The 144,179-nt window shown below is 43.6% G+C and overlaps 2 protein-coding genes across 2 annotated transcripts; one reads left to right on the plus strand and one right to left on the minus strand.

Annotated features, from left to right (window-relative positions):
* Window positions 1-2,304: 2,304 nt before the first annotated feature.
* Window positions 2,305-73,181, minus strand: WASL (WASP like actin nucleation promoting factor). Its single transcript, XM_083182851.1, has 11 exons — window positions 72,871-73,181; window positions 44,078-44,212; window positions 43,257-43,343; window positions 37,647-37,743; window positions 36,410-36,433; window positions 35,625-35,787; window positions 32,479-32,521; window positions 20,271-20,424; window positions 16,275-16,807; window positions 11,037-11,145; window positions 2,305-4,004 (listed from the first exon to the last, which is right to left on the minus strand). Exons 1-11 carry the CDS (start codon window positions 72,988-72,990, stop codon window positions 3,943-3,945), a joined length of 1,527 nt encoding a protein of 508 aa, XP_083038977.1. The 5' UTR covers window positions 72,991-73,181; the 3' UTR covers window positions 2,305-3,942.
* Window positions 73,182-118,725: 45,544 nt separating this feature from the next.
* On the plus strand, window positions 118,726-123,703 carry LOC146072449 (hyaluronidase-1-like). The gene is made up of 4 exons (XM_083179686.1): window positions 118,726-118,793; window positions 120,089-121,027; window positions 122,526-122,615; window positions 122,732-123,703. The coding sequence occupies exons 2-4, from the start codon at window positions 120,092-120,094 to the stop codon at window positions 123,161-123,163; spliced, it is 1,458 nt and encodes a 485-aa protein (XP_083035812.1). The 5' UTR covers window positions 118,726-118,793; window positions 120,089-120,091; the 3' UTR covers window positions 123,164-123,703.
* Window positions 123,704-144,179: the final 20,476 nt, after the last annotated feature.

Here is a 144,179-nt window from a genome sequence, read left to right on the forward strand (position 1 = left end):
ACTTTCTAGCATGAGGGAGCACCTTGATGTAAGACAAAAATTATTGCTCAGGAGAACAGAACATTAAAATTTTGGGTCCATGGCCAGGAAACTCCAGAGACCTTAATATCATTGAAAACTTTTGGTCAATTCTCAAGAGACGGGTGGACAAACAAAAACCCACAAATTCTGATAAACTCCAAGCATTGAATAGCCAAAAATAGGTAGCTCGTAGTCAACTGTGACCCATAAGTTGATTGACAGCATGCTAGGTCTTGGAAAAGAAGGGTCAACACTGCAAATATTGATTGTTATTAAAAGCCTTTGACATGAAATGCATGTAATTTTACTTTAGTATACCATAGAACCATAGTACAAAAAAGGTCTAAAATACACTGAAGCATAAAACTTTGTGAAAACCAATACTTGTGCCATTCTTAAAACTTTTGACCATGAGCGTAGAACTCCGTAAGGCTAATGTCGGTGCACAAACATAAAAATGTTAGGCCCAATAATTGTATGCCAGAGATCTAGCCAGCAATGTGCCAGATTGGGAGGTTGCAGACTAAAACAAATTAAATATAAGAAAGAAGGTGAACAATTAGTATTAAATACTCAAATTATTATGGAACTGCTGCTCCTCAGCAGGTATTTGCGTAAGCTGATCAAACTGAAATGAATATAAGTGGCAAATAGTCACCAATGTGGGTACGTAAAAACTATCAATTAGACCAAATAAATTGAAAAATATACATTTAAAAAAAACTCATCTACTTTAATGAGGACACATTCTTCATTTATAATACAATTATAAATGTATTAGCTCTGTGGTTCACAGTGTGTAAAGACACAAACATTATTTATGGTCAAAGTGATTGGCAGCCACTATTACTGGCTTTGTCTGTCATAATACATGTGGACAATTAGAAGCATAAAGCTGCCCATACACGTACCAATTATCCGGTACTTTTTGTGCTAAAATAGCATCGCATCCCATGCACAACATATGCACAACGATGCTATTTTAGCACAAAAAGTACCGGATAATTGGTACGTGTATGGGCAGCTTAACTGTATGCTAACACATTTGTTTCTGTCTTTCCTGTGTGACATTTCATCAAAAAGTTATTAGGTTGCTGCACAAAGGCTGATGAATTTCTAAGTTTCTGTACATGTATTATAATGGAATGTATGTATGCTTGTTAAAATAGCTGCATTTTTAATACATTTATTTTAAAATATATTTATATGGTTTAATTGATCTTTTTTTCATTGGTGAATTTATTCACAATTTATATTGCAAAAATTTTAGATGTCTGAGGACCGGATACATTGTAGAACACACTTAGGGAAAAACTAAATATATATTTATACAGTATGTGGTATAGAAGGATTGGAGCATTTATCTGATCTGCACAGTGTATATGGAGCTTCATGAGGCCTAAACATGCAGAGCATTTGCAGCGCTGTGTGCTGAGCGATCTGTCAGGGCCAGTGTTTTCTGGTGAGAACACTGGTCCTGACCGGCAATCTAACTAGATTCATCCAGCATGATAGATCTTTATTGCTGGGCTATAGCAATGTGCGCCCCTATGGCCCCTACACACTGAGCAATGTAGGGACATTTTCTAAGCAATCTAGTGGAATTAAATCAGATCACTTCGAAAATGCTCTGAAATTGGCCCGTGTGTAGGCCCCATTACTTTCAAGTATAAAAGGGTTTTAATCATCACATAATGCTTTAGGATCTAATCAGAAAATATCCTCTAATTGTGAACACACAGCATTGCTCCATCTGTAAACTAACAATCAGTCTACTACAGATTTAGTAACTCCTTGTCAGGCATTACATACAGCCATGATGTAACTACAGCACTGACTATCTCAAGGTTAGTTTGGAGTTTTAAAGGAAGACCTGTCAACCAATCTTTTAGCAAATATTTTTGTAAAACTCAACCATTGGCTTTATACATAGTGCACAAGGCACTAGCTAGTAAAGCAAGCAGAGTAACAATAAAAGATGTTAAAAGATTTGCAGATTCAGACCTAAAAACTATTGGAATCAGCATGTTGAGGATTGTACTTTGTGGATTGTCCAAGAATCACCTATCAAGTCAGATCGGCAATTGGGATTCACCAGATTGCTGTATGGGCTCCTTATTGTATACATATTGGAAGCACAAAATGCCCAGAATTGGGCAAATGACCATTGAGATGATTCATGAGATAACCAACATTTAACTTCAGTTAATTCCTATCAAGCTTTTGCTGCCAAAATGCAACAAGGTATTCTTTCCACGTGTTGTTATAATAAAGAGAGACAAGCAAAAGCATTTCCATTTTATCACATTTTGAACATCAGTTTTTGCTCACATAAGCGCAGGATGAATAAACATGGTGCTAATTATGCATAAAGTACACTATAAAGTTTACATGATCACTTTAATTGCATGATTATTTGAGTGTGCAATATTTAGTATGATTTCAATATAAAATGACACAGGACCAGCCTGTCAAGCTTAACCTTATATTAGTAATAAACAGCCAGTAACATTTACAATAAAAGCTGACCTAAGAAGCAAAGCAACAGAATCGGTTTTATTCTTGCAGACCAGCTTGTACATATATACAATATCTCTGATGTTCCGTACACATGTATCAGTGCCAGGGATTGCATATGCAGAATATAACACCATACCTAAATCTCCTATATAAAGACCAAGTGAACAATAGAAGCGAAGGTCAGTTATGTATACAAAATGTGTGAACTATGCTCTTTATTGGTTATTCATTCCAACGTCTGCTCCCAAAACTATACATTAGATAATAGAACATAGCTAGAGGCAGGTTCATTACATATTAGTTTATTTTACCATAATGACTAATATTCATATCCCATTCAATATTTTCTGAAAATGATTGTGTTTTAGTGTTCTGTATTTGATACACCAGATGCAGCACAATAAACGGCACTGAATGTATTTTGGCGCTTCTGCAATGCAGCTTTCACGCATTCAGAAACGGAACCCAACAGCACAAAAGCAAGCACCAAGCAGCTCAAGATAACATGAAAGTGCATAACAGGCCTTTTCTCCACCCTAGATATACTTAGAGGTGTGTTCTGGCTTTATCAGATGCTAGAATATTTCCTCTGCTAGTAACGCAGTGAGGGGGGGGTTGCCTACTTCAGTTGCATTACACAGCACTACAATGTATGTCATGCCTATTAGCCACTGAAGTTACATTCTCAGCGGCTTGTACTTTGTAATCTGTATTTATTACACTCAGAATTAATAAGGTATTGAGGAATAAACGGTCTAATGTAAACTGTCCAATAACAGTGTTGTAAAATGGCATATGGTATGGTTTGTTTCTTCAAACATGTGTTGTTAAAGGAGATGCATTGTTTGTAATGACTGCAGAATTATAAACGGATTTTGTTGTAGTGTAAAAAACGTGCAAAAAAGGAAATACCTAATTAACATACAATGTAGCTTTTGCATTCAAAATGGAAGGGCTTAATTAGCAAAGATCAGCGTCAGTTTAAAAATAATGTAGTGCTATACTAGATCTCATTAAGAAATTTAGATACAGAAAAATCAGGGTAAGAAAATAGTGTTTCTTTTTTTTTTCATTATAACAATTACATTAAAGGTTTTCTGTCACTGCCTCACTTAACCTCCCGTACAGTTTGTCAGATTTTCACTAATATCATTTGCTATGTAAAGTGAATGTGCACACAGATAGAGGGAGGAAGGTGTGTGCAGTCTCATGACAAACCTTTGCATTTCCAATGAGGTATTGCACAGATTTATAAAAACAAAAAAGCAAAAGGCAACAAAAATATACAGCAAATTGGTAGACCATTTACATGATAATTTTACAGATCTCCGACAGAAAGTAGTGTTTAGTATTCATTAACCTTAAAAAAAAAATATATTATATATTTATATAACATGTAGATCAATCATCCCATTCGTCGTCATCCTCAAAGTCTTCATCCTCGTCCTCATCTTCATCGCTATCTAATGGGTTCAAGGAGAACAAAGTATTACAGAGCAAACATGACTAATTATATTTTTAATAGCATAGAAAGGTTAATAAGAAGATTGTTTGAATATATCACACATTAATAAAAACTTGTCTCATGTTTGATAGACAAACTTTGGTCATTCCAAACAGTGGCACAATTATACTCTATCCAGGTTACATTTGAAGCTGACTGTGCTGTAATTACTTGCGGTTTCCTGGAAAATCTGCCAAGAGATGGGTAGCAAAGGTGAGGGAAATACCTGGGAGAGGTGACACTGTGGCAAATGCAGGATTTTTAGAGGAAGGGGGGGGGGGGGGGGGGTGTTCCAAATGTAATCCAAAATCTCCCTCTTTTCAGCACATTGGAGTAAGTACAGGAGTCTGGGGGGAGCGATAACAGCCCTGAAAATAGGTCTTTTCATACCCTGGATACTGTATGGTAGACCGTATTAATATTTTACAGTACAGACGGTCTATAGTATCCCAAACTTTTTGAATCACGGCAACCTACAGTATCAGAATACTTTTCACGGCACCCCTAGACCAAAAGTTTGTTACTGAGAATTTCAGAACCCCCCCCCCCCCTCCGTTTGCCTATGACACTAGATGTACAATTTGGGGATTTAATGGTTGGAGAGGATCTGCTCCACATGCTGTCCATTTTATCCTGCATTTCTGCATTACAGAGCATGCTTTGAGGTCAAAAGCATGTTTTCTGTCACCTAGTTGAGTTACTTGTACCTTCCATCTTCAAATTATAACATGTGCCTACAGTCCGACATGGTTGAACTCTTCAGGCAAAAAGACAACAGACCTGGATTTGTATGTGATGGGTAGCCATCAACTTTTTGTCAGGACTAATAGTTAATTCAGTTCTGAAGCACTGTTCAACAATGGTATCAGTCTGAAATCATGTCTACCCTGAGCACCAAATGGCTCAATAAATGAGGCCGCTCACTTGTCAGTGTGGGAAGCATGATTTTCCCATGTATGGGCATTTATGTTTGCAGCATCAGTATGCAGTCCTAACGTCATCAGTTATGATGAAGACATGGGAGGTTATTCTAGTTCACTTGCAAAGGCACAATCACTCTCTAATGGACAAAACCATATGCACTGCAGGTGGGGCTGATGTTACATGTGCAGAGACAGTTAGATTTGGGTGGGGTTTGTACTTCAAACGAATATCTATATTGCAGTGTAAAAATAAAGCAGCCAGTATTTACCCTGCACAGAAACATTAAAACACCCAAATTTAACTATCTCTGCACATGCTTCACATCTGCCCCATATGGTTTTGTCCATTAGAGAGTGTTTGTGCCTTTGCGAGTGAAATAGAATAACCCCCATGGTTACAATGTCTACATGATTAATGTAGACAAGTGAAAGGTTCGCAATAGTATTAGGGTTACTGTAGAAAATACACTTTCTAATTTCTGACCATTTTGACATTCAGAATTGGGTTATTCACCGAGTGCTCTTCCTTGGTGTTGTGGGTAATATTACCACACGTGGTACCAAAGAGGTTCTGTGAATAAACTAATTTTAAATATCACAAGCCTAGACCACTTACCACTGAGCATCCCTTTTGAACTGCATTAATTGAGTGCAGGCACCACTTTACAATTCCGAACCATGTTGACATTGAATCGATGTCCACAAGGTGACTATCGACATGTTCAATTTAGAAATTTTGGCCATATTCTCTCATGTCGGCATGGTCAATACAGAAAGTTTTACTAAACCTGTGGCATGCCTGTCTTCATTTCCTTCCCACATCATGCGAGCAGGTCATAACTTATACCCCCTTTCAGACAGAAAACGAAATTACCGGGTGAAGCAGTTCTAACCGGTAATTTCGTGTACAACATGGATCCTTTTTCTGTGTGAAAGGGCACACCCGGGTCGTAAATCCCATGTCTCTAACCCTGGAATTGTCCAGGGTCGAGGATATGGGATTTATGACCTGGTTTGACCCTTTCGCACAGATGAAATACCAGTGTTATTCAGCAAATTACCAGGGAGAAATTTTCAAGACGGTAATTTGTTCTTCTGTGTGAAATGGTATACGTACTTGGGAATACATTCAATGCTTAATTAATGTATTGCCTTTCAAATCCATAATTTAACACCATCACTGCTATACACATGCAAGCAGTAAATACATCCAGAGAAAACACTATTTATCATACTGGTCCACTAACAACCCTGCCTTTAGCTAGGCTGTTAAAAGTTTTTTCAAAAATATTTGTGAAGGGCAAAATATGGTCATGTACAGAAAGAGTTCGGATTTCCCCATCGCAGAAAAGGTCAATGATGCGCTTTTTGTTGCCTTTTTTTCCCTGGGTTAGTCTTTGAAAACTCCAAAACACAAAAATTTGACCGACTGCAATAGAACTAGGTTATCTATGTTTGTATTGCCTGTCATATAGTGAAAATAAACATGGTATATTATATCCAAACAGCTGCTACCACTGACAGTCTTTTTCTGTCTTTGCTTCTATCAATGTTTAACTATTTGGTGTTGCACAAAGTTGGTATTCTAACAAATTATTCACAACATAAATATAACCATGATAAACAACCAAACAAAAAAAATGACAAGGTCTTGCAAATACATTTCAAGAGATCAAATGTAATTATTAATTAGTGATGCATGAAATTAAAAACATTTAAGAGACGTTTCAGAGATTATTCCATTCCTATAATTCAATCCATGAAATACAATGCTATAAAATACATTTTGCTTAGAGGGAAAAGAATGGGGAGATGGACCAGTGCACAGGTTGAATTTAAATATAGTAGTGCTTAGTACGATCGATCCACAATTAAATTATTATAGAGAACACATTCTCATCCTTCGATTAATAAGTGATGTGGAGGTGCACCCTTGAGAGTAGGTTAAGTATTGAAAAAAAGAAGGGAGAGACTCTTTTTGTCAGGGCACTCTTTAGCGAAGATTATGAAACAATCTCTATATATAATTTGTAGTTGCAATGAGAACTTGGATAGGACTGGCAAAGTTATCAGCTCAAAAATGCCCCGTGTGGTCGGTATCTTGCTAGTGAAACGTGACAGCAGTGAATAGGATGTTCCCTTGTTTAAATTTAGTGCACTAAAACATAACCGGTACTTGTTTCCTAGCACGGCCACAATCGTATGGATCGTGTACCTTTAAGTTAAGGTACACGATCCATACGATGGAGCAGATTTCCTTTGAAATCAGGTCCATTTGGCCGGCTAGGACAAAATATCGGGGGCATCGCGTCGGTCGGGACCATTAACAATGGTCACGACGCGACCGACGCGATGCCCCCGATTTCCCCATAGGCTTCAATGTTAAAAAATATTTTAACATTGAAATCGTGTCGGGAAAGGTAAAATATCGGGGGCATCGCGTCGGTCGGGACCATTAACAATGGTCCCGACGCGATGCCCCCGATTTTTCCATAGGCTTCAATGTTAAAATATTTTTTAACATTGAAATAGTGAGAAAATGTGAAAAATGTGAAATGGGCCAATATGACCCATTTCACATTGTAGATGTCCCCGCCGTCACCCCACGAGACGCCAACCCGAAGCGTGGCGAGCGCAGCGAGCCCGCGAGGGGCGGCGGTGCGCGTCCTCCGACCTTTTCATTCCCCTACTATCCACGTCGGCGTGGAGGTGAGAATAGAATAGTGTGGCGAGCGCAGCGAGCCCCGCGTGGGGACGCGTATAACTTCACAGGTATATGCGTCCGCTCGCCACGCTTCGGGCTCGGTGGCTCGCTGCGCTCGCCACACTATTCTATTCTCAACTCCACACCGACGTGGATAGTAGGGGAATGAAAAGGTCGGAGGACGCGCACCGCCGCCCCTCGCGGGCTCGCTGCGCTCGCCACGCTTCGGGTTGGCGTCTATCGTGGGGTGCGGTGTACGCCGTTAAATTTGGGGGGGTTGGGAATTTTACATTGAATCCAATTTTACATTTCATTAAAAAAAAAAATCGGGTCCAAAATCGGTCGGTCGCGTCGATCGCATCGCATGCGACCAAATCGCATGCGATGCGATCGACCCGATTTTTCCGACACGACCACCCCGATGTAAATCGGTGTGGCCGTGCTAGGAAACAAGTACCACATAACCTTTATTTATCAGTGTTTAAAATAAGCACTAGACATTAACAAATATATTGACACACAAACAAATACACACAAACATATAGTATGTTAGAGAGCGGGATAAAATTAAGTTGAAGTAGTAAACTCTAAATACGGTACGTGAATTGGAGACACTCTGGGCGGTATTCAATGTGAATACCTGCGAGGTGCAGCGAATCCTTTTTAGGATTCGCTGCACATTCGCCACGTTCCGGAGCCTCAACGTGTCAGGGGCTCGCTGCCCCTGACAGGCGAATATGAGCTCCTGCGGCGATTGCCGCAGGGAGCCTGTGGAGGGTGCCAGGCAGAGAGATGGAAGTCTCTCTGCCTGCCCCTGAACGTTTGTGGGGGGCAGGTGGGCTCCCCGGGTGCCAGGCAGCACAGGCTCCCCCCCCGGGGCTGCCAGCAGGGGGCCGCGTATATTCACTATACCCGAATGTAACATCGGGTGCAGTGAATATATGAATATGTAATGAGCGGCTCGGCTCCGGCGCCCCCTGCTGGCTGCTGTGTAAAAAAAAAAATATATATATTTTTTTTTAAATTAATTAACATTAATTAACATGAATAAAAGTAGCATGCCCCTCCTCAGAATAAAATTCCTGATTTTTAGACACCAAATGTAAAAAACAAAACACTTTATTTTAGAAGTTCACATTCCACTTCACCATAAAAAGATAGCGATTGCTACTCGGTGAATCATGGTGAAAAAAACCTTGAAATGTATTCGCCATGTGGTCATTGAATAGGGTGATTCACCGTTTTTGTCAAAAATTCGCCAAACAGCACAAATTCGCCATAAAAACATGGCGAATCAGGCTCATTGAATACCGCCCCCCTCTGTGTGTTCCCTAAGTACTGCTAGTATGCCTAGGATTTAAAGATCAGATCATTTTGAGACGAAGGTCCGCAGACATTTCATTTGGCTTAAAAAATTTAAAGGAGATTCAAAATGTATCAAAACCAGCCACCACAGAGTTTATAAAGTTGAAACAAACATGTGTTTGAACATGTGTAAAAACATCCAGGCAGTGTCTCCCAGTCTCCCTGCAACCACTGGCTGCTGCACTCTTGCACTCTCGTCCCTAGTCTGGGACACTGGACAGCGCTGATGACATATAACATGCATCCAAACTTCTGATCAGTACATTTTGTGTTGCACACATACCAAAATGAGCCCATGGCAATGCATGGCCCACCCCCTTGTGATGCATGGCCTTCCCCCTTATGACTCACGACCCGCCCCCTGGCGACACAAGGTCTGCCCCATGTGTTTTACTTTTCTCCCTGAAATTAATTTTCAAAGTAGGTTCATTACCTAATTCATTTATTCGAAAATAATTAAAATATATTTTTCTACACTTCAATTTAAAGGGGACATTTCATTAGATTGAATTAGTACCAGAAATGCCGCAGGTAATGGGCAGGTTTGTTTCCTCCTACAGGTGATGGATTGATGCTGCTTTCTAATGGATACCAGACCTTGAATATATTGCTTCCAACTACCCTGAAAATATGTTAGAGGGCTAAAGAGGTATACATAACACAGCAGTGCAAAAGGTTTGCATTTAATTTTATTTTTGCAAGGATTTTATTTTATTTTTTAAGTGTCATGGGGAGATGCATCAAAGCCTGGAGAGTGATACAGTGGAGAGTGATAAATGGTACACAGAATGTGAAGAATTACAAGGATCACCATCAGAGAGGTGTTTGTAGTTTTTACTAAATGTCAGTGCAATGTTACCACCTTGGTAAGCTACATATGGGGCATTCTAGAGATGCACTATATTTGGTTTCCTTTTTTCCTTATTTTACATACTGTAGTATGGCATTTTTCAACTAGTGTGCCTCCAGAGGTATCCACAATAGCTTACAGCCACCACAGTATTGAAATGGTCTAATGCTTCATGTGAGGGCCAATGTATTTTATTTTTGTTACCTGTGGGGATCAGTGTGATTGTTTTGTTCATATGTGTGTCAATGGATTTGTTTTCCTGTAAGGGCCAATGTGTTTTACCCTGTAGGGTCTGATCGTGTGCCTTGGCAATTTCTAAATCTTGTTGGGTGCCCAGTGAGTTGAAAAAGATTGAAAATCACTGCTGTAGTAGAAAGCATTAAAAAGGAATGAAAATTGCAAGACCCATCATAAACCTATGAACACATTAAAATATATATATTTTTTTTTAAATGATTCACCATGAAGCACCTTTATTTCTACATTTAATATTATAATGTAAATACAAGCCTGTACTATCAGTAGGAACCTGGATACCTCAATTGATGCAACATTTTCCATTTTTCCAGGGTTGTCCTTTAGGCTTATGATGGTCTAGCATCCTCAGCAACCATGCCCCCCACATGGCAAGTGCATTTTATTCAACTGTTGTACTGCAACCGGCCATTTCCAGAAGATGTCACAGCTTCCAATAGGACTCTTATTAATGTTCTGACCTAGAACTAGCTTGGCTGGATGTTCTATTGGCAATGACCTATCTTTGATAGAACCATCAGACTGGTGTATAAAGTTCCTAGAAGTGCAGCCTAACACGACAGAAGAAATTTACAGAACTATTTAAGAGCCCTTCCATTGGTGGTGGTGGTTTTATACTTCTAGTATTAAGCAGACATTTATTTATAGTATTACCACCCAAATTATGTGTCTATATATCAGGAGAGATCCAATAAAGCAGCTGTGACAGGGGAACTTCCCCTCTCAGTAGCAGATTTTTTTTGATTACAGCGTCCAAATCTGATCTCTCCTAATACAAAGAAATGCCAGCACCATGACCCTAATATTCTAATTGAGGGAAGGGAGGGCAATTAAAACATGGAAACGCCTTCAACTAAATTAGTCTAGACATTGCTTCTTCCCCTCGGAACATACCTGAAGAATGAATGGCTTTACTCCTTTTCTGCATGACTTCCATCAGGGCTCCCACTATTCCTGTGGTAGGGGCGGTTGTAGGTGCCACAGCTTCTACCTCATCTGGTAGCTGGAAGATAGAACATACATTTTGCATAAACAAGGAGCTAGCTTATTCACATCAGCAAGCTAATTAGAGCCTAAACATAAAAAAAACGGAAGTCTGTTCATCTTATTATAGATGTTTTATTCTGTTGAGCGCATGCAGCCTGTTAGTGATAGACCTGCAATCTGCGAGGTAAGAGAAAATATGTAGACTTCTGATGGGTGCCAATGTACTTCTAGGTGTTCTTCCACATGGATGCTGCATTTTTTAACCTCATATAAAGCCCTGCAACAGAATGCACTATATGCCCCAAGATGATTTAAAAAAGACAGCATGTGTATGAAAGGGGGAACTGGAGGTGAATGTAGGCTAGCACAGCTGCATGTTATTACAACATACAGTAATTGCTAATGCCAGTTATGTAGCACCACTAGCTGGGCCAAAAGTTCTTCAGACACCGAGATATAACAAGAGGATAAGGCCTGCTTGGATCTTAGCTCTGCAGTGACGTACTGTGGTCCACAGATTTAGCTGCGTTATGTCTGGAACCAAATTCAATTAGTAGGCTCAACTGTATTTAACATACCTCACTGTGCACAATTAGTCTTTGTGCAGCATCTAAGAGCCTTTTCCGGTGTATTTAGGCTGAATTCTGGGTTTTCAGTACTTGTGGAGTATCACGGCTACCACGACCTTGATCGTATGATAAAAAATCGCATGCGATCCGATCGCACCCGATTTTGCACTGAAATGCATCAAAATGCATTGAAATGTGTAGTAAACAGGTGAAATGCCCCCAAATGCCATTTTTCATAGTAAACCACCCCCACTATCAACGTCAACCCGAAGCGTGGCAAGCGCAGCGAGCCCGTGAATGGCGGCGGTACGCGTCCTACGACCTTTTCATACCCCCACTATCCACGTCGGCGTGGAGTTCAGAATAGAAAGCGTGGTGAGCGCAGCGAGCGAGGGGACGCGGATACCTTCACAGCTATACGCGTCCCCTCGCGGGCTTCACAGGTATCCGCTGCGCTCGCCACGCTTCGGGCTCAGAGGCTCGCTGCGCTCGCCACACTTTCTATTCTCAACTCCACGCCGACGTGGATAGTGGGGGTATGAAAAGGTCGTAGGACGCGTACCGCCGCCGCTCGCCACGCTTCGGGTTGGCGTTGATATTGGGGGTGGTACACAGTGAAAAATGACAGTTGGGGGCCAATTAACATGTTTCATACTAATTTTAATGCATTTGGATGCATTTAAGATCAAAAACGTATGCCATCGTATGGCATCCGATGCGATCGCATACGATTTTTGACCAAAAATCGGTAAAAATCACATCGCATTGTATGCCACTACATATGGCATACGATGCCATATGATGGGAGCCGTGATACTCCACAAGTACCGGGTTTTATATACCAAAAAGTGCATGTGACTAAAGTAAAGATTGACAAGAGTAAAGATTCCTGCAATTACTTAAAAACCACATCCATCCTTGAATGCACTGCACTAATATATGTATAGTGTTCCCACTAGGCTGTTTTAGCGGAGCGCTGCGCCCTGTCCAGTTTTTAAAGGACAGAATGCGCCCTGCCCCTGTAGCAGCTCCTCGCTAAAAGAGCCTGCTGCCTGTTGACGCTGGTGTGCATGGGGAAACCCAGCGCCGCCATAGATGGAGCTGCCCAGCAGCTCAGGCCCACCCCCTTTTAATGATGGCGGTGGCCAGGCCCACCCCCTTTTCGTGATGTTACGGCTTGGGCATGCCCCTTTCATGACGTTGGGGGCCCGGGACTGCCCACAACAGTGACGTTGGTGGGCCTGGTCCGCCCCCTCCTTATGCTGCCCACGTGCAGCAGCACCCTGCCCGCTTCAGTTCCTAGAAGGAACACTATATGCACTTTAGTTATAGGTTTTTGTTTTACAATTTACAGTACAGGTTGAGTATCCCTCATCCAAATAATTCCAAAACCAGTTTCCAAACTGTACTTTTTTTTGCTAAAAACCTACTGGGTACACCTGTAACTGGCACTACTGGGGAAATTATATGTAACTGGCACTAAATATGTGCAAGGACACGATTGCTGTGCATTCAAATTCAGTCTGAGATTGTACACAAACTTTGTTTCATAACCTTGTTTCATGCACAAATAAAATATATTTGTAGCAGTCACACTAGGCTGTTTCAGGTGCCCGGTCTGATTTTTAAAGGGCAAAATGCGCCCTGCCCCTCCTTTAGCAGCCCCCTGCTAGAACAGCCTGCTGCCTGTCCTCACAGGGAAGCACAGCGCCGCCGTAGATGCCCGGTGCTTCCTCAACAGAGACTTTGGTGAGGCCAGGCCCTCCCCCAATGAGGACGTCGGTGTGCCCGTCCCGCCCCCTTTCAAGAGGTTGGCGGCCATACTCTGTGCCTATACTCTATGGGGGGGGGGGCTGCCTATACTGTATTGGGGGAGGGGGATGTGTGTGCCTATACTCTATTAGGGTGTGTGTGTGTGTGTGTGTGTGTGTGTGTGTGTAATACTCTATGGAGTGGGAGGGGGGATGTGTGCGCCTACACTCTATGGGAGAGAGGGTGCTCCTATACTCTACTATTGGGAGTTTATACTTAACCTCTCATAAGAAAAGGAACACATTAAATAAAAGGTACTTGTTTCCTAGCACGGCCACCACGATTTCTATCGTGGTGGTCGTGTCGGAAAAAATCGTGTCGGTCGCGTCGGGTGCATACCAAAACGCACACGACGCGACCGACGCGATGTACCCGATTTCTCCATAGGCTTCAATGTTAAATTATTTTAACATTGAAGCCTATGGAGAAATCGGGTCCATAGGCTTCAATATTAAATTTTTTTAACATTGAAACTGAGTCCATTTAACATAGTAAAAAATGGTAAAAGGGCCAATATGGGCCATTTCTCATTGGGTATGGCCCAGTCATGTGTGTAAAAAATAATGCCCCCCCTTGTGGCCGCCACCCCCACGATTGACGCGAACCCGAAGCGTGGCGAGCGCAGCGAGCCCGCGAGAGGCGGCGGTGCGCGTCCTCCGACCTTTTCATTCCCCTACTATCCACGTCGGCGTGGAGTTGAGAATAGATTAGTGTGGCGAGCGCAGCGAGCCACCAAGCCCGAAGCGTGGCGAGCGCAGCGAGCCCCGCGAGGGGACGCTGATACCTTCACAGATCCCTGCGTCCCCTCGCGGGCTTCACAGGTATCAGCGTCCGCTCGCCAGGCTTCGGGCTCGGTGGCTCGCTGCGCTCGCCACACTAATCTATTCTCAACTCCACGCCGACGTGGATAGTAGGGGAATGAAAAGGTCGGAGGACGCGCACCGCCGCCGCTCGCCACGCTTCAGGTTCCCGTTAATCGTCGGGGTGGCGGCCACAATGGGGGGCCATAGCCAATGAGAAATGGCCCTTATTCGGCCTTTTACCATTTTTTACTATGTTAAATGGACTCACTCAGTTTCAATGTTAAAATAATTTAACATTGAAGCCTATGGACAAATCGGGTCCATCGCATAGGCTTCAATGTTAAATATTTTAACATTGAAGCCTATGGGGAAATCGTGGGCAACGCGTCGCATCCTGTGCCTTAAAGTTAAGGCACACGATGCCTGCGATTGTGGCCGTGATAAGAAACAAGTACCAAATAAAACATTCATTAAAAAAATACACCAACTGACCCGCAGGTGCACAAAAAGATGAGCATATGACCAAGTTTAGACGACTATTAAAAAAAGTGAGAAAATTATCACCAAACATTTGAATAAGCACACTGAAAATGACTGAAATAAAAGATGCTCAAAAAAAGGTGAACCTTTAAAAGATGGGGAAGAATTGAATATCACGACATATAAAAGTTGTGAAAAAAAGGAGACAAGGCGTGAAAAAAGACAAAAACAACAAATAAATACCCCCCATAGTAGTTATACTGCAACAACAAGGTCTTTCCCAGACAAAGATTTCCAAGCAGACAGGGGTTTCAAGATGTGTTGTTCAAGAACTTTTGAAGAAGCAAAAAGAAACAAGTAACGGTGAGGACCGTAGATGCAGTGGTGAGCCAAGTCAAATTCCCTTCCAAATTTAAAGATGTCCAGCAGTGCAATCAGCTCAGTTATCAGAAACCAGAGGACCTAAGTATACTCATCGACTATTTGGAGAAGTCTGACCAGAAGTGGAGGTCATGGAAGAATTATAGCCAATGTTGAAACAAGACCAAGCAATTCAACTATGAAAATACCCGAACTAAGGTGCAGAAAAATGGCTGCAGGCGCTCTGGAGTCATTGAAATGTGAAATATTTCACTGTAACAAAATGCAGTTTGCATAGGGGCTGGAGAGTGATAATATAATATGTCTGCAGGCAACAGTGAAGCATATTGGGGGTTCTGTGCCTGTTTGGAGCTGCATTTCAGCAATTGGAGTTGGGTACTAGGTCTGGATTATTGTCCTAAATGCCCTAAACGCCAAGAAATACAAGCAGGCACTTACTGATCATGCAATACCATCAGTAAGGTGTATGATTGACTGTATGTTTGGGGTTGTCCTGTTGCAGAATAAACTGAGAGCCAATGTCATTAACCCTTTGAGTTCCGACACCTGTGAGAGATGTGCAAAATATCTGCTTAAATGCCAGCATTGCTCACAATTCATCATATAAATTGAAATATAAAATGATGTGTAAAACAAGATGGTACTCTTTACCTAGAAGGGCGCCCACGATTTTGATCGTGGGCATCGTAAGGTAAATAAATCCCGTCGGTCGCATCGCATGCGACCCAAAAAAATCGTATGCGATGCGACCGATGAGATTACCGCGATTTCCCATAGGAAACAATGTTAAATGTCCCAATTGACCCGATTTTCCATAGGGAACAATGTTAAATGGCCCACAGAGGCCAAATAGGCACCCTGAAGTGTGAAATGACCCCCCCAATTGTTAACGCCACCCCACGATCAACCCGAAGCGTGGCGAGCGCAGGGAGCCCGCGAGGGGCGGCGGTACGCGTCCTACGGCCTTTTCATACCCCCACTATCCACGTCGGCGTGGAGTTGAGAATAGAAAGTGGACAATAAATAAAAGCATTGCAGCAATTATCTTTAAGAACATTTAGGAAGTTAAATCAATATAAATAATTTCAGAGGTTACTTACAGACTTTAGCTGTATCCCTCGTCGTATCTGGTCTAGCAGAGCATCTCGTCCAGTAGACGACACTGGTCTACTTTCTTTATTTTCTACTTTTTTTAGCTGGGGTCCTTCTCTAATCTGCTCTAGAAGAGCAGACTTGCTGCCTACAGGAGCTGCAATCTGATGGTCACTGTCTGCTGCAGAGCCAGGTAAAGGTGGGGGACCAGGAGGAGGAGGAGGACCAGGTGGAGGAGGAGGAGGTGTGGGTGCCCCAAATCCTGGTAATGGAGGTGGTGGTGGTGGAGGACTTGAAGGTGCAGACGAAGAATGCCCGGGTGGGGGCGGCGGATGAACTCGATAAGGCGGAGGTGGAGGCTGTGCCGAGGACCCAGGTCTTAAAGGTGGAGGCGGTGGAGGTGCAGCCATAGGAGCTCTAGAGGGAGGTGGTGGTGGTTTAGGTACACTTCCCCTTGCTGGAGGAGGGGGTGGTGGTGGCCCTGAGCTGAGCGATGTGGGCTGTGGAGGCCCACCTCTTGATGGTGGTGGTGGCGGTGGTGCTAAAAAAAATTAAATACAGCATTAGACTGCCCTTTAAAGATAGAACGATTCTGTAGACATGCAAATGCATATGAAGAAGAAGTTTGAACAATCTCAGTCAGATTACACTTCAATTCAAAGTTACAGATTAAAAAAAAAAAAAAAATTCAAACTTTAAACACTCATTTGAGTACAGACTGCTATGATTATGCATTGCATGCATTAAAAAAAGTTTTCAACTAGCCAAATGCTGTAACATATTACTTTTCGCATGTATAATGACAGCTTATACATTGGTAATATATAGCTTTAAACCTACATAAGAATATATGTACTGCTAAGGTAGTAAATAGACATAAAACCGCCAACATATGCACACCATTCTAGCAATTCAAAAAATATAAAACCATTTCACACATTAAACACCATGCATATTTGAAATTTCTTTTTGTATGCAACCTTCCATACATACCACTCCAACGTGGTGGACCTACAGAACAAATGGAGGGAAGCTTTACAGTGGGCTTACATTGTAGTTCGGAGCAAACAAAATATATATATATATATTTTTTTTTTATTATTTTTTTTTTGGATGGCATGTATTCCCCTCCTTCATAAGTATTCACAGTTAATGTTATCAGCTAAGGAAATAACAGAATTTTTTTTTTTTATTTGACTTTAGTGTTATAGCACTTTTTTTTTTAACATACCGATATACAAAGTAATTGTATTAACATGAAAAGCTGGTATAGAATAAGATTATCCCCTTATAAGCCTGTGGACGATATCCAATTAGCTGCGTTAAATTCTCACAATTTATAGATTTGCCTGGAGCCATTCAATTAGCCCCAACAAGCTGGTACGTAAAGGGGATTATACTTCAGGTGCCTCAGACCCGAAGCATATTCTCCAGTAACAAGCCCATGGAGCCGCAATAACACATAAGTCAGTAAAGTTATCCTGGGTCATATTGGATCCATTAGCCTAGTTTGTTTAGGCGAAAACACATCAGGGCTAATTATATCAGTTTATGGTAGTACTTTTCAAAAGGGAGACTATGCTTATTTCTACTTTGAATGGTTGGTTGTTTCCTATATGACAAATTGTAGGAGTTGTAGTACTGTTGTATGTCAAGGATAAAAATGAATCATGTTTATGAATACACACAAACTGTGTAGCCAATTTAGTTAGCAGCAAGGCTACTAGTATTATGTTTGTGAGCATTATTACCCATTACAGTAATGAAACAAATGGACATATCTGCTCTTAACTCTATTGGGGGTGAGCAGAAATAAGCATCACATGGAAACAGTTATTTATTTACAGTTTCTTATATAGCGCAGCAGATTCCATTGCGCTTTACAATAGTAAACAGTAATAAAACAAACTGGGTAACAACAGACAGACTTGGAGGTAGGAGTGCCCTGCTGCAAGCAGTTAACATGATTCTACATATGGAACTCTGTGGCTAATTGAAGAAACCCCTAAGGGCCTATATTATAACATGATCATTAAAACTGTATTCCGTGTCTAATACAAGGCAACTTAATATATTATATTTAACAATCATTGCAGATTCTGGAAATTTGTAAAGCTTAACACTAAGCTTAGTATTCCTGACCTCATGAAAATGTAGCCTCGTAATAATCAGCCCTACACCAGAGAGAGATTTACTAATATTTCCCACTATTAAATATGAACCTCCTGTGAGAAATGTTACACGAGTTACAAACTCAAAGGAGGATATCCTACTAGCAGCAGAAATCAGCAATAACGCACGGGATCCGGTAACAAATACACTATGGGCCCGATTTTGATTCAGTCGGTCCTCCGTGCGTTCACGAGAAAGGTGTGTGTGTGGGGGGCTGGGCAGCCCCATTAACATATGGGAATGCCCAGCGTTCCATGGGCATTCCCCAACAGATATGTGGCGGGTGGGCAGCTGAGATCACCGGATGTCAGCTGCCCGCAGTTTATAGTGACTATATAGGTCAAACTGTGTACACAGGAGAAATTATTCGATGGTCGGCGACCATCGAATGATTTCTCCCTGCCTGCGAGTGGATGATTATGTAAATCATCCATTCGCAGCCATGCAGGAGGGGGGGGCACGGCGTGCGGGGGGGGGGCACTGCAGGTGGAGGGCAGCGTCTGATGAACTTGAAAGGCTGCAAATTTTGAAGCCTTGCAAGTCAATTAGAATAAGGGCCTATATTTCATGCAGATTAAGATCAATTGAAAGTGTAATAGTAGGCTAAAATAAAAATAAAAAATTCCCTTAACACTCAAAGTTAGGAATTGCTTTTGCCCAATATAGATCCCAAGTGTACTCATCTAGTAAGCAATACAGCACAAGAAAGTCAGAAAGCAATTTAAGTGCTCCTATCAGCCTAAAGCCCAGGGATAAGAGAAGCAAGCAACAAATGAAAAACACCCATTGACATGAACATCTTTTTAAATTTTGCTTGCAGGGGAAAAAAGTGAGCACTAACTTTTAGATAAACATCTCCTTTATATTAGGTCAGACAATTCAAAAATATATACCGTAATGGAGGGAAAAAGAAAACACTTAATGGAGACTACCATATATAGAGTAGATTAATGGAGACTACCATAAACTTTCAATTCATAGCTATGGAGACATTAAGATTAATGAGGAAAGGTCAAATAAGACAGGTCATTAAACATTAATAGATACTTAAAGACTGATGGTTATATTAACAACTGCAGTCAATTCAGTTACGGGTGATGTTCTAGCTATATGCGCTACGGATTGGTTTATACTTGTTTCCAGCCCAGTGTGTGAGATCAGACGGTAGGTAGGGGGGGGGGGGGGGGGGGGGGGGGGGGGTGTGTGTGTGTGTGTGTGTGTGTGTGTGTGTGTGTGTGTGTGTGTGTGTGTGTGTGTGTGTGTGTGTGTGTGTGTGTGTGTGTGTGTGTGTGTGTGTGTGTGAAAGGGAGGCAGGGGGAAGTTGGGGCTGAAGAGTCCTGAGGGAGTGGTCCATTGCCACCATTTAAAAAGGTGTTGCAAAAGCAACTCGCCTCATTCGCCCCATAATTGAATGGTTTCCTTTTTGTCAAACTGATGCCATAAAGTAGAAAACACATATCCTAAAAGTCTATAGACTTATATTACAGCAGAGAACAATTTTAGAGTAGTTTTTAGCCAACTGCTTTATTCGGAGCAGAGAAACTTGATGATACAACTTGCTAACAAGAAAAACACCCAAACAAGGGGTTATTTATCAAAGCATGGAGATACAGTGGAGAGATATGAAGCAGTAACCACTCAGCTTCTAACTCATTTTTACAGGATGTGTTTGAAAAATGATATATAGGAGCTAATTGGTTATTGCTTTATGTCTATCCACTTCGATTCTTTCCATGCTTTGATAAATACCCCTCAAACACCCTGCAAAATTACAATTCTACAAACCATCCATTCACAACAGAATTACAGAACTAATAACAGATATAACTCACCCTGTCTACGCAACTCATTTTTTACAGCTTCAACACCTCCTGTTTTTTCAATAAAATCATAAATGACCTTGGATGTTTCCTTATCTTTAAGCTGAGCTTCAGAGATACCACACAAGTCAAACAGTTTTTTCAGTTCTGGATCCAAATTATTTACCTAAAGAAAATAAAAAAAGAAACATAATGCAACAAAGTCAGGCTAAGGGAAAAAAAAACATACAATAACTTCACAGATAAAGCAAAGATAAAACAAGTCAAACTTTATTTGGCATAAGAAAACGGCCTACCACCCTGCAGCTCATTGCGTAACAACTTTAGATGGTCCGCTATGGGCGGTATGCAAGGTGCCGCCGCTATTTCCAACGTGGGATAGCAGTCGGGCCCGTTCTGTCTTTAACGGCCGTGGATTGTTGTGATCCAGGCCGCAGATCGACAATCCACGGCCGTTTTCGTGGCCACGCCCCTTTTCGCCCATCAGCAGGCAGGACATTGAATCCAGTCTGTCCTTATGTGGTCGATCTGAGCGCAAACGGGACAGGATCACAGCTGTCGGTGGGGATTGACAGCCGTGATCCCAGATTGCATACCCCCCTATGTGTGTTTACTGTATCTTGTAAACACTAGCAGAAAAATAAAAGAGTACATTATATATATATATATAATCACCACAATAGTGTTATCGAGCACCCTTATTTCTCTATTAGTCTTTCCTTACTTTCAAACATCCATAGACCAGTATTTTCAATTAGTAGGAGGCTAAGTGTTATAAGCGACCTACCTGTATTTCTAATACTTGCTCACATTTGGGAATTTTGCAATATATATATATATATATATATATATATATATATATATATATATATATATATATATATATATATATATATATATATATATATATATATATATATATATATATATATATATATATATATATATAAAAAGATAAACAAAAAAGCAGGCACTCCAGGGACTTGATGCAAATGGTGTATTGAAAAAAGCAGCAAAAAGCACAGCCAACGTTTCGGGGCAACAACGCCCCTTTGTCAAGGCACAATCAAATAGTGAAAAACACAGCAATCAATGATGTGAAGGTGACTCACCCTTAAATAAGGCAGCAGCGTGTCCCCGTTGTCCTGGGGCTGCTCGGCGCCATTCCCCTAGCCGGAAGTAGCTGCAGGAAGTGCGTCACTGTAGGTTGTGGACGCGCTGTGAACTGGGTCCTGCCTGGCTGACACGCAAGCTGTCTGGTTGCCCGGGTAACGCTTCCTGTAGAATCATTATGCGGGGGGGGAGTGGCGTTCCAGCGCAGCTCCCTGAGACAAGGGTGGACGCGCTGCAGGCAGAGGTGTCTGTGGGGTGAATAAGTAAATGAATAACAAGTAAATGAACGGATGAACGGTGAAATAGTGGCGAATAGAATGGGTACAATAAGATAAAAAGGGATACTGATAAGATCTCCTGAGTGGGAGAACGAGTGTTCAGTGAGTAGTGAAACATTAAAATGAACAAGACATGGATTAAAAAGGTGCAGGGAAACTGGCATTCTATGGGTAAAACCATGTGCAAGATTTTAAACGGTAACCCCTATAGTTAGCCTGCTGTGAGACTTAGACAGCACACAATCAGTGGCTGTGGTATAGTCAGAGCCCAAGTGTATTCGTTACAGAGTGATAAAGATGTAGAAATTTAGGGGGGCAAAACTCCCACCACCCTACGAGCACTTTTTCCTTAGTATGGGTCTGTGTAGACATACAGTGGTGGGGGGCAAATCTGAGTACTGAAAAAGTCCAACTTAATAATGATGTTAATGGGGACAAAAAGTTCTCTTCTGCGTGGGGAACGATAGGTAACCAGATGTCTCTGGTAAAAGTAGCTGAAGGACCGGTGTGTTCTTTCGCCATATGGAAGGCACCATGGTCATCAGGGTTTAGGGATGTGGGGGGTCAGTCGCAGACTCCTGTTCTCCGTCACTTGGATGGTCACAGAAATACTGACAGTGGCAGGCGGTCGTTGAGTCCATGTGGTTTCACCGTGTTCAGCTGGTGAATCCACCTGGCCTCCATTTTCAGCAAGTTGCCGTCCCTGTCCCACCGGCGAATTGATGGAGGGATGTGGTCCAAAATCATATATTTGAGATCGGTGAGGCTATGTCCGGCTTGGCGGAAATGCTTAGCCACCGGTTTGTCATTGCCTTTGCCAGATAATGCCTGCCCTATTGCTGACCGGTGAAGGGCCATACGTTCTCTGAAAGCTCGAATTGTCTTGCCGATGTACAGCAAATGGCAGGGGCATTGAATGATATATACCACATGCGTGGTCTGGCACGTTAAGACATGTCTGATCGAATATGTCCTCTTGGTGGTCGGATGTAGGAATTTATTCCCGGTTAATAGATGCTGGCAAGTGGTGCAGCCCAGGCATTTATAACATCCAGGCGGCCGGGTCAGGAAATAGGACCTGGTTGCAACATTGGAAGAAAAGCCGGTAATGTCATTATGCACTATTGCATCTTTAATACTTCTGCCTTTTGTGTGGCAGATCATGGGTCTCTTGGTGTTGAGACTTGGGAGACTTCTATCCGACTTCACTATGGGCCAGAGTGCCCTGGTGGCCCTCGGTAGGACAGCGCTGGTGACATTATACTTAGTAACAAAGGGTAAAATTTCCGGCTTGCGGGTAGAGGGGGTTACTTCAGAGTTGGTAGATAGTAGTAGATCTCTATTCATCAAGAGAACCTCCTCTTTCTGTTGTATTAGATGTTTGGGGTCATAACCTCTGTCAGCGAATTTGGACACAAAGTTATCAAGGACCATTGGTAGCTTGGTTTTTTCGCTGGTGATTCTCGCTGCCCTCATCATCTGCGATTTGGGCAGGGCCGATTTCAATGATCGAGGGTGGAAGCTTCTGAAATTCAACAGGGTGTTCCTGTCGGTGGGTTTAGAATAGATGTCCGTGGCAAACTGGCCTGCTTGTAGGGTGACCCGTACATCAAGGTAATGTACTTCAGTGGATGAAAACTGATAGGTTAACTTGATAGGTGATTCCCGTCTATTTATGGATGTCATGGTTGCTTCCAGCTGTTGTTGACCTCCTGTCCAAACCATAAATAGGTCATCTATGTATCTAGTGAGTATCAGGATATGTTGGCTGATGTCTCTGTTGTCAAAGAACATGGTGTTTTCTTGCTGGAACATATAAATGTTAGCGAATGATGGAGAAATCGCACTGCCCATGGCACACCCATTAAGTTGGCGGTAAAAATGCCCATTGAACAAGAAGTAATTATTCTTTTAAGTAAGTTTCATAAGGGTCATGAAAAGATCCAGGTCAAGTCCTTGCATGTCATTGGCCAGCACATGCAAGGACTTGACCTGGATCTTTTCATGACCCTTATGAAACTTACTTTAAAGAATAATTACTTCTTGTTCAATGGGCATTTTTACCGCCAACTTAATGGGTGTGCCATGGGCAGTGCGATTTCTCCATCATTCGCCAACATTTATATGTTCCAGCAAGAAAACACCATGTTCTTTGACAACAGAGACATCAGCCAACATATCCTGATACTCACTAGATACATAGATGACCTATTTATGGTTTGGACAGGAGGTCAACAACAGCTGGAAGCAACCATGACATCCATAAATAGACGGGAATCACCTATCAAGTTAACCTATCAGTTTTCATCCACTGAAGTACATTACCTTGATGTACGGGTCACCCTACAAGCAGGCCAGTTTGCCACGGACATCTATTCTAAACCCACCGACAGGAACACCCTGTTGAATTTCAGAAGCTTCCACCCTCGATCATTGAAATCGGCCCTGCCCAAATCGCAGATGATGAGGGCAGCGAGAATCACCAGCGAAAAAACCAAGCTACCAATGGTCCTTGATAACTTTGTGTCCAAATTCGCTGACAGAGGTTATGACCCCAAACATCTAATACAACAGAAAGAGGAGGTTCTCTTGATGAATAGAGATCTACTACTATCTACCAACTCTGAAGTAACCCCCTCTACCCGCAAGCCGGAAATTTTACCCTTTGTTACTAAGTATAATGTCACCAGCGCTGTCCTACCGAGGGCCACCAGGGCACTCTGGCCCATAGTGAAGTCGGATAGAAGTCTCCCAAGTCTCAACACCAAGAGACCCATGATCTGCCACACAAAAGGCAGAAGTATTAAAGATGCAATAGTGCATAATGACATTACCGGCTTTTCTTCCAATGTTGCAACCAGGTCCAATTTCCTGACCCGGCCGCCTGGATGTTATAAATGCCTGGGCTGCACCACTTGCCAGCATCTATTAACCGGGAATAAATTCCTACATCCGACCACCAAGAGGACATATTCGATCAGACATGTCTTAACGTGCCAGACCACGCATGTGGTATATATCATTCAATGCCCCTGCCATTTGCTGTACATCGGCAAGACAATTCGAGCTTTCAGAGAACGTATGGCCCTTCACCGGTCAGCAATAGGGCAGGCATTATCTGGCAAAGGCAATGACCAACCGGTGGCTAAGCATTTCCGCCAAGCCGGACATAGCCTCACCGATCTCAAATATATGATTTTGGACCACATCCCTCCATCAATTCGCCGGGGGGACAGGGACGGCAACTTGCTGAAAATGGAGGCCAGGTGGATTCACCAGCTGAACACGGTGAAACCACATGGACTCAACGACCGCCTGCCACTGTCAGTATTTCTGTGACCATCCAAGTGACGGAGAACAGGAGTCTGCGACTGACCCCCCCACATCCCTAAACCCTGATGACCATGGTGCCTTCCATATGGCGAAAGAACACACCGGTCCTTCAGCTACTTTTACCAGAGACATCTGGTTACCTATCGTTCCCCACGCAGAAGAGAACTTTTTGTCCCCATTAACATCATTATTAAGTTGGACTTTTTCAGTACTCAGATTTGCCCCCCACCACTGTATGTCTACACAGACCCATACTAAGGAAAAAGTGCTCGTAGGGTGGTGGGAGTTTTGCCCCCCTAAATTTCTACATCTTTATCACTCTGTAACGAATACACTTGGGCTCTGACTATACCACAGCCACTGATTGTGTGCTGTCTAAGTCTCACAGCAGGCTAACTATAGGGGTTACCGTTTAAAATCTTGCACATGGTTTTACCCATAGAATGCCAGTTTCCCTGCACCTTTTTAATCCATGTCTTGTTCATTTTAATGTTTCACTACTCACTGAACACTCGTTCTCCCACTCAGGAGATCTTATCAGTATCCCTTTTTATCTTATTGTACCCATTCTATTCGCCACTATTTCACCGTTCATCCGTTCATTTACTTGTTATTTATTTACTTATTCACCCCACAGACACCTCTGCCTGCAGCGCGTCCACCCTTGTCTCAGGGAGCTGCGCTGGAACGCCACTCCCCCCCCGCATAATGATTCTACAGGAAGCGTTACCCGGGCAACCAGACAGCTTGCGTGTCAGCCAGGCAGGACCCAGTTCACAGCGCGTCCACAACCTACAGTGACGCACTTCCTGCAGCTACTTCCGGCTAGGGGAATGGCGCCGAGCAGCCCCAGGACAACGGGGACACGCTGCTGCCTTATTTAAGGGTGAGTCACCTTCACATCATTGATTGCTGTGTTTTTCACTATTTGATTGTGCCTTGACAAAGGGGCGTTGTTGCCCCGAAACGTTGGCTGTGCTTTTTGCTGCTTTTTTCAATACACCATTTGCATCAAGTCCCTGGAGTGCCTGCTTTTTTGTTTATCTTTTTCAATATTGCTTAGCCGAGCACCAGGGCTGCTGACCTAGGAGAGGAGAGTGCCAGTCCGTCGACAAACTATATATATATATATATATACACATATATATATATACATATATATATATATATATACATACACACACACACACACACACAATAACATGCCTGAGCATAACTAAGTTTACACCATTTTAATAATTTGATTGACTGTCTACAATTAATTTAATGAAGACATTGGTATTTTAGAGAAACTGCTATTATATAAAATATCACAATGTATCTCTTGCAGCTAAATGCTCAGCTATGAGGGTTATGTAATAAGCTGTAATGGCCAGTTAGTTATGACCACATTTTGAGTAGCTATAGTTCAACTGGAAAAGCCATTACGTACAATACAGTTTTTGGCCACAAGATGGAGCTTGAATAATGTGCATTTTATTCATACAGGTTGAGTATCCATATTCGAATATCCGTTATCCGAATTATTCCGAAAACCATACATTCCAGAGAGTGAAATTTATTTATTTTTTGCTAAAAACTTACTGGGGACATTTGTAACAGCACTACTGAGGGCATGATATGTAACTTGAACTATATATGTGCTGACAATGAATGCTTGGCATTCAAATTCAGTGCCCGAGATAGTACACAAATTGTGTTTCAGGTTTTGAAATCTTGTTTTTTGAACAAATAAAGGTAGAATTATACTCACCGATAATTCCTTTTCTTCCTAGAGATCCCATGGCAGCCAAGACCTTGGGATTTCATCCCTCTCCCTTCAGATAGACAGGCTGTTTTTTTCTAGGACCTCCCCCTTCCTGTATAAATGGGTGCACCTCCCCTCTCTCCTTGTCTTTTTGAGTGTCTCCTTAGCTCTTGGTCCTGGAAAAAAAACACAAGGGGAGGGCAAACTAATGGCTGCCATGGGATCTCTAGGAAGAAAAGGAATTATCGGTGAGTATAATTCTACCTTTCTTCTACGATCCCCATGGCAGCCAAGACCTTGGGATAATACCAAAGCAGAAAAAAGGGGGGGGACACATAAGTGCTGAATAATAATTTTTTTATTCGTTCATGATGCTATGGAGAACCTTTTCCCCAAAGTTTGATCGTGACACATTCAGTGCGTAATGCCTGGAAAACGTGTGTATCGACTTCCAGGTTGCTGCATTGCAGATATCCTTCACCGACGCCTGTGCCTTCCTTGCCCATGAGGTCGCCATGGCCCGAGTAGAGTGTGCCTTTATGATACCTGGAACTTCTTGTCCTTCTTGTTTGTAGACAAACGAAATGAGCTCGCGGATCCACCTCGACATGGTCTGCTTTGAGGGGGACAACCCCTTCTTTGCCCCGTCTGTGATTATGAATAAGTTCTTTGATTTTCTTATCTCCTTGACTCGATCCATGTAGATCGTGATACTTCTCACTAAGTCAAGGGTATGCCATTCTTCTTCTATTTCTCCCTTTGGTTCAGGGTAGAAAGCTGGAAGAGTTATCTCCTGGTTGAGATGGAAGGTACTTACTACCTTAGGTAGGAAATCGGGATGTGTGCGTAACACCACTCTGTCCGGAAATATTCTTAAGTAAGGCTCTTCAGTGTAAAGAGCTTGTAGCTCACTGATCCTTCTAGCGGAAGTGACCGCCACTAGGAACAATATTTTCCAGTTCATATACTTCATATGTACTTCTTGTAAGGGCTCAAATGGGTCTTTTGTCAAAGCTTTCAATATCATATTGAGGTCCCAGGGAGCTACTAACGACCTTACTGCCGGGCGTAGTCTCTGGACTGCATTGCAGAACTTTCTTATCAGGTCCTCTTCAGCCAGTTTTTTATTGAGTAGGACGCTGAGAGCTGAAATTTGAACTTTCAATGTGGATGTTGCTAAACCTGCATCGAAGCCTAAGTACAGAAACTGCAGAACCTGGGCTGTGGATGACTGTTCTATGTCAATAGCCGACCCTTTCCAACGAATAAAGGCTTGCCAAACTCGGTAATATGCCAACGATGAGACTTCTTTCCTGGCCTTTAATAGTAGACTGACCACTTGGTCCGACAGTCCTCTGCTTTTTAGTAGCCCCCTCTCAATTTCCATGCCTTCAGAGATAATTTTTCTGGATTTTGAAACAGAACTGGACCTTGGTGCAGTAGGTTCGGTATGCTCGGCAGAGTCAGGGGTTCCTGAATGGCCAACTTCAGGACTGTGGAGAACCATGACCTTCTCGGCCAAAATGGCAGGATCACAATGACTGTTACCTGATCCTCTATAATCTTTTTCAGTACCCTGTGAATCAGTGGGAAGGGGGGAAAGACATACCCCAGGCGAAAGTTCCAAGGAACTGAGAGAGCGTCTACTGCAGATGTCTGCTGATGATAATATCTGGAATAGAATATCTCTACCTTTTTGTTGGAGCTCGATGCCATTAGATCTATGTCTGGCTTCCCCAATTTTGCAGTTATGTGTTGGAATACCTTTGCGTCCAACTCCCATTCTCCTGGTGATATTGTGCTTCTGCTCAGGAAATCTGCCAACATGTTGTCTTTCCCTGGAACGAAGACTGCGGTCAGTGAGAGAACATTTTCTTCTGCCCACTTCATTATCTTTGAGATGACTGACATGAGGTCCCTGCTCCTTGTCCCGCCTTGGTGATTTAAATGTGAGACCACTGTGAGGTTGTCTGAGAAAACCCTCAAATGTTTTCCTTGCATTTCCCGGTAGAAGTGCATTATCGTTCTCCAAACCGCTTCCGTCTCTCTCCAGTTGGAAGATTTGAGACTCTCTGCCCTTGACCATATCCCTTGGGTTGTTTGATGCTCCATGTGAGCACCCCAGCCCGACGAACTGGCATCGGTTGTAACCACTAGGAATTGAGGAAGGGAAAGAGACACCGCTCTCCTCTCCATTTCTGCTTCTTTCCACCACCTGAGCGACTCTTTTACTTTCAGTGACAGTTTTATATTTGTTTCTAGAGCTGTTCTTGCTTTGATATACGGAAGAATGGCCCATTGGAGGGTTCTGAGCCTCCAGTGAGCCCAAGGCACTGTCCCTATGGAAGACATCATCATACCCAGCATTTTTAGACATGTTCTTAGCGGTACATGATCTTCGGCATTCTGTCTTATCCTTTGACATCTCTCTTCTGACAGTTTGACTTCGAATTTTCTGGAGTCTATTATCAGCCCTAAGAATTGAATGGACCTTGATGGCTGCATCTGGCTCTTTTGGAAGTTTATTATCCAACCGTGCTCTTCTAGTGATGTAATCACTATTGCTAGATCTTCCTTGATCTTTCTTTCCGATGATGCCGCGATTAGTAGATCGTCCAGGTACGGCCAAATACGAATATTCTTCATTCTCAGGGCTGCTATCAAAGTGATCAGGACTTTCGTGAAGACTCGAGGCGACGTTGCCAATCCGAAAGGAAGGCATGTGAACTGGAAATGTTGTTTCATTACGCAGAATCTTAGAAACCTCCTGTCTTGATGTCTGACTGGGATGTGGTAATATGCATCCTTTAAGTCCAGTGAGACCATAAAGTCTCCCATCTCGACCCCTGCTAGTATCGATTTCTGCGTCTCCATCCTGAATTTTTTTACATTCACGTAAGAGTTCAATTTCTTTAGGTCCAGGATGGTACGATATCCTCCTGTACCCTTTTTTACCAGAAAGAGATTCGAGTAGAAGCCTTTCTTCTCCTGCTGTTCTTCTACTGGTTCTATAGCTTTGATGCGTAACAGTTGGGATATAATTTTCCTTAATTCTTTCTTTTCTAATTGATCTTTTGGTTCTCTTGATATCCAAAAACGATCCTTTTTTGGAGTATGTAGGAATTCTATCGCGTATCCATTTTGCAGAATCTTCAGCACCCATCTGTCCTGAATGGTATTTTCCCAAATCCTCGAGAACTGGAACAGACGAGCTCCTACCCAGGGACCACTGTGATTGTCATTGCCTGGGCCCTCTCCTGAAGTTCTGCCGAAAGGACTGCTTGGAAGACTGAAAGGAACCTCTTTGACTATATGGTCTTCCTGGTCTGTAGCCTCTTGCTGCTCTATATTGAAGCTTTGCTGGATTCTGGAACTGAAATTTATTTCTTTTCTCCTGAGGCAATCTGAGAGATTTCCCGCCTGTGATCCTATGTATTAACGCATCTAGTTTTGAACCAAATAGCTGTGATCCCTCGAAAGGAAGAGAGACTAATCTATTTTTTGAGTGTGCATCTGCTGACCATGATCTTAGCCATAATGCTCTTCTTGCTGACACACCTGCCGCCATTGATCTTGCCGCGAACGAAACTGTATCCAGTGATGCCTCACAAATGAAATCTATGGCTTTCTGCATCATTTCTAGATTCTTAAGTAAGTACTGCTTGGAGATCTTGTCTTCAATATCACTATGTAGCGACGCACCCCACAATCTCAAAGCTCTGGCTACTGAGGCCACCGATACTCCTGCTTTTAGCGACACAGCCGCCGAAAAATGTAGTTTTCGGAAGGAACCCTCCATTCTTCTGTCCATGGGGTCCTTGAATGAGGCCCCGTCTTCCAGCGGGATTGTTGTTCTTGAGGTTAGTTCGGCCACCGCCGCGTCCACCTTTGGCAGCTCACACCACTTTAGAAAAATGTCGTCCTTTACTGGGTACATACGGTCTACTCTAGATAATTTACCTTGCCTTTTCTCAATATTGGACCACTCCTTAGATATCAGGTCTTTCATTACTTTGTGGACCGGAAAGTTACGGCCTTTTTTAGATCTGTCTTCGAATAAGATATCTTCTCCTTCTACTGGTGTGACTGACTCTTTAATATTCATGGTCTTATATATGGCTTTAAGTATATTTTCCACATTATCAAAATTAAAGACTCTTGTCTCCTCTTTAATTTCTCCTTCCTCTGCAGATGTATTCTCAATTTCTTCTAATAACTCTTCTGATGAGGCTCCTTCGTCACTGAACCCTGCTTGGTCCCTTGACCTTTTACTTCCCTGGGAATCTATAAACTCTTCTTTTGAGACAAAAGATCTTTTCATCCAATCCATTAAGTCTTGTAATATTTTGGGTTGGTCAGACACAGGTTTAGGTTTAATTTCACATTTTTGACACAGATTCTTTCCTTCAGTTGAAGAAAATATTACATCACATGCCATGCAGGTCATATTCAGGTGCTTCTTTTTTGCAACTTTCTTTTTCGGGATAGTAGCTGATTCTTTAACAGGCACACTATAAAAACAAAAAGTATTCTATCACTGCCTTTTGAAAAACAAACACACTAGCCTGCTTTTGTCAAAAACCATACTAGAGCTTACCTCACAGGGGCACTATCAGGCCTAGGGGGGGAAGGCGTATCCATGTTCTAAATCTGCAGCAGTACACCTGCATGATTTTAATATATATATTAATACGTATCAATCCATTCCTGAGCGAATATAATCATATTCAGTTTCCAAATCATTTATGAAGTAACCAGCTTCAATACCTTATCCTCCAGACAACGATAGCTTGCAGGCACGCACTCAGCTTCCTCTCAGCAGCAGCAGAATAGATCTGTAACAGCGCCATCTTCACTTGCTGCACCCAGAATATATAGCCCTTTTACAGCTGTAAGCACTTGCTTGTCATTAGCTATTGCCGCCCAGCGCGATCGCTACCACAGCGTTCGCGCTTGTTTGCGCATTGCATTATGGGCACTGTAGTCCTCCGCCAGGGATTTTCTGTGCTCCGGCGGCCATCTTGCGGAATCCACCGCATGGGATTATGGGACCTGTAGTTTTCCGGCGTCCGCCGCTGGCGTCCCGGAAGTCTGTGTACTGGACACAGAACTTCTTTCTCCCCGCTCACGCATGCTGTAATCAGCCTCCTCTTGCGTGCGGCCAGCATGGAGCTCCCTCCGAAGGCTTCCATTTACCTCTGGGACCCTGGCTCCAATTACCTGAACAGACTCCGTTTTTCAGGCACACTTTCAGGTCAGTTTATGGGCAGGAACCTTGTCAGGTCACACTCCCATGTCGCTCACTTCCCCCAGAGTGAACCCTGTGTTTGAGGCAAGCTCCTAGAAAAATAAAACAACCTACTCTGCCTAGTCTAACTGTATAACTAGGAGACAGGAAAAAAAGACAAGGAGAGAGGGGAGGTGCACCCATTTATACAGGAAGGGGGAGGTCCTAGAAAAAAACAGCCTGTCTATCTGAAGGGAGAGGGATGAAATCCCAAGGTCTTGGCTGCCATGGGGATCGTAGAAGAAAATATATTTCTGTGTATTTCATGGTTGATGTGTTTTTACAGCATAAATGCAAGATACTTCAAAAATCCATCATTGAAATAGTCCGAAATACGGAATAATCCATTATGCAAAATTCTCCTGGTCCCGAGCATTTTGGATAGGGGATACTCAACCTGTACCAATAAAATCATTAAATATGTTTTTACATGTTAAAATGTGTTAATTACAACATACTTACATCAAACCCAGTATTGGGATCCCATCCCACATGTCCAATGTGCCTAAGCAAAATAAATGAAGGTTGATGTTAGCAAATATGAAAATAATCTCAAATTGAGAAAGCATGCAAAATTGGTCATAAACCAAATACATAGATTTGTCAGCGGAGTGTAGGTTTCCTGCTTTAGCACATCAAGCTATAGACAGCAAGAGCATATTAACATGCAGTGAAACCAAACTTCCCAGCATTTTTAGCATTTACCACAGTTTTAGCATGTCCCAACAGCACAGTTTTGGCATGACATACTGGGTTGTGTAATTCCGCATCAGCTGGTGGACTGCATGTTGAATACCCCTACTATAGTGTGCATATAGCCTTTGTGATGTGTAATAGAGATTGGCAGTAACCAAAGAAAAATATGGATTACCCTGGGAGGAAGGAGTCGCAATCTGTGTAGAAATATGGTGGTTGCAGTGCCCAACAGTTTGTAGCAGGGTCCTAATACAACAGTCAGGACCAGTCCATCAGCGTACCAGTTGAGGCAGCCATGGTGGGCTTACCACAAAGATCACACTGTGGAAGAGGAGCCATACAATGACTCAAATCATATATGGGAAAACTGATGTGTGCAAAATGATATATTCTAGATCTGGCATTCCCACACTCAATTGAAAGGAAATATCCTACAGAAACCTGTGCTGGGGAGACAGAGTGGAATATTCAACAGCCTCTCAGATCGATCCCCAGAATTGAACACTGAACAATGGCGCTCAGGACATTTATCAGCATAGCATCACATCTAGGATTACAGTATGTCACTTATGTCTCTCCTTACAGGCTGGTTAATTAGGTCTGGGAACCTCCCTAAACTGCTGAAATCACATTTAGCTTAAATTCATATAACTGTGCATAACTTCACTGCAAAATGACCTAGTATATGGGGTGTCCGCATTACTGACTGCAATATTCGCTATAATATCACTGTAAATATGATGCATTGTGAGGTGGGATTGGCAAGATAATACATATATGTAAATAGACTTAAGGTGCCCATACACGTTACAATTATTGTATACAATATCGCATCTCGGTTTTGCAATGAGATAAGATGAGATGAGATCTAGTACTAGACCTCATCACAAAACCGAGATGCGATGAGATATTGCATACAATAATTGTAACGTGTATGGGCATCTTTACTATCATTTTGCCTAACTATAGTAGCCCCAAGTGACTATGGCAAAAGTCATCTCAAGTCAAAATACATGAAAGAGGATGAGACTTTGGGGAAAATGTACTAAGGTAAGAGTTCTATTGAAGATTAGATTTTGCCTATAGCAACCAGATTCTCTTATTTAGCACCTTTTAGAAGATATTTATCTGATTGGTTGCTATGGGCAATATCCCATCTTCAATAGAACTCCCATCTTAGTTAATATGCCCCCTTCATCTTCCTTGTATCCAAGTGCTTTGATTGTTGGGTTTCATTAACCCACACGTTCTTAGATGTACACGAAGATAGAAGGCCGCGTCCTGCCAGTAATTTTGCCGGTTCCTGTTCCCCAGCCAACCTGCTCAGATTTTTCTGAACTCATTAATGTTCTAATGAATCTTAATATTTCTGTGTGGAAATACTTATACTAGTACACCAAAAGAACCAGACATTAAAATTACCTGGAGTCACAGAAACCAATTAATCTATGACTTATAATAAACAACCTAGTAACACATGACAACTATAACTAATGAACACAATAAAAACTTGCAGGATGTGCTTAAGGACAATTGGGTTTCAATTAGATATAGGTTCATGATGTAGAGTAATTAAGAAAGCTAGAGGCAATCTGAATAGTTTTCAATGACAAGCCTGTAAATCCAGTTAGGGCTAAGGAAATGGTTCTCAAACACCACCATTATAGTTGAAGTTCTAAGGATACCCTTGCTTGAGTCCATGTTAAAGCATCAGCAGCCCTGAGGCAACAATTACCACTTACTGTAACTGTTTATTAGCTGCCTCTAGACCAGGGGTGGGGAACCTCAGGCCCGGGGGCCGTATGCGGCCCCCTTAGCTGTTCTGAGTGGCCCTCCCACCCGTCCGGTGGCTTTGCCGTGAGTCAAGTACAGGGGAATTCTCGCAAGAGGTCGGTAGTTCTCGCGAGATTCCTCTTAATCAACAGCAGCCGGAGACTGTCAGTCCTATTCAGCGGCAGCCGTTGGAGCGTGGGACGGCTGCAACAGGACAATTTGTAAGCAAAATTTTTACTTATGGCCCCCGAAGGATTTTTTCCCCATACAAATGGCCCTTGGCACAAAAAAGGTTCCCCACCCCTGCTCTAGACTGTTCAACGCACACCTCTAACTGAATAGCTCCAGGGCAGGTAACCTGGGAAAACAGACCATGTAATTGAACCAACAACTCATTGAATCTGTCCATTAAGGAGTTGTTTAGTAGAACATATTATCAAAAAGACAAAAGAAACTAGCGGGAGACTTATTTATCAATATACACTTAAGGCCTTCATCCACTAGTGCGAGGTATCGCATGCGGTAACTCGCATGAGATAACCTGCTAACTCACCTGGCATCTCCTGGGCGGCTGGACTGCATACGATACATTGTGTACAGTCCTTTTGCATGCAATGTATTGTATGTGATCCCAGTTATGGCTGCGGGATCTGATAGATCCTTGCGGCAGCCCATGAGATCGGAGATTGCAATGCAATGTGCATGGGAAAACGCCTAGCCTCGCAATCACAGGAGAAAAAAAAAATCACATACAATGTGACATTTCATGCAATCGCAATGCTTTGTAGGAATTGCCTGAAAAGTGCCAATATCACACTAGTGGATGGGGGCCTTTAGGTTCCATGCACTTTGGGGAAATGTGTATTTTGAGAAAGGAGACTTAGAGGTGAATGCTGCTGCCATAGCATTTAAACGCTGGCAAATGTAGCCAGATTTGCTTCCCTTTCGCTTAAAAGTGCTCATTACCCTATGGGATAGCAAACACTTTTGTGCGAGATTTTGTTGCCATAAAGTGGAGTGTTGGGTAGATTTCACTGGGCAAATTTGTTCCCCCTTAGGCTTTAATACATGGCTAAGGTAAGCTTGCACGTTGAATCAATATAGCATCTGCTATTCAATAGCAATATATGTTTACATACTGAAAATTACTGGGTGTTCCAATGTCTGCTTTGGTGAGTTTCTTCTTCTTAGGTTTTCCTCTTTTCTTCTCTTTGTTAATAGGAATGTTATTCACTTGCGAACTGAATCTGGTATTAATTTCAGGATTTTTGATGTCAACAGTTGCCATAGGCAGACTTGGCCCTGAAAAATGTAAAGCATGTTATAAGTAAATGAATGCACAAAAAGTCTGTATACCTTTCTACCCCACCTCCCCCCAAAATAAGTCTGTGGTGGGATTCATTAAAATGTACCACCAACACAATCACAGATGGGAGAGCAGTGGGTAATTACAGGGCTCAGTATATATGTAGTAGGTACGTACAGCTCCTTATCTACTAGCCGTGTATGCAAAGGGTGCAATGTCGCTCCCTCCTCTCATACACCGAGAGACTGTCACTGACAGCCCTTACCAGGTTAATTATTCCCAGGCAGAGTACCTGAAAATAAAATTGTACTTCTGGTTTGGGACGTTAAGGAAAAAACAATGGGGCTTATTTACTAAGATGGGAGTTCTATTGAAGATGGGAAGTTGCCCATAGCAACCAATTAGAATCTACTTCTTATATAGCACCTACTAAAAGATAATATATATAATCTTATTAGTTGCCCATAGCATAAGTCATTAAATACTATTATGTGCAGGAAAAACCTCCACACCAGCCATTCACGAAGACACAGGTAGATTTAATAATGTTTTGTCTCGTAGTGCAAAATAAACTATTTGATTTGGGGAGAGTTATAGGAGATGCACTCTACAGCTTACCATTTAGTGGATCCCTCTTTTTATCTGTGAAGAGAAAGAACATTAATCTCAAAATGCAAAATAAAAGGTGTGAAAATTATTTGTCTTATTTTTCACTTAAAGATCATTTTAGACGCAGAGTGAGCTTCTTTATTCCAATCCCAAAAAGTTGAATCTAGTAAATTATTCCCCTTTCAGACATACTAACCGGGATTTTAAACACGGTACAATCCCGGGTCCATTGCAGGTGCACAGGACATACGCTAATCCTGGGATTACGCAAATCATGTTAAAAATCCCCCCCCCCCAAAAAAAAGAGTATTAACTTGTAACAGTAAAGAGAAATGCAGTGGTATATAAAACAACCTGCATTTTAATATTGAAATAGGTGTGCCCAAATGAAAAAGGAGACTACGGTCGTAAGTAAAGAAAATTTTAATTAAAGAATTTTTAATTACAGTTCAGGTGTGATATTACAACCACACATAATTGACATTGATGCACTGATGTAGGAAGGGAGTGGATGGCTGCAGTGTAAAAACTCCTGGGTTACTGACTGATCCAGTTTTCCACAGTATCCTGCAATAACTCTTCAGAGGTGAAAAGTTGATCTGCGTGATTTTATTTTATTTTTTAAGGGGCTGAAGATATGGGAGTCACATGGGGAGATATTGGGGCCATATGGAGGATGTTTCAGCACCACCCATCAAAATTTTGCCTGCAGGTCGAGGGTCTTATTGGCCACATGAGGCCTAGCGTTGTCCTTGAGCAGCACTATCCCTTTCGAGAGCTTGCCTCTGCACTTGTTTACAGACACCACCAAAATATGAGGCACCGTGCGAGACACTGCTCCAAGTACACCGCCTTCATCCTGCGATAAATTACTGAAGTATGCTCACCTTCTGCGTGAAAAAGATGAAAGCAGCTCTTTGTGCTGATCTGGAGTAATCCATCATGCATCCTACTGCGCAAAGCAACTTTCCAGGAATGAAGAAACTGAAGTATAGCCGTTTACTACACATGCGCAACTGGGAAAAACACAGCGCCATCTAACGGCAAACACACTAACCCACTGTGATTAGATACAACACCGCTACAGCAAGTGTCTACTTTTCATTTGGGCACACCTTATACATACTCTTATAATATGACTTATGTAAATATTTGGTAAACACTATGCCAAGCAATAATCATGTAATACACGCAATATAGCCACTCAGGTATTTATATGTCTACACTAACAATTGTAGAAACATACCAGGTTTTTTTGGACGTCTTGCAAGCAATTCAGATATTGCTTTTCTGAATCTTTTTGCTTCTTCTTCACTTGCAAAATTAAGACCAATTTGACATGCCTGCAACATAAAATAACAGGAAAATATTTAACCGAAAAAAATAATAATAATTCAAAAGCAGTATTTAAATCTGGCAACATACTGGCCGATGAAGCAAGAAGTGGGTTCATGGTCCAATGTGGTTACAAACCTAGTGAACAAAGTGGCCACTGTCTTGTTTGATGCTTGGTACAAAAAATGTATGGCATTACTGGCCTGGTGTGGGTTATAGGAAAAGGGCCAAAAAAATAAAAAAGGTCACCATCTGACTTCATTTACAATGATCAACAAACTGGACCGGTCTCTGATTGTTATGGTTTAGATAGACAATGTCTAGGTCGACCACTAAAAAATGGTTGACACACCTTAAGTCGACATGGCTGAAAGATTGACACAAGCTTATGGTCGACATAGGCAAGGTTGACTAGAGTTTCATACTTTACTATCCAAGTGGGGATAGAGTGGGAATATAATATATATATATTATATGTATATAATACCCCTTTCAGACAGAAAAATCCCAAAAACCCAGGTATTTCCTGAGAACTCAGCCAATCAGCAGCCGCCCAGTCCTTTGAATGGGATTTCTTTCTATTCTCGCGCCGCGCACCCGGTCTCTCCGCATCTGCTGTCCCTGCTCCTGACCCTGCCTGCCGCAGCGCCGCTACATCTGAAGAGGCTGAGGCTCTCCCAGTGCACAATACAGATTACAGCCTGCACCTACAGGTACCCAGGACCGGACCCTGCTCCTGTCACTCCCCCGGCCGGTCCCCACTCCCATCCTGCCGCTCCCCCCCCCCCCCCCCCCCCCCCCGCCTGCAGCTACCCGGATTATTCATGTGATAACTGATTTATCACATGTAAAATATGGCACATCAAGTGCCAAATGTTATCAAGCTCCCCCCGAGGAGCTGCCGGTGAAGCTCAGGGTAAATCGGGTCTGACTTGTCCTTAGGACAAGTCTCCCTAGTGCAGGGGTGGCCAACCGGTCAGAGGTAAAGAGCCGAAAAATATCGGTAGTCAAGCTAAAGAGCCGACATCATGCGCGCGCCAAAGGCGCATGCGCCAAAAAAAGGGGCGTAGTCTATTTGGACCCCTTGGGTGGGTGTGATACAAATATGCCTCCAATAGTGCAGTGCCAAATATACATATGCCCCCAATAGTGCCAGATACACATATGCCCCCCACGGTGCCAGGTATGCACCACACGGTGCTGGGTATGCCCCCACAGTGCCAAAAAGCTGGTATGCCCCCACAGTGCCACAAACTGCTATGCCCCCACAGTGCCACAAACTGCTATGCCCCCACGGTGCCACAAACTGCTATGCCCCCACGGTGCCACAAACTGCTATGCCCCCACAGTGCAAATTTCCCAGCAGCAGCACTCACCGTTGTTGCTGCTGCTGCAAGGCGGGGAGAGGACAGTCTGGTGTCCCCCTGCAGTCCTCCTGTCATGTCACCGATGGGAGGAGAGCACAGCACACCACGCGTCTCCTTCCCCCTCACTTACCTGTGACTGGACCGCCCACCAATCAAAGCTCGCTGGCCGGCTCCTGATTGGCTGCTGGCCCACGAGCTCTGATTGGCGGACGGCCCAGTCACAAGGATGCACAGTAAGGGGTAGGAGAGATGTGCGATGCGCGCTCTCCTCCCCTCAGAAGGAGAAGGGATTCAGGGAACCGGCAGCAGGAGGGACTGGGACAGATGGTGGGCGGCGGGCAGCAGGAGCCGCACTTTACAAGGGGGAGAGCCGCATGAGGCTCAAGAGCCACAGGTTGGCCACCACTGCCCTAGTGTATGGGGGCCTTTAATCTCGCCCCAAGCTTTGATAAATACCTGCAGTATTTGTTACCGCCAAACCCGATTAGTTAGTTTTTGTTAATAAAACAAGTCCATCAACCTTGCATAAATTCTGTCTGCGTGACCAAGGGAAAGGTAAGAAAAAATCCCTGTCACAGTTTCATTTCAGTTGTGTTACAGTATCTTTCTTCCTGGCCCAATGTAATAAATTCTCTAGGTCAACCATACCCACACATGAACATAGATAGCAGTATTGTAAGAAAAGCAACCACTCCATTCTTAAATTACAATGCATTTGCTATCAACACTTCTTATGATAATAAATTCTAGTACTCAATTGTCCTTTCTTGTATTGATGGGAAACCTGTAACCATTCGCTACGGATTACCAATGATATGGTCTTTGGTACAAAAAAAGAATATAAGTGATTGTACTGACCTCAGGTACATACACAACGCGGCTAAATGTATGTGGACATCCATACATCACACCAATATCATTTGTTGAACATCCTATTCGCTAAGCACGGACAATAATAGAGACCCGCTATAACAGCACCGACTTATCTGAGACAACTTTAAATTAGATTCTAAAACATGGCTGCCGGAACTTTCGTCCATTCAGAAATGATTTAGTAAAGTCATGCTCTGATGCTGGAGCGTTAAGGCCTGACTTGCATTCATCCTAAATGTTTTTAAAGTGGAGTACTGGGCATGTCAAAGGAATGTGTGTTTGGCTGCGCAGACAAGAAAACCAAGTTTTGACCAGGGTTGACACAGATGGCAAAAACAGTAAGGGAGGAGCCAGGGGATATGGTTATTGGGTCACCAGCAAGTTGTTAGTCATTAGGGTGACACCATTAGGTCGACATGCAGGAAGGTCGACAGGGTCATTAGGTCGACAGTCAAAAGGTTGTCATGGGGTTTTTCACTGTTTTTTGAGCCGACAGGCAGTAGTTCATGCCCTATCATCCACTAGGGCATGGTGGGAGAATAAAATAGTGTGCCAAGCGTAGCTGCACCGTACCTGAAGCTTGTTGAGCGCAACGCACTTTAACTAGTGTACTTTAAGCTGTGTCCATGTCGACTGTGTTGACTCAGGTAAAAAAAACACCAAAAAAAAGTCGACCTTTTGACTGTCGACCTAACCTGTGTCGACTTTATGACCCTATCGACCTAACCCATGTTAACCTTCCTGAATGTCGACCTTAATGCATGTCAACCTAATGACTGTCTAACAACTTGCTGGTGACCAACTGATCCACACCCAGAGCAAGACACAGTGGTTAGAATGAGAGCTGGATAGCATTGCTGACAAAATGGATCATCTGTGGAGCATCTGACAGGGAGAGAATTCCAGGTAGGAACCAGGATTGGCAAAATCTTGGGAGGCAGTAATGGGAGGAAATAATCAGTTGGCAGGAATGGCTGCATATCTTTTTGGAGCAAAGTGGAAGGGAGGATTCAACCATATATGTAAATGAGAGATGATTGGGTGAGGATTTTGTGCAAGAGTGAGAAGCTTGAATTGGGATCTGAAGGGGAAAGGCAGACATACTATGTTTAATACAGGAACAACAGAGGTAAACAGTGCTGCCTTAGAGAGAGTAATGCTGGGTGCACACCAGGACGACAAGGGTCCGATCCATCAATCTAGATCCAATTCCGACCGATTGGATGTAGATTGTGTGGTGATTGGGCTTTTTTCTGTCCTGGTGTGGACCGATACCGATCCGATGCGTGGTCCCGCGGGTCGGTCGTTATTCAGATCCTACCTGCAGCAGGTAGGATCTGATTAACGACCATACTCCCGGGTGTGGGTCGCCATCGGATCGGACTCGCTCACAGTGCACATCGTGAGCGGGTCGTGCCCCCTCGCATCATCACCGGGTCGGAAGAAACACTGACGACCCACTCACGATGTGCATCGTGAGCGGGTCGTCCTGTTGTGTACCCCGCATTACCCCCTGGGTGTCACCAACACCCTAGATGCAATTTCGAAAAAAAAAGGGGGGGGGGGGGGGGGTTGGAGGAAACCTCTCATAGGGCACAGTACACAATAAACATCAAGTGAAAATTTAAATAAACTATAAAAAATAAAGGATTACAGTCCTTACTGTGCGTGTGAAGTATTTCTCCTTTTAGAGAGGTATTCCAAGGATACTCAGTGTTCAGATGGTGGATCCTTTGCCCTTCCAAATTGTGCATAACATTAAAAATGTATATGTGGTTAGAGGGTCATACATTGACAACAATTGATCTGTGTATTTAGTGCTTTTTAGAAGGTATGGGCTTACCCAACTCACTCTGAATAGAGATATTTTCAAACTGTTTAACGGTTTCTTTTTTGTCCAAAGCGGCTTGAGGTTCTCCTAGGTACCAGCATCGTAGGTGCGCTCCAATGTGTGCAGCTTCATGATGTGCTCCAATGTGTGCAGCGGAAAAAGAAAAAGGACAACAATGTGTAGTTCTTCAATTACTATGGTGACTAGAAAGATCCCCCCACTTCTTTCTAGTCACCATAGCAATTGAAGAACTACAACATTGTTGTCCTTTTTCTTGTTCCGCTGCACAAAGCTGGTACCTAGGAGAACCTCAAGCCGCTTTGGACAAAAAAGAAACCGTTACACGTTTGAAAATATCTCTATTCAGATTGAGTTGGGTACACCCATCCCTTTTAAAAAGCACTAAATGCACAGATCAATTTTTTTCAATGTATGACCCTCTAACCACAAATTAAGCACAAATTGTGCATCATTTTATGCACAATTTGGGAGAGGAAAGGATCCACCATCTGAACACTGAGTATCCTTGGAATTCCTCACTAAAAGGAGAAATAGTTCACACACCACAAGGACTGTAATCCTTTATTTTTTATTTATTTCAATTTTCACTTGATGTTTATTGTGTACTGCGCCCCATGAGCGGTTTTCTCCAACTGCCCCCTTTTTTTCCGAGACATACTATGTTTGAATAGGAATCAGACAGCAGCATTAAGTTCAGGTTGGAGTGAAGTGTGGAGTCCAAGCAATGAAGAGTTCTGATGCCACTGCCAGCCTTTTCATACTATTGCAATAGCAACACTCCTCTTGCGTATGGAGCGAGTTGACTGAATTTTTTCTAACCTCCTTTTAGTAATAACTGCCTCACTCTTTATTAGACTATTGGTCATACACATGGGGAAATTTAAGATAAATTTCGAAGCAATCTGGCTAGATTGCTTTGAAATTAAGCAAAAATTGCTATGTGTGTATGCCCCATCGCAACAGCGATGCACAGTACCATTCGGTCACCATCTCTAGTCATCGCCAGTGTTCGATCACCAAAGAACACTGGTCGCGAGAGATCGCTCAGCACACATCACTGGCGCATCGCTGTGTGCTGAGCAATCTGTGTTAACTAGATCGCTCAGCACAAAGACACAGTCACCCCATGTGTATGGGGCATAACATTTAATGGCGTACACAGGCATATGCAACACAACTTATTTCCTGCCATTTTGAATCCTTTGTAAAGGCAAAAAAAGCAACATGTCAGTTTTACTCTGAAAAAAATTTTATGGCCATTTTTTTTATGATTGTAGCTTTTTAAGTTTTTGGACTATATGCTGGGATTGGACATGTTATCTGTAGAAATTGATTCATTCCTTTGTCAATATGATCTCCTTTTTACCTATTTTTGTGTCACACAAATAATTATTACACAATATAAAAAAGGGAAATGACTACTACTTACATCACCAGCAAATGTGTGAAAGTATGATCTTGGGCTATTATATACAAAATTATAATACAGCTCCTGTTCATAGAGTGGTCGACCATCCTGTAAAAATAAACAAATAAGCACATTAACCAATACCAAGTATAGAGCCATCTAAATCCAATGTAACAAGCGCAGACAGTCACTACGCGGCTCTTTGACAACGAGACTAACAACTGTACTGTGTCATCCTAAATTATCAAAATCCAAATGGACTGTAGTTGATGGAGCACAAATAAATTATAATTATATGTAAGTGTTTTACTGTATAATTATAAAACAATTATGCCAATGATTCAGATTAATGTGTGGTCAGGCATTAATAGTTTGGTAACACAGGCCTTCTTCTGAAATTTTCCTTTTCAGATTACATGCTGACAAATTCCCTTAAATTCTGACCACAATGGAGTATGGTCTAATCACTCTCAATTTGCAATGATTACTGTAATCAGACTGCAATATGGTCAGGATTAGTTTTATGTACAGCTCCCCCAATCCGCACTTATTACAAAAGGATGCAGTATAGATGTGGGAGATAGCACCTGCTGCTAAAGGGGGATTGGGCCCTCCATTTATCAAAACTGACAGCTTTAACATTGTACGTGAAAGGTTTTAATAATGACTTCATGAAGTAAAGAGTTTAGTATGTTCACCAATACCCCTTTTACACCGAGGCAAAAACCCGGGTTTTTGCCTCGCGGACCTGGGTCAGCGTTGGTGTAAAAAGGGTAGCTGAATTCCCATCATGTGCAAGCAAGTTGTACACACAAATATATGCCAGAATATGAGTGCATTACCTTTATATCATATACTCTAATGAAATAGGATCTCTTTGGATTATCTTTTACTAGGCAAACCACCCCGCAGCATTTCTTTATCCACGTTGAATTGCGATCCGATGCATACAGTTGGACAACAGCTGAATTAATAGTCTAGATTTCGAAAAATGAAAGAAAAAAAATAGATGTTACATAATGTAAAAACCCTTGAAATAAAAAAAGAAACTAAGAAAAACAAAAAAGTAGGTAAAGTTTAAAACCTATTTGCATTTTAACGCTTTGCACTAACTTGGACAAAATAGTTTTCTGCAAGATTTGTGTTTCTTTATATGTATGCATTTATTAATGAAAGCTGACAAGCTGCTTGTGCGGGAAGAAAGAACAGTTATTTAACATGTCAGTGTTCCTTAGCGGCAGAATACAAGCTTCTAAATATATCTATCTATATATCTATCTATATGAAAATAAAATACAAATAGGGTTTAAAATATCTAGAAATAGTTACCCTCGCAATTTTTACAACTTTTCTCAGTACTGATTTGCAATGTTTAGCTATACAGGTGTTGGGCTGTACACAATAACCACAATTGTGCAAGAGATTGGAGGAGACTGAAGCAGTTTATTGTTGAGTTTTATAATCTGTACTGCTGAAGTAACAGGCCATCTCAGGATAAATACCTAGACTGTCTTCAGCACTCATTCTGGAAAAACTTTTCTATCACACTACAGTAACTACAGCATGTATTACCCTGGGGAAGCGCACTCCGCTCAAGGAGAGAAAATGGACTGTTGATCACCACTTCCTGATCCTAATAACCTTACACTACAGAGATCTCTATTCTTATAGTGCAGTGTTTATCCAAACCACAGGAGTCTTCCGCTTGCTACTGGAGCAGTGACAAGCTGAGCACTGTTCTGCATCAACAGAGCCCAAAATAAGCTATCCACTCCAGTGCATGTTGATATTGTCATATGAGACCAAGATGAAAGGCATCAGTCTACTCATTTATTAATTTAGGTGGCACACACTTACACAACAGGCCAAGAAACCATGCAATGAAATAGCTAACCATAGTCACAGACTGCAATATTAATTTCATGCTGCAATAACCGATACTACTAGCAACAGGATAATAAAGGACACCATTTGCCATTTCACTTGGAACTCAAATCTAGAAATTAGCTTGAACAATAAGGCAGATCAGTAGAAGCTAGCAATAGGAAAGATATCACGGGCATTTTATTGTAAATTTACTAAAAGTGCCCATACAATGTGCAAGGGTGCTGTACAATACGATGCGCGCTCCTGTGGGCATGCCATAGCATAGCACAAAGTCTGTGCAGCCCGTGCTTTTTGAACTAGGACGCAATCGCATCTCATCGCATGCGATGTGATCTAGTTCAAACCGCACGGGAATATTGTACCATGTATGGGCATTTTAAGATGGGAGTTCTATTGAAGTTGGGATGTTGTCTATAGAATTTGTTTGGTTGCGATCTACCTTCTAGAACAGGCATGTCCAACGTTGGCCCTCCATATGTTGTGAAACTACACATCCCAGCATGCTTTGCCACAGTTTTGCGATGAGAATGCTAAAACTATTGCAAAGCATGCTGGGATGTGTAGTTTCACAACATCTGGAGGGCCAACGTTGGACATGCCTGTTCTAGAAGGTAGATCACAACCAAACAGATTCTATAGACAACATCCCATCTTCAATAGAACTCCCATCTTAGTAAATTTACCCCATTGAGTGCCATAAAGCTAAATAAAGGATTTGGAAGATTGCCACAATGCATTCAAATCATAGTTTCTAATTTTAGAAATTTAGTAATAAGGTAACCCGCTAATAGAAGTAACTTGTAATAATCTAAGAAAAAATTGTATATATTAAGATACACACAAATTCTGATCTATTGGACGAATACGATCACTATCAGAATTGTTCCAATTTCCTTACTGCAAGTCTAGGTGTATTGTAAGACTATACATACATGGAATGCATCTCAGTTATTTTATATTACATAAGTGCTGTTGTCAGGCAGAGAGAACACAGCTGGTAGGGATGGTGCCACCAAAAGTATAATGTGGTTTTAGGAAAAAAGGAGTATTACACCAAAGCGCAGAGAACACAAAAGTTGGCTGATGAGCATGCAACATTATTTTGGCTGTTAAGTAATCACATACAGTAGACTCCAGCTGTCTACTGAAGAGGTTAAATTGGAACCGGCTTCTAAAAACAACCAATGGTCATTGGAAGATGCACAGAAAGCAGGCAATACCTTTGAAATTTTGTAACTTATTGTGGTACACACTAGAGATAAATAGTTTGTATAAGCAACAAACAATGTACCTGTAGTTCACTGGTGTATGTGAACACCCAAAAAGGACCTGCAGAACATCCAATGCAACTGAAATATAGATAGATGAATCTGCACATGTGTACAGGCAAACCTGCCAACCATCCGTACACTAACTGCAGAAATCTCGGACGGCAAAACCAAATGTCCACCCAGTTGGGATGTCTGGCCAGATATATCAAAGGACTGATTGGTAAAAGGTGTACAAATTTACCTAAACCGGCCATTCAGTGGGCTTGATGGTAAGTACCCAGCCTTAGCGTATGTGCTTTTTTTAAGTGTTTTGCATTTAAATTGGAACACTATTCATTAGTTATTAATCTCTAACCAAGATCCACTTTTGTGTGCTAGCCAATATAATATAATAGTATCGGTTGCAATCTGAGCATTTCGTGACTCAGTTTGAACACCGGCTAAGGTGCTCATGGAAAGACATCGTGAATTATTGAAGTTTGAATGGAGTATGACAGTACGTGCCAAACATATGGTTTGGACAATCAGTTTCTGAAGTTGTGAGGACATTCAATATATCTCATTCTACAGTATCTTGTGTGTGCCAGGAATACTTCAAAAGACATTTCCTCCCATTGTGGACAGTGCAGTGGCTGGCCAAGGGTGCATTATGAACGTGACCCAGCAGCATCTTGACAGAATAGACCATGGAAACAGACAAAAGACACCGACAGAAATCACAACCAAATTCATTGAACAATGTACCAGACACACATCCAGCAGGTCGATGAAGCATTCTTAAACCAAAGCACTCCTGTTACAATGCCAGATCCGGTGTCACTACTAGGCTAGTAACAATGCTAACCCTGGAGGACTGGCAAAATGTGGCATGGTCTGATGAGCCACTGTACCAGCTGTTTTGGGCTGATGGTAAAGTAGGGGTGTGGAACATATTCCATAAGACCATGGACCCCTGTTGCCAACGTACCATGCAGACCAACTGTGGGTCTGCCAGTCTACATGAAGTGCTCATTGACTCACAACCAATAAGTTGCAGTGCTTGGTGACCATTTGCAACCCTTCATGGACTTTATGAAATATAACCTGACTATATTAATTTTTGCCACACAGGACATCTGGTCTCTCCAGTTATGAAGGTGTTAACCCCTTCACGACATTTGACGTATATATACGTCATGGCCGGGAAGTACTTCCCGACACATGACGTATATATACGTCATGACTTTAAACTGTCACTGCGTCTCGAGACGCAGTGACAGAGGGACGATGTCTGCTGTCCCTGACAGCAGACATGTCCCTGCATGCCCAGGGGGGGCTGCGATGCCGCCCCCCCCGTCGGCGATCGCTGTGATTGGCTGTTCAGTGTGAACAGCCATTCACAGCGTTTTCCTGTGTTACCAGCGAATCAGACGCTCGGTAACACAGGTGTCAATCACCGCCGGGCGTCAGGGGGCATGAGGGGGTCATCGGTGACGATGACACCTCACCCCACCCTCACCCCACCTGCCCCCAAGGCTGTGATTGGTCCGTGGGACCCACGGACCAATCACAGCCAAGGCGCGACATTTAAACTAACGGTGACTGCGCTGCAGACGCCATTCCGGTCTGGAATAGCGTGCAGAACGGTCACCGTGCCTGTCTGCCGTGATACCGACCTGATCCTTGCCTAATACTTACCTGATCCTTGCAAATACCTTACCTGATCACTTGATCACTGCTTGTAGCGTGCTGGACGCTTCCTGGATCTGACTTCCTGAGACTTCCTGCTGCTGCTGCAGTGTGATAGAGAGATAGAGAGAGAGATAGAGAGAGATAGAGAGATAGTGACAGAGAGAGCTATATTTTGTGTCTGCTACCCCCCCTTTTTGGGGGTGCAGGGGTTTTATTTTATATATATAACTGTCAGTGCTGCTGCAGTGTCATAGAGTGATAGATAGTGATAGATAGTGATAGATAGTGAGAGATAGAGAAAGATAGTGACAGAGAGTGATAGAGAGTGATAGAGAGTGTATATTTTGTGTCTGCTACCCCCCCTTTTTGGGGGTGCAGGGGTTTAAATAACTGTCAGTGCTGCTGCTGCAGTGTCATACAGTGATAGATAGTGATAGATAGTGATAGATAGTGAGAGGTAGAGAGATAGAGAGATTTGTGTCTGCTACCCCCCCTTTTTGGGGGTGCAGGGGTTTTATTTTATATATATAACTGTCAGTGCTGCTGCAGTGTCATAGAGTGATAGATAGTGATAGATAGTGAGAGATAGAGAGAGATAGTGACAGAGAGTGATAGAGAGTGTATATTTTGTGTCTGCTACCCCCGCCTTTTGTGCTGATCACTTTATCTGAGGTGATCAGCAACTTTTTGGGGGCGCAGAGGTTTTTTTTTTTATATATATACCTGTCAGTTGCTGCCAGTTGCACTGTCAGTTGCACCAAAGGTTGTGCACCTGCTGCCCCTCACTGGTAATCAGTGTCGCATCACTGATCACCTTTTTTTTTTGTGGGTGCTGTGTGGTCTTTTTTTAATTTTTTTTTTTACACACACTGTGATTTTGTGGGTGTCCTGTGGCCACTGTGCGCTGATCAGTGACGTACATCACTGATCAGCTTTTTCGGCACAGGGTTGATCTATTTTTTTTTTTTTTTTGATCAAATTCCTGTTGCCTTTGAGCGCTGTTCAGTGACGGACGTTACTGACCAACATCTGTGCTCAATTTTTGGCGCAGGACCTTTTTTTTGTTTTTTTAACCCCTTCAATTTTTTTTTTTTAACCCCTTCAATTTTTTTTTGTATAAAGTATTTTTTTTTTTCTGCACTACATACACACTACATACCCCCCGGGTTGAAATAAAGTTTGTACCCCCCCCTACACTATACACGTGTTGAAACATTTCACTACCAGTAACACAAAAATAAAAATGGCATCCCAAATGTCATCCCAAATGTCATCCCAGTCATCCAGAAGAATGTATTCAGTGGAGGAGGCATATGCCATGCTTGCCTCTGACTCTGACACAGCCAGTGATGCAAGCGGGGAATTTGAAGGATTCGTCTTAAGCTCCTCTTCCTCCTCCGGTGATGAGGGACCCCCTCAAAGACGCCCCCGTAGATCAGCTGAGACCCCCCCCCCAATAATTGATCTAGTATGGACCCCACCACCAGACAATTTTGAGCCCCAGGTTCCTGAGTTTTTGGCCATGCCAGGAATCCAATTTGATTCCACAGGTCTCAGAGAAATTGACTTTTTTAAATTATATTTCTCTGATGATTTTATAAATTTAATGGTGGACCAAACTAATTTATATGCCCAGCAGTTTATTGCTCAAAACCCCACGTCATCATTTGCAAGGTGGACCCCTGTAGATGCAGTAGAGATGATGACGTTTTGGGGTCTGGTGCTTCATATGGGCATAGTAAAAAAGCCACAAATTAGGCAATATTGGAGTACAGATGTTCTGTACAGCACCCCATTTTACCGTATGGCCATGACTCGGACTCGTTTTGAGGCAATCCATAAATTTATACATTACACCGATAATGCACAGTGCCCACCCAGAGATGATCCCACCTTTGACAGGCTATTCAAAGTCAGGCCGGTCATTGATCATTTCAGTGCCAAATTTGCAGAGCTATACATCCCTGATAAATGTATTAGTATTGACGAGTCCCTTATACATTTTAAAGGAAGGGTTAAATTCCGCCAGTACCTTCCCAGTAAGAGGGCAAGGTATGGCATAAAAATGTATAAGCTGTGTGAAAGCACCACAGGGTACACCCACAAGTTTAGGGTATATGAAGGGAAGGATTCAAGAATTGAACCGCCAGAATGCCCCCCCTCCCTCGTAGGTGTTAGTGGAAAAATTGTCTGGGATTTAGTGCACCCCTTCCTGGATAAAGGTTATCACCTCTATGTGGATAACTTTTACACCAGCATCCCCCTGTTTAAGGCCCTTGGTTCAAGAGGTACAGCAGCTTGCGGTACTGTGCGCAAGAACCAAAGAGGCCTCCCCAAAACGCACATTGCCCAAGTACTAAGAAGGGGTGAAAGCAGGGGAATATGCACCGAAAATATGTTGTTGGTCAAATATAAGGACAAGAGGGATGTCCTTATACTGACAACAATTCATGGAGACAGTACCACCTCCATCCCTGTACGAGGTACCAGTACCCACACCTCAAAACCAAATTGTATCCTAGATTACAATAAGTACATGGGCGGAGTGGATCTTTCAGATCAGGTACTGAAGCCGTACAGTGCCCTGCGGAAAACAAATATCTGGTACAAGAAGCTGGCCGTGTATATCATCCAGATGGCACTGTATAACGCTTACATGCTATTCCGTTCTACCGGCCAGAGGGGGACATTTATGCACTTTCAAGAGGAAGTCATAAAGGGCCTAGTATTTGGGAACCAGCAGGCAGAGGGCCCCAGTACTTCTAGTACTGGCCCCCGTATTGTACCAGGGCAGCATTTTCCCAACGAAATCCCCTCCACTGCAAGAAAGGGCAGGACACAAAAAAGGTGCAAAGTTTGCTATAAAAAGGGAATAAGAAAGGAAACTATTTTCCACTGTGAAACTTGCCCCGACAAACCCGGCCTATGTATGAAGGAGTGTTTCAAAATATACCACACATCTATGGATTATTAGGTTCATCATTTCACCGTGCTTCGGGGGTCTTGCTAATGCCATATAGCACCCACCATTCATTCCACCAGAATCTGAGCTGCAAAATCCAAAAATCACTCCTTCCCTTCTGAGTCCTGCCATGCACCCAACTGGTATTTTTTGGTCACATGTGAGGCATTGCCGTACTCGGGAGAAATTGGGGCACAGACTTTGGGGTGCTTTGTCTCCTTCATTCCTTGTGAAAATGAAAAATTTTGAGCCAGAACTGCATTTTTGTGTAAAAAAAATGTAATTTTTCATTTTCACAGCCCAGTTGTACCACAATTGGTGAAACCCCTGGGGGTTTGAAATGTACACTATACCCCTAGATGAATTCCCTGAGGGGTGTACTTTGCAAAATGGGGTGACTTGTGGGGGGGTTCCACTGTATTGGTAATGCAACATAGCACCCACCATTCATTCCACCAAAATCTGTGCTCCAAAATCCAAAAATCACTCCTTCCCTTCTGAGTCCTGCCATGCGCCCAACTGGTATTTTTTGGTCACATGTGAGGCATTGCCGTACTCGGGAGAAATTGGGGCACAGACTTTGGGGTGCTTTGTCTCCTTCATTCCTTGTGAAAATGAAAAATTTTGAGCCAGAACTGCATTTTTGTGTAAAAAAAATGTAATTTTTCATTTTCACAGCCCAGTTGTACCACAATTGGTGAAACCCCTGGGGGTTTGAAATGTACACTATACCCCTAGATGAATTCCCTGAGGGGTGTACTTTGCAAAATGGGGTGACTTGTGGGGGGGTTCCACTGTATTGGTGCTTGGGGGGTCTTGCTAATGCGACATAGCACCCACCAAAATTCCACCAGAATCTGAGCTGCAAAATCCAAAAATCACTCCTTCCCTTCTGAGTCCTGCCATGCACCCAACTGGTATTTTTTGGTCACATGTGAGGCATTGCCGTACTCGGGAGAAATTGGGGCACAGATTTTGGGGTGCTTTTTCTCCTTCATACCTTCTGAAAATGAAAAATTTTGAGCCAGAACTGCATTTTTGTGTAAAAAAAATGTAATTTTTCATTTTCACAGCCCAGTTGTACCAAAATTGGTGAAACCCCTGGGGGTTTGAAATGTACACTATACCCCTAGATGAATTCCCTGAGGGGTGTACTTTGCTAAATGGGGTGACTTGTGGGGGGGTTCCACTGTATTGGTGCTTGGGGGGTCTTGCTAATGCGACATAGCACCCACCAAAATTCCACCAGAATCTGAGCTGCAAAATCCAAAAATCACTCCTTCCCTTCTGAGTCCTGCCATGCACCCAACTGGTATTTTTTGGTCACATGTGAGGCATTGCCGTACTCGGGAGAAATTGGGGCACAGATTTTGGGGTGCTTTTTCTCCTTCATACCTTCTGAAAATGAAAAATTTTGAGCCAGAACTGCATTTTTGTGTAAAAAAAATGTAATTTTTCATTTTCACAGCCCAGTTGTACCAAAATTGGTGAAACCCCTGGGGGTTTGAAATGTACACTATACCCCTAGATGAATTCCCTGAGGGGTGTACTTTGCTAAATGGGGTGACTTGTGGGGGGGTTCCACTGTATTGGTGCTTGGGGGGTCTTGCTAATGCGACATAGCACCCACCAAAATTCCACCAGAATCTGAGCTGCAAAATCCAAAAATCACTCCTTCCCTTCTGAGTCCTGCCATGCACCCAACTGGTATTTTTTGGTCACATGTGAGGCATTGCCGTACTCGGGAGAAATTGGGGCACAGATTTTGGGGTGCTTTTTCTCCTTCATACCTTCTGAAAATGAAAAATTTTGAGCCAGAACTGCATTTTTGTGTAAAAAAATGTAATTTTTCATTTTCACAGCCCAGTTGTACCAAAATTGGTGAAACCCCTGGGGGTTTGAAATGTACACTATACCCCTAGATGAATTCCCTGAGGGGTGTACTTTGCTAAATGGGGTGACTTGTGGGGGGGTTCCACTGTATTGGTGCTTGGGGGGTCTTGCTAATGCGACATAGCACCCACCAAAATTCCACCAGAATCTGAGCTGCAAAATCCAAAAATCACTCCTTCCCTTCTGAGTCCTGCCATGCACCCAACTGGTATTTTTTGGTCACATGTGAGGCATTGCCGTACTCGGGAGAAATTGGGGCACAGACTTTGGGGTGCTTTGTCTCCTTCATTCCTTGTGAAAATGAAAAATTTTGAGCCAGAACTGCATTTTTGTGTAAAAAAATGTAATTTTTCCTTTTCACTGCCCACTTGTATCAAAATTGGTGAAACCCCTGGGGGTTTGAAATGTACACTATACCCCTAGATGAATTCCCTGAGGGGTGTACTTTGCAAAATGGGGTGACTTGTGGGGGGGTTCCACTGTATTGGTGCTTGGGGGGTCTTGCTAATGCGACATAGCACCCACCAAAATTCCACCAGAATCTGAGCTGCAAAATCCAAAAATCACTCCTTCCCTTCTGAGTCCTGCCATGCACCCAACTGGTATTTTTTGGTCACATGTGAGGCATTGCCGTACTCGGGAGAAATTGGGGCACAGATTTTGGGGTGCTTTTTCTCCTTCATACCTTCTGAAAATGAAAAATTTTGAGCCAGAACTGCATTTTTGTGTAAAAAAATGTAATTTTTCATTTTCACTGCCCACTTGTATCAAAATTGGTGAAACCCCTGGGGGTTTGAAATGTACACTATACCCCTAGATGAATTCCCTGAGGGGTGTAGATTGCAAAATGGGGTGACTTGTGGGGGGGTTCCACTGTATTGGTGCTTGGGGGGTCTTGCTAATGCGACATAGCACCCACCAAAATTCCACCAGAATCTGAGCTGCAAAATCCAAAAATCACTCCTTCCCTTCTGAGTCCTGCCATGCGCCCAACTGGTATTTTTTGGTCACATGTGAGGCATTGCCGTACTCGGGAGAAATTGGGGCACAGACTTTGGGGTGCTTTGTCTCCTTCATTCCTTGTGAAAATGAAAAATCTTGAGCCAGAAGTGCATGTTTGTGTAAAAAAATGTAATTTTTCATTTTCACAGCCCAGTTGTACCAAAATTGGTGAAACCCCTGGGGGTTTGAAATGTACACTATACCCCTAGATGAATTCCCTGAGGGGTGTAGATTGCAAAATGGGGTGACTTGTGGGGGAGGTTCCTAACTTTTAGCACTTATGGTGCCTAGAAACCTACATGGTGCCTAAAAAAAAATCTCATAAAAAGGAGGCTCCAAAATCAAGTAGGTGCTCCTTCTATTATGAAGCCTGTGGTTTGGTCAACGTGCACACTAGGGCCACATATAGGATATTTTTGAAAACAAAAGAATTGGGGGAATCAATTTTTAGTCACATTTCTCTAGTAAAATCTACTGTATTCGTTAGAAAAATGTATTAAAATTGAAACTCTGCAAAAAAAAAGAAATTTTGAAATTTCACCTACACTTTGTTTTAATTCCTGTGAAACACCTAAAGGGTTAACAAACTTCCAAAATGCTGTTTTGAATACTGTGAGGGGTGCAGTTTTTGAAATGGCATCATTTATGGGGGTGTCTCACATACAAGTCCCTCAAAGTCACATCAGAACTGAACTGATCCCTAAAAAAATCAGTGTTTGAAATTTTCTTGAAAATTTGAGAATTTGCTATTCATATTGTAAGCCTCCTAGTGTCCAAAAAAATTAAAAGGAAGTTGAAATAATGATGGAAACATAAAGTAGACATATGGTCTATGTTAGTTATTAACTATTTTGAGTGGTATGATTATTTGTCTCACAAGCAGAAAATTTAACATTTTGCAAATTGCTAAATTTTCCATTTTTTCACGATATTTTGGTATTTTTCACAAAAAAACACAGACTGTATCGACCCAAATTTACCACTAACTTGAAGTACAATGTGTCACGAGAAAACAATCTAAAAATCACTGGGATAAGTAAAAGCAAAAAAAAGTTATCCCCACTTAAGTGAGACATGTCAGATTTGAAAAAAAGGGCTCTGTCATGAAGGCACAAACTGGCTCTGTCATGAAGGGGTTAATAGGCAGGCATGCTGAAAGGCGGCAAAGTGTAGGAAGACTTTAATACTGTGCAAGCTCTTCCCACTTCCACAACTGCATATTATACAAAACCCACACAGAGAATGCCAAGTGCTCAGTTTTAGTAATGTAGATGGATGTTTGAAATAGTTCATTCATTATTCCCTTTATAAATGTCCACATCAGTGCTTTGCAAGCAAATGCCTAAAGTAAAGTTCACAACAATTCCAATTCGGCCAAAATAAAAAAAAATACAAAGCCTCAATTATAGTTTACTTTGGTCCAATGTTCTATCACGCTCTCTCTCTACTAAGCCTAAGAAATAGGAACCCAAGAAATGTGTATATTATAAATAAATGTTTGTTCAATAAAACTGATGCTTTGATTATGGTCTGTATAGATTAGGGGTGGAGTCTGTCCACTTGGTCATCCCCGTTGTAATAGTAGTAAGATAAGTTTCTTTCTAACCTGATCATATAATAAAGAGGTAGGAAAGGAGTGTCCCAATCTAGACTTTATCAACCTGTCCAAAACATTTGGCTTACACAACATATCTGGAAAATACGGAAAGGGTATGAACAGCAAAGCTTATCTGCCCACTACAAACACACACACACGAACAGGTGAACAGGACCCAAATACCTTGCAATTCACCATAATCACAAAAGTGACACCCAACTGGAGGGGGGGGGGGGGGGGGCAATTAGGGCAAAACCCTAGACCGGGAAGAACTGAAATAGAACTATAGAACAAAGAATATGGATTTTAACATTGCATCCATAATCTGACACAAAAAAAAAAAAAACATCCCAAGGACCGGACCTCAAATGCATAATTAGCTCCCACATTCCTGGCATCAATAGACCACACAAATGATACCACTAACCCCATATAATCAATAACATTATCTCCCCAGCATCCTTAGTAACTCTATCCCTCCAAACATATTTCTCTGACATTCAACAAGCACACCAGCCCATGGGTTAACAATAATCAGTCCACCTTATACCTCCAATCCAGTGTATGCTACCAGTAACCCCATACAATCATGGTTGACTTCACATCCCCAACATTATCTCTCCAGCACTCTTAGTAACTCTATCCCTCCAACCGTATCTCTATAAAATTCAACAAGTCCACCTTATCCCCCCCCCAACCCTATATATGCTACCAGTAAGCCCATACAACCAGTAACCTTATCTCTCCAGAATTCTTAGCAACTCTCTCTCTCTCTAACATTCAACAACAAGCACACTAGCTCATGGTTAAACAACCATCAGTCCACCTTAGCTCTTCAACCCTGTATTCTACATACACAATATAGAACCAAGTCTTCATCTCATGAGAATACACACCATACCAGAAAAGAGCAACTATATACAAAAAAAAAAAAAACATCACAACTACGTTAACATCTCTCCAAAAATAACGAAGCTGCAGAAAAAGGGAAGGCTTAAGCAAATAACCTTCCAATAACCTCCCACTTACCACTAGAGAACCAATAACATAACCCGACCCCACAACACTTGATACCCGAAAGTGGCGCCGCGGCCAGTGTCCGTGGAGCCAGGCACCTCTGAGGCAAGAGCCGGGAGTAAGATGCTGCGGCTGCAACGCTCCCCGGGCACACGCTAGATTAAACATCCACGAGGGAAGAGGCAGGAGCGGACTCCCAGACCAGGCAGTTTGTGCGCCCGCATTGAAGTTTCACCTCGAGGAGCAAACCAAGTGCGTGAGCACTGATAACCGCACCACTCCCCGACGTTGATAGGGTAAAAAGCAGGGCAGCGGGATGAATTACTTGAATCACGGCACCCTAGAGCATCAACATATTTTCAAGACACCCCTAGGCCAGATTCTTCTTATTGAGAAATTCAGAATTTTTTTTTAACTCAGTACATTGTGTTTATATGTCACAGTTATCTGGTGAGGGACAGGATTTGCTTCTATTTGTCCACATATATTATGATTGGCAGCCACTAGCACTGGTTTTGCCTGGTACATTGACCATAAATAATATGAATTGATCCTGGCCCACCAACCCAAGGCACCCCTGCAAGTGTCCTGAGGCACCCCAGGGTGCCTAGGCACACAGATTGGGAACCACTGGCTTATGGTTTAAAGGGGTCCGTTGATGCCCTTATTCCCCTCGGGGGTCTCAGCATTTATTTACAGACGGGCTCAATTCAGGAGTGTTACTCCAACCTATTTGCATATTATTGACACTTGTATCGTACACCTGTATGAAATAAAACATTGTATCCCAACTGGTAAATCTCATTACTAGGCATAGTCATCACTTCAGCCCAATTTCTTCTCCTTTCCATTAATGACCCGCAGGGGGTACGGGACACCCCTGAGGCTAAGCAGCGCCTACCAACATAACCCAAGGTGAGCGCAGTATATAGACCTGTTACCAGAAATCCATTTACCTGCGCCAGTAATGTATACATTACCACCATAAATATACATTGGGGGCAATGGCGGCAGTAACATATACATTGCTGGTCTGCGCCATAAAAAAAATATACATTGGTGGCCAGCGGTAGTATACGCTGCTGGTCTGCGCCAGCAAGGTTTACATTACTGGGTAGCAGTGCTTAAAGTGGTCCTGGAGAGTTAGTTGAACGTTGTTGCGTTGTCCGACTGGACCTGTACAGCCTTGCATGGGAGCAGCCTGCAACAAAGCATAATAAACCGCCCTCAACTCCAACTTGTTGATGTGTAACTTGGATTCCAATGGAGACAACCTGCCTTGAAGACGGACTCCCTGAATCACAGCTCACCAACCTCGTAGACTGGCATCCGTGGTTAACAGAAGCCAGTCCTGGATCTGGAAACACCGACCTGCCAGGAGATTGGGTGAACACGGCCACCATTGGAGCGATAGCTTGGTCTGCGCAGACAGGCGAATGTTCCTGTGCATGTGGAGGGACGACCCTAACCACTTGGCCAGGATATCCAGCTGGAAGGTTCTGGAGTGGAAACCGGGCATACTGGACTGTCTCAAACGAAGCCACCATCTTGCCCAGTAATCTGAGGCAGAGATGGACTGATACCTGTGGGGTCACGAGAACTTCCACCACCAACTGCTGAAGGGCTGCAACCTTCTCCACCGGAAGGAACACTTTCCGTTCCGCTGTGTCCAAGATCATACCCATGAACAGCATCCTCTGGTTCGGGATCAACGATGACTTTGGCAGATTCAGTATCCACCCGTGGTATGACAATATTTGCTTGGTCAGTTGGATTGCACTCAGGGCCTCCGGCGATCCTGCCTTGATTAGCAGGTCGTCGAGGTATGGAATCACATTTACCCCTTGAAGTCTGAGGAGGGACACCATCTCCGCCATAACTTTTGTAAATCTGCGCGGAGCCGTGGGCAGTCCAAAGGGTAATGCCTGGAATTGATAATGGTCATCCATTATCAATTGCAAATCTTAAAAACATTGATGTGGGGGCCAAATCGGGATGTGTAAGTAGGCGTCCTTCACATCTATGGAGGCTAGGAACACCCCTTCCTCCAGACTGGCAATTACTGAATGGAGGGACTCCATTCTGAACTTGAACACTTGAAGATATGGGTTCAAGGATTTTAAATTTAGACTAGGTCTTACTGACCCATCTGGTTTTGGCACAAGGAAAAGGTTTGAATAATAACCCTGTCCTTGTTCCTGCGGCGGCACCGGCAGAATCACTTTTGTCCGAAGTAGCCATTGTATTGCTCCTTGAAGGAGCATCCGATGCTCCGCAGAGGCCGGAAAAGCCTATCGGAAATATCTTCGGGGAGGGGGCCTGACAAACTCCAGCCTGTAGCCCTGTTAAATAAGACCCCTGACCCTGGAATCTAGGTACGAGGTATCCCACGTGTGGCTGAAGTGCGACAAATCGAGCCCCCACCTAGAGAATTTCTCGGACCCGCGAAAGGACTGCTGGGTAGGTCCTGTGAATGGAAGCTTAACGCCAGTGGACGCAGACGGGAGGAAAGTGGATATGCCCGCCATGGCCTTAGAAATCATCTCATCAAGTTCACTCCCAAAAAGTCTCTCCTGTGAAGGGCAGACTTTCCACGCTGCGTTTGGAATCCACATCCGCGACCCACTGACGAAGGTCCTCCGGGCCGACACCGCCATGGCAGAATTACACGCATGAATTGCACTTATTCTTTTTGCCCCTCACAAAAGCACCTTTGCTGTGTCTTGAATGTGGCACAGCTTTTCACCTAACTGCCACGGACATGTCCCCCAACAAACACTCTTGAATTTGTGTGGACATATGGTCCCGAAACATGTCTGTTTGAGGTGCTTGTTACTGCTTTTTTGTCAACCCCAGGGAAGGATTTAGGGTAAGGACTGAAGAGTATCTGGCACATCTGGCTTTGGTGTTTGTCCGGATCAAACCTAATTCTCAGTGTCATCAGCTACCTCAGAACCCTGCCTCTTATCCTTTACCTAGTATTTTAAGTGTTTCAGCATTTTTATTGTGATTTTTTTTACCAATAAACACCATTTTTTGAACAAGGTCTACAAAGATACCTTAATGCGAGTGGAGATCATTATCACATCGTGAGTACAGGTATGTCACCCAATTTTTAAAGATACCATTACGTGTGTTACCGCATATAATCATTGTGTAAGTGAGGTACGCATTCATTCATCACGTACCACAGTCTTATAAGGAAAAAATCCAACAGATATACACATTGTTGTTCTTTTGCTTCTGTTTTTTCACATATAAATTGAGAAATTGGTCTCACGAGAATAGTCCAGTGGGGACCTGCTAGAAAGATTGAGGCACCAGACTGCCTTCAAAAGGAAGTAGTCTATTGTATTTTATTCCAATTCACTTTTGCACCTGCAGCACCCAGGCGTTCATATAAGGGAGGAGCTAATCTAGGGTCACCACACCCCCTTTCTTATACATCAGTCGCATAAGTCTGAAGGTTAGAGTTAACAGGTTTTCCTATAAGCAGCCTCTATAGGAGCGCCTGAGATCTACCTAACAGTACATCTACATCTGGGGTAGCCAACCCTAGTCCTCGAGAGCTACCAACAGTGCATGTTTTGCAGGTTTCCTCACAGAATCACAAGTGAGCTAATTAGCTCAATCTGTGTATCTTTTAAAATGTGTCAGTGATTAATGAGTGCAGCTGTGCAGCAGCTAGGTTGTCTGGAAAATGTGAACCGTTGGTAGCTCTCGAGGGCTAGGGTTGGCTACCACTGATCTACATTGTTAATCTATGGCTTCTGTGAAACATAAGAACATTTGAATTGTCCCTATGAGCTTTAGGAAGTAAAATGTTCAAATAATAATAGAATTTTTTTTAAAAAGGCAAAAGTGTTTATATTGTACTTTTAAAAGTAAAAAAATGTTTTAGCAACAGATCAGTAAATTAGATAGTGGGTTTTAGTTTTTGAACTTTGTAAATGTTGCAGAGGATTCAAAATTCCAAGCTTAACTCCCTAAGGAAGAAAAACAGAAAAAAAAAACCTAACACATTTCCTGTTTCAAAAGCTGACTAGTCAAGTACATTCCTTCTCTGTCAAGCCTGAAGTAAGCAATCAATATGATACATTAAACATTCCAAAGCAGTTCTGTATATTGTAACAACCTGTATGTGTGACATACCACAAGAACAATATTTAAAAATACATATATCACACACACACACACACACACACGTGTATATATTTATTTTTATGTTGAAGTTAGTTTTTAATGACATTAGATGTATGATTAGGATCCTGGTCCTGTTGCAGAAAACATTTGGAACAAATCAAAAACTTCTGATTGTATTCCTTATGGATAAGTACCTGCCTGTATTTCTCAGCATTGCTGACACCATTAATCCTGACCAAATCTACAACCCCTTTTGAAATGAAGTCACAAACTTAGAGGAACCTCCACCATTGCCTCATTTCACGTATTGTACCGCTCTAATGCCTTTCTGCAAAAAAAAAAAAAAAAAAACTGCTTTTGGTTACATACAAATATTTCACATTTTGACTCATCAGTCAAGAGCAGCGGTTCTCAAACTGTGGGTCCTGACCTTCTTAGCATGGGGTCGCGACTCCATGGTGCTGACCACTTTTCTAATCTCAGTCAGTGATTCAAGGAGTTGTTGAATGGTCTTATTTTAGACTCCTCCCATCATTTTGTGCCATCACAATGCTGCCATGCATGTGATGTCATGACCTTCTGCAGTAACTTTGCTGGGCTCCTGTAATTATTTTATTGTCTGATGGGGTCCCAGTGCAAAATAGTTTGAGGACCTCTGGTATAGAGTACCTGCTAGGTTTTCATGCAAAGTTGAGTTGCTTGGCCTTGTTTCCATGTCAAAAGTATTGCTCTTTTGCCCAAAATTCTAAGACGACCACTTCTGCACAGACTTTTAACTTATGGCCAGGTGTACCAGTGTCTCACTGGTTTCTTCCAGTTCTGAGCTGATGGCACTGCTGCACATCTTCCTCTTCCTGAGGGAAGTAAGTTTGTGTTGTCTTTCATCTCATAATGCAAGTTTCCTTGGCCAACAACTGTGTCTATGGTCCTTCACATTGTCAGTTTGTTTGTGCTTCTTCAAAAGAGCTTGAACAGCACAACTTGAAACCCAAAATCTTTGCCTGGGAGAGACTTTGCTGATGCAGTATAACTCCAATTTGTATTGTTGCTGTGCTCAGTCTTGCCATGGTGCATAACCTGTGATATGAAAGTCTACAATAACCTCGCCCAGTTTTAAGCCTTCTACACAGTGTTTATTGTGCTTCAATATACATACTAAAATTATGATCATTTTGTATGATTAACCAATTATGGTAGGATTGATTAAGCCTACACCTGACTATAATCCAGACTTCGTTCAAGAGTAACTAGAAGAATTGGCCTCTTTCAGCAGAATAATGTACCTTACCACATAAAAAGAAAATGTCACTAAAAAAAAGTGTCAGTAGTTAATGAAACAGGACAGAGGGCCTTATTTTGGTTCACTCTTTCTGACAAAATCCTTCTTAGATGGACAAAACCATGTGCACTGCAGGGGGGCAGATGTAAAATGTGCAGAGAGAATTAGATTTGGGTGAGTTATTTTGTTTCTGTGAAGGGAAAATACTGGCTGCTTTATTTTTACACTGCAATATAGATCTCACTTTGAAGTAAAACCCCACCCAAATCTAATTATATCTGCACAAGTTACATCTGCCCCACCTGCAGTGCACATGGTTTTGCCCATCTAAGAAGGATTTTGTCAGAAAGAGTGAACTAAAATAAGGCCCAGAGTCCGAGGTAATGACTAGGCCTCCAAGTCCAAACCATGGTGGCACCATATTGCAACTTAAATCACTTTAAGGATCAGAGGATTTTTGAGTCTTGTGGAGTCCAGCCTAAACCAATCAAAACTCTTTTGGCAACATTAGGGGGACCTACACAGTATTAGGCATGTGGTTTTAATTGTATTGTTAATTGGTACAGATGGTCCTTGTGCCTCATTACCAGGCATGTGAGATTGACATGAATACTAACTTTCACTTTTAAAGGCCAGGAATCATGGTACCATGTCCAGCTAGAATCATGTGCCAGAAAAACTGAGAAAGTGGTTTGCTTTTCCAGTACATACCACCACACCCCTAAAATCGCAGCACACATTGTACCATCTGACTGGCATACAACATTTCTGAAGATAAAGGCAAAATGCATTTCTGTGGCCACAAGTAAAAATCAGCATCTTAACAGGTAGGAATGGGCACGTTCAACATAATGCGCCACTACACAGGTTTGTAGGCATCAGATTATGGCTAGAAGAGCATGCGTAATGGGCCCTACACACGGAGCGATATTTACATAATTTCATTGAATTACTCAGAAAAGTACTGAATAAATCGCCTTGTGTGTAGTCGGGTTGGGATCCTTTGGTCTACAGCATGATGGTCAACAGTCATTAGGTCGACATGGGAAAAGGCTGACATGGTTCTTGGTCGAAAGGTCATTAGTTCGACAAGGTCTAGGTCGACATGGGGTTTATCAGTTTTGTTTTTTACCTGAATGTCAACACAGTCGACATGGACACAGTTTAAAGTGCACTGCATCCCCTCACATTGCTCACAATGATTCGGGCACGGTGCCTCGCTATGCTCCACACACTATTTTATTCTCCCATCACGCCCTAGTGGATGATAGGGCATGAAATACCGCCTGTCAGCACAAAAAAAAAACAGTGAAAAACCCCATATCGATCTTTTGACTGTCGACTTAGACACTGTCGAACTAATGACCTGTCGACCTAGAGCCGTGTCGACCTTTTCCTATGTTGACCAGGACCCATGTCGACCTAATGGTGTCAACTTAATGACTGTCCATCATCATGCTGTAGACCGAATGACCGCATCCCGTGAAGTCTACATAGAGATTTAAATGCGCAGCCCGGCGGGTCTGTATCTGGCGCTGATAAAACAGGCACACAGGTTATTAATCGGTCGGGGACGATGATCTCAGTGATTGCTTAGCACACATAGCTGGCGCATCGCTGTGTGCTGAGTGATCATACCGAGTGTTTTGAGCGGGTCGCTATGTGTGTGGGGCCCATTAGAGTTTGGGATCATTAGGTGGCCAATTTGTTTGCCAGTAGAACATGGTATGTATTTCAATATGAGAGTTTAGGAGTAGTATCCGGAAAAACCCCAAAAGCTCATACTCAGATAGTGTGAAGCAATGAAAGCAATCCAGATGCATTTCTGTACGACTGTAGCGGCTTTATACATTCTTTGGCAAAGTAACTGGGAATGCAAGCACAATTGGTGATTTAGCGTTGAGTTCAGTGAGAAAATTCTTACAGCAGTGCAGGTAAAGGTTTACATGCCCTTTTAAATAGGAAACATGCAGCACAACAAAAATATGCAAACCTTTGCCTATAAAAAAAAAAAAAAAAGCAAGAATGTACAGTCATTCTATTAATGTTATGGACGCATATCTTCCCTGGCTAGTTAAAAGAACTAGACTACTTCTGCTGTACATTTGACAGTCTCTGGAATTGCACAGATCTGTTGACACCGGTTGTAAAATAGATTGTAGCAGGCTTCTAGGGCCAATTCCCCCCAGTCACAGGTATGTCACAAAACTGGTTTCTCCATTTCTTAGCAGGTAGTAAGAAAAAGTTGGGTGTTTTAGCAAAATAAAACAATACTTTCTGCATATACATATTGAGCCCAGTCCCACAAAAAAAAAATACCTGTAAATAAAACAAAGTTCATCATTTATACCAACTCCTCACAAATGCTTAACAGACCTGGTCCACCAAAACAAGCTTACATTTTTCTTTGTGTTCCTTTCAGGAAGGCGCATAACCTTAATGGTTTTACATTTAGAATTAGACCTCATGGGATCCAAGGCAAGATACCAGTTTGGGGCCATCTATATTCCTATATTTGTGGCTCTTCGTGTTCTGTTGGATAGATGTTTGGCAGAGGAGAAATTGATCAAGAGATTTGGAACAGCTATGAAAAGAATGCGTCCACCTTTTGAAGTCTTTAGTATCACCATGGGATCTAAACGTATTACTGACTGTCCTGTCAAAGCAACCGTTTCAACCTTTCTGATATTTTGCTCAAATTTCTTACATGGAAGGTGGTCTTCCTTGTAGTGATCACTTCGGCTAAAAGGGTAAGCTAATAGCAAGCCCTTTGGATAGAGTGGCTCTAAAAACGCATCCAGATTTTCTGCCTAAATAGTTTCAGCCTTCCATCTCAACCAGGAGATTACGTAGCAGAGCTTTTATCCTATGCCAAAAAATGAGGAGAAGAAGGAATGGCCCATTCTGGATCTGGTGATTACATTACCAAGGAGTAGGATTCGTAAAAACTCTGATTGTGCACCCCAAAAGCTCATACTCCGATAGTGGGAAGCAATGAAAGCATTTTTCCGGATCACTCCATATACCTGGTGATTACATTACCAAGCTTTTATAATAAGCCAGAAAATGAGGAGCAGAGGGCAACGTACATGCTGGATCTGGATCTGTTTGTAATACCCGAGTGACCAAGAAGAGGTTCGGCACCGACAAAACAGGCTATTTCTCGCTAGATTAGAGATTAGGTTTTGCTTACAAGCAGGAAGGCAAGTTGGCAACTTCTATAATAAAGGCACATTCTACTCGGCGGTATCCACTTCCTGGGCTAGGAAGGATAAGCATCAGTGGTGGATATTTGCCAGGTGGCAAAATGGTCATCAATTCATACATTCACTAATCACTATGCACTAAACATATTGTCTGCCCACTTAGGGAATCATGTTCTTCAAGAAGCTCTGTCAAAAAAGTAATCCTCTCTAAGAATAAATTTTATTTGCATATGTTATGGTCTCCCGCCCGTTTGTTCTATGTTTGGGTATGTCCCAGGGCATCGCTACTTTACACATAGACTCACAAACATATCATCATTTTTCTATGTATGTCTTTTTTTATATGTATTTATTCACAATATTTTTTGTTACTTTTGACACACCCTCTATCACTATTTGCTTACACATACCCTACATTCTATGACACTTTACACTCTACCACACTTCACAGCTAAATTTTATTTATGTTATGCCCTGGGGTGGTTTTGCTGGACTGGTTTGGGGGTGCCCTGCACCCCAGGTATGAACCCCATAGTGCTAAGGACCTGCTCTAAAGAGGTGACCTTAACGCGGTGGGGAGGTACATATCTTTGGCCAAATGTATGCTAACAACCTCATAAATTAATTATGAAAGGAATATATGTTAGCAGTAATAAGTGCATAGTGCACCTGCAAACCCCCCCCCCCCCCCCCCTGTCCTGCATATGGCAAAAAATTTCAGCAAGGCAACACCTCTCATTACAGGGTGTGCAGTCTAGGGCCCCCCTCTTCCCATGTCCCAGTGTTATGGCTGCCATGGGGATCGTAGAAGAAAGATACAAATTCTACTCACCAATTCTACCTCCCTTGTGTACGTTTTTTTTCCAGGTACCGCAATTACAGAGACACTCGAAAGATTCAGGGGAGAAGGAGGAGGAGGCTATTATACCCAAGGTGGGGCATCCCAGAAAAAAATCCTGTATAAACTAGTAGGAGGAGGGGAATTCCCAGTGTTATGGCTGCCATGGGGGATCGTAGAACAAATGGATATGGTTAAGGACCCTGGCATCAGCTAGGGTGTCTCTAAAGAAGCAATTTCTTTGAGATGCAGTCCAGGGGGGTATTCTTGTTTGCCCCTACTAAATCACAGGGGAGTTTGTGGTTTTACAAAATATCCTGTTGAAGGTGTTAAAGGTCCATACAAACTGGGTGATTTGCTCAGCAGGTATGCTGACCGATGATGGAAAAAAAAAAAAAAAAAAAATCGCTGGGCTGAAAAATGCTCAGTGCATACACACTGAGCTTTTTTTGCCCGATTTAGTGATTTTTCCAGGGGTGGACAATTATCCATAGCAGAACGCTATGGAAAGCCGTCCACCCAGTCTCTCATTTGCTGGTAATACTAGCAGATGAGTCACGCAGTATGTATGGGACTTAAAACTCATTAAGCCAAACTGGTTTTAGTCTAGATATGTGCAATTGAAATCAGAGTTATTGTTACACTTGTGAAAGAGATAGGTATATATTAATCAGATTGTGCCGGTAACTGGTTTGGGTTGTAAAATATATAATGGAACAAAATCCGGAAATTGCTTTAACCAGTTATTCCTTTGAAATGTCATATCTATATTTTGGGATATAGCCCGATTCAAGGGCCTACAGGGTAGAACTGGCTCCTGTAGTATTGTATGTTGGATGAGGATAAAATGGCATGTGAACCCTGGGTTAAAAGTACATAATCTGCAACAAGTGTGGAACGGCTGTAATCCTGTATGCTGGATACAGTTTTGTAAGACAATTTAGAACATCTTGCCTTTAAAATTACCGTTTCTTCATCTTGTGACTAACTGTACTGCGGAGAACCCAGTGTCTCCAAGCTCCACCCTCTGTAAACTAAAGTGCAGGGCCTTGTCCAGGTCAGTGACCAGTTGAGAGTCAACCATTGACAGTCAGGAGGTGTGTCAGCAGCATGCAGGTGCCTGACTGTGGTAGGAGCCTAAACAGTTATGTGGTTCAAGGTGCCACATGTTAGAGTCTTGGTGTTAGCAGCAAAGCAACATAACTGCCCACTTCACAATGGGTGGATCCAATCCATAAGAAGGAATCCCCTATAAGACAGGTCCTGTGAGACCCAAATCCAGTCTGTGATCACTTGGAGCAGGCAGCAAGGCGCATTTGGTCACAATTAGACAGAACCTGTAAGTTTGCTCCAGCTTGAACAATTGATAGTATCACAATATAGTTATGATTCCACAATGAAGATTAATTTTTCATAAAGAGGTGAAGTGATTTCATAAGAACTACATGGCAATAAAACATAATATTTTGAAAAGGGTTGGGAAGAAAAAAAACTACTATGTTTAAACCAGTTTTAATTGTAAATTAAAGTAATCCTGCCAATTATAGTAATACATTAATATGTTTTAGAAATGTTGATCAACCATGCTTTAATGCTTTCTAACATTAAAAATCCAAAGTTATTAGGATTTGATACAACTTTACAGATAAAAAAAAAAAATCTTATTCCTTTTACATCAATATATGTATAGACTAAACATTAAAACGTACGAAAAATACTTAAAAGATTAAATTAAAACAAGAGGAAATTAAGCATAAGTCCTAGTTCTTTACATTTTAATATGAATACAAAATGGTAAATGCAAAAGGACGTTTCAGAGAAACAGACACAAAAAGGAAGGGTTAAGAATAAGCACTGTGCTTGCGTTTGGTATTAAACATTTTCAATTCAACACTAGTTTTTAGTATAATTTAGACATGGCATGGGAGTTTTTGCATTTGACTTCTTCTATTAAAATACATCTTGTTAGCAAAATGTAACATAGCATTCACAAGTAGCATCTGCTGGTTATTATATGCTGCATGCCTATATTGTGTGTGTGATTGCGGCTGTATCTGCACACAAAATCCTACATTACTGTGTTTTCCAGGAAACATAGCCATTCATATACAGATATACCGACAGTCACTTATTTCCACCATTTTGTGAATAAGACACATAGGGCTTGATTCTAATTCAATTGTTCCCTGCGAATGTGCAATGATGACCGATGTTTATGCCATGCACATAGGCATAATCGCATATACGCATGGCTTCTGTGCGGGCGCCTGTGTTCTAGCACCCTGTATACTTCAAAACCTGTGCAGTTTCTCTTCCCAGCCTGGGGTGTCCATCTCTGCTGTGGTGCTTCTAGCAGTGTGATCTATATTTCAATACCGATAAGCAGACCAGACCTGTGCTAATAGCGCCACAGCAGAGAGCAACACCACAGGAAGGGAAGAGGAACTGTACACTATGGGGGTTATTCTGGTTCACTCCTTCTGGCAACTTCCGTCTTAGATGGACAAAACCATGTGCTCTGCAGGTGGGGTAGATGTTACTTGTGCAGAGAGTTAGATTTGGGTGGGGTTTTACTTCAAAGTGAGATCTATATTGCAGTGTAAACATAAAGCAGCCAGTATTTTCCCTGCACAGAAAATAACTCACCCAAATCTCCTCTCTGCACATGTTACATCTGCCCCACCTGCAGTGCACGTGGTTTTGTCATCTAAGAAGGAATTTGCCTGAAGGCGTGAACCAGAATAACCCCCTATATTTGCTGCAATTACACCAAACAGCATTTTTTCAATAAAAGTTCTGTTCTGCTCCGTATATATATATATATATAGACTCAGTCGCACACAAATCAGAAGTCTCATCGAGGCTCTGTACACATTCAGATCAAGCTGTAATCACAATAGCAGAATCATGTGAACAATCATGTTGGACTTTGGACCTGGGCTTTATTAAATGAAAAAAAAAAAATCCACTAAACCTGAAATACAAGTGGGCTTAAACCAAAGAGCTCCTAATAACATGCACGCGATGCTGAGAAACTTCAAATACAGAACAAATTTGAAAATAATGACAAATAGTTGTCAAGCAAAACAGCATTGGCACACATAATACATATGCAAAATACATAGACAGACACTGTGTTTAAAGGACAGGCAAGCAGTACTCTTATTTGTGAAGTGCATCATATTTAGCATAGTGTACAGTCCATATACTCAATATCAACTAAGGGACCAACACCCACTTGTTACTACATAATTTACATACCAAAATCGAGAAATAGGGCTAAATTTAATTGCTGCCACCCTTCTACACCCACGTGCACCTGCCGGAGATATTCATTTCTGCTTGCTACCCCTGGAAGTGACAAGTTGAATAGCTGAAATAGGATTGAAAAGCTGAAATGACCATTAATTTGGTCATATTTAACCACTATGCACAGCTAAACCTGACCATAATGAGTGCAATAAAATAAAGCCTCACAATCTCCTATCACTTTACACAGGAGATAGGGCGCAATTAGTCATTTGAACGAGGCTCAGATACTTGTGTGCGGCTCTGCGGTTCCGTCCATCTCCAATGAAAACTAGAAAAAGTATAGCCCCGTTCACACAGGGGAGATATATTGCTAGCAATATATGGCTGAGCAATATATTACCCAGTTTCTCCTTTTCATCAGCGACCAGAGATGGTCGCTGATGAAAGGGAACCTCTGCTGGGGGAGCAGCAGAGGTAATCACCTGGTCGCAGGAGCATAAGGGGGCTAAAAACGGGAGCGCGCACCCCAGCGATTTATCGCTGGTGTGCACTCCAATCACTGGAATATGGTCGTCAGCGACCATATTTCCAGCGATTTCAGCCCCTATAGCCCCCGTGTGTACACAGCTTATGTGTGATTTGGGTCTGTCCGATTGTCCTTCATTGGTTGATTAAAATGCTTCCAAGGGACATAAGAAGCACTAGAGTTATAATATTACCCTAAAATTTTAACCTAAGTGATAATATTATTTACGGCACATTTTTTCACCACTTAGATCCATATCACCCCTGATGAAGTCCTAGCGGACAAAACGCGTAGGGTTTTACCAAAGAAAATTTCTCTTTGATGTTGGATCACCTATTGGATAATTTGATACTCACCTGAACAAATTGTACTTTAATGTTGGATCATCTATTGAGTTACGTATTAAGCCTTTATTGAATGAATTTTGTCTATGTAAAAGATCAGAATAAATACAGTTTTTTTATATCTGTACTATTATTGAAATTTAAAAGTGGTGAAACTTTTAGAGCGCACTTCTATTCCTTCTTTCTATCTTTCTCGTTTGGTACCTTAATTAACAGCAGGGTACTATAGAAGTGCTGCCCACACGCTAGCGCAGAAAAAGGACCACATCCTCCACTTTTGATATAGATAGATATATACACACACTCTGCTAAAAACCTTTGAATGGATTCATATGGAGTTATGTACTGTATACGGCACCTTAATGTACCACTGAAACATGATGCATTCTGGTATCAGTGGTCTAGTAATTGTTTAGCATGCTTATAAGAATAATAATGAAAAGGAATAAATGGGATAGGCGCATTAGATTAACTTGCATTACAGGTTTCTAGTGATATGGATAGAAGTGTCCGTGGGAATGGTGGCATGTGTAATTTCACATAAAAAGGAACTGGAAAGGAGCAGCTTCTAATGTCAATTACCTACTAATGCAGTGGTTCCCAAACTGTACCGAATCACGGCAACCCTAAGCCAAAGGTTTCTCATTAATAAAATCAGAAAATAAATATTAAATTAGGTACATATTGTTTATACATCATCCTTAGGGTGAGTTATGTGGTAATGGACAGGATACACAACTGTTTGTCCCTATAGATTGTAAGCTTGAGAGTAGGGGGGTGCCGGACGGTATCCCGACAGTAATTTATCTGACGTCGGGATCCTGACTGCCACCGTGCACACAGAGGGCTTTGTTGCGCTCGCCATGCTGTCTGAGTCCAGCCAGTCAGGATAATGACTGTCGGGATCCCGACTGTCAACACCCTATACCACACCGCGAGCAGGGCCCTCCTACCTCTGTCAGTTCTCATTTTGTTTTATCACTGTTCCAATTGTAAAGTGCCATGGAATATGCTGCGCTATACAAGAAACTGTAAACAAATAAATATGCCTATTACATTGGTAATAAATAATCCAGGATACCCCCTGCAAGTCCCCCATTGCACCTCAGGGTGCCACAACACACATATTGGGAACCACTTTATGAATTATTCCGTTCACTTGAAAATGATCATATTTAGAAGGAGAGCATATTTGAGATATCAAACCACCTCAATGCTTTAAACACACACTTTTAGTAGAAAATCACATATGATTAAATAACATAGCCATTCCCAGATGTCCTATAATATCTGAGGAATAGTAGTTTCATTGGAAAAAAAACATTAACAATGTATCAGGTAATATGACTGGTATTAAAACACTGTAGAGAACATTACATGTATGTCTAATGAAATTTTAATAAATCTTAACATGATATTTTTATCCATGTATATTAATCACAAATAGGCTCCTGAAGTATCCAAAGCAAGTTCACAACTCTGTATACATTCAGATGAGTGTCTACCAAATGTATTCAGTGCAGAGGCTATATTTGTTTATAGTGGGGGGTCAAAGTACATATTTAAACATGCTTCTACAAACTTTAAGAGTTCCACGGTCAATACACACTGTCACCTCATCATACAGGAAAAATGTGAAAAAAATTATTCACTTTTGTCATGCATGCAAAAGTAGATTGTGGTAAAATGAACAAAGAAATAAATAAAACTGCATACGCATCAAACCCCTGAACTTCTTTCTTGAATCATACAGAAACAACTTCTTGCACAATTTTGGAGATAAATTGGCCCCAATAATTCACCACATAATACCATCTCTTTAGAACCTTGTATGAGTTAAAATCCAGTTATGCAACTAGTATCGATGATTCACAGCAATATCTGGTGCAGCATATTTATATCCTAATTCTCTTGGGCAATCCTCAGCATTTCAGGTGATCTCACACAATTGCAGTTGTAAAACAAATAGATTAATAGAAATAATAATTAAAAATAAATATTTAGCAAGTTTTTAAATTTCAACTTTGAAATAACCGCAGAAACGGGGCTATAGAGATTTTCCTATAAACAAAATGTGTTATCAGCCAAATAAAAATTGATCTGCGGGTCTCTAGGATGTACAGTACTGACTCCTTTAACAACAAAAACTAAATGTAACTAGAACAATGTCCTGGGGGGGGGGGTAGCATTGAGGAATTAGCAAAGCTTGGGAATGAGCAATATGTATGATGTACTGTATGCCCATAATACACAAGGGGGGGGGGGGGGGGGTAGCATTGAGGCATTAGCAAAGCTTGAGAATGAGCAATATGTATGATGTACTGAATGCCCTTAATACACAAGGGGGGGGGGGGGGGTAGCATTGAGGCATTAGCAAAGCTTGAGAATGAGCAATATGTATGATGTACTGCATGCCCATAATACACAAGGGGGGGGGGTGTCTGTGGCTTGTACTGAGTGACAGGGGACTCTCAGCCTGGCCACACAAGCAGGAAGTCTGTATACTACGCACAGGAGCAGCAGTCACACGGCTGGGGGTATGCCTGCGCCTTGTAGTGCTAGGGAGCAGCAGGTGAGGTGTAGGATCAGCTGTCACTCAGCATGCACCCCGTGTATAGGTCACTATGGGGTACACAGGTACAGATCACAGACAAGCACTGTTGTTGGTGACACAGCAGGTCCTGGGAGCAGCAGCTGCCTTCTCGTAGTCACCCCCAGCACCCAGCAGGCTAGGCCGCCACACTCACCACACACTTCTTGCCCAGGTAGCTGTACAAGCTCTCGTTTTCCTGCAGGGTGAGCAGCATGGAGCCGCAATTCATGGGCCGCTTGCTCTGCCTATTATTCCCGGCGTTGTTGTTGCTCATGTTTGCGAGTTCCCGGGCCCCTGCGGGTGGCGGCTCTGTTCCTGCGTTCTGAACTGTCGTTCAGGGCCGCTCCATGTCCCGGGCGCCTGTCGTCGTGTTGTGGGAGGATCCGGAGCCGCTGCTTCCTTTCCCTGGCCGGCGCTGGGCTGTGAGGGCGGGGAGGCGTGCTCGCTCCCGTCGGCGGGGGTCACCCGCTCACGTGCGGCACACTCTCGCTCAGGCATCTCCGCGCACTAGAGGAATACATAGAATTTTTTTGTATTACAAAGCTAGTCTGCGGTTTCAGTACGCATCTGCTGTTTTGGCGGCCATTAGTCTGGAGATCGATAGAGATATGGTGTGTACACACCTGTACAATCATAACTATATTACAATTTTAGACTGCATACAATTTAGACTATATAATGCAGATCTGCACTATATAGTCTATGCAGCCAAGACTTTCTGGCTGCGCTACGGGAGCGCGCATTGGGATCGCAAGGGTTAAAACCAGGGTTGCCGACCCTCCCGGAATTTCCGGGAGTCTCCCGAAAATCGGGTACCCCCTCCCGGCCCCCCGGAAGGGTGGGCAACCCTCCCGGATTCAGGGGGGACCCCCGGATCACAGCATTAAAATGCCGCAATCCTCGGGTCTCAGAGGAGGGGGCGGAGCTAAAACGGCACAATCGCGTCATTTTAGCCCCGTCCCCTCCACGGAGATATGTGAATTTGATGCTTTAACAGCATGGGGGCGGGGCTTCGTGATGTCACTCATAAGCCCCGCCCCCTGAGCGGCTTCTGAAACTCTCCTCTCCGGGCTTCTCCCGGAGAGGAGAATCTTAAAGTCGGCAACCCTGGTTAAAACCTGTGCGATCTGTATGCGATCCAGATGAGATTTTGACTATATTGTCAAAATCTCATGCACATTGTAAAAGTGTGTACACCAGTGGCGTAACTAAGTTTTGGGCGCCGCCCCCCCGCCAAGCACCCCCAATCCCCCGCCGCCTATGCAAACCCCCCTCCCCCAATTCCCTGCAGCCTTACCTATCGCGCTGGACCCGGCGGCTCCGTTCTTCTTCTGCTGAGGACCACCACAAAATGGCCGCCCCCATACAGCAGACAGTTTCAGAGAACTGTGTGCTATATGGGGGCAGCCATTTTGTGGTGGTCCTCAGCAGAAGAACGGAGCCGCCGGGACCAGCGAGATAAGTAAGTCTGTGGGGGATTGGGGGGGGGTGTAACTATAGCACCGCAGCCCCTGGCGCCCCCACATGCACAGCGCCCCCCCCCCCCCCCGCGCGGTGGCGGGGGCTGCGGTGCTATAGCATACCCTCCAACATGACCCATTCCATTAGGTACAAAATGCTCTGTTCCTGGACTTCCCTGCCAGTGGCAGTTACAGAGGTTGGACTCCAGCACAGTCCAAAATTCAAAGAGGGGGGCACATCAACTGCCAGTGAGTCCAGGAAAGTGATGTTTGGTGTGGCAGTAGGTGTGGCTCCCCTATTTGAATATTGGACTGTGCTACAGGCTCACATCTGTAACTGCCACTGGCAGGGAAGTCCAGAAACAGAGCATTTTGTACCTAATGGAATGGGTCATGTTGGAGGGTATGCTATAGTTACGCCGCTGGTGTACACCCCATTAAGGTCCATACACACACAAGGATGTGTCACATCGTTAACTACCATCGTTCGAAAATGAACGACCTCAGCATTGCAGGTGACCGCTGGTGCACGACGGATGACAAATGACCACAAACGATGCAGGACCTTTTTCTATTGAAAAAACAAACAATGTGAACGTCCATAGCCAAATTGACCTGCATGCATGGACGATGGGCGGCTTTGGTCCTTAGCGACCTGCGGGTACCCGCATCATTGGTAGTCGTTCGTCATTCACAGCATAAACATAGACCATACCTCCCAACATGACCCTCTCCAGAAGAGACAGAATGCTCTGTTTCTGGACTTTTCTCTTAATTTACAATTACCATCACCTGTGTGGAAACACCTTTCTTCTCAATTAACCCGTTTAAACAGGTGATGGCAATCATAAATTAAGAGAAAGGCCAGAAATGGAGCATTTTGTCCCTCCTTGAGGGGGCCTTGTTGGGAGGTATGCTAGACCAGGGGTAGCCAATCCTAGCCCTCGAGAGCTACCAACAGTGCACATTTTCCAGACAACCTAGCTGCTGCACAGCTGCAATCATTAATCACTGACACATTTTAAAAGATACACAGATAGAGCTAATTAGCTCACTTGTGATTCTGTGAGGAGACCTGCAAAACATGCACTGTTGGTAGCTCTCGAGGACTAGGGTTGGCTACCCCAGTGCTAGACAATGTTAAAATATTCACCTCCTAAACAACCCTGAACAAAGTAGTTCTGGGTTGTTCAGGAGGTGATTTATAAAGGGGTCGTTCATCATCATTAAGACATTGTAGTGGAGGGTTACAGCGGAAGGGGCGTGGCCACGGCAGCGTTTGAGTGAGGGAGGTGGACGCCGGCTCTCTCCTTCGGAGCTTGCCCCCCCCCCTGCTCCCTAATGCAGTGCCCAGGAAAGTGAGGAGAGGTGCGGGCAAGAAGAAGCAGATCTCACCGGAGTTTGGTCCCATTGCTGGCTGCTGGGCGCAATGCTCGCTGGACGCTGCAGCGTTCTTTGCCCGGTTGTAATGGACGGAGCTGCCTACATCTGATTCGCCGGTGTGTGACCCCCGCCTGACCCTCTCGCGTGAACTCCTGCTAGTACTACAGCGCATAAACCTGACACAGCCGGACGCCGGCAAAATCAGCTGAGGCAGCGTGTTTGGCTGCAGTTACACAGGCTGCTCCACATGTGTCCTCTCTCCCTCCTGTGCCTCTGGTGGGCAGCTGACAAGCGCTGAACGTCGGCGGTGGGCTGAGAAGGCTCCTCCAACCTGGCTGGACCCCACGGTTTACCCGCTCTGCCTGTCTCCCTGCTCCTTTCCAACGGGCTGAAGGTACCTGTTGTATAATCATTGGCACAAACTGTGATGAAAGCAGCTGGAATGTTTTAGTATGGGACTGATAAAGCTAGGAATAAATCGCTCTGATTGAACTAAGGGGTTGCTTGACGGCCTGCTGGCTAGTAAAAAACTCCTTTTGTTGTTGTTGACAGGCGGGCCGTGTCCTGAATTATCTCTGCGAGCAGTGGGTCGTTGGGGCAAGAGGACTTGACTGGCTACTCTGTTGATGTGCACCAGCCCCGTTCAGTGGATATACATATAGCAGACTGCAGTCTGTTTTGTGCATTTAACTATTCACCAGCCAGAACTGGACAGTAATATACTTGACTCTATCACTGGGCCTGTCCGGACTGTCCGACATAACTCTCTGGGCACTCACTGGCCAAGCAGGCATTTCCCTTATCTGAAACTTCAAGCAGCTGGCAGTTAAAGTGGCCTTCTAAGTGTACAGGCTGGTTGGTAGCGGGTGGCAAAAAAAAAGGAGAAAAAAAAATAATAATAAAAATTGCGTGCAGGAGCACCCGCAGTGATGTTATACATACTAAAATGGGCAAGACAGGACAGAGCGCGGCAGCCGCCCGCTTGGAGAAGTACGCACGCTCACAGACCCAGACAGGGAGTAGTTCTCAACCTAACACCCCGCAGACCACTCCTTCCAAGGGGTCACATGATTCGCGCCCTGCGGAGGTCACACTACAACAGGTGCTAGATGCGGTCAACACCTGTGAATCAAATCTGCTTGAGCAGATCAATAAAGTTCAATCCAATATTTCATTGTTGCGGCATGATGCACAAATTATAAGAGAAAGAGTAACGGTGTCACAACTGAAGGGCTGGATGAAGTTGTGTGGTGTGTAGCAACCGGAGACGGACCAGAGGAGGAAGGATTAAATCGTGCAGGTTTAATAATAGAATTCATAAATGGAACAATACACACTTGAATACTTTCTTTAAGTGGCAGTTAGTGGTAATAATAATGATTGGCCAGCAAGGCACTTGAAAGAAGAAAAAGTTCATTTAAACAATGACAGTTCAGGGCACTGAGGACGGCAGGCTGGGGTCTTGAAGAATGAGGGAATCCGGAAAGAGAATGTGCTTGATGGAAATGAGGGATCCTTGAAGACTGAAAGAAGATGGATGATGACGACTGAAGAATGGGAAGTTGCTTGGAAGCAGACGGCTTGAAGAGCTTAGGCCAGGAAGCTCAGGGATGCAGGCAGAGACCAGACTGTGGAGAGAACTGGCAGCGATGGGGTTAGCTGAACCGAAACCAAACACAGAGCACTGGAAGCAAGGCACCAAGTCAGGAGAGGTGAGTCAGAGAGCCGGAATCAGCTGGGAGCTGTGAACGCCTCTGGAGACTCTTTGTACTGACACTGAACAGGCCTAGGCAGATCCCCTATATCCCTAGAGGGCGGCTACCATTGGCTGTCAGGTCAGTATGGGCGGAAACCTCAGACATGGACCAATCTGCTTATTTGCCCTTAATCAAGATGGCGGCGCCAGCCTCCCGGCGCCCCTACAGCACAAACCGCTACACTTGCCGGCGTCCCACGCTGCCTGCTGCACACCAGACTGCCGCTGCCTGCTGCCGCTGACCTGGAGACCACTAGACGCTAGCCGACGGCGGGCGCGAACGGGTGAGTAGTATGCCCGCCGCGCACCGCCGCTGCTGCGTGTGACAGTACCCCCTCCTTTCTGGGTGACCCCAGGGCACCTACGCGCACCTTGTGTGGATTCCTTTGAAAGAATTGTCTCACCAGACGGGGAGCATGGAGATCTGCAGCATCAACCCAGGAATTCTCTCCAGGACCGAATCCAAGCCACTCTACCAGATACTGAAGATGGGTATTGCGGCAACGTGAGTCGATAATGCGCCTCACCTCGAACTCTGTCTCTCTCTCTGAGCCAATCTTGGGCGGCTTAGGCACCTTCTTCTGATATAAGTTCAATCTCAAAGGCTTCAGAAGAGACACATGAAAAGAATTTGATATCTTCAAGGAAGAAGGGAGCTGTAGTCTGTAGGCCACCGGATTAATCACCTGAGTGATTGGGTACGGCCCGATGAACCGAGAAGCCAGCTTCATGGATGGTAACCGAAGGCGTATATGGCGGGTAGACAGCCATACTCGATCTCCAACCTTCAACTTAGGAGCCGCTCTTCTTTTCCTGTCCGCCATCCTTTTATATCGAGCGGATGCTTTGAGGAGAGCGGTATGAACGTCTGACCAGATCTTTGCAAACCGTTGTAGGGAAGAAGCAGCTGCAGGGACATCGGGCAATGATAGATCTGAGAACTCTGGAGATCGGGGATGTTTGCCAAAGACAGTAAAAAAGGGAGTGGTGCCGGAGGATGAATGATAGGAATTGTTGTGCGCAAATTCCGCCCAAGGCAGAAGGTCTACCCAGTCGTCTTGAGAGGAAGAGATGAACAAACGGATGAAGGCCTCCAAGTCCTGGTTGACACGTTCTGTCTGTCTGTTGGTTTGTGGGTGGAAAGCAGTGGAGAACTTGAGCTTGACTTGTACAGCGGAACAGAGAGCCCTCCAAAACTTTGTGACAAACTGCACTCCACGGTCAGATATAATCTCTTTGGGCAACCCATGGAGTTTGAAGATGGTGGAAATGAAGAGCTGAGCCAACACTGGAGGGGATGGAAGGCCTTTCAATGGGAAGAAGTGCACCATTTTAGGAAACCGGTCAACCACCACCCAAATTACCGTATGCCCTTTGGAGGGAGGAAGTTCGCAGATAAAGTCCATAGACAGGTGGGACCATGGTTCTGTTGGTATGGCTAGAGGTAGAAGAGGACCGGCAGGGGACGTTCTGGAGGTCTTATGCTGGGCGCATTTTACACAGGAGGCGACAAAGCTGGTTACATCGCGACGAATGGTAGGCCACCAGTATGAACGCAACAGGAACATTAAAGTCTTCTGTGCCCCAGTATGCCCTGCGAAACGGGAAGCGTGTGCCCAGGACAGCACTCTCTTGCGGAGACTGAGGGGGACGAAGGTCTTGCCTGGCGGAGGTGAAGGCTGGACTGTTACTTGAGCAAAGACCAGAGGGTCGAGGATGGGTCGAGGAGGAGTCTCAAAGTCAGCTGATGTTTCAAAAGAGCGTGAAAGAGCATCGGCCTTGGCATTCATCGTTCCGGGTCTGAATCTGATTTGAAAATCAAAGCGTTCAAAGAACATGGCCCAGCGGGCCTGACGAGCTGTAAGACATTGGGCGTGCTTGAGGAATGAGAGGTTCTTATGGTCGGAATACACAGTGATTTTGGGGGAAATTTACTAAAGGAAATGTGTAAAAAATAGGTGTAAAAATAGGTGTATTTGTATCCAGAAATACACTTATTTTTGACATTTTCTATCCCGAAAATACGGCAATTCGTATTGATGTGCTATCAATACGAATTGCCGTATTTTTGGGATAGAAAATGTCAAAAATAAGTGTATTTCTGGATACAAATACACCTATTTTTACACCTATTTTTTACACATTTCCTTTAGTAAATTTCCCCCTTTATGTCGTGCCCCTTCCAGGAGGTACCGCCACTCCTCCAACGCAGATTTGACTGCCAGTAACTCCTGCTCCCCAATGGGGTAAATCTTCTCTGCTGGAAGAAACTTCTTGGAGAAGAAGGCACAGGGGTGAAGCACCTGGTCCTCCCCTCTCTGCGACAAGATTGCCCCTACCCCCTCTGAGGATGCGTCCACCTCAAGAATAAAGGGTTTGTCAAGGTTTGGCTGGAGAAGGATTGGGGCGGAGACAAAAGCATCTTTTAGTTGTTGGAAGGCTTGGGAGGCCTCAGGTGACCACTGACTTGGATCAGAGCCCTTACGGGTAAGAGCAGTAAGGGGTGCAGCAAGGGTGGAGAAGTTCCGGATGAAACGACGATAATAATTTGAGAAGCCCAGGAACCTCTGGATGCCTTTAAGCGTGGTGGGCGCTGTCCAGTCTAAGATGGCTTTTACTTTTTCTGGATCCATCTCTATCCCAGTGCTGGAGAGGATGTGGCCAAGGAATGGAATGGAAGTGACCTCAAAGACGCACTTGTCTAGCTTGCAGAACAATTTATTTTGTCGAAGGCGCCGCAAGACCTCAGCTACTGTTTGCCGATGGAGATGGGGGTTAGACGAGAAGATGAGGATGTCATCGAGATACACCACAACGGAATGATATAGTAGATCTCGAAATATGTCGTTTACAAATTGTTGGAAGACGGCTGGAGCGTTGCAAAGACCAAATGGCATCACCAGGTATTCGTAGTGGCCGTCTCGGGTGTTGAAAGCCGTCTTCCACTCATCTCCAGATCGAATTCGGATCAAGTTGTACGCCCCTCTTAGATCCAGTTTAGTAAAGATGGAGGCCCCTCGGATTTTATCGAATAATTCGGTGATAAGGGGTAAAGGATAGCGGTTCTTGATCGTGATATCGTTCAGACCCCTGTTGTCGATACATGGCCGGAGGGTTCCATCTTTTTTTTTTACAAAAAAGAACCCCGCTCCGGCTGGCGAAGTAGATGGGCGAATGAACCCTTTATTCAAGTTCTCACGAATGTAGTCATACATGACTTTGGTCTCAGGCAGAGACAAGGGGTAGATGCGGCCCCGCGGTGGGAACTTCCCAGGTATCAACTCTATCGGACAGTCCCAGGGACGATGAGGCGGCAGGGTATCGGCACCTCCCTTGCTGAAGACGTCAGAAAAAGAAAGATATGGTGTGGGTAACGACAAGGGTGAAGCTGGTGAAGGCGAAAGACTGGAACCTCCCACTTCTTGAGGATTAGTTTGATGGAGTGGAATGACACGAGGCATGCAAGTAGTTAGGCAGTTCGTACCCCAGGCTTTGCTATCCATACTGGTCCAATCAATATGAGGGTTGTGTTTAGTAAGCCATGGTAGGCCTAGGACTACCTGGTGTGAGGACTGAGGAAGGACAAAAAATTCTAGAGTCTCTTGATGTAAAGCACCCACGAGAACTGTCATTGGATTGGTTTGAAGGGTGATTTGCCCACTGCTGATGCGACTCCCATCTACTGCAGTGAGAACCAACGGATGGGCCAAAGGTTGCACCGTCAAGGAATGTTGAAGGACGAAAGAAGAAGAAAGGAAGTTCCCAGCCGCTCCGGAATCTAGTAGAGCCTGGATCTTGATTTTTCCCTGAGGGCACACAAGGGTAACAGGAATGGTGGGTACAGTTGAAGAGGGAGATGAAAGCAGAACTCCCAACCTGGCCTCCCTCGGGGAGGTTAGGAGCGGTCGTTTCCCGGCTGCAGTGGACAGGAAGACAGCAGATGAGTGGAAGAACCGCAGTACATGCAAAGATTCTCACGACGTCTACGGGACTTTTCTTCAAAGGAAAGCCGAGAGCGGTTGATCTGCATGGGTTCGTCTGGAGGTGTGGTTGTGGAGGGACCTGGTCTAGGAACAGGAACAGCGTTGATGGTGAGACGAGGACGGAGACGATCGGAGCGATTTCTCTCTAGTTGACACTCCTGCATCCGTAGATCTACTTTGTTGCACAAGGAGATGAGTTCAGCCAAAGTAGCTGGAGAGTCATGGGTAGTTAATTCGTCCTATATACGACCTGCCAGCCCATTCCAGAAGGCGGAGACGAGAGCCTCTTCATTCCATTTTAATTCCGAAGCCAGAGTCTGGAACTGCACAGCATATTGTCCCACTGAACGACTACCCTGGCGAATCCTCAGGATCTCAGTAGCGGCAGAAGACACTCTGCCAGGTTCGTCGAAGATGCAACAAAAAGAGGTAATGAAAGCTTCATAGTCATTGAGCAGGGGATCAGCACGTTCCCAGAGAGGGGACACCCAGTCCAAAGCTGACCCTGTCAGGAGAGACACAATATAAGCCACCTTTTCCTTGGAGGTAGGAAAGTGAGATGACTGTAAGGTGAAATGCACATCGCATTGGTTCAGAAACCCACAGCATCCTTTCGGCGAACCATCATATTTGCTGGGGGTTGGTAATTGCATGTGATGAGGGACTACGGGTCCAGGTGTAGGAACAGGAACTGGAACCTCTGGTGCTGTAGCCACAGAAACTGAGGGAGCCGCCTGGGACGGAGACAAGGCCTGAAGAAATTGAGCCACTTGGCGTTGGGTAGCCTCTACTTGCTCCAGATGAGCCACGATGCTGTGAAATGCGTCCGCCATGGAAGCCTGTTCTTCACCCGACTCCATCTGGTCAGTACAAACTGTCACAACTGAAGGGCTGGATGAAGTCGTGTGGTGTCTAGCAACCGGAGACGGACCAGAGGAGGAAGGATTAAATCGTGCAGGTTTAATAATAGAATTCATAAATGGAACAATACACACTTGAATACTTTCTTTAAGTGGCAGTTAGTGGTAATAATAATGATTGGCCAGCAAGGCACTTGAAAGAAGAAAAAGTTCATTTAAACAATGACAGTTCAGGGCACTGAGGACGGCAGGCTGGGGTCTTGAAGAATGAGGGAATCCGGAAAGAGAATGTGCTTGATGGAAATGAGGGATCCTTGAAGACTGAAAGAAGATGGATGATGACGACTGAAGAATGGGAAGTTGCTTGGAAGCAGACGGCTTGAAGAGCTTAGGCCAGGAAGCTCAGGGATGCAGGCAGAGACCAGACTGTGGAGAGAACTGGCAGCGATGGGGTTAGCTGAACCGAAACCAAACACAGAGCACTGGAAGCAAGGCACCAAGTCAGGAGAGGTGAGTCAGAGAGCCGGAGTCAGCTGGGAGCTGTGAACGCCTCTGGAGACTCTTTGTACTGACACTGAACAGGCCTAGGCAGATCCCCTATATCCCTAGAGGGCGGCTACCATTGGCTGTCAGGTCAGTATGGGCGGAAACCTCAGACATGAACCAATCTGCTTATTTGCCCTTAATCAAGATGGCGGCGCCGGCCTCCCGGCGCCCCTACAGCACATACCGCTACACTTGCCAGCGTCCCACGCTGCCTGCTGCACACCAGACTGCCGCTGCCTGCTGCCGCTGACCTGGAGACCACTACACGCTAGCCGACGGCGGGCGCGAACGGGTGAGTAGTATGCCCGCCGCGCACCGCCGCGGCTGCGTGTGACAAATGGAAGTGGAAAACCAGGTCTCCTCCCTGGAGGATGCCGTGGCCCCTCTCCAAAATCAAGTTAAAGCTATGTCAGGGCAGATGGAGGACATGCGACTCAAGATGTCAGATATCGAGGGGAGGCTCCGTCGCAACAATATAAGATTTATCGGCCTCGAGGAAAGAGTGGAGGGCAGCCATCCAGAGAAATTTCTCGAGGACTGGCTTGTACAAGAATTTGGGACGCATTCTCCAAGCAATTTGCAATCGAAAACGTTTATAGCAAAAATACTGAACTTTAGAGATCGCGACAGTATTCTGCGTTTAGTCAGGAACAAAGCAGACTTTGGTCATATGGGTAAAAAAATCTCTGCATTTCCGGACTTTCCACACGAAATTCAACGCGAGAGAGCAAAATTTAGAGACGTTAAAGCAAGGCTTAGAGAACTTGATCTAAAGTATTCCATGCTTTATCCCTCTAAACTGAGGATTGAAGTAAATGGGATGACCAAATTCTTTTTTTCTCCAGGTGAAGCAGCGAGTTGGTTCCAATATCTGGGTTCTGCTTATTGATGTGCTTAGAGTGTTATTCACACTTTCACGCTTTTTTTGGTACTTGCGGGGGGGGGGACTCTGGCTCTAGTAACATAATAACGGTCACAATTCTGTTTTTTGGATGGGGAGAGCCGGCCACGCGAATGGTGGCCATTAATTAATCGCCCTTAGCGATCCAAGCTAGAGGGTAAGAGATTAAAGGGGTAGTAGGGATTCAAGTATGCTGTGGGGTTCAGGTAGTACAGGGTGGGGGTGGGGGGAAGGGGTGTATGTAATGTATGTGTGTTTGTGTAGTGTTTTTTTGTGCAAGCCATATTACAAAACAGAAGGTACTCATGGAGAAAGGTTACATTGGGGGAAGTGGAGCTGGAAAGAGAGGCTGCTGGGGGAGAATGTTAAGGATAAGCGGGGATGGTTAAAATTTTAACATGGAATGTTAGAGGCCTTAATGATAAGGTGAAAAGATTGCTAGTGCTAAACTATTGCAAATCTTTGGAGGCCGACATTATTTGTCTTCAAAAAACGTATTTGTGCGGGGATAAACTGTCTACATTAAAACGACCTTGGGTGGGTTCAGCATTTCATGCTCCCTGTTCATCCTCGTCCAGAGGAGTCTCAATTTTAGTTAGAAAATCGGTAGTCTTTGAAAACCGCATAGTCAAGATAGATCCGGGGGGGAGATATATCTTTATAGACTTCAGTATTAATCATATTGGGATAAGTCTACTGGCTGTATATATTCCTCCCCCCTTCTCTTATGAAGTATTGAGGGCGGCAGTTGACTTTACGGCTTCTTTTCCTGCAAATCATACGATCTGCCTTGGCGACTTCAATAATATTATGTCACCCCAACTTGATAGATGGGCAAAGTCCAATAAAACAGTTAGCAAGGGGGGAAACAGATTTGCTGAGTTCGTTGATGGGATTGGGTGGAAAGATCTATGGAGAATAAGACATCCAAAAACTCTCCAATACTCCTGTTACTCAGTAACATACAAGGTGTTCTCCAGGATAGATTTGATCTTTGTATCTGATACCCTACTGATACCCTACTAAATAAGACTACCCACGTCGAATATAAGGCCCGCGGGATATTAGATCATTTTCCTTTAATCATGCATCTAGACCTGGCGGAGCCCTCGGGTTTCAGGTATTGGAAGCTCCAGCCTTATTGGCTTCCTCAGCTCAACCAGGCAGAGATTGAGGGGGAAATTTCATCCTTTTTTGAGGCCAACGAGGGCTCGTCCTCTAATGTTTATACATGGGATGCCTTTAAGGCCTACCTGCGGGGTGCGTTGATCAAGAAGATCTCGTATCTTAAAGGGTTGCTCCGAAAGAAAACGTCGGATCTCGAGACAAGATCCCTAGAACTAGAACGTGTCTATCAGGTTAGCAATCTCGACTCGGATAGGGTAGAATGGCAGAGGAAGCAGACAGAGTGGCTAGAATACCTACAGGAAATAAACCATCGTAGACTACGTGTAAGCTCCCACCAATGGCACGCTGGTGCAGATAAAGTAGGTAAGTTCATGGCCTTTCTCCTAAAAATGGATAGACCATCTAATGTTATAGCAAGTATTAGAACGGATCAAGGAGAAATCCTGACATCTACCCCAGATATTGCGGATGAGTTTGTCTCCCACTTCAGTAAAGTCTATCAATCTGTTCAGAATCCAAGTAAAGAGGATTTGCGGGAATTCTTTGATGATTTAAATCTCCCCTCACTTAGTATAGACGCCCAGAGTTTATTAGACGCACCAATTACCTCAGAAGAAGTGGAAAAAGTAATTAAATCCCTGCCCGCAGGTAAAGCCCCCAGATTAGATGGTCTGCCCGGTGAGCTATACCAAAAATTTGACAAGATCCTGGTCCCCCGGGTCGTGGCACTTTGCCAGGGGATAGAATTAGAGGACAATCTGCCCTCCTCTATGGTTGAATCATCTATAGTGTTTATTTCTAAGAAGGGTAAGGACCCCTCTAGTGTCGATTCATACAGGCCAATCTCGCTAATGCCCACCGAAGCGAAGATAATCGCAAAGGTTTTGGCAAATAGACGAAGTACTGTGATTCAAGAGATAATACATCCCGACCAATCAGGGTTTATGCGTGGGAAATGCACCACGATCAACGTAAGAAGGGTTTTCTCTTATATCCAATATATGAACGCGAGAGGGTCAAGCGCAGCGGTAGCCTCATTCGACGCGAACAAGGCGTTCGATTCGGTCTAATGGGGCTACCTATGGAGCGCTCTCAAAGCATTCGGGTTCGGACCAGGATTTGTCAAATGGCTTTGGCTGTTATATAAGAACCCCCGGGCAAGGGTTTCGATTAACGGGTATACATCACAGGCATTTCCATTATTCAGAGGCACCCGGCAGGGTTGCCCTCTGTCACCGCTGATATTTGCAGTAGCAATCGAACCTCTTGCTTGTCTTTTGAGATTGAAACTGCATCATTTCGATCTGGACAGAGACACGAGATATAATCTGATATCCCTTTACGCGGATGACCTGTTGGTCGGGTTGGCGGATCCAAAGGGAGATCTCCCTATTGTCATTGATATACTGAGTCAATTTGGGGCCAGGTCGGGGCTTACCGTAAATTGGAGCAAGTCACATTTACTGTTGCTAGGGGATGAAAGCGGGGGCGATAGCGGGCTTAATGTACCATTACTAAAGGTCCCAGACTTTAAATATCTAGGGGTTAGGGTCTCAGGGACAACAGAGGACTACCTGAGGGACAATATTATAATGGTGATTCAGGAAGCAAGGATAAAGTTTAGGTGTTGGGCCAAACTTCCTCTTTCGGTACTGGGGCGGGTGAACCTGATTAAAATGGTAATCTTACCTAAAATACTTTACCAACTCCAACACTCCCCAGTATATATTAAGGATGAGCACTTTAGAAATCTAAATAGCATTATCCTATCGTTTATATAGGGTAGCAAGCACCCTAGAGTCAAAATAGCGACCCTTTGGAGAAGTCGAGAGAATGGTGGTCTGGCCCTCCCAAACTTTAAGAGGTATTATCTTGCGGCCCAACTATTATATCTTAGGTCCTGGGTAAAGCCTGAAGAGCAGTCTGTAGAACTATCTAGGCTAAGCAGGTGTATATACCCTTGTATTACGCCCCTTCAAATACTGCTGTCCAGCTCAAACTACAGAAATTATCCCCCTATTGTATCACAAGCTGTTAGAGTCTGGAGAGCGGTCTGTGGCATGGAGAAGTTTCAGGGGGTGGACCCCGACTCATCTTTCCTCCTCCTGCCAATAGCTGGGAAGATAACGAGACAACAGGGAGGGAGATTATGGTCACAATATGGTGTATGTTCAGTGGGTCAACTATACCAGGATAAGATCTTTAAATCATTCGCTCAACTCCAGGCAGAATTTGCATTGCCACGATCAATGTTCTACAGATTCTTACAACTTAGGAGTGCTATTAATAACTTTGGTAGTGGTAGAGATGGGTGGTTATTGGAGACTCCCATTAAGGTACAGTTAAGTAAAATCACGCCACAGAAAGGGGTCTCGAAACTATACAAGTATCTGTCTATTCATGCCCCTGATGACGGGATTAGTCAGCTAATGCAGAAGTGGGCCCTAGATATACCCGATATAAAAGAGTGCAACTGGCAGATAGCCCTAGCATCCCCAAAACCGGCAACAAATTCTATTTGAGTCCAACAGGTCCAGTTTAATATCCTGCATAGGACCTATATGACACCGGTAAAGCTAAAAAGGATAAGAGGTTCGGATACGGATGTTTGCCCAAAGTGTGGCGAGAATGGGGCCACTTTTTGGCATCTCATAAGATCTTGTAATAATGTTAGCTGCTTTTGGGATAGAGTTGGTCAGGTGCTTATCGATATGGGGGCGACACAGGCTGTCCCCACAGATATTAACTTGGTTTTGGGGATCTGGCAAGTAGAACAGATGTCCAGAGACCTGTGCCTTCTTTTAACGCACCTTGTCGCACTGGCGAAGGTATTTATAGCTCGATATTGGATGGCCAAAAACGGTCCAATTTTTAATGAGTGGATAAACTTAGTCAATAGCACATATGAGCACGAGAAATACTTTTATGCCTCAAACGGTCGTAGCAATATATTTCACTCAATTTGGAATCCCTGGCACAAATCCTCACTTTACCAGTTTAAAGGATAGACCACAATGTATTACTACTTATTTTTTTCTCCTTGGGTTAAGCATGTTATTAAGGTAGTTCTCACATCTGTGAGGCATATATACACTATATTACACATGTTTAGTTGATTTCCTATATTAATGGCCCGGCCAAGGCTGAGCAAATGTTGTTGAATAGCAAGATTTTTTTATGTTAGATCCACGATTATGGCACAACCACTTATGGTCAAGGGGTAAGTCACCCTGGACTATGATACTGGGACTACATAAGTGTCCCTCTTCTCACTTAGGTAGTCACGAACATTAGATAGTACGTCTTTTTTCTTTTGTTTATCCTTTTTTTTTTTTTTCTTCTTTCGTTACTTCGCCAATCTTTGGTCACTACAGTTAACAACTACTGTTATCCACTCGCTCATTAATGATTAAGCACAATATGGACCGTTGGGCATATAAGGTATTGCTATCTCATCTACCCTCTGCTATGCGTACAGCCACTAAGGGCAACTGCTCTGTATTGGGACTTGCAAATAGCTGTTTCACTGCTCCCCAGGAGTCCCCCAGAGGTTCTATATTTCCCCCAAGGAATAGCATAGTAGTCTTAATGTACTTATGACTGATCCTTACTAACCAGGCCATGGGTAAACGATACTGTCAATAAGTTATTTTTATAACAGACAGACCGTGGCGTTATGATGCTCCATGTGTTGTGACCATGTATGATGTATGTCTTGGGCTTGCGTTGTCTCATGTAATTAATGTCATCAATGTTATTTGTAACGAAGTATGTGTGTATTGTGAATGTCTATAAAAATTTAAATAAAGACTCAATAAAAAAAAAAAGACATTGTAGTGTGTGTATGGGCCTATAGAGTGACTGTGTGAACCGTGACACTTGTCACGCCCCGGACACACAATATGATATCAGTGCAGGGCCGGATCAGTGGCAAATGCAGGATTTTTAAAGGGGGGTTTCAATTTTTTTTTTATGTAAATGTATTTATGTACGAAGTGTAGGTATGAAAAATGTAATAGAATAGTGGGAATCTGGAGTATAACTACAAGTGTAGAACCTACAAATACTGTACAAGAACTGCCTTATAATTATATTGATACTTGGAAGCAGCAGGATCCACTCCTTCTGTAATACTAACACAAAGCAACTGATCCTGATGTGCCATGTATGTTGCATACAGGGACAGACTCTGTATTTTGGGGGGCAATTCAGACCTGCTCGTGCAGTCCGAATTCACTACCCAGGCCATTCGAAAACCCCCAGAGAGAGTGGAGAAAAAAATGTACATTGCACCACACACCATGCCATAAAATTAAATTTGCAATCTCATGAATGTAATGCAGGTGTACTAGGGAAAGAGCTTATACACAGATGGTAGCAGCAGAGAGCGATTTTCAGGTGCAGTAATGCTACTAATTACAGAGCCAAACATGGAAACGAATCTGGATTGGGGCCGTTTTCCTCCTGTGTGGTAGTTGTGCTGGAACATATGCGGAGTGGCTCTTAACACCGCACTGACACTATCAGCGCCCCTCGCACTGCCTGCAGAACAGATGAATGCCACCAGTCAACTGCGGGTGGCACAGATGAGCATGGGTGGCACACAACAATGTAATAGAGGGCAGAGCAACAGAGCTCCAGGCGCATCAGTCCCACCCTGTAGCCCAGCAGCCCGGCCACTCTCACTAGCAGAGCACCCGGGCAGCTTCTACAACCTGTCTCCGGATGTCCGCTGCCAGAGTAGGCTGAAAACCTGGGGGTGCGGAAACGAGGTGGGTCAGGACCGTGACATCAATATTTTAGGCTGCAGCGGCATTCTGCACTTGCGTTCCTCTGCGGTTCCACAAAGTATATACTTTGCGGTTACCTGTCTAATTGTTGTGGCTTGCCTGCCTTTGAATAGGCATAGGGGGTTTCTGGGTACTCGGAAACCCCACCTGCGTGCGCCACTGCCGGATCAAGGCTGTTGGGGGCACATGCGGCAGTTTAACGTGCGATGTACTGCATGCAACCCTTAGGGGCACAGGATTTGTAAAGGGGGGTTCCAGATATGATACAGCACCAGCTCTATCATTAGGCAGCTGCCTAGGGCGCTAGGATTGTGGGGGGGGCAATGGGGGGGGCCTCCAGGGGACTTGCTCAATGCCATTTTGGAATGTTAGGCAGGTATGCCTCAAGGGTTTGGTATTGGTGGCAGTATGGGTGGGGGGGGGGGCTGAAGTTTTGCCAAGGGTGCTGAGATTCCTTCCACCGGCCCTGTATTATATATATGTAACAATGATCAACGGCGCCCCTTCTTCCGACGGGCATACAATCGTAGTAACTTGGATACTGACTCCTCTATGGATCCAACAAGTATTGGCAGTGAGACCGAAGGTCCGACACGCAGAGCTGCCCCTTTAGGAGTAAAAACAAGATCCAAGTACCCTCTGCCTCCCAAAGGAGGATGCGCGGGGTGGGCGTGAATGTAAAAAAGGCAAAGCAGCGGCAAAAAAACAAACAGCTCAAAAACAGAAGAAGTAATTATCAATTTATCATCACATGATTTAAGTACTTCAGAAACTTTACTATCTTTATTATCTAAAGGACTCTCGTTCGTTTCTAGCTGTCAATTTAATGACTTTACGTGGCAAGTGGAGAAGTACCATCTACAAAGAAATCTTAGATTGAAAGAACCACTACCTCGCCCAAAGTTGATTCTCTGCCCACGCCAATTCCTGACAAAGTTTGTAAGTCATTACCAAGATCCAACTTCGACCCATTGTCTAACAGTGCTACATTAAAGACCTTTTCACGTAGGATTGAACAGGAAGTTGCTGAGTTAACCAAAACACCTTTTACCAATCACCCTAATCTTACTGGCAATGAGCTGATTGCTTTAAAATCTTTGTCAAGAAATGACAACTTAATAATTCGACCAGCTGACAAAGGCGGTGCTATCGTTCTGCAAGATCAAGACGCCTATGTCATGAAGGCTATGCGCCAATTGAATGATACATCTACATACCGGCTGCTTGCAGGAGATCCCACGAGGACTTTCAAACAGGAGTTACAAAATTTACTCACTCTGGGTGTTGACATTGGGGTCATTACAGAGGAACTTTCCACAGCTTTGTGTCCGGATATCCTATATTGCCGGTGTTTTACACCCTGTAACAACAACAACAAAGGTGTCTCACATACAGCGCTCTGTGTATAACCTTATAGTAAATAAAGATATCAACATTTGTTTTTCCTTTAAATGGAGGTCTCAAATCTGCAGGCTTTAAGTGAACCTGAAATGATAACCACCCAATCTCACAGATTTTGTGAGGGGGTGAAATGAGGAGAAATATAGTGCAGATTATCCTTGATTTTAAAGGGAGTTTAATTAACAGTCCGCACTTACAAAATAAAAGCTTTTAAAACAGCATGTAGTACAATCCACCAGGCAAAAAGAGTTTGATCAAATCATGTCAATGGCTCATATATTCAGTGTTTAAACTGCAAGATCTCCAGAAAATCACACTCCTGAATAAGATTCCTTCGAAACGCGTTGAGTGTTTGACGGTGCATATCCCCAGGACCTAAGGCTGAACACAGGTCGCTAAGGTGCTTATCGGTGGATCCCTCTCTCTGGTTCCGGACTGGATGTTGGACCCCTGGTTGTAAGACCCTCTTCCATCTGACTGTGAGCTGTTTTTGCCTGGTGGATTGTACTACATGCTGTTTTAAAAGCTTTTATTTTGTAAGTGCGGACTGTTAATTAAACTCCCTTTAAAATCAAGGATAATCTGCACTATATTTCTCCTCATTTCACCCCCTCACAAAATCTGTGAGATTGGGTAGTTATCATTTCAGGTTCACTTAAAGCCTGCAGATTTGAGACCTCCATTTAAAGGAAAAACAAATGGTGATATCTTTATTTACTATAAGGTTATACACAGAGCGCTGTATGTGAGACACCTTTGTTGTTGTTGTTACTAGATGTCTTTCTAAGTAGGTTCTGGATGTCCTACTTTAGGGTGTAATCACATCTGCTGCACTGAGTTCTAATTCGTTGGCACTCTTTTCTGTCTCTATACTCGGTGTTTTACACCCTGCCAAAAGTGCACAAAGGCATCAATCCTACCCCTGGTCGACCCATTATGTCATCTAGAGGGTTTATTTTACAGCCCACCTCGATCTATTTGGACTACATCCTACAGCCGCTTGTACAAAAGCATAAGAACTTTCTGTTGGACACTACTGCCCTGCTGAATCGATTAAAGGTATTTACCAACCTCACTGCAGATACAGTATTAGTGTGTGCTGACGTTGTCAGTCTATACACTGTTATTCCTCATAGAGAAGGTTGTGAGGCAGTTTTTTAAACGGCAGTGGTTTATTTTCAGCAGAATATGTTGATTTCTGTATCTTGTGTCTTGAATTCATTCTAACCAAAAACTTTTTTATGTTTAATGGCATGTTTTATTTGCAGTGCACGGGGTGCTCAATGGGCTCATCAGTGGCCCCAGTACTTGCAAATATTTACATGTTACAAATTGAGCAAAATGTCTTTTTTTCTGTGTTGAAATTTATAGGAAAATATCAGGTACTTATGTATTATCTGGGCTCCCATGTTAAATGCACCCCATTTTTTCATACCGCTACTATCCAACTACGCATGGAGTTGATTTTATATAGTGTGGCGAGCGCAGCAAGCCACCGTGCCCGAAGCGTGGCGAGCGGACGCGGTCTCATAAGAAATAAGGGAGCCCAGATATTACATAAGTACCAAATATCATCATATGTTTGATACATCAACAATGTTTTCCTAACCTGGACAGGCACTGATGTTGAATTTACAGTAACACCTTTATCAAAAAACATAATACTTCTGATTGCCCTGTGAAATTTACTATCCGCATGGATATGCACAAAATCGATTTTGTTGATGTTATGATTGCAAAGAATAATACTCAGTTTTCAGTACTAAGTACTAAGTAAGCTGGGAGGAGAGGATACATTTTTGAAGCGATGTAACTGGACAGCAGTGATAGGTCACATAAGGTCACATATGTAAAAAGGAGAGGATTGGGAAGAGAAATTAGAAGTTTGAATTGAGATCTGAAGGCAACGAAAGCCACTGTGGGGCTTTAAGGAGAGGGGAGACAGATGTTGGAAATTTGGAGAGATAGATTAATTGGGAAGCAGCATGGAGGATAGATATGAGTGGAGAGAGGAGAGGCACGGAAACCAGATAAGAGATTACAGTAGTCCAGTTTAAAGATGACCAGTGAGTGGATGATGGTCTTAGTTGCCTCCAGGGTGTGAATTAATTTGATTCTGGAGATGTTTTTAAGATGGAAACAGCAGGACAGCAAAAGGTACTAAATGTCTTTGAAGCCATGAATAACTCATAAGCTGGGTACACATTAGATGGCTACAGGGAGCCTTGAAGAGGCAGCTGGCAAAACACCTAAGACAGCTGCTGCGGTGGACCTTTTAATTACCTCTGGTAGGAGGGCCCCCAGAGAGAAGGGCCCAGGGTAATTACTCCCTGAGCCTCCACCCCCTTAATCTGGCTCTGCACATATTGCATTCATCTCTCCTCACTAAAGCTGGGAGGAGGCGCAGCAGTGCACTGCTGAGCCTGCTCATTCTCATGAGCTCTTAATCAACAGGAAAAAAATCATATTGCCTCCTCTCCTTAGCAAACTGGGGTTAATGAAACAATATGTAAAAGCCAGGGACGTGCAGTCAGGGGAGGCAGGGGAGGCAGAGCCTCACCTGTCATAAATCATAAAAAAAAATACAAAGATGATATTTATTACACATACTGTGTAATAAATATCTAATTAGTATTTTTTTTTTATAATCTATGGGGTAAAGTGCTGTGTGGGATTACTTGGAGGCATCGGGAGCCGTGCCTCCTGCTGACAATTGAAAACCGTCAGCAGCAGGGGCGGGGCTAAATTGCGGGGACAAAAAGAGGCTGAAAAGCCCATTGAAAAGTGACAGCGAAGCGGCACCTACTCCTCTGCCTCAGTGACAGGAACGTGCCTTCAGCCCACATACAAAGCACGCCCCTGTCACTGAGACAGATGTGATAGGACAGCGGATCAGGCTGTCACACAGTGACACCCTGTATCCGCTGTCCATGAGTCTGCAGTGTAGGGACATGTGGTGCTGTCAGCTGCCGCGCTATGTGACAGACAGTGGCACCGGGGAACCCTTCAGTGCCCACCCTTCCCCGCTTGACCCTGCTGGTGGCGAGCGCTGCTTCTGTCTATGTGACAGACAGCGGCACCGGAGAACCCTTCAGCGTCCACCCTTCCCCGTTTGACCCTGCTGGTGGCGATCGCTGCTTCTGTCTATGTGACAGACAGCGGCACCGGAGAACCCTTCAGCGTCCACCCTTCCCCGTTTGACCCTGCTGGTGGCGATCGCTGCTTCTGTCTATGTGACAGACAGCGGCACCGGAGAACCCTTCAGCGCCCACCCTTCCCCGTTTGACCCTGCTGGTGGCGATCGCTGCTTCTGTCTATGTGACAGACAGCGGCACCGGAGAACCCTTCAGCGCCCACCCTTCCCCGTTTGACCCTGCTGGTGGCGATCGCTGCTTCTGTCTATGTGACAGACAGCGGCACCGGAGAACCCTTCAGCGCCCACCCTTCCCCGTTTGACCCTGCTGGTGGCGATCGCTGCTTCTGTCTATGTGACAGACGGCCGCCTTTCCCCTCATCCCCCGTTGGTTTCTGCCGGTGATCACAATAGGTGCAGTATTTATTCCATGGGTATTTACTCCATCCACTCAAACATTGTAAAGACCTATTTGTAGTTTGCTTTGTTCAAATAAATAACCATAAAAGCTCTGGTTAGTAACATACTAGTGTTCAGTGCAATGGCTGAGGGAGTTATAAAGTCACGTATATTGGGCCTAATTCAGACCCAAGCGCAGATATCCAAAAATCACAGATCGAGATTTTCGAAGATCTGCACAGGTGTGCACACGCCATTGCATGTGCATGAACCGGCAGCCAGGGTGACGGGGCTCTGCATGCCTGAAGCCTCTGTCATGACAGTTGGCAGAGAGGTGAGGGAGTTGACCCGCCATACACAGAATCACAGCGGTGGCACAGCTGTCCCGTGACTGCTTAACCTCAGCCAGCTATGCCTCTACAACTCACTTGGGGAACGCTGAAGCCAGGACACCGAAGGAACAAACCCAGCCACAAACGGTAACAATATATGGACAGGGGAAGGGTGATAGAAGTTTTTTTTTGTATGGGGAAAATGATAGGTGTGGCATGGGCAGGGGGTTATAAGTAAGTGTAATGATATAAGGGGGGGGGGTGTTTGATAGGCATAAGGCGTGAGGTTTTGTTTGTAGTAGAATGCGTGTTTTTGGGTGTATATATCTATATACTGAATCATCAATAGGGATGTCTTGCTCTGCCCTCCCTAGCTCACCGGCACCGATCCCTGCTACTCTGCTCCTATGCTGAGAGCGGTGTATATTTTAAATGTGGTGCAGGCCACCAGCCTATCAGAGCTCGTGGACCAGCAGCCACAGTTAGCGATTGGCCGGTGGACCCCGAGCTCTGACTGGCTCATAAGTTGTTGCCCATATTTGAAATATCTACCGGTCACGGCACCTCTACAGGCACCGCTCTCCTCCCCCGGCTTTAATAGCAGGTGTGGCATAAAGTGATTTGAGCATTAGGATGTGTGGCATAATATGTGTGGACATTATGGTGTGCAGCATATTGCGACATGGGCATTACAGTGTGTGATATAATGTGATTAGGGCATTACAGTGTGCAATATAATGTGATTAGGGCATTATTGTTTGGAGCATAATGTGATAAAGGCATTACAGGGTACGGCATAATGTGATATGGGCATTACAGTGTATGGCATAAGGTGTATGGAGCATTATGGTGTTATTGGTACTATTATGTGGCCATGTTCCTTTCCTGTGAAGCCACACCAGTGAAATGTTGGTGCACACCTTCCCTGTTTTCAGTATAGGGGGGCACCAATTCCCTTTTTGGTACAGGGCACCAAATGTCAAGTTATGGCACTGGCAGGACCCGTTCCCACTTTGCAAAAGCACCTGCCTCACCTGCCACTAACCTCACCGCACGTCACTGGTAAAAGCATTGGACAAGTCAGGTGATTGCCTCACGTATATTTGACGAACATTTCCCTCTTTCGTCCATCCTGGTGACACAGCTCAAAAATGGGATATAGTAGGGTCCGTAGGAGCCAAGCACCTATGCTATGACTTTTAGAGAGGCAGGCTCCTCCCTCACTGCATCCTGGAAACTTCAGTTTAGTTTTAGGTGCCCACCGGAGTGTGTGCTTATGCTGTGGGGCTGCCTTCATCAGCCATTTTAGAGAGAGTTTAGAGTTTTTTATTTTATTAATTTACTTTAGCTAGGGCAGGTATCAGTGTAAAGTTTACTGAGGAAACTTTTTATACACTGTTTGCAGCGCTGCAGGGGCTTATGGAGGCGCTGCCTGTCAGCTCCCTGTGAGCTGGGTAGAAAGCATGCTTTCTTCCTGCTCTGCGCTCGGACCCCCAGATTGGAAAGGGGGCTTTCCTGGGCCCTCGGGGACCTGAAGGTGGCCCTCAGCTAGTGAGGGGTCTCGGGCGGCGGAACCCCGCTATGGCACCACCATTTACAAGAGCTTGCAGGTTCACTCCATATGCAAATGGTGGACACGCTGGTTAGAGGAGCCTGGCTTAGCCGGATAGTTCCAAGTGATCCCCAAAGGAGGGGCATGCACTGTGAAGCGGAGGACTCAGCGTTAGGAGCGGCTGAAAGGGGTAGAGCACCAATTAGCGCTATCTGAAGCAGGGACAGTTGGTCTCTTCCTTGCTGTAGTTTCGGTGCCTTTCTCTTCCACTGCGGAGCTGAACAGGGCTGTGCTTCTAAGCAAAGAAAACTACAGTGTGAGCTTCCTCTGGCAGATTCTGCCCGGTGATCGCTGAATCATCTCCAACAGCAGCGGTGCAGATAAGTTACTGGGATACTATATTCTGTATAAATGCCTGACATTTTGCACTGTGAGCTGTATTATTATTATGATGGCAGAGAAGTATGATATTGCTGTTTGTAAAGGGGAGGATGCTGCCATGTTATTAGACTGCAGATTTTGCGGAGTCAGATTAACTAATGAACAGTTGGACCAGGGGGATTTGTGCCCCGCTTATGAAGCTGTACCCAGTGGAGCTCCGGTCCCGAGGGCAGAGCAACCAGAGCCTGCTTGGGTGGCTGCCCTGAGCAGGTCTGTCACTGAGTTGGTGAGGGCTCTTAATAGGCAAAAGGAGGATTTATCTGCATCTCCTAAACTGTCTTCCCATTCCCAACCTTCTCAGGGTTCACTTCCCTCATCCGAGGGAGACCCTGCCTTGTTGCAGGTTATGCAGCACACAGCTCAAGGTGTGTATAAGATGTCTGACTATATGGAACAGTTCCTAAAAGTGCCTGCAGCTGCTTCTGCAAGGCATCCTTTATCTGAGTGTTCTCTCTTCACTGTAGGATCAGATGAAGAAGAAAGGCTTTACATTTGGCAGAGGCTGACAGAGTTCAGCAGGAAGGCATGTTTAAAAGGCCAAGGACGTCTGTGGTTACCTTTCCTACAGACTCTAGTATGTCTGACCTCCTGGGTGAGGCCTGGAAGACCCCGGACAAAAGGGTGTCTATGCCAAAGAGATTTGAGGCTTTGTATCCCATGCCGGAGGATCATGTTAAATTGTGGGAAAAAGTCCCATTAGTAGATGCACCAGTGGCCCGCCTATCCAAGACCACGGCACTCCCAGTCCAAGTAGGTGTGGCCTTTCAGGACCCGGTAGACAAAAAGTTGGGAGGGTGTCTTAAAGCTATGTTTGAAGGGGTAGGGTTTGCCCTGTGGCCTCTCATAGCAGCGGCCTGGGTCTCCAGGGCCATGATAGTGTGGTCGGACATGTTGTGTGCTCAATTAAGAGATGTTGCTGATACTGAATTGTTGTCTTTAGCGGAAAAGCTAAAGTGATTATGTTTGTGAGGCAGATCAGGAAGGCATCAGAATGGCTTCTAGGGTCTCCGCTATGTCTGTCACGGCTAGGAGAGTCTTATTGTTAAAAACTTGGGAGGCGGAAGGTGATTCTAAGAAGTCACTTGAAACTTTGGCCTTAAAAGGAGAGGTTCATTTCTTCCAACACCTGCGTCTAAGCAGAGTGGGTGTCGCTTTGGTGATTTTCACCCTTCCTTTTGTTTGTCCTTTCGGGGCAGAGCGACTGACAGAGGTCAGTCTGGTAAAGGAAAATTTTCTGCTGGAAATGGAAAGGCCTCCAAGTCCCATTTTGGAGCCTTCTCAAAGAAGCAAGCTTCCAAGCCTGAAGATAAGTCCTCCGCATGATGGGGGCGGACTCCCCATTCTGGGTGCAGAGTGGGGGTCGCTTCCTGCTCTTCCAAGAAGCCTGGTTCGGCTCCACCCAGGATCAATGGGTGAGAACCATTGTATCTCAGGGGTACAAAATCAACTTGAAGGGAGATCCTCCAAAGCATTTTATTCTTACTCCCTTACCAAAGGAGGCGGAGAGGAGAACAGCCCTGTTAGGGGCAGTGTCCTCGCTGGTTCTCAATGGGGTGGTTATTCCAGTTCCGACATGAGAACGGAAAAAGGGATTTTATTCCCCTCTGTTTCTGGTTCCCAAACTAGACGGGTCCTTCCGACCCATCTTGAACCTGAAATCCCTGAACCAGCATTTGTGGGTAGATTATTTCAAGATGGAATCTCTTAGATCAGTCCTGCTCAGTATGAAGCCAGGAGATATTTTGGCGGCAGTAGATATTCAAGATGCCTATCTACACATACCCATTCTGAAGGAACATCAATCTCTGCTGAGATTCGCTGTGGGCTCACAGCATTGGCAGTTTCAGGCTCTACCTTTTGGGCTGGCAACAGCTCCAAGAGTATTTACCAAAGTGATGGCTGTCATGGCAGCATCACTCAGATGAAAGGAAGTTGTAATTATTCCATATCTCGATGATCTTCTGTTCAAGGCGGAGTCAGTGGAATTGTTACAGGAACACATCAAGGTGGCCCTGACATTTTTTCAGGAGCACGGCTGGATCATATATTTCAGAAAGTCTCACCAGGTGCCATCCCAGAGATGGCAGGTTCTAGGCGTGATTTTGGACACTCATCTCCATCGGTTGTTCCTGCCAGAGGAAAAGGCCAGGGCAATTCAAAAATTGACAGAGCAGATCCTAAAAGAATCTCGTCCATCGGTCTGGCTTTGCATAAGGTTGTTGGGCAAGATGGTAGCCACGTTCGAGACACTGCAGTATGCAAGATTTCATTCCAGGGTGTTCCAGTGGAACATTCTGGCTTCTTGGTCGGGCAATACCGACACCATGAGGACAGAAATAATTTCTCTGCCTCAGGAGTCTAGGGAGTCCCTGTTGTCGATGGATGTGGAATCTCTGCAGATGGGCAGATATCTCTTGACTTGGGAATGGCTGTGGTTCTCCATCTCAGGCTTCAGGGTCTATGGTCACAGTCGGAAGCTCTTTTGCCGATCAATATTTTGGAGCTCAGGGCAGTGCTGAGGGCCCTTTTGCAAGTGGAGTCTGTGATACAGGGTTCTCCAGTAAGAATTCAGTTAAACAATGCCACAATGGTGGAATACCTGAACCATCAAGGAGGTACTTGCAGAAAGATGGTGATGCAAGAGACATCTTGGATATTCAATTGGGCGGAGTCCCATGTCCCAGCATTGTCAGCAGTGTTCATTCCGGGGATCCAGAATGTGGAGGCGGACTTCCTCAGCAGACCGGAGTGGGCTTTACACCTGGAGGTGTTCAAGGACATCACAAGGTGCTGGGGGATTCCGGAGGAGGACTTGATGGCCTCTCGACACAACTGTCAAGTCCTCCTGTTCTGCTCCCGGGCCAGAGATCCGAGGGCGTGGGCTGTGGACGCTATGACAGTGGCTTGGACTTTCTGCCTGGCCTAGATATTTCCACCTTTTCTAATGCTGGTGAGGGTTCTCAAGAAGATTTGTCTTCAGGGGTTGCAGGTGATCCTGGTGGCCCCAGACTGGCCCAGGAGGTCCTGGTATTCATACATTCTCAGACTATCAGTAGCACCTCCGTGGTGCCTTCTACTGCGGACAGATCTCATTTTGAACCCTTACGTTCAGCAGATTTTAAGTTTTTGTCTTGGAAGCTGACCTTTTTGCTGGCAATAGCTTCAGCCAGGAGAGTGTAGGAATTGGGAGCCTTGTCCTGTAAGGCTACTTCCCTAGTCTTCCATGAGGATAGAGCTGTTCTGCGAACAGTTCCAAAATTCTTTCCGAAAGTGGTCTCTAGTTTCCATTTAAACCAGGAGATTGTGCTTCCAGTGTTTTGCCCTCCTGAGGAGACCAGACATAGGGACAAGTTGGTACTTTTGGATGTGGTTCGCACTTTACGTGTGTATGTGGACAGAGTGAAGTCTTTTTGGAGGTCGGATTCCTTGCTGGTGCTATATAATGAACATAAGAAAGGGTAGCCGGCCTCTAAGCAGACTACCGCAATATAGTTGAGGTCGGTCATTGCCTATGCCTACACAAAGGTTGGTCGACCAGTTCCGGCCAGGGTATATGCCCATACCACGAGGTCGGTTGCCTCTTCCTGGGCGGTGCGCCACGGGGCTTCAGCAGAGCAGTTGTGAACGGCTGCCACCTGGTCCTCTGTTCACACATTCACCAAATTCTACAGGTTCCATGAGTTTGCTTCGGAGGACGCTTCATTTGGGCTGAGTGTACCCTCCCAAAGGACCGGCTCTTGAACGACCCATGGTTGAGCTGTGTCACCAGGATGGACGAAAGCAAAAAGGGGATTTTTGCAAGAACTTACCATTCGAATCCCTTTCTCTAAGTCCATCCTGGTGACACAGCAATCCCTCCCTTTACGCTCAGTTAATGTTATACTGTTTTCTGCTGCATTTCATGAAACGCAGTTAATTATGTTTGATTGTGCATATTAATATGTTCAGGCATTGTACTGAGTACTGTATCCTAGTGGGCTTTTGAAGTTCAACTGAAGTTTCCATAATGCAGTGAGGGAGGAGCCTGCCTCTCTAAAAGTCATAGCATAGGTGCTTGGCTCCTACGGCCGCTACTACATCCCATGGTTGAGCTGTGTCACCAGGATGGACTCAGAGAAAGGCACTCGAATGCTAAGTTCTTACAAAAATCCCCTTTTATTGAAAGGTTAAAGGCAGGAATTTTTGATGGCCCACAGATACGGAAACTGGTGAAGCATGCAGGGGCTAATCCAGCCCAGTTCACAAATTTGCAGTCCAAGCGAAGATGGAAAGACCGCTCATGTGCATGAATCATTCAATGGTGAATGATTGCAAATGGATTTACCCAAATATGCTTTGCTGCGCAGGGGCGGGTTTTCTCTCTGGGGAAGAGGCAGCTACCTGATCGCCAGGCTCCTACTTTTGAGGTCTGAAAACAAATCTGAAGCATTTTTTAGGCAATCAAAAGTAAGACAACTATCAGGAATTAGTCCAGAAATGCTAAAATGTTTAGTCAAAGAAGGTACCAACATGAGTATTAAAGTACATTTTTTGCACAGAACTTCCCATACAATCTAGGAAATGTAAGCATAGAATAGGGTGAATGGTTCCACCAGGATATTCAGGTAATGGAAGAAAGCTATCAAGGTCTGTGTATCTGCGCTCCATCATCCAGACTCCAGCTGTATCCCTGTGTTCAGCCTCAGCTGCTGCATAATCAGCACTTTGGGGGTTATTCTGATTTACTTGGAAGGCACAATCACTCTAATGGACGGTGGGGCGGATGTAACATGTGCAGAGAGAGTTATATTTGGGTGTTTTATTGATTCTGTGCAGGGTAAATACTGGCTGCTTTATTTTTACACTGCACTATAGATATCAGTTTGAAGTACACCCCACCCAAATCTAACTCTCTCTGCACATATTACATATGGTTTTGTCCATCAGAGAGTGATTTTGCCTTTCCGAGTGAATTAGAATAACCCCTTTGTCCCTGTGCTCAGAATCAGCTAGTTTACCTCTATGTGTATGGCTGTCCAGGTGATTGAATCTGCCCATCTGGAGGCTTGCCTTCCCTGGCTGTCCTGATTGTGAGTGTGTCCCTTTATTACCCAGCCTGCCATTGTTCTGATGCTGGTTATTCCATATCTCCCAACTGTCCTGATTACAGCAGGACAGTCACGCTATTTGGAGACTGTCCTGCTATCCCTCCCCCAGCTGGCAATGTTCTGCAGGCAAGGGGGTGGGGGGCGGTTGGGGAGCGCCGGAGATCTGTAGGGCATCTTGGGGAGTCTTGGGCACACCCCCTCCACCTAAGCACATGTTCACCCGCCCCTTAGCTCTGTACCCTTTTCGGGCTGACCGCACCTTGGGCAAGGCAGGTCCTGATTTAAGATTTACGAAAGTTGAGAGGTATGCTATACTCCCTACTACAAATCCTGAACACTTTTGAAGTCCTGTTACTCCTTGTACTTGTGGAACTTGTGTTATCCTGAGAACTCCATTGTACCCTGACTAATCCTGTATACTCTGGCACTCTCCTATATTTCCAACCTGCTCTACCTGCTCTTACGAAGCTTCTGCTTATGTCCTTGTGTATATACACATGTTCTATATGAAGCCTGTCTGTAGCAGCTCTTACTGAGCTTCCGTTTGTATACTTGTTAGTCCTGTGTTGCTATTAGTGATTACTCCACTTCCAGAGCCGGCATGCCCATCTGTAATCGGTACTGCTCCTCATTTCAGTTCTGTCTGTGAGTATATCTGTAACCGGAGCTGCTTCACAGTTCAGTCCTGTTGCCTGTCTGTAACCAGCTCTGCTCCACTAACTGGTCCTGTCGGTACACTTCTGCACAAGTTTTTGCAAACTTGGTGGCATCATAGGAATGGGACATTGCTTTTGCAATGACTTCACTTCCACACTATTCCATCAATGGTAATTTACTTGGTTTTAATTTTCAATTTATATTAAAATTGTAATATCATTTTAATTGGTTATCCGTCCAACTTTTTTTTTTCTATTTGTAATTTGAATGGGATTGACTAGCCCATTCTAAGTGTCTGTTTGGCAACACACCCCCTCAAAGTGCGTACATTAAATCCCCCGGTATTTCCCTGTCCGTTTAACTGCCTGAACCGGTGCATCTCCGCGGTCGGTCCTGTCTGTTTGCCCGAAATGGTGCAGCTCCACAATATGGTCCTGTCTGCTGTCATCCTACACTCAGTAGCGCACGCAGGGGGGGTTTCTGAGTACCCAGAAACCCCCCAGGAGTCTAAAGCTGAGGGTGCCCTCTTTCCATAGGTACAATAATTTTTTAAATCAGACCTTGGAAACCTGAGATATCTGACTTCAAATCAGTGGTCCCCATCCAAGCCTGTTAATTGCTCTTCCCAGTCAGATATTTCAGGTTCTGTCTGACTTAGAGTTTTTCTGAGGGTCTCTACTATTCCCAGAACCAGAGATATCAGCCTTCCAGCAGCTGGTTACTGCTCCAGCTCCACACACATGGTATGTAGTATTATATTCTCATTGGCAGATTGCTCTGCCTCCTGAACTCCGATCCCCTAGTCCCCAATACCATTTGGTAGGTGGGAATCTCTAATTTTTAATTCCCTTAAAATCTAAGAAATGTATATCTGCAGTCAAGCAAGCTGTCCTCCTACCAGAAAATTATGAATAATAAGCCCACTCCACTATACACCCTTCCTCTGCATATTAAACATCCTCTACCACCCTGGAAGTTATGTATCAGGGCCCCTTCATTCAGCCCAATGCCCCCTTCTCCCACCCCATCTCCCTCCATCTGTGCAGTAAAGGGGTAATTAGTGGAAATTACTGATCCAGGCCCTACATGCTGAGCGGTTGATATAATACCCCCTACCACCCGCGGGACATCAAAGCTTCCCCCACCCCTACCGCTGGAGGATCGGTAGGGGCCCCAATACATTGCTATGCCCAGGGGTCTACACTGCTGTTGATGCCCCTGTATGTATACATATATATTATTATTATTATTATTTATATACATTTGGTCTATCTATAATACTTTAACTGACCCGGCATATACTGGGTCACCTAAGTGTCCATCTCTGTGCTTTGCTCCGCCCCTCTGGAAACCCCCTTCTGAAAATCCTGCGTTTGCCCCTGACACTGGTATCGAGAAGCTATGAGCTACTGGATTGCAATCACCTTTGACATTGTAGTTCACTACATAGTACCCGTACACTAACATCTCCAGTACGTGGTCTCTACTTGTACCATCTGCCACAGTGGCACCCATGCCAGTCACAGCGGTGCTGTGCTCCAGTCAGTCCTTAATCCTTGTCGTGTGTTGTCTGGTCCTTCTTTTCGTGTGTCCCTGCCTACTCCAGTACATTCCTTTCCCTTGTTCAGCCTCTTATAATCTCGTTGTCTACCATAAAGACCTGGGGGGATCTGAGTACAGTATGAGCCTAATCCTCTTGGGAAAGGTGGCTGCTATAGGCAAAGACTTAGCTAGTAGGAGATTAACCCCTTGGGTGGTATGCCCAGAAATTTTCCGGGCATACCACTAATATGCAGTAGGTGTGCGCCAGTGGTGTCCAGGCGTGCACTACTGGCGCACCACCTCTAGAGCCCCCCCTCCCCCCATTGCACCTCCAAACCCCCCCATCACCTCTGCTCCGGCAATCCCATATTGCCCGCGATATTAGCAAAAATCGCCCCCGTGTGTACACACCATAACACACATAATGGATGATTACTGTTGGAGTCTGCAGAGGAACCACTTAAAACTTGAATACAAAAGAAGATCCTACAAAAAAAACATTTCTCATAGCTTCCTAACACTTATCTCAGGGTTGCCTACCCTCCCGGAATGGCCGGGAGGGTCCCGGAAATCGGGTCCCCCTCCCGGTCCCCCGGAAAGGGTGGCAATCCTCCCGCATATCCCCCCCCAGCTCCTGCGATGTCATGTCATGTGTCCCTTGGCGGGGGGTCCGCAGGTAAAATGCCGCGATCGCGGCATTTTAGCCCCGCCCCCCGCAGTGCAATGACTGAAATACCGGCATTGCACGGCGGGGGGCGGGGCTAAAATGCCGTGACGCTGTAGACATGCCCCCAACAGGGCATCATCTGTGTGGCCACGCCCCCGGACCGCCTCTTTTTCCAGTCATGGAAATAGCCCCGCCCCCTGTCTGACAGAGCTGGCTGCCCTCTCCCGGAGAGGGCAGCTCAAAAGTCGGCAACTATGACTTATCTATGTAATTATCCTGTGTCTTTTTTATAACATTTTACAAATCAAATATAATCAGAATAGGAATAAATATTTGTATCAATTTTTAAAATAGTTAAAAACATTTTTTAAATATCAAATACATATGCATAGCTCAAAATCTGGAGCCAATTGAAACATAAGCATGACAAATTCATGATTATAAGCACAAAATTAATCAAAATGTTCAGAGAGAATTAGATTTGGTGGGGTTTGTACTTCAAACTGATATCTATATTGCAGTGTAAAAATAAAGCAGCCCGTATTTACCCTGCACAAAAACAATAAAACACCCATATCTAACTCTCTTTGCACATGTTACATCAGCCCCACCCTAATAGCAAAACTGTGACAATGCATAATGGGACTTGTAGTTTCACAACAGCTGGAGATCCACAGGTTGCCCGTGTCAGGAATATAAACTTCTGTATATCTTACATACAGTGCAATTCATTTTTTCTTTTGACCACTAGAGGACCACATACCCATCAATACAAGTATTTTAAGCCATGCATGCTTAACACATACTTGCCTACTTCTGAAAACTAGTTTCTGGGAGATTATAGTTGGAAGTAGAATTTTGCGCAGCACCCCATTGAGGCGCTCCACCCAAAGGGCATGTCTAGTTGCATATATGGAGAGATTGTGAAAAGAGTCTGTGAACGTGGCACCTAGAAGCGTGGGTACTGCTACATCTGAGAGGGATCTTTTAAAATGACTTATATACAAATGTACATGAGCCTCAAAGCAGTTAGTAAGAGCTTCTATACTTGCTAAAGTGCTGGGAAATGATGCTGATGATTCAATATTATTGTCAGGGCCGGCGCCACCACTAGGCAAATCTAGGCATTTGCCTAGGGCGCCAGCCACTGGAGGGCGGCACTTTGCCCCTCGCCTCTAGCATGGAGGCTGCAGGGGTGTCCGTGCCGGGTACCTGCGGCACTGTGTGATCTGGCGGCGGGGTCCCTGCAGTGATGCGTGCTATCCGGCAGCCAGGCGGCGGCGCGGGAAGCGCTGCTGGGTTTGAAAACATTCCGCATGCTGATTGGCTGAGATTCAGCCAATCAGCGTGCGGCGAGTTTTCAAACCCATCAGCGCTTCCCGCGCCGCCGCCTGGCTGCCGGATAGCACGCATCACTGCAGGGACCCCGCCGCCAGATCACACAGCGCCGCAGGTCCCCCCCCCCCCCGTAGGCACCGGGGCGCCCCACCCCCCCTCGTCTGGCACCGGCCCTGATTATTGTATCTATCTCTCACTCCTTTTCCCCAAAAAATGTAACAGTCTAATGTGGGCAACGTGAAATGAGGGAGATTTTTAGAATAATGAGGGAGAGAGGAAGATTGCTATTATTTCAGGGAGTCTCCTGCAGAATGCATAACTAATAAATTACCCAACTTTTATGTAGTGATAATTATCCTGGTATTTGCTCTAAGATCCAGTTCTGTCTGTTGTGACATATAGTAAAGAAACACAAACTTTTATACACTTGTTTCTGGGCTTTTATGTACTTCATTTCTGATCTCAAGTAAAGAACATGTTTGAGATCCTATAACTGGGCGAGGTAACTGAACTAGGTCACCCCCCATAAAAACATACTAACTGCTGTATACTTATACACACTGGGCCCGATTCCAGGTGGCTGCAAATATGTTTGTGGATATATCTCACTGATTGTGACACACAGTACATGTGCAATAGAAACAAATTGTTAACTGGGAAAGCATCAGATCATACTTCCATTGGGGGTTCTTCAGAGTTGATTATTGTGGTGCGAATTTTCAATCCTATCGAATATCTAATGATTACACATGAGTACGGATCATTGCGCTCATGCTTGAGCCAAAATAGCAACAGAAAAAATGAAAATATCTAATCGCAATCCAATCACAATTTGACAGGCCTGAAGCTGTGGGTGGTAACTGGCATTTTTGGGAGTGTCAGGAAAAATGTAGGCATGCCCAGGTGGTTTAAGGGTGGGTCTGTGATGTCAGCATCAGCTTCGATCAGCCTGATTCTGTTGCAGAGTTGTGGAAGGGTCAGACTTGCAATTACATTTGCACAGACAGGGAAAATTATCAGATGGAGCGCGAATTGGGTATGAATTTGCAGAAAATAGCGAAAAGTGATCCATTCACAATTCTCTTGCAGATTTGCACAGGGTGGGGTTTCTTTATGTCTGGGCAGTGGCTATCTACTTGCAGCCATCTACAGATCTAAAGATGAGTGATAATCTCTGAATCAGACCCAAAGTCTGCGTTCAAAAGTGCAGACAGATTAATTGGATAACTCCAAAAATGGGCATTTCGTTAAAACACTGTTTGCTGGCTCTACTGTCATATTTGTGTTTGCTTTTATGATAAATGTCTAATTGTACATGCTGTGTGCACAGTTTGAGTCATCAATATCCAAGCACACCAGAAGAGGAAAACCAGGGGAGACATTTCAATGAGAAGTATCTGTGCTCACTAGAACCTACTGAACATTGATTCTTATTTCTCAAAGGTCCCATGAATGCTGCCTTATGACAATGAATGTGAGATTAGGAGTGGTGCCAAGAAGGGGGATGCGGTGTTAACTACCCAGGGCCGCTCACCCCGCCCCTACTCCTCCACCTTGCTTTTTGCAGCTTCTGCCTATCTATCAGCCCTGTACACGCACCTGTAAACTGCAATCAGGGCTGGCCTGTGGCCAAATATTTGGTAGGTGTATAATTACCCCTGCAGGTACTTTTCAGAGTATCTTTGCATGTGAAAAAATAAGGGGGTATGGTCTCATGGGCAAAGCCCACTTATAGTGCCCCTTATACTATGCCCACAGTTGTACTGCCCCTTACACTATGTCCACAGTTACTGTCCCAGGAACATTTTGCCAACAGTTGTAGTGCCTATTATATATTAAACCCACAGACAGGAATTACCTTGTCTGCACCCCTGTGTAGTTCCTGCCCAGCCACGGAGAGGCACACAGCAGCCGGGAAGTGGTATCGGGCACTGCACTACACAGAACAGTAAAAAAAAGTCCAAATAAACTAGAGATCCTAGCTGCAAGTGCTGCTGGGAGCTGTAGGTTATTTGGCATTTTCTTGCTGTGCAGCATGTCAAAATTAGCACACAATAAGTGTACAAAATATATAAGGCATCATAGCAATAGGCACACTAGTTGTATAAAACATAAAGGGGGACATTTACTAAGATGTGTATTCTACATCACATGTGATGTTGCTATGGGCAACCAAAAATATCCTGTCTACTATCTTCTAGAGGGTGCTAAATAAATAAGTAGATTCTGATTGGTTGCCCATAGCAACATCACATGTGAAGTAGAATACACATCTTAGTAAATTTCCCCCAAAACATCACAATACAATACAAACTGCGAAAGGATTATGTTTACGATCCATACGCATTTTCTGTCACTAACTACCTTTGTGCATGCACAATAAGTACAGTATGCATGTGCAATCGTTTGATAAACACTCTTCTCTGATTAGCTATGAACTCAGGGCCTAAGATTGATCTGCTTCTTTAGGGCCAGTTGTATCAAGCTTCAAAAAGTGATAAAGGAGAGAGTAATATACAAGCAGCCAATCAACTCCTACCTGTTATTTTTCAAACCCAGCCTGTGACATGGCAAGTAGGAGCTGATTGGCTGGCTGTTTATCACTCTCCATTTTATCACTTTTGAAGCTTGATACATCTGGCCCTAGTTTCCAAGATGCCGGGCCAGGTGCACTAAGCTTCAAAATTGATAAAATGGAGAGTAATAAACAGCCAGCCAATCAGCTCCTACCTGCCATGTCACAGGCTGTGTTTGAAAAATGTCAGACAGAAGCTGATTGGTTGGCTGTTTATCACTCCCCATTTTATCACTTTTGAAGCTTAGTGCATCTGGCCCAAAATCTGGCCTGGATTTTAGGATTTGTTTTCCAAAATAGGAAAGATAGGAAATGGGAAATTGGATGATTATGAGGAGCTTTCTTCAAAAATGTAAAACTGTTATTTACAAGGCGAATAAAAGAGAATTTTAGATTTTTTTTTATAAGAAATATATTTCAGCAATGTATTGGGAACAAAAAAGCAAAAACAAGGAAGAGGCACTGCAAAGTTGATATATACAGTATACATTAAATATTAAAGCATAGGTGTGGTCATTTGGTACATTATCAAATTTGAGGTTCGGTTATCAAAGGACAAAGTACACTTCTATTTTCCTTAAGCAACTGAAGTGTGGTGAAATACTTGAACCACTTTGAAACCTGATCTCAAGAATTTTTTTTCTTCATGGTTGAATTTCATTAACTAAAACGCCCCATATGTGACAAGGAGGAGAGGCTGCCACTCTTTTACAAAGAGGAGAATCGCTGCCAAGGTTTTCCTGACTGGCTGTAAAGGTAAGTTGTTATTATTTATGTATATAATATAATACCAGCATACTAGACATAGCTGTACAATTGGGTTCTATGGACATGTATTTATTTACATGGAATTCTGATGAGCATGTATGCATACAATTTTAGCAGTTATTCTGAAGCTTAAAAGGTATGAGAACAGCATTGTACTGTATATACATAAAATGAACTTGTGCAGCATAAAACTATACATAAAAATATAGCATACTTTTTGTAAATATTTTAACTGTAGATATATTGTGGAATAACATTATTTATTGTTGTGTTTTGTAACTTATGCTGTGTACACACGGTCCGATTTCCTTTCCGATGTTGACGATATAGTCAACATCGGATCGGCATCGGATCAACATCGGATGCAGATCGCAAGGGTTTTAACCCTTGCGTTCACGTATCGGAAGCCAGAAAGTCTTCGCTGCCTTGTCTATATAGTGCAGATCTGCACTATATAGTCAAGATAGGATGCAAATCAGATGTGCCTTAAGATCCTATCCACGATCCTATCTGATCAGATCGTGGATAGGATCTTAAGGCACATCTAACGTGTGTACACACCATTATTCCTAAGGTATTTATATTTAACCAGTAGGTATGTTTTTTTTAATTAATATACTAACAATGTCATGCTAGTTATGTTTCATTTTTGAATTGTAATAATTATTTTTTCTTATTAAAGGTGCTACACTATTAAGTGTTATTTTATATGATGATAAAAAAAAAAAGTAGAACAATATCCTTAATACAAGTGTGGTTTACAATCCAGACAATGCAGTGTTAAGTTTGTATGTATGTTTCCTATTTGCAGATCAGTATAGGCTGTTTTGTTGCAGTTCCTTATTGTATTGATTCCTGATGTCCCCTCGCAGTACAATCACTAATGACTTCAGTATGGATGGGAGCAGAGGGCAATACATCCTTGGAATTCATACCCCCTGTAACTGTTTCTAGACATCCGTTAAACAATGTTAAGCAATGTGCTGTTTTCCTATTATAAAAATAACCTTTACTGAGACTTGTTAACAAAAACATGTAAATAAAAATAAAAAATTAAAGTTTCTGGAAACCACGGTAACCTTTGAGGTTTTGCTATAATGTCCCTGACCTGGAGATTCATGTTTTGAAGGTAGCCTATTGCCCATTGGGCATGTAGGAGTCCAGACTGCTGAAATCCCTTTTTTATCTTACAAACTTGTAAGGTGGGGGGAACGCAGATTCTAATCTACGACTCTGTTGCAAATTAATAAGACTTTGTGAGGCGCCAATATTTTGGGTATGTCCTAATGTATGGTTGTATATACAAAGTAATGAACTAATACACAAACTTTTTTCATGGAAAGCTTTACAACATAATAATGCAGCATGTGTTTTGTGTGTGTTTGTGTGTGTGTGTGGGGGGGGCGTTTTTTATGAAAGCATGGAGAGATAACGCACTAAGGCCCTTATTCTAAATGACTCACTCATATACAACTTAGCTCGGAGCGCGTTTCTTAGCCTACTGCGCATGCGTACTGTTCGCTACACGCATGTGCAGGTTCACTGAACCGTGCACGGACATGACCCCGCGAACATAAATACACTCTGACTCAGTAGATGTAGTGAAGGGCGCAGTTTCAAAACTGGGCTGGAACCAGGACGTATACATGGGTGGTGACAACAAGTGTTTGGGTGGCGGTCACGCTCGAGTTACCGAGCACCAAGTCGTTTCACATGAGAAACACTCTCTCGAAAATTAAGACTCACGCCTCGCAGCCCAGCCGCCTTAGCAGGCCCACATTCGCTCGGACAATCAACACGCACAATAGCTAAACTACTTTCAACTGCACGCAATACACACCCATGCAGCATAGATGTTTCTCTCATTTATCAATTAACTAACTACATGGCAGCAACATGGGAAGCACACTTTTGCAGTTTAACCATTTAAAGTTCTCTACGTTCATATCTCATATATTTCATTGCTTTTACACACAAATGCAGCAGTATTCTTAACTGCTATTAGTGTAGTGTAATCGGGGAAGGCAATTAGCTAATTGAATGCAATAAACAACATACATTTTGAGTAATTGGGAAATGGTTTGAGCATTACTTCTGTGCCGATTCGTGGTGTGACGTGTTAAACACCAGCCGAGCCTGTTCGCTCGGCTGTCCTCCCATCCGCACGCTGGAAGTCCAAGCGGACAGGCTAAGATCCGTGTGAACGCGTTAGTGTACGTGCTTTTGTGAGTGGATCCAAACGAGCGGGTTCGGCAGCCGTGTAGGCGTGCCTTCGCTCCCCGTGTGCGGTCCGTTTGCTCGGATACCTGCAAATGTTTAGGTCAACGAATCAACCAGAATAAGGGCCTAAGTTATAATTTTCTAACTGCCATGTTACAGTCTCAGATTTGAAAAATGACAGTTATGAGCTGGTTAATTAGAGCTTTAACCTTGTTTATCTCTATCCATGCTTTTATAAATACCCCACTGTATGAAATAACATTGACAGTACCAAAGTGTTGTAGTTAATTACTAATGGTATGTATCAGGGAGAATGTGTTGGTACAACATGCACATCAGTACTGTATGTTTAAACAATGTGACTGTTACAGTCCCTGGTGCTGCCTTCAGAGGTATACTATTTCCAGATGGCCAGTGTTAGGCAAATTCCTTTCTTTTATGGATTTTCAGACACCAGAACATTGTACCTCATACGCATTGCACAATACATATGTACCTAAGACAAGTCCGTTGTAAATGTAGCTGTCCTCTTGTTGCCTGAAGGAATATGTTAACTGAAAAGATATGAAGTTCCTTTCACCTACTGCTACAACAGTTTCATGTGCATCCACACAAACTAATTTCATTGACTCACACAGCATATACTACAAATAGAAATCTATAGCAATTAGCAACCCTGTCTTCCCATTAGAATGTAAGCTCTCACGAGCAGGGCCCTCTCCCCTCATGTGTTTTTCTTAGACTATATATCTGCAACCCTGATAATTGCATCAGTGTCCTGTCCCCTGATGCATCTGTCTTTACTTACAATGTACTTGTACTAATTTGCATTGTACTGTAATTCGTTGTTTTCTTGGTTTTCGCTCATCTATGTATACTCAGGCGCTGCGAAATCCTTGTGGAGCCATATAAATAATTTGCAGTAATAATAACAACATAAAGCATCAATAAAATAAATAGAACATGCCTGCAAAAAGCATCGATATGCTTTCAGGAAACACTAAAACACTTTTTTTTATGTAGAGGTGATTTTTAAACTGGATCTTGGTTTGGCAGGTGATATGATATAACTGAATTTAGGAAAAGCATGCAGTATTGTTTATACTGTATAAAAATCTGGTACATACAATGAGAGTACTACATGACAAAAGCAAAAGCATATATGGGTTCAGGAGAGAGAGAGGACAAAGGAGTATTTTTACCAAGTGGCAGCTTTTGACCGGATGGAGTTAAAATCCCGGTGGTTGGAATCCCGGCGGTCGAAATACCGACCGCCGAAATTCCGACTATTTCTCCCTCTATGGGGGTCCACAACACCCATAGAAGGAGAATATAATAGTGTGCCGAGCGTATCGAGGCATCCGACCCACTGCGTGGCGAGCGCAGCGAGCCCACAAGCGGGGGCGATCCACGACCCCCCCTGTCAAGATTTTGCCATTAATGCTAACCCAATTAATAGAATTTAATGGTAAAATAATTAAACTAGGTTTTTAATATGGAAAAAGAGACTCAGTAGAGGTGATCTATTTAATCTCTAGTCTATAGACATTTGCAGCCAATACAAAAAGATGTGCCAACAAATTATATCCAGGATCAGTTAGATCATATAGGATCATCAATTGTAAATGTAAGAAATGTGACTTCACGGTCAATGTGAAAACATGTTCTGTACTCAGACATTCCAATATGCTACCTATACACGCCAACTAGACCTCCACTCATGCCCCATATGTCACTCATTTCACACCCATATGTCACTCATGTGCACCTTCCTACATTCCCCTCATATGTCAATCAGTCTGCAGTGCACCCACATGCCATTCACATTTCTTGCATATAACATGAGATTGGCTTACACATAATATGGCACTGGAATCCCAACAGCAGAAATTCTGAGCATATATAGGGCAGTATTCAATGGTAATATTCTCCGTGCACGGCGAGCATTTTTTTTTGCTCGCCGTGCACTCTCCGTGTTCCGGAGGGCTCGTTGCCTCTCCTGCTGCCACTATTCAATGTTTATAAGACTCGCCGCCACTCGCGGCGAGTCTTAACCCCTGCAGCGGACGAGCGTCCGCAGCAGGGAGCTGACAGGGACGTGGCATCCAGGGAGATTAAAGTCTCCCTGGATGCCACAGAACATATGTGAGGGTAGGGGGCCCCCCTGGGACCCAGGCAGCACAGGCTGCCCCCCTCTATAGCCAGCGGGGGACCCAGTATTCACTGTACCCGAACGTGCTTCGGGTGCAGTGAATATATGAATATCTAATGAGCGGCTCGAGCGCTCTGGCCCCCTGCTGGCTGCACTGTGTAAAAAAAAGAAAAAAAAAAAAATGTTAAAAAATATTTTTTTTAAAATTAAATATATATTCATGTGCTATAGGCACATGAATAAAAATAACATGGCCCTCCACAGAAAAAAAAACCTGATTTTTTTACACCAAAATTAAAAAAAACACCCTTTTAGTTTAAAAGTTCACATTCCTGCTCTCCATCAAAAGATGGAGAATTTCTTCACGGAGAGAGACGGCGAGAATCACTAAGAAAGACGGAGAATATTTCACATTGAATAGGGTGGCTCGCCTTTGGAGAAAAAAAACCTCTCTCCACGGCGAAAAAAGCACAAGTTCTCCACAAAAGACGGAGAACTTTTCTCATTGAATACTGCCCATAGTATTAGAGCGAGCTTAGGGTTTGACTGGTTTTGGGGGAAGGTGTTAGGTTTAGTTTGTAGGTAGTGAGGATCAGTTTTAGGCTGTGGGGGCAGATGGTGGTTATCCTGTGGGAAAGAAGTGTTAGGGTGAGGGACAGGAGAAGGTTAGAATACTTACCCTAGAACTGCTGGCATCATCATGGAGTTGGTCTTCTGACCCACTTCTCAGCCCACTTACACTTTATACTGCTCCTGTTGCATTAGAATATTTCTGCACATTTACAGTTACAAAAATCACAGCTGCAGAAGCAATAACATAGAAATGTGAATTTGACCCGGTCCCTACAGATGGAGCCGCTGTCATTCAGCCCCCACCATCCACCAGAAGGGGGTGGGCATGCATGAGACGCTTGAATGCCCTGTTCCGACTGAGCTCTCCACCGTCTCTCGTCACCTCACCATTTGTCCCCGTCAGTCCCTGCCCCCTCCCAGGGCCATCTTAACAGCATTATGGGCCCCCGGGCAAAGCAGTCCAGCGGGGCCCCTCCCTACACAACCTTGTGAGTGCCGCTGTACTGTATGTATGTGTGTATATATATGTATATGTTCATACAGGGGCGGATCCAGGAGAAAATGACAGGGGGCACCATCAGGGCCGTCTTAACAGCAGTGTGTGCCCCTGGGTAAAGCAATGCACTGGGGCCCTTACCCATTCTCCCCTCCTAGTGGTGGGGGGTGCTATCAGCAGCAGCTTTGATGTCCCACGGGTGGCAGGGGGTGCTCTATCTTCCATTCAACATGTAGGACCTGGAGCAGTAACTTCTGCTAATTACTCATTTACTGCAAAGGTGGTGGGAGGGTGAACACTAACGTGTGGAAGGGGCACTGAGCTGAATAAAGGGTCCCTTGTAAATGACTTCCAGGGAGGTAGGGGGTGTTTTATACGCAGAGGAGGGTTGGATAATGGAGTGGGCTTAATATTCATCATTTTCCAGTGGAAGGGCAGCTTGTTTGACTGCAGATATTGCCATTATCTGTAAATAGATTTCTTAGCCTTCAATAGTATAAAAACCTAGAGTCCCATCTTTCAGGAGGTGCTGGGGACTTGGGGATCAGAGATCAGGAGCCAGAGCAATCCATTGACAAAAATAGAAAACTGTACACCAGACGTTTGGAGCTGGAGCAGGGACCGGCTGCTGGAAGGCTGATATCTGTGGTTCTGAGAAAGATAGAGACAAGCCGCTAGTGTTGACAGAAAGGGGAGAGTCCCAGCTTTTGGACTATACTCTCAGAAAAACCAAGTCAGAGAGAACCTGAGAAATATGACTGGGAAGTAAATGAGTAATTAGCAGAAGTTGTGTGGACTGCTGCTTTGAAGTTGGATATCTCCAGTTCCCCAGGGCCGATTTTCAAAATTCTGGTATCCCTGGAAAAAGGGGATCCTCAGCTATCAGAAAAGGGCCCTTATACACCTGGGGCCCCTGGGCAAGTGCCCATTAAGCCCATACGAAAAGACGGCCCTGCCCCCTCCCCATACCCCCTAACCCTGCCCATCTCCCTGAAGCGGAGACGGGCAGGATTTCCGTTCCCGGCCGCTGCCGAGTGACTGGGACATACGTGCGTGTGAGATGCTTGCGCATCCCAATCAAATGGAGCACCTCTCCACCGGCGATCGCCAGCGGGGGCATTCTGGTGGTGCCCAGCGCTGTATGAGAGGTGCTCCATCTGTATGTGTGTACTATTTGCAAGGACTTGATGTCCTCCCAAAGGAGTATCATGGATATTGTGCAGTAGTGCTCTCCACATCAACACCTCCCACACCTAGTACTAGCTTCTCCATGTTAACAAACATTCCTTGCTTTTAGTATTCTTGTAGCAACCTGTAAAAATAGGTTAGACGAGCATGAATATATCAACATTTCAAACAATTATACAGTACAATACTTCTCTGACTATATAAACTATAGTATCTAACTTTCTCCTATTGTCACTTTCAATGTGGATAGTATCTTCCATATTTATGAGATTATGATTACTTAAAGTCTTTTCGGCAGTTATGGATTTCCACTTGCACAAGTCATTGTTTGACTTAACTTCTTTAAAATCTTGAGGCTGACTGAATGCAGTGTTTTACAATTTCTCATAGTACAGATGTGTCTTCGTACATCTGGCTTCAATACACAATGCATTGCGACATGCGTAGTGTGAGTTAGTAGGCAGTTCCCATTTAACTCTGCTAACATTGGATGGCCCTTTTGTTGAAAATGCATCTTACTACAGATACAACCAGATACTGGAGAAAGTAAGTGCCCCTTCTACCTCCCTTCTCTTATGGCAAAAAACAAGCATGATACACTATTGACTTTGAATCCACCTTTCATCTCCTTTCTTTGGGTATGTGTACATGGTTTGCTTCTAATGTTACTACCAGAATACCAAACTGTTCAATTCTGTAGCAATTTCATAGCAACTGCTTTGTCATCTACTGTGACTTCTTACCTGCTGGTGTATATACATTATCTTGTCAATGTAGACACTCATGTATTCTCCTAACTTTTCTATGTATTCTTTAATATACATCTCAGATTAATTGTTCTAATCAGACCCCCATCATCATATGCTGCCTGTAGTGCCGTCCATGTTTCCTTTGCTAACAGTTGCCCATGTATGATAGAATACATGCAGTGCCAAACTGGGGCATGAAGGGTCTGGGATAATGCAGTAGTAGTAGCCCAGGTATAGGGGTGTGGCCAGTCTTTAGAGGGTTTGTGGCCATACACTACAGGAGGTTTGGTCTGGACCCCATCATAAATATAAAAAAATACTCCATATTGCTGTGCAGTATAATCTATTACATATAATATATAATTCAAGTACACAGTCTAGAACCTAATACCAAGAGGAGAAAGAGGGCATTTAGGCAGATGCCTTCCCCTGTACCCCTGTGGATCAGTCTGTCACGGTCACTCATGACCGACGCCAGTGAGTGTGCTACTCACCCTCTCTGCGGCAGCTCTACTAGCGCTGGATGGGCATCTAGCATCATGCTGGAGGTTGGTGGTCTCAGCAGGGGTCCAGTGGCGGCAGCCTGTGGGAGTTGTGTGCTTTGGTTATCATAGTTCTTTCAAGGTATTTCAGAGACTGTCATCATTTCTTCTAAGTCCAAGCAATCATGGTTATAGTTCTAAGTCCAAGTATTTCACAGCTTGTCATTATTTAAAGTCTAAGGAATCATTGCTCTTGTTATTGCAAAGTCTAAGGAATTATTGTTGTTATTATTCTTCAAAGAAGTCTTATGCTGGGTACACACCAGGTCGACAAGGGTCTGATCCCATCAATCTAGATCCAATTCCGACCGATTGAATGTAGATTATGTGGTGATTGGGCCCTTTTCTGTCCTGGTGTGGACCGATACTGATCCGATGCACGGTCCTGCGGGTCGGTCGTTCTTCAGATCCTACCTGCTGCAGATCAGACCCGCTCACGGTGCACATCGTGAGCGGATTATGCTCCCCCGCGCACGTCATCGTGAGCCGGTCGGAAGAACCACTGTGAGTTGTGAGCGGGTCGTACAGATTTTTCTGCCTGATCTATCTGGTGGAAACAAAAACCTGGAAATGTATGGGAGCATATGACAATCAAAAATTTCCACCCAAATACAGGAAAACAGAAAAAAATATACAGTATGCTTTGATAAATTTGTTACATCAGAATGATTTAAACAATTTGTCTGGCTGATCAATGTCTGTTTTCAAGCAATTTTTTGATTGTCATTTGCTCCCATAAATTTCCAGGTTTTTGTTCCCACCAGATAGATTAGACAGAAAAATCTGTACGTGTGTACACACCTTTAGAGATGTGCAGGTTCGGATTTACCCGATTTACCCGGATCTCAAAATGGGATCTTATTGGATATCCAGCTGTCACATGTTTTGGAACAAAAACATGTGACCGCATATAGCCAATAAGATCCAGTTTTGAGATCCGGGTATATCCGGGTAAATCTGGGTAAATCCGAACCTGCACATCTCTACTTATTATAGCATTAAAAGTACTCTTATGACCGAAGTGTCTAGTGTTGAGTGTCCAAAAACATTCTAACCAAACAAAAAATCTAGATATGAGAATGATTTATCTTTTTTATTCAAGGGTGTTAAACAATTGTTGAAGGCTCTTTGTGTGCAGCAGCATGACATAATGTAATCCACAGTGTATTCTATATTGCTAGAAAGAGATGGTATCACCAAACTTCCTTGGAGCCTGTACTATAAAATATTCCCTAAAGTACATGTTATAGTGCAAAAAAGTTTGTGAAACATGGATTACATTGTAGTGTAAAGCTCAGCATAAAAAAATCCATGACACTCTTTTGCTGCTCTTCCTCTAATCATCAAAAATTGGTCCTGAATATAGTGATTTGTTTTTCCTTTTCAGAGCTACTGTCTTCTTGCTGCTGCTATACCTGTATCACAAGAGAAGAAGTAAGAACTGTAAAGTGTAATAAAGTGAGTACAAGAAACTGGGATGGATTTTATATAATAGGAAATGGACAAAAGGTACTAGATTGAAAATGTAGGCAAAAACCTTAAATAAACTAAAATTTTCAGACTTTAACTGCATTTTCCATATGTATCAAGTCCTGGAATGCTTGGACGCAGTGAGCAACAGCAGATTTGGTACTTGTGTATTATCATGGCGCCCATCGCAGCGCATACCATTAATTAAGGTATGCAATGGCGTGCGATGGACCCGATTTCAGCCTTTTCCTGAGCTGAGTATACAATTTTAAAATCGGGTCACATCGCATGTCATTACAATGGCATACGATGCGATGCGACGCGATTTCCCATTGAGTCCCATGTTAAATGGCACCCCCAGACCGGATTTTTAATTGTATACCCACCCTGATGGGTAATAAATATGTAAAATGCCCCCACATTGTTAACGGCCCCCCCACTATCAATGCCAACCCGAAGCATGGCGAGCGGCGGCGGTACGCGTCCTCCGACCTTTTCATACCCCCACTATCCATATCGGCGTGGAGTTGATTTTATAAAGTGTGGTGAGCGCAGCACTTTATAAAATCAACTCCACGCCGACGTGGATGGTGGGGGTATGAAAAGGTCGGAGGACGTGTCCCGCCACCCCATGCGGGCTCGCTGCACTCGCCACGCTTCGGGTTGGCGTTCATAGTGGGGTGGCGTTAACAATGGGGGGGCATTTCACATACTCATGGTGGTTATACAATTAAAAATTGGGGTCTGGGGGGGCATTTAACATGGTAATAAGGCATCTGGGTGCCTGTACAATTAGAAATCGGTTAAAATCGCGTCGAATCGCATCGCATGCGATCATATCGCATGCGATGCGACGCGATTTTTCATCGTACAATGCCCTGCGATGGAAACTGGGGGCGCCGTGATAATACACAAGTACCGCAGATTTTGCTGACATCACCCTGTAGAAGCCTAAAAGCATCTATCCACATTGCTTCCTTAGACTGATCCAATTGTGTCCCTCCTAGCATCCCCGAGGCCACCGAGAGAGATGTCCTTTGAGATACTAATTGGATATGTTAGTACATACAGTAGGTGATTAGTATGTCTGCAGTAAGTGGCAGGATGTACCACAATACGAATGAGATGCTTAGTACATGTATAGACTGATTATTTAAATTGTCTATTTTTATTTATCTGATGATAAGTGTTCTGTGCTTATCCATTATGTCTGCAGGTTGGTCAGTATAAACATAATGACAAAAATATAATTATCAACCTTTTTTTTTCTCTTTGATGTCAAGGTGATGATGTTCAAGTCCTGCACTAATCAGTGTTTACTGTGGCTTTCTGTGGAACTTCTCATTACCATTGTAAATGGGCAGCGGTTAAAACAAGCAAAAACACCTCTACTGGAGAATAAGCCTTTCATTGCAATCTGGAATGCTCCCACGCAGCAATGCAAACTTAGATATAAGATTGACCTGGATCTCAGTATCTTTGACATAGTTGCAAACAAGAATGAAACTTTAAGTGGACAAAATGTGACAATATTTTACCACACTCACCTCGGGTACTACCCCTTCTGCACTGATGATGGACAGTCCGTGCATGGCGGCGTGCCACAAAACCAAAGCCTCAAAATGCACCTTGACAAAGCTGCAGAAGATATTATCACACGTTTACCAGACAAAGATTTCCCAGGCCTGGGAGTCATTGATTGGGAGAACTGGAGGCCCCAATGGGATAGGAACTGGGGAGTTAAAAGTGTCTATAGAAATAAATCAATGGAGCTGGTGCAAAAACAACATCCAGAGTGGCCGACTGACCTGATAAGGCAAAAGGCCAAGGAAGAGTTTGATGCAGCCGCAAAGAGTTTCATGAGTGAAACTGTTCTTCTGGCTCAAGGGATCAGATCAAATGGGCTTTGGGGCTACTACTTGTTTCCAGATTGTTATAACTATGATTATAAGAATAAAGCTCAGTCGTATACAGGCAAATGTCCAGATATTGAAATAAAGCGCAACGATTACCTGCAATGGATGTGGAAGTATAGCAGTGCTCTTTACCCCTCAATATATTTAGACTATGTTCTAAAATCAAGTGAAAATGCAAAGAAATTTGTCCATTATCGTTTAAGAGAAGCAACCCGAGTTGCCTCAATGTCAGGAAGATCATATGATGTGCCAATATATGCGTACGCAAGGCCGTTTTACTCATGGACTCTCCATGCTTTATCAGAGGTAAGTACATTTAATGTGTAGATTAAGGGAGATGCTAATTATTAATTTGATGATTTACAAATAGTGAGGCTCACTCAGGTGTGGTTAGAGGTGCTATTACTGCTGGCTATACAGGACTCAGGCTGCTGCCGTTAGGGAGGGAGAGGAGAGGCAGCTGCAAAAGCATGGCCCGTCCATTCAGTGAGACTGAACTCTGTGGATGTAAGGTAAGAGTTTAGGCACTGATGGTGGACTTAGAGTTAGGCTATGGGTAGGGGGGGTTAGAGTCAGTTGGTCAATACGTCAATGTGAGAGCACAGGGTGAGGGAGTGAGTCAGTATGATAGAGTGCAGGCCGCAGGGTGGGGCAGTGCGTCAATGTGATAGAATGCAGGCCGCAAGGTAAGGGGGTGTGTTAGTGTGATAGAGCGCAGGCTGCAAGGTGAGTAATTGCGTCAGTTTGATAGAGCACAGGCCGCAGGGTGAGGGAATGCATCAGCATAACACATCGCAGGGTGAGGGTGCGCATCTGTGTGATCGAGAGCAGGCAGCAGGGTGAAGAATTGCATCAGTGTGAAAGAATCACAGGCTACAGGGAGTGTGCCAGTGTGGTAGAGCATAGACCGCAGGGTGAGGGAGCATATCAGTGCAATAGTATGCAGAATGCAGGGTAAGGGAGCCCGTAAGTTTGATAGAGTCTCTCGATGGAAAATATGAGGAGGGAGTTGACCTCTCTTGACAAACCCCACCCCTAAACAGACCCTGCCTCTATTATAGCTCCTTCCCGGGCTGATTTTCCCATCCAATAGGCCCCTGGAGGCAGGAGTAATGCTGCCGGGGATCTATTGCCACTGGTGGGTGGTAATGTTGCAATAGGAGCCTGTGGACACTGTGGAAGGAAGGGGGGGGGGGGTCTTATTGTTTTTCAATAAAATATTGACATACGTTTTTAAAACCATGTTTCCTTTAAAATACACTTTTTTTTTATTAAATCAAATTATTTTGTGGTTTAAGTCCAACTTGCAGAGAGTTAAAAATGTAAAAAGTAAGTGGGTTTTAATTATAATTAAACTAGTAACAACAATATTTAGATCATGTTGCCAGTGCTGCATTAAACTGAAGCAGACACATCAGCTGCTCACTGTGTACCGTGATGATTGGCTGCAACTTTAACCACACCACATTGGACTACTACCTTTTTTACATGGTTTTACACAAAATAAAAAAATTGCACATGAACTTGGCCTGTGGAAACATTGCGGCCGCTTATATCTGAGCCATTTGATGATCAGTGTAAGCTAGCAATGTAGTTTGGTCACTTCTGTGTGTTTTAATTATGCAAATAAGATGTGTGTCGCACGTGACCAGGCGTGCAGAGAGGGGCAATTTAGCACAACAGATGCAACAGTAAGAAAGAACACATCTACAGTATATATTTTCAATAAGAGTATTCTATAAATGCTGCGTTTCTTAAAAATGTTTTAATATTTCTAAAATATATTGTGATATTTACTCTCTAGATTGATTTAATTCATACAATTGGAGAAAGTGCTGCATTAGGAGCCGCAGGGATTGTGCTCTGGGGAGGAAGTGATTACTCCAGTACACCGGTAAGATATAAAACTCCTATGTCAGTACAGTACCCTGTATATCATTTACCTAAAGAACTCACTGACTAAAAATGAAAACAAAATATAAAATACTGAAATACTGTTATATTTTCCAGGAAAGCTGCAAACTAGTGAAGAACTATATTGATGGACCCTTTGGACATTATGTTGTTAATGTAACATCAGCAGCTAAGCTTTGCAGCAAAGTCTTGTGTGGAAAAAATGGAAGATGTGTGAGAAAGAATCTGAACTCAGCAGCTTACTTACACTTGAATCCAAGTAACTTTAAGATAAAGTCCCATGGTTCTGGCAAAGGACATTATGTCACCGGACACCATGGAAAGGAAGATGTCCGATACATGAAGCACAGATTTGTGTGTCAGTGCTTTGAAGGGTGGACTGGAATGTTCTGTGAGCTCCCAGTACATGAGGATTCAAAGTGGAAGACAGGCAACTCGCATAGTGGCTCTGGCATACCATTGACTGCTTTTACCTTTATGTTTTATGTTGTTTTTCAAATTAGTATACTACTAGGGCTTTATGCATAATTGTTATGCTCTCATAGATAACAGATGCAAACAATGAATACTTTCAAATATCATATTGTATTATGTTAACCCTGCTCTAGTAAAAATGCAAACCTGATTCCAGCGGAATAATGGAGAATAACTCCATTCTGTAGTCTGAATTCATATCCACAGGAACGCTACCAACTACACTATGGCCCTTATTCAGATCTGATCGCTGTACAAATTTGTACTCAAAATGGGAAAAACCATGTTCACTGCAGGTGGGGCAGATGTAACATGTATAGTGAGAGTTAAAATTCGGTGGAGTGTGTTGAAACAGAAATCTAAGTTGCAGTGTAAAAATAAAGCAGCCAGTATTTACCCTGCATAGAAACAAAATAACTTCCCCAAATCTAACTCTCTCTGCACGTTACATCTGCCCCACCTGCAGTGCACATGGTTTTGTCCATTTTGAGAACAAATTTGGGTACTTGTGTATTATCTGGGCACCCGATTTTTTCATTGCATGCCACTACTTAAGGCATGCAATGCGATTTTTCATTGTAAAGACCCGATTTTTAATTGTATAGTCAGCCATGGGTGATTTCATACCCCCACTATCCAACTACGCATGGAGTTGATTATATATAGTGTGGCGAGCGCAGCGAGCCACCGAGCCCAAAGCGTGGCGAGCGGACGCGAATGACTTTACATGTATTCTGGTTCCGCTCGCCACGCTTCGGGCTCGGTGGCTCGCTGCGCTCGCTCACACTATATAAAATCATGCAGAGTTGGATAGTGGGGGTATGAAATCACCCATGGGTGACTATACAATTAAAAATCTGGTCTTTACAATGAAAAATCACATTGCATTGCATTGCATCGCATTGCATGCCTTAAGTAGTGTGATGCGATGCAATACAATGAAAAAATCGGCGCCCAGATATTACACAAGTACCCAAATTTGTACTGCAATCAGGGCCAATGTACCCAGAAAATGGCTGTTCCCTATAAGAACATCTCAATGTAAAAGTAGATTGACAACTACTGTATCTGTTTTCCTAATCTCCTTTTGTATAATTTTCTAGGTTTTTGTTGGTCTCTATATGTATTATGATACACTATTACCACACAATTTAAGAGGTTCCACCCTTGGTTTTGTTTTTATATAATACTACATTGTCCTTGTTATTGTATTACAACTCATGATGGATCTCTCAGTCTATTTTATGTAATGTATGTAATTATATCTATTGTTTTCTGTATACTTTTTTGCTTTCACAAGCAACTCAAATAAAGATACATTGATATATAATATTGTAAGAGAACAGTGGAAATACCTAAATATTTCATACAAAAAACAGTCACTTTTACCATGCTTTTGAGTAAAACAGTAGAAAAAAAATCCAAACATTTGTCTTTCAATAATGATCAGTGAAAATGCAGTAAAACTGAGTTAAACTGCAGAGCTGTGAAAAAGGATAGAGCAGCAAATTGCAAAAAAGTACAGGTACATACCTACTTCCCAATAACAGTCAAGGTGTCTGGCGACTCAAGTCAGAGTGCTATATGCTAGTCTTGTTGATGAAGTGTTTTGGGATATGGGTTACGGAATGTAGCATAACAAGTGGGAAATAGTAAAATATGATTGCTGAGTAGTCCAATGTGTTGCAAACAATAATCCTGTAGTTTTGGAAGGAATATTTTTTATTAAAACCAAGTAAACTTTGTCAGAATGCAATGGCAACTCACTAACTCAAAAGTTCTGATGAGGAAACCTTGTAATTTATTGAGCTAGGGAATTTGAGCTATACACACATATAGGAGACTATCAAATGCCCTTCCCTTCCTTTAAAAAACCCTGTGCATGCAGCCCATCAGTGGTTGGCACATGTGTCACCCATTCAACATTGTTCTGCTATGCAATATATATAGGTTATTGGTGCAGCCTCATCTACAATTCTATGTTTTAGAGCCTGAGGTCATATCTCCAGATGAATATTAGTACAAAGAGCTATGCCAAAAAACTTACCAGGAAACATTAAAAGGGAAGGGAAAGAAGAGACATGAAAGAAACTTAAAAATCTTTCAAGGGTTTTAACAAGGTATATGATGGAATTCGCTTCAAAGAAAGAGAAGTATCAGAACAGGATGAGATCCCCTGAAACTGGAGGGAGTTAGGTTCAGGGGAAATCTAAGCAAAAATATATTTCACAAAAAGAATAGTGGACATGTGCAATAGCCTCCCATTAGAGGTAGTAGTGGCTAATATAGTAGAGCAATATAAACATAGGCGTGTGCACATTGAGTGTTAGAGATGCACAGGCACACCCTTAAGCTGTGTCCACCCTTATGTATAAGTCCCACTAGCAATACCTAAAATACTTTTGCTTTTTAGAACTGTATTCCATTAAAAGAAGTGCCCATCCATCAATTATGTGTGTTTTGCATTGTTAATTGTACTACAGTAGATCATTGTCATATCATTATCATATCATATTATTTGCATGTACTGTTACACAGAGTAATTAGAAAATGAAAAGTGAAATACTGTAGGCAGGAGATTATGATGTGGCTGAGAGACATTTTATATTGTGGCGAGTGCCAATAGATGATGACAGACAGGCCTGATTGGCGATGTTAGACACACCCAATGGGCGGTGTTACACATGCCCAATAGGTGGTGCTAGACACACCCCCTTTGACAGTGCACCCCCTACAACGCCCCAGGCGTGGGGGGGATGCGCTACCAGCCTGCCCGCTGCCTGCCTACTTAGCTGCGCATGGGGGGGTGATTGATGCGGCAGGGCAGGTAAGCGGCCGCCGCCAAGTTCGGGGGGGGGAGGGGGTAATGGGCCAAGTCTGTGGGGGGGGGGGGGTAGTGCGGCCTCCGCCGCCGACTGCGCACACCTATGAATATAAACATGCATGGGATAGACATAGGGATATCCTTACAGGATTTAACATGGTTTGAGCTAACAATAGCTTTTAAAAAAGATGCACGATAGATCCACCAAGAAGTTCTTATTGGCCGTTAAATTCTGTGTTTCTTTGCCTGAAATTTTTTATATTGAAGAAAAAAATGTGTTTTGGAGCCACAGGGACACTAGACATATACGTATATAGATGATATTCCTGAAGTATATTATGAAGAGCAGGAAAGGAAGATTCGGGATGTGTTATAAACAAGATAAGTCATTTGCAAGATAAGTCCTTTGCATATTTTTTCTGCTAAGGGTTCTATCGCTAGGCCGAATATTAATCGCTAGGACTATTATGTTTTGAGTATTTATTAAATTAGAAAAAAAAAAAAATCAGTAGGTGAATTAGAATGTTACCGTACACTACACCTTAAGGAGTTATGTATTCACTCAACTGATTTAGAGAAATAGTTCCGTGCCCAGTAAACACATTGTAAATAATTTTAAGCAATAATAAAATAATATTAATCAGAACTATTATGACATTCACTGAAAAGTATACCAGTGATAAAATATAATACACTTTTATATTTTGAAATAACGTAAACAATATAGAAAATAAATATGATTTACGATGCAAAAAAGTATACTTCTCTATTTGCCCACAGTATGACAGCATCCGTTTAGAAAGTTTTGCTCTTTGTAATGTTTGAAGTTGGATGAATTAGAGCAGAGACTAGAAATTTGTGGGCCCAATAGCAAAGTCTTGAAAGCCCCTACACACACACCCTCACCATTATCACTACAATGGCCCTAAATTGGAGGGGGGGGGGACAGAACAAAGAGGGAGGGGAGTGAGTGATAAAGAGGGTATCAGGGAAAGAGAGAGAAAAAGAGGGTAACGAGACAGAGAGCGAGAGAGGGATGGTCAGGAGAGAGGGTTTAATGGAAAAAGGGAATGAGAGAAATAGAGGGGTGTGTGAGAGAGAGAGAGAGAGAGAGAGAGAGAGAGAGAGAGAGAGGGGAAAGCAAGAGAAAGAATAGGAGGGTGCAAGCAAGAGTGAGAATGTCAGGTAGGAAAGGAGGGAGAAAAATAGGAGCAAAAGAGACTAAGAGTGTCAGGGAAAGAGAGAGAATGAAAGAGATAGGGTCTCATTGAGAGAGAGAGAGAGAGAGAGAGAGAGCGAGAGAGAGAGACAGTGCCAGGTAGAGAGAAAGGGGGGAGAGATGGAGAGTGAAAAAAGGGAATGTGGAAGCACGGAGAAAGAGGCAGGGAGCAGTGAGATAGAGGAGAAAAATAGAGAGATTAAGCGAGAGGTGAGACAGAGATGGGCCCTTATTCTGGTTGGTGCGGCCAGAGCCGCACACGGTGCTCTGGCCGCACAAACCAATCCCCGCCCACGAGACGTACACGGACGGCTGGCGATCCGCATAAAAATGGTGGGGCGTACGCCTCCACCATGGTGGGAGCTGCCCCCTGCATTCGATGGTCGTCGACCATCGAAGGCAGGGCCGCACGCCACAGCAGCTCCCGCAAGCTGAGACCACACGGACAATCGTCCGTGTGTTAGCTTGTATGGGGGCTGAGAGCTGACATCCGGCGACGTCAGCTTTCCGCCCCCATCAGTGGCGTCATACCCTCATTAGCATGCATACGCCCCGCGTTTGCATGGGAACGCCCATGAAACGCGGGGCGTATACATAGGGAAATGAGGGTATGAAGCCCCTCACGCCCCTATACGCCCCCTTTGCGGCGGACGAAATACGTCTGCGGCGAATGGGGCTGCACATGCGCAGATTGACCTCTGCGCATGTGCAGACTAAAAACATCGGCGGTACGGCCGCACGCGGGCCGTACCGCACGATGCAGAATAAGGGCCCATATGGAGAGGAAATGAGAGATGGTGGAGAGAAAGAGGGGACAGGAAGAGAAACAGCAGAGGGAAAAAGAAATAAAGGGAAATAGAGAAGGGCAGAGAGATGGTGAGAGAGGGAGGGGTGGAGGAGCACAGGAGAGCAAAAATGAGAGGAGAGAGAGACAGTGGCGAGGATGTGAGACAGGGACAGGAAGAGAGGGCAAGAGAAAGGGGGATAGGGAGACAGGGGAGAGAAAAGGAGAAGAGGCAAGGGGAGTGAGAAAAAGAGGAGAGAGGGGGGTTGGGAAGGTAGAGAGAGAGAGAGATGAAGGAGACAGAGAGAAGGGGAAGAGAAAAAGAAAGGAGGAAAGGAAAGCCAGGTTGTAACACTGTGTACCTTGCTCTGACCCCCCTCCCCCTTCAGTAAATGCAGTGCCGGGTCTCCTTAACAGTGCCTGTTACTCTGCTCATCGTCGCCAGGTCTCCCGCTTACCAGAATCAGGTCTTCTGCTCTCTGGTGCTGGTATTTCCTACTCCCCTGCAACTTTTTTGTTCCCACTTACCGGGACCGTCAAGTCCTGTTTTCCCACTTACCGCCGGTGGGTCTCCTGTTCTCCAGTGTCAGCATATCTAGTTGCCCAGCTCACAGGATGGTCAGGTCAGATGGGGAGGAGACCAATGTCACTGAGAGAAACCGGAAGGGGTGTTTGAAGATAAAAGGGGGAAATTTACTAAGAATACGAATACAAAAAATTGTATTCGTATTCTTGATGCGAATGACTACGACTGCATACGTCGTATGCAAAGTTGTGTTCCGGAGGGGAGTTTACAAAGCAGTCGATGTCGTATTAATTCGTATTAACGGCCGACTTTCTCGGCTCCTGATTGGCCGCTAGGCGGCCAATAGAATCATTCAGTGGAGAGGCGTGAAAGATGAAAGATCTCTGCGCCTCTCATCAGTCCGATGCGGGGAGCTGCTGGAATTGCCGTTATGTGACAGAAGACCAGGACTACGGCGGATCAAGACGACAGATCTTCGCAGGACGACCTGGGTGAGTTGGATTTCCTTCCACAGGTCTACCATGGATTTCTTCGGAACCCGGACCGGACACCGACACAGATGCCGCCGACATGGACCTGGACGTCGACATGGAGCTGAACGCAGACATGGACCAGGAGCAGGACACTGGACCAAGACCCAGGGACCTACCTACGGGCTCAAGATAGGTAAGTATCAGTATGTATGGGCTTTGGATGTATTAAAATTTTATTTTTATTGTGTGTCAGTGTGTGTGTTATTTGACTATTTTTATTACTTTGGAACTACAAGTACCAGCGGGCCCTTTAATGCCCCGCATGCTGGGACTTGTGGTTCTCCAAGTCCCAGCTTGTGGGGGAGGCTTGCTGGGACTCATAGTTACACAGTAAAAGACAATAGTTTTTATTCTAATTTTTTACACTGAAATCAGCCCGGTGACTACCGCACAGGGTCACCGGGGACAGCACCAGGCTTCAGCCTGGTCAGGTAAGTCCTGGAGGGGGGGCCTTTATTGGGGGGGGGTTCCGCACTCCCCCAGGGCCCCTGGCCAGGCTGACTGGTCAGTAGGGTGATGTTTTGGCCGCGGGACCTTATATAATAAGTGTCCCCCGGCTGTGACATTACCCTGCTGGCTGGTTTGGCCTGGGGCTGGTTCTTAAAATACGGGGGACCCCTAGTCAATTTGGGAACCAGCCCCGGACCTGGAGCCTGGGGCTGGTTTTAAAAAATCGGGGAACCCCTATTTACTATAGTTGTAGTACATCCTCTGCACCCTCCCCTTGATTCGGCTTTTTATTTATGAGTACCCCCTCCTCTCAATTTGAAATATCCACAGTACTGTCGAGTAGAGTGAAAGTGAGCAGTATGCATGTACATACAGTATGCATGTCCTTATGTTAAAGAGTAGCGGAGGAATAGTGTGCGGTTAGGAATCAGGGGGGAAATTTAATAGGATGAAAGATTCAGAAAGTGAGATATCTGGTAATAAATATCCAGGGTTTTTTAAAAGCGGCAATCATTTACACAGCAAAAATCAAACTGGTCTTGCAGTGTAAATGATTGCCGCTTTAAAAAAACCTGGAGATTTCTTACCAAATTTCTCACTTTCTGAATCTCTCATCTTACTAAATTTCACCCCAGGTCTCCCTGTGTCCACAGCGGCTGGCTGTGTACTGTCTGCAGGGTTCCCACTAATGCCTGTGGGATTAATGCCACTGCTTCCTCCACCCATGGCAGCACTAGTACCCAAGGTTGGGAACCACATTACTAGGCAATGTTTTGATCCATTTTGGCAATCCAACATTTCGGATCAACAAACGAATCATTTTGGGCCAATTTTAATTACTTGTTATTTTCTATTCTTTTCTAATAAACTATTATTTTGCATATAGGGCGTAATTCATGTTTGTATGCAAATGTTTTGTTGTCGGTTATTGACAGACTTGATTACATGGCGCAATCACATGTACCAAAGAACCTTTGCAATCGCAGTAAGGTTTTAATAGAATGATTGACAGGAATAGGATTGCTTGGGGGGGGGGGGTGTTTAAAAATGCATCTGTGTTATGGCTGTCTTTGGAGATTTTATCTGCCTTTAGCTGCAATCATGTATGTAGAGTACTGCTGTGTACACATGGTGAGATTTGACATTAGATTTTGACTATATAGTCAAAATCGTTTGCAGAACGCACATGTTTTTTACCTTGCGATCCCGATGCACACTCCCATGACAGCACAAATCGAAACCTAGATAGACAAGGCAGCAATGACTATATAGTTCAAATCGAATGTAGATTGCATGAATTTTATGTAGATAGTACAGAGTTAGCAAAAATTGCATTGCACTTGATTAGTTGAATAGCAAGGGAATCTCACTGTGTGTACACACCATTACATGGCGCCTGCATGGCGTTGAGTCTGCATAGCCATAGGACTACCCTTACAGTTGATGTTCCATTTTCTTGTGTATAGGCTGTGAATGTGTATGCAATTGCTGCAATGAGCGTCTCTTGCTAACATTAGTAGTTCCATAGCTTAGAAAATTGTACTTGCTGAAGCATGTACATACAAACAATGCATGTTTTCTAATACAATCTATGACTACGTTTTTGTAACTCACTCAACCTAGAAACAGTAGTTCTATTATGTGTTACTTAAAACAATACATATGTCCCTAGCACCATCTAGTGACAGAATGCCTGCCTTTACTCTAACAGATTAATGGGAACATCGAGCATAACAGTTTTACTGCACTTGAACCTTAAAGGGAACTAACACCTCTGTTACACTAAAATGCCAGGTTGCTTCCTGGAAAATTGTATACGGGTCTAACCTGGGTGCAACCTGGATAAGACCCCTTTCAGGGTAGCGGATAGACCTGGCTTACTGCTGCTTGGTGCCATCTCCAAATACCGGCTCTGCCTATGATGTAAACATGTGCCAGGTCACATCAACCGGATTACCTGTTTTTCAGTGCACCACCAGACGGGTCCTGTCAGGGACAAACCTTGCTTGCTAGCTTGGTTGGATTAACTCTCTTCCACTGAGCCGTTCCCCAGTTAGAACGGCAGCAAGCCAGGTTTTAGCGGCAGTGAAAAATGCATATAAGTGTTTCTGTAGTTCAATTCTTATTATTTTTCCCATGATTTGAAGATACAAAATACACTATATATGTGTACTCGATATCCTCTCGATGCATAGATGTCACAAGATGGGAAGCCTCCACTTTTGACATATAGCAGCTGGGCTTCTGGGTCTAATGGGACATACACACAGGGAAACATAAACAAGAGATGTGTTCTGAGCAATTTAGTGTGGGACATTTCATACAGTCTAGATCTCCCATACACACTGAAGGGGCCCACACACGGGGGGATTTGCTGAGTGTTCTAAACGATGCTAGATCGCTCTGAACGCTCAGAAAGATAGCTCAGCACATAGTGATGTGTCAGCGCTGTGTGCTGAGCGATTTGTCAGGACCAGCATACTGGATATTAATCGCCGGGCAATAGCGATGTGCCAGGCTGTGCATCCCTATTGCTATGAGCCCTACACATGGACAGATGTAGAGGCATTTTCTAAACGATCTTAGAAAATGCCCTGAAATTGCCCCGAAATTGCCCCATGTTTAAGACATTTGTGCTGAGCCATTTAGTTTACATTTCTGTTAAGCAAAAAAAAATATTTAAATAATGGGTTGGCGTTACAGGAGGATGGACGTAGTTTGCTCAGATTGCGTGTTAAAACAGAGATTTGCAGTCTCTTGCTAAGTGTTCTGACTAGATATATACAGTATATATAGTATATACCTCACACTTAAATAATCGCGGAGGCCGCAAATTGCCATTGCTATGGGGCATACACACGTAACGATTTGTGCTTAATTTATAAGCGAATTAGCCAAATCGCTTAGAAATTGAATTGAATTCTCCCGGTGTGTATGACCCTAAATAATCCACAAAGTGATCCAAACCTCTTTTTCAGGACCTCAGAAAAATGCACCGTGTGCGCATATGTGTTTCTGGCACTGTGGGGGCATACTTGGTACTGGAGGGAAATATCTGGCATCATGGGAGCATATGTGTATCTGCCACTGTGGGGCATATGTGTATCTGCCACTGTGAGGGCATATGTGTATCTGCCACTGTGGGGCATATGTGTATCTGGCACTATTGGGGAATATGTGTATCTGACGCAATTGGGGGCATATGTGTATCTTTCACTATTGAGGGCATATGTGTATCTGGCACTAATTGGGGCATATGTGTATACTATCTAGAACTGTACCATTGGGGGAATATGTGTATCATGCCCCCATTTTCATTGGCTGCACCCCATGTGGCAAGTGGCCTATTCTTTGGCGCACGCACACAGTCCCACTAAGTATTTTTGGGGACTTACACCACTTGCTGGGGGGCATTGTTTATTTGGCACTGCTGGGAGGAGTTGTGTATCTGGCATTACTGCAATTTTTGGGGGAATTGTGTAACTGGCACTGCTGGTGACATATGTATATATGGCATTACTGGTGGCATTATGTGTATATATTAGAGATGTGCAGGTTCTGATTTACTCTGATTTCAAAGCAGGATCTTATTGGCTATCAACTGTCATGTGATTTGGGATAGCCAATAAGATCCTGGTTTGATGCTGCACATCTCTAGTATAGAGGGCATTATGTGTTTAAAAAAAAGTTTATGCAACAATTTGTGTCCCCCTTTGGTAACTCCACCCATATCCCCGCCCACTTCTACGCCGCCCACAGTTCCTAAACCTATTTTCCTACAAAAATAGCACTGGTGTTTAGTAAAATACCAGTGTTAAGAGTTATACCTAAAAGTACTGATGTTAAGTAATTAGTGCTTATTGCAGAGCATATGCTTCCATGTGAAACAGAATCACCCAATATATTAGAAAAAAATATCCTCATAAAAAGGGGTACATTTATTTAATATAAAAATAATAGAAAAAAAGGACACAACAAAACATACAGAAAAAGTACAATTTAAAAAGTGAGGAACACTTAATTTTCCACTTTAGTGCTAGAAGAGTCCTAAAGTAAAAAGGTAAAGTAATAACGGGCATCCTTAATAGGATAATGAATTATAGGGACCACAGCTGCACTATTTCTATTAAAAAACATAACTCAATAGCAATTATTTACCGAATCCTTACCAATCTAACAAAGTTTTAATGTTGTAAAAATTGCAAGGGTTGTCCTATTCAGTGTTTCACAATTTTTGTTGACTTGTCACAGTATTACATTTTATGGTCTATCATCCAAGTTTTAAATATCTTCAGGATTGGATCCTCAATCATTATGGAGTGTGAACTCAAAATCATAAACCAATAATACAAAAGAAGAAAAGAAAAATGATGAGTTTATAATTGTGTGCATTAGACCAATGTTTATTTGTATTAAGATAAGTATTAAATAAGAGTTAACGTTTTTTGTTATTTTGTAACATTGTTGTATTGTGAGCAATCAATGCTGCATGAGTCACCGATACATTATAAAAACAAATATATTAACCGTTTGAGTGCCAAAATCTCTGTGAGAGATGTTCAAAATATCCGCTAAAAATGCCAGTGTCGCTCACATTTGTTATATAAATTCTAATAAAAAATGTTATGTAAAAAAATATTATATTTCCTATACAAGGTAAACATTAAAGGTCATTTTGATGAATAAAAATCTTTGCTTGCCAAATTTCACACCTATTTTGACAAATTTACTTGGTACTCAAAGGGTTAATACTTTGGTCTCTGACTGTACCTCCTTCTAAACTTAGCTTTTTTTTCTTTCCTTCCTTGGCATTATAAGAAATTCTAAAGTTAAAAAAATAATTTTTTTTTTATTACATTGCATAATTCTAAACAGTGAATCATAATATAATAATCTTTACGTAAATGCCGTCATTAGATAAATGAAATAATTATGTTGGGAAGTGACAGGTAATGTCAGTAGTTTAGCACTGCTAAGCTTTGTCACACCTTAATTATGTATAAAAACTTTATAGATGGTTACAGACCAAATTTAGTAATGCTTATGATTTGTAATTGCGTTGTTTCCAGTCGGTTAAAATGTTCTAATTATATTCTTATTAACTTGAAATGCAAAATACTAATGTGCAAAGAAGAATATTTACATTTTTGAATAACTTTCTGCTATAAAACTCTGTTCTCAATGTTATACTTGTGCCTAACAGGTACATCGGAGCAATGTCTTTTGACGTCCACTCCACACTGACCTTGTGACTAATATCTTTGCCCTCTGCTCTAGATGTGTGCTCATAGCAATTCAAAGGCTTTATTACTGCTGTCATGTGACTGCTGTCATCACAGAGGCAGGCTATTCTAATTGGCTTTCCCTGTTTAGGCACCATTCTGTCTGCCGATAGGCTCACTTCCTAACTTTTGTACCTTGCAATTTATATAGTATATTCTCCTGTGCTAGCATTAGACTCCTTTTAAATACATGAATTAGGGTAGTATACCTCATGTCGGTTTGTATCTACCCAGTTTGTTTAATCACTGTTGTTTCCAATTGTAAAGAGCAACGGAATATGCTGCACTATATAAGAAACTGTAAATAAATAAATAAATATTATTGGCATAAAATGAACAACTACTACAAAAACGTGTCTCTAGTAGCACTGGGAAATGTTGCTATGTGGGCTACAAAGTTATGGCTATGCCCTACTGGTACACACACACAATGGGCTTTATTTACAAATAATCCATAATACACACCCTTTAGTGCACTACTTCTACTGGGGGCTGAGGCACCTGACTCCGACTATAAGGGGGTAATTCTGCTTGATTCGCTTGGCCCACCATTCGCAAGGCACGTACGTTCACACAGGCTGCGAATCGATGTTTTACATAAACATGTTTTTACATAAACATGGTAACACCCACATCATTTGATGGTCAGCGACCATTGAATGATGTGGAACGTGCACACATATGTAAGGTTGGTTTCACGCTACTGAGGCCAGTAAGGCTACATCTGAGGAAGCAGCCACTGACGTAGCCACTCCCCCAAAGAGAAGCAGCAAGTCTTTCATGCTATAGGGGTGTATTCAATGCGTCCAGCGAGGAGGTTTTTATGGTGAGGATGGCTTGCTTTTGGAAAGGATTTCTGAAAACAAGCCATCCTCACCATTTAACCCTCTCGCTAGCCTCTTGCCCTATTCTATGTTCCGGGGAATCCTCGTCGTTAGAGGATGGCGGGGATTCCCCCAAATGCTGCATATAGCCACGAGACTCGCCATTTTGTGGCCGCACACGCAGTTTCAACCTCCCTTTTTCGAAATAGCGAGGTGGAAACGGCGAGTGCAGGGGGTCACTTGAATACTGAGGGTGGGCAATGATGGTGAACAACAGGCACTGCTCGCCATCATAGCTTGCCTGATCGGCATTGGATATACCCCATGGGCACTGTGAGAGAGATTGCAGATCAGGACCGGCACATGCTCAGTAATGTGAATTTTAATTTATTTCTAAATTAAAAGAATTAAGTGACATACCTGAACAAAGTTGGCTTGTAGGTTTGGACGTTGTAAGTCCATTCCTCATGACTTTGGGTTACAGGTCACTAAACATTTTCTTATCCAAAAAAGCAGTTATCCGATTGAACAGATTAATGTGATCATTGAACTTCTTGAATTAGTACTGTCTAACAACTTTTTTCTTTATGATGGCAGGTTCTACCAGAAGGCTCGGGGCTGCGCAATGGGTTCTAGCGCAGCTCCGAGCTATGCTAATATCGTAATGTATGCTATTGAAGACAATGTTTTCTATAATAATCAGGCTGTTATGGAGTGTATCACTTTTTTAGGACGTTACATAGATGTATTTATTATTTGGTCTTCCACTTATGAATCGTTCTCTGAGTTGATTGACAAGCATAATCATTCCTGTTGTCCCATCAAATTTACTTTTTCCATGGACCAAAAGGACTATCCATTTTTTTGTTGTGGCTGTCTCTTTAAATGCTGGGTCTCTGTCCACCATGTTGTATCAGAAGCCCACTGATAGAAGCCAGCCATTACTTGAATCCAGTTGTCATCCGCAAAGTCTTAAACGCGGATTACCCTATTTGCAAATGATCCGTATTCTAAGGATCAATAGTGATCGTGCTATTGACAATTTGATCAAGAGGTTTAGATCTTGTGTTTACAGCCTTCAGGTATTAACTCAGGCAAAGGAAAAAGCTTTTTCCAGGGACCAAACCTGTCTACTAAATAAAAAAGCCAAACCGCCCCAGCAGAATGTCAAATTACCATGGGTCAATCAATACAATGTAGCATCTCCAGCCATCAATAACATCACGAAGAGACACTGGATAGTTGTCTCTTCTTATTCTAGTTTACCATTTTCTACGACATCATTGATGCCATGTTATTCACGTGGCAAGAATTTGCGTTACGGTTGGTTAAGACTGACCTATCAAAATTACAAAAATAACCTCCTTCCTTAGCTCTAAAACTGTGGGCTGCACCCGCTGTGGTTGTGTCACATGCCAATTTATGTTAGCAGGCCAGAGTTTTTGCCACCCTCATGCCGGTAAAGTCATTTCCATCAGACACCATGTCAATTGTGACACTAACTTTGTTATCTACCAGATTCTGTGCCCATGCGGGTTGAGCTATATTGGGAAAACCGAATGTAAATTTAAAGAACGGATGGCAGCCCACCGTTCTGCCATTCGTAAAGCACTTACCACCGGCACTAGTGAGCAACCAGTAGCACAACATTTTGTCGAGGCTGCCCACCCACTTAATTCCCTTAGGTACAGGATTATCAATTGTATCCCTCCCTCTGTTCGAGGAGGCAATTGTGCTTTACAAGTACTTCAGCGTGAGGCAATGTGGATACAGCGGCTTAATGTTATAGCCCCCAATGGTCTTAATGAATGCCTGTCTTATGCCTGTTTTCTATGACCTGCCTCATGATTTAATACAGTGATTTAATGTAGCATTTTTCTAGTAGGACCTATGCGTTTTTTTACTTTAGTATTTTATAGATGATTAATGCTATGCAGCATCTGTGAAGCATTTATGCCGTATCACATCATTGCTCCACTGTTTGTTTATAGTATCCATGGTGATGGGGCACCTCTCACATGACGTAGGGACGCCAGGAGCATCATGATGTCATCACCAGTGGTGGCCGCCGAGTGGTTCTTCCGCCCCCACTCCCATCACCGCGATAGCATAAATACCTGCAGATTTGAATCTGGAATTTGTTAAAAAATGATATGAGGTAGTAATGGTTACTTATTTTTTGGTACACACAGAACTTGGGAAACTGTGTAAAGTTTGCAAATTCTCCCCATGCTTGCGTGGGTTTCCTCCATGTGCTCTAGTTTCCTCCCACTATCCAAATATATACTGGTAGGCTAATTGGCTCCCAACAACAACAAAAAATATTACCCAACTGTGTGGGCAGACTATATGGGCAAAGTGGGTCTTACCTGCTATCAAATTCTCTGTTTCTTTGAAAAAGCATAAATTGTGGATACTCAAAAAATTAAGCCACTATTAAACATAGGAAAGACTAATACATAGAGGAAACAAGTAAAGAGGAAAAGTCTCATACAGAAAGGCAGTAACTGAGAATGATTTATATGCACACAGGAAAAGAAGCAATTTAATGGACTGTCCAAGCCAGTGTGAGGCCATAGCTGTCTTTAGACCTGTATCATAGGGGGTAATTTATTATTATTATTTATTTATTACCAGTTTCTTATATAGCGCACACATATTCCGCAGCGCTTTACAGAGGATATTTGAACATTCACATCTGTCCCTGCCCCAGTGGAGCTTCCAATCTATATTCCCCACCACATGTACACACATTCTATGGTTAATTTTGTTGGGAGCCAATTAACCTACTAGTATATTTTTGGATTGTGGGAGGAAACCGGAGTGCCCGGAGGAAACTCACGCAAGTACGGGGAGAATATACAAACTCCGCACAGTTAGAGCCATGGTGGGAATCAAACCCATGACCTCAGTGCTGTGAGGCAGTAATGCTAACCATTACACCATCCGTACTGCCATAATGTATGGTTTAGTGCAAGGAGCCCTAATGGAAATAAAATAAATATAAAATAAATGAGTAGTGTGACCTGTAACAAAAAAATTGGTTAGTTAAAATTAATGTTTACATTCTTCTATGGAGTGGTGGATACGGGCTCTCAACCACTCCATAAAAGAGTGTAAACATTAATTTTAACTAACCAATTTTTTTCTTACAGGTCACACTACTCATTTGATTTATTTTATTATTTATTTCTTTATTTATTTACAGTTTCTTATATAGCGCAGCAGATTCCATTGCGCTTTTATATTTATTTTATTTCCATTAGGGCTCCTTGCATTTTATTCATTGTTTATTACACCATGTTGTACCATACATTTTATTCATTGTTTATTACAATATTTTGTTATTGGTTAACATAAAAAACTTAAATGACAATGTAGCATGGAGTCCTGATCATGCCAATTGGGCAGTGATGTGCACACAGTTATGTACAGTACATATACATGGGGGGCCCTTGCAAAATATAGCTATGGGGCCAATGTATGTCTACTGTAACTTCAACCATGGACACCATTATCATTATAACTGAACATTTCTGATCCTTAGTAGTAGTGTATAATAATATTTGGTAAATACAGTTAATGATATATTATGTCATGTTTGTTACACATTAAGTAGACTGAAACCTGGTAGGCACTCCCATGAGTCTGTAAAGGTATTTAGGATAATAATCCTGTTACTTAGCAAAGCAGAAAAACTAGATGTGTCAGGACTTCAGTCAGCATTCTATATTACAGATGGACAGTTGTTTTCTATGCTGCTGGAAAACACAGCTACAGTACATACAGGGCTATCTTAATGAATGGGCTTACTGGGCAGCTGCCCTAGGGCCCCTTCCCTCGGGCCCCACAATTGTATGCACCAGTGGCGTAACTAATATTGACAGTGCTGCCCCTTCCCCCTAGACCCCCCGCCCCCCCACCCAATTAAAATTAAGCACCCCCCTTACCCCTCCGCATGCTGCCGCCGTATTCCAGGTCCTGCAGCGCAGATATCCTCCTGCCTCCGTCTCCTGCAGTTCTAATAAAACTGGGCAGCCATTTTGTGGTGTCATTTTTCATTAGAAGTGTAGGAGACGGAGCCAGGAGGATATCTGCGCTGCGGGACCTGTAATGCGGCGGCGGCTTAACTTTACTTGGGCGGATGGGTGGGGGGTCTAAGGGGTGGAGGGGCGGCGCTGTCAGTAGTAACTATAGCCCTGCAGAGCGGGGGCTGTGGGGCTATAGTTACCACACTGGTATGCGCCTTCGAGCAGGGGTTTCCTGTGCCTCAGAAATTTCTTGTGTTAATAGTAGAGATTGCAGCTCAGCTGCTTTGAATTACACAACGCCAGAGCTGCTGGGAAACATATATTATTTAGGATCAGGAAACACATTGTAGACATCACACATGACTTACCAAAGCTTTGTATTCTACAGTAATTCTTCAAGACAAGGGGATGGATTTTCTAAGTGATGGCTTTTCAAAGCCACCTCTTGCTGTCAGTCCTGGCTGCATGGAACACACCGTAATACCCATTACACATTATGGAATACACTGTTATGCTCATTACACATTATGGAACGCACCGTTATGCCCATTACACATTGCCGCACACTGTATTGCCCAATACATATTATGACACACAAGTAATGCCCATAAGACACAATAAAGCTCCACCTCTGTCAGAGCATTTGTATAACCTCTGGTGGATATAGAATAATTTAAACTCCTAGATATTGTAGCCACTAGACTCCAAGGTAGCTGTTTAGGAGGCTAGAATTACACTCTCATACCTCCATATAGCACATGGGGACCGATGGTAGTCACCTTCTTTTCGACCACATGAGCTGGTAAAATGGTATCTAGCAACATTCAAATGGTCTGGTGGCAGCAAGGCACTCAGTGACTGACAGGCAGGGAGGCAGCAGGGTGGGCTCAGGTGCGGCCGCGATGAGTCATGCAAAATGACGTGATGCAGGTGGGCGGCACATAGTGACAGCAATGAGGCAGTGGGACAGGCTCAGGAGCGGCTGTGTCATGGCGTCATGATGCTGAGGCGTCATGGTGTCAATATGCTAATGATGCAGGGGGAGGGGCAACACAGCACAGTGAATGAAGCCCAGCTGCTCAGGACTTGAGGCAGCGGGCTCAGCACACAAAATCGGCCCACAAGGCCATCGGTCCTTCTGGCATTTGCCACAAGGGCCAGATGACCAGTCCGGCCCTGGGTGGACCACTAAAGGTTGACAAGGCTTATGTCGACACATTTAATAGGTCAACATGGCTAACGTCGACAGGGTCAGGTCAACACAAGCATTAGGTCGACAATGAGAAGGTCAACAGTCAAAAAACTGTACTTAATGTGTCTCTGTGGGAAATTCATGCTTCTGGGGATAGTCAAGCTGATGCAGCCACTGGCTTCGGCACACACAGAAAATTGTGTTGACATGTTTTTTGCTGCTGCCCTGCTGCCGCTTCCAGGGTTGGTGCACTGTGAGCGACACCTTGCCACCTGGGCATATCTAAAACTCTGAGAGATGTAGGTAAACTTTGGGCTTATGGACATCTCTTAATTAAGGTCTTTTTGTTAGCATTCTGGCATAAAGAATAAACTATGGTCCTTATTCTGGTTCACTTGCAAAGGCCAATTATTTCTCAAATAGACAAAACCATGTGCACTGTGGTGGGGAGGGGGGGCAGATGTAACTTGTGCAGAGAGAGTTAAGGTGCCCATGCACTGGTGAGATGTATCTCATCAACTGGGAGTCAGGATCACATATGATACATTGTATGCGGTCCTTTTGCATGCAATGTATCTCATGTGATCCTATTAGGGCTGAATGGGCTGCGACAAATCTTTGCATGGGAGCACGACTCGCATCGCAATCGCCCCAATACCATATGCGATGTGCCAGTTTTCATGAGTCCCATCGCAGCAATGCATCGCAAACTCATGAAAAAAATTCCATATCGCACCGGTGTATGGGCACCTTAAGATTTGGGTGGGGTTTTACTTCAATGTGAGATCTATATTGCAGTGTAAAATAAAGCAGTCAGTATTTTCCCTGCACAGAAACAAAATAACCCACCCAAATCTAAATCTCTCTGCACATGTTATATCCATTTGGGTCCATTTGTGAAGGAATTTTGCCAGTGAACCAGAATAAGGGCCTATGTGCAGATTAATGGCGGAAATGTGAAAAGATGGACTCTTTTCCCTGGCTTTTCTCTGCACTGCTACCATTTATTTTGTGATCTTTTTCTAAATAGAGAGCGCAATAATTCAAGCTGTGTGAATGCGCAATGAAACCACAGTGCAGCTAACATACAGTACCACAGAGTAGATACACCTCTGACTACTCAGAAAGACAAATGCAACAAAAGATAGAGTGGAACTGATAGATAGCGCTCAGTGATAACTAGGTATAGAGGGTGAATAACCTCAGATAAAAAATATATAATTTATACAAAACCATATACAACTGCTCAATGTCGCACAGGATTTGAATGCAATGGATGGTTTCAATTTTCCACATAGATCCAAGTGGATTCTCCCCTATTAGGCATAAAGGGGAAACACAATAGGGAAAAACATGGTGCAGATCAGTATGGTAAAAAGAATTTCGCGTTTCGGAAATCAAAGTTCCTTCTTCAGAAGCGTGTCTTATTTGCGTTTGGACACTTGATTTCCGGGTAGCAGTATTCATGGCGAAGGAAGATACTGGACTGAGCCCCCCTTGATTCCGGACCAAGGGACCCTGGACAGTAGTTCTTCCCTGAAACATCTTTATGCCTGCTGCTTTGCCTTGGATTCATTGTTAAATGCTTTTATTACCGTCAACACTTTGTAAGTGTATCCTCCATTTTACATTCTTTTTACCATACTGATCTGCACCATGTTTTTCCCTATTGTGTTTCCCCTTTATGCCTAATAGGGGAGAATCCACTTGGATCTATGTGGAAAATTGAAACCATCCATTGCATTCAAATCCTGTGCGACATTGAGCAGTTGTATATGGTTTTGTATAAATTATATATTTTTTATCTGAGGTTATTCACCATCTTTTTCTAAATGCCAACAAGTTGTCAAATTTATTGCATTAGGTATTTTGCTCATTTCAAGGCAAAAGCATTAGTGAGCAGCTAAGATACTGAACTCAGTATATATTTAAATTTTGCATGAGGCTGTACTTTAACATCAGAAAGGACAAATACTGTCATAACTTTAAACTAATGTTGTAAATTTCATGATATAAATAGATTCAGTGTAAAACGATGTTAGATCAGCAAACTCATCCTTTGCTAATGATCAACAAGAAAGGCGAAGCAATGCGAAAACAAAGAAATAAAATTGCTGTCAATTCTGCATCATCATGAATAAGTCATCCCATTACTTGAAGACATAATAGTGAGTCATAAGGATGTTTGCAAATATTTAATATAAGTCACTTGAGTCACACAAAAGGCTCTGGTACAAGACATTTTTTGACAGTGTATAATCCTAAAATGCATACACACTAGACAATATTCTAAATTATATGTATGATACCTACATTTTTGTGTAAATCATCTGCTGAAAGGTGGAACACACCAGTTGTGGGTCCAGGTGCAAAAATATGCTTTAGGCCCCTCTCCACCCAAGTTTATAAAATGCTACACAGCAGAAGGTGACAGGAGGCAGTGGGTGCCAGGAGAGGTAACAGGAAGTTAGAGGGTAGCAGGGAGGCAGTGAATGATGGTGAGCGAGATGTACAAAAGGTAAAAAATGCTGTCATTATGCATTCCCCATATTTATAAGCTACAAAAAGTCAAATCTTACAGAGCTTGTACACGTTAGGCGATGCCTACGGGCTTCTTTACACGGTGTGCAGTTGTTAGGTCGACCTTTTTTATGTGTTGATCTTTTGACTGCTGCTCACTTGTAGGTTGAAGCATCTGCAGCCTGGCTGGCTAGTGGGCATTGTGCCGGAGCCCTTAGGGAGCTCAGGAACAAAGTGTATGTTTGCCAGGGGTGTAACTAGACCTTTCTCTGGGCCCCTTGGCAACATTTTGAAAGGGCCCCAGTGTGCTGTGAAGGTGAGAGACAGTGGGTGAGAGGGTCACAGGAAGTGGGTCTCAGGGAAAGGCAGTGAGCGACACCAGGAAGAGGGTGAAAGGAAGTGGATGAAAGGGAGAGGGAGTGGGTGATATATATTAATAATGGGGAGGGCACAGGATTGGATGGGAAGGGGCTTTGCATATTGAAGTCACTGGGCTTGATGGGAAGGGGGGCAGTGAGATAGAGATGGTAGGGAGAAGCTGGCCACAACTGCAAGGGTTGGAGTGGGTAGTGGACAGAGAAGTTGGCCTCTGCTGTTGAGGGGACTTCAGAAGCTGGCTTCTGCGATTGGGGAGAAGGGTTGGAAGCTGGTCTTTACTCTTTACAGGGAGCTTTAGAGGTTGGCCACTGCTGCGGGAGGGGGCTTGGAGAAGCTGGCCACTTTTGCAAGAGGGAGGGAAGGGCTGAAGAAGCTGACTGCTGCACATATGGGTGAGCAGCTGGCCACTGCAGCTGCAGGGGAGGTCAATAGAATGCTACCGCTGCATAGGAGAGGACATCAGGAGAAGCTGGCCACAGCTGGGGGGGGGGGGGGGTCGGTAACAGC

Source organism: Crinia signifera, chromosome 4 (assembly GCF_055691185.1).
Source record: "Crinia signifera chromosome 4, ASM5569118v1, whole genome shotgun sequence".
Taxonomy (NCBI): domain Eukaryota; kingdom Metazoa; phylum Chordata; class Amphibia; order Anura; family Myobatrachidae; genus Crinia; species Crinia signifera.

Excerpts from the sequence above, each read along its gene's own strand:
- WASL (XM_083182851.1), bottom strand. The coding sequence starts at position 72,990 with ATGAGCAACAACAACGCCGGGAATAATAGGCAGAGCAAGCGGCCCATG. Across the intron at positions 32,522-35,624 it reads GGAACACCCAGTAATTTTCA|GCACATTGGACATGTGGGAT; the intron begins GTATGTAAACAT and ends TATTTTGCTTAG. Across the intron at positions 20,425-32,478 it reads ATCCCAATACTGGGTTTGAT|GTAAATAATTTGGATCCAGA; the intron begins GTAAGTATGTTG and ends TATTTTCTTTAG.
- LOC146072449 (XM_083179686.1), top strand. The coding sequence starts at position 120,092 with ATGATGTTCAAGTCCTGCACTAATCAGTGTTTACTGTGGCTTTCTGTG. Across the intron at positions 121,028-122,525 it reads CTCTCCATGCTTTATCAGAG|ATTGATTTAATTCATACAAT; the intron begins GTAAGTACATTT and ends TTTACTCTCTAG. Across the intron at positions 122,616-122,731 it reads GTGATTACTCCAGTACACCG|GAAAGCTGCAAACTAGTGAA; the intron begins GTAAGATATAAA and ends TATATTTTCCAG.